General features: G+C 43.1%; 1 protein-coding gene across 3 annotated transcripts; it reads left to right on the top strand.

The window, feature by feature from the left end:
- Positions 1–44,961: 44,961 nt before the first annotated feature.
- On the top strand, positions 44,962–111,092 carry SNX31 (sorting nexin 31). Of its 3 annotated transcripts, none has more exons than XM_073632048.1 (14): positions 44,962–45,114; positions 62,504–62,578; positions 67,425–67,539; positions 70,010–70,074; positions 82,144–82,254; positions 88,029–88,119; positions 91,031–91,118; positions 92,249–92,318; positions 98,660–98,752; positions 101,079–101,270; positions 104,664–104,756; positions 106,933–107,010; positions 108,652–108,699; positions 110,437–111,092. In XM_073632048.1, exons 1-14 carry the CDS (start codon positions 45,055–45,057, stop codon positions 110,518–110,520), a joined length of 1,263 nt encoding a protein of 420 aa, XP_073488149.1. In that variant the 5' UTR covers positions 44,962–45,054; the 3' UTR covers positions 110,521–111,092. The 3 variants fall into 3 exon arrangements, with proteins under 3 accessions (XP_073488149.1, XP_073488151.1, XP_073488150.1); XM_073632050.1 differs by having other exon boundaries at positions 45,070–45,176; XM_073632049.1 differs by lacking the exon at positions 44,962–45,114 and adding an exon at positions 45,338–45,457.
- Positions 111,093–144,179: the final 33,087 nt, after the last annotated feature.

Here is a 144,179-nt window from a genome sequence, read left to right as displayed (position 1 = left end):
TCTCTTTACCACGTGACCGGCTGTGTCCAATCGCAGCCGGTCACACGCACTAGCCTTGTACACGACGCGCAGTGCGGCAATCAGGGGTGAGGTTTGACAACCCGACACAGCCCATCCCCGATCGTGGTAAACTGGGCCGGACTGGCATATCGGGAAATTTCCCGGTAGGCCGCCTGCCCTAGGGCCGCTTTGATCTGTGGCGCTGGGTCTGTGTACCCGGGTACTCTGATGGGCTGGTGACAGGTACTCGGGTACTCTGATGGGCTGGTGACAGGTACTCGGGTACTCTGATGAGCTGGTGACAGGTACTCGGGTACTCTGATGGGCTGGTGACAGGTACTCGGGTACTCTGATGGGCTGGTGACAGGTACTCGGGTACTCTGATGGGCTGGTGACAGGTACTCGGGTACTCTGATGGGCTGGTGACGGGTACTCTGATGGGCTGGTGACAGGTACTCGGGTACTCTGATGGGCTGGTGACGGGTACTCTGATGGGCTGGTGACAGGTACTCGGGTACTCTGATGGGCTGGTGATGGGTACTTTGATGGGAGGACCGAGGTCCTCTTTATTAGGGATGGGGACAATCAGTGTGATTGGTGTGCACTGTAAGTGTTACCGCAATCTCCTTATCAGTGTGTGAGGTGGAGAACTCGGTAACAGCTCGTTGCCGTGGTTTGTTTACATTCTGTGACCGGCTGTGATTGGACACAGCCAGTTACGTGGTAAAGAGACAATTCCATTGGCCATTTACCACCAAGGCTGGACTGGTAATAAAAACCAGCCCTGGAAAAAAATGTCATACCAGCCCAACATCATAACATCATTATTTTCTTGTTCATGTGAAGGAAAACCATGTATTTTAAGGCCCCTTTCACACTGGGGCAGTGAATACATCGGCGTTTTACCGACGCAACTTTTTTAGCGTCCTGCCAGCGCACCGCTCCAGTTTGAAGGCCCTCGGGGATCTCACACTGGAGAGACAGGAGCGGCTCTTTCAGGGCGTGTTGCAGGCGCTTTTTTTTTTTTTTTTTGCTGTAGCGTCCCAGTGTGAAAGGGGTCTAAAGCACATTTGAAGAGTGTATTATATATACAGAAGACGTATATGAAAGCACATAGAGCTTTATATACAGTATATATAAAAGCAAATTCTAGTTAAAAGTGGTCAATCATCAAGAGGGACACCAGGGACTCTGGGAATGTAGGGGGGACTCTGGTGACCAGAGATCACCTTCCGCAGAAAGAATACACTAAGGTAAGGGGGTGGGGTTACTGATATAAGGGGGAAACCTTTATATCAGTGCCCCTTACATTATTGTGTTCACTCCCCCCTTACATCAGTGATCCCCCTCAGACTGGCCTGGCGGAGCTGTCACTGACCTCCTCTCAGGTGCACCGTGTGGGCTGGTGGAGTGAACTTGCACAATGTTTAGTCTGGTCTGAAGTTCGCTCTCCGCTGACATCACTGCCATCAGTCGGGGCAGCGCGTCATCCCAACTTCCAAATCTGTATCCGCCAGCTGCCTTGATTGATGGCAGTCTCAGCAAGCCACTGAGACATCCGCTCCCCGCCCCTCCACTGCTCAGCGCTTCAATGAGCACAGAGAAGTAGAGCAGAAGCGATGCTGACTGATAGTCAGCATCGCTCTGCTCAGGGAGGAGTGAGAACCGAGCCTTCGGCGGTGTTCGGTGGCTCGTTTCTCAGTGCAGAGACGCCGGGGGGGACAGACGCAGCATCAGTCTGATGCTCCATCCACCTAGGTAAGTAAGAATAGAAAAAACTTTACTCCTCTTTTAACTTTTGAGGACACAGTGATAAGGCACTGGCAATATGGAAACCCTACAAGCAATCTGTATTGCATGCAAAATATGCCTGATCACCAGAAATACCTCTGCTATTAAGAATGGATTAGGGCAGCCGCGGGGCCCATGTGAGTTGCACACTCTGTACACTGGTTGGTTACCCAAGCGGGAGCCACACGGATGAGTGCACCACACATGGTTTCATGGTGCAGACATTCTACTTAGTGACCATGTTTTTAATATTACTATGGTGTGATGTAGGGATTGTATGTATTTTTGTACTGTGTGACCAAATAGATTCCCACAAATAGAGCTTTCTTTTGGTGGTATTTGATCACCTCTGCGGTTTTTATTTTTCGCGCTATAAACAAAAAAAAGCGACAATTTTGGGAAAAATATATTTCTAACTTTTTGCTATAATAAATATCCCCAAAATGTTTTTTTTTTAAAATTTCTTCCTAAGTTTAGGCCAATTTATATTCTTCTACAATATCTTTGGTAAAAATTATGGGAAAGAGATTTATGGAATTTTTATGGCTTTTTTTTTTTTTTACTAGTAATGGTGGTCTGATTTTTAGCGGTACTGCAATTGCGGCAGACAAATCGGACACTTTTGACATATTTTTGGGACCATTGACATTTATACAGCGATCAGTGCTATAAAAATGCCCCTCATTACTGTATAAATGTCACTGGCAGGGAAGGGGTTAACAATAGGGGGCGATCAAGGGATTAAATGTGTTCCCTAGTTAGTGTTTCTAACTGTATGGGACTGACTGGGGAGGAGACATATCATTGTTCCTACTTAGTAGGAACAAAGATATGTCGCCTCTCCCCTGAAAGAACAGGGATATGTGTGTTTACACACACACATCCCTGTTCCTGCTCTCGTGCACGCGATCGCGGGTGGCCGGTGGCGATCGCGCCTGCTGGCCACAGGCATCGGGTTCCCTGCCTTGCAGCATGTGTGCCCGCTATCGCCCTTAAAAGGGTACAGACGTACCCAAACGGCGATTTGCGTGAATGAACCACTTTGCCGATGTATATTGGCGTGAGCTGGCCGGCAAGTGGTTAATAACCATCGGGTTGCCTATTGTGGGGGCTTTACCTCAAGGTGGTAACCACCTCTTCTTTTTTGTAGGTCAGTGTAGTGGTTAGTATAGGAATCAGGTAGGTCAGTGTATTGGACAGGTAGTGGTCAATATAGGAATCAGGTAGGTCAGTGTAGTGGTCAGTATAGGAATCAGGTAGCTCAGTGTAGTGGTCATTATAGGAATCAGGTAGGTCAGTGTAGTGGTCAGTATAGGAATCAGGTAGGTCAGTGTAGTGGACAGGTAGGTCAGTGTAGTGGTCAGTATAGGAATCAGGTAGGTCAGTGTAGTGGACAGGTAGGTCAGTGTAGTGGTCAGTATAGGAATCGGGTAGGTCAGTGTAGTGGACAGGTAGGTCAGTGTAGTGGTCAGGATAGGAATCAAGTAGGTCAGTGTAGTGGACAGGTAGTCAGTGTAGTGCTCAGTATAGGAATCAGGTAGGTCAGTGTAGTGGTTAGTATAGGAATCAAGTAGGTCAGTGTAGTGGACAGGTAGGTCAGTATAGGAATCAGGTAGGTCAGTGTAGTGGACAGGTAGGTCAGTGTAGTGGTCAGTATAGGAATCGGGTCAGTGTAGTGGACAGGTAGGTCAGTGTAGTGGTTAGTATAGGAATCAAGTAGGTCAGTGTAGTGGTCAGTATAGGAATCAGGTAGGTTGGTGTAGGAATCAGGTAGGTCAGTATAGAGGTCAGGTAGGTGGGTGTAGTGGTCAGTGTCATGGACAGGTAGGTGGGTGTAGTGGACGGGTAGGTCAGTGTATGTCCAATTTTTCTCCAGATCTCTCAGGTCATTTGCATTCCTTTTGTAGTGTAAAGTACGGGGTTTTTATAGATGCAACTGTTAGTATAGGAATCAAGTAGGTCAGTGTAGTGGTCAGTATAGGAATCAGGTAGGTTGGTGTAGGAATCAGGTAGGTCAGTATAGAGGTCAGGTAGGTGGGTGTAGTGGTCAGTGTCATGGACAGGTAGGTGGGTGTAGTGGACGGGTAGGTCAGTGTATGTCCAATTTTTCTCCAGATCTCTCAGGTCATTTGCATTCCTTTTGTAGTGTAAAGTACGGGGTTTTTATAGATGCAACTTTAGTGCCTTAGATATAAAGAGCTTTTGTTTAATGTATGTTAGCCTGACATTGAAAGAACAATGACACTTTTTGAATCTAAGTGGCTGTCTACAGCTGCAATGTCAGGCTAACACACAATAAACAAATGCTTTTTCTATCTAAGGCACTAAAGTTGCTTATAAACCCTGCTCCACTCTCAAGCACGACCCTCCGCTGACACTGGCATTGTAAGCCGAGTGACATTTCTTAAATAGGTAAGGGGCGGGCCACTCAGTGATGACGCCCTCTTGTGACATCACCGACTGGTGTGCATGCTTGGGGGGGGGGGATCCCTGAATGGAGGGGGTCCCTGAATTTGGAAATGTGGTCACCCTAACTGGTGGCACTGATAGGCGGCACACTTGTCAGGATTTATTGCCGTCTGTGCCCCTGTTAATGGTAAACAGGACAAATAGAGAGGATGAATCTCCTTATCACTGAAAGTCCCAAATCCCAAATTTTGGGTTGTCCCCAGAAAAGTAATAGAGGGAGAATCTTCCAATGGGGACACTAGTTCTGGTGGCTTCGGGGTCCCCAAATAATTCCCTTCACTTGCCTTTTTTTTACTCCCACTTCCTGTTTGGCTAAGGGACAGGCTAAGTGAAGGGAAATCTCTGCAATGGAACACAGATGGTGACAAAAAATCTGACAGGGGTTATAACCCTCTCTTACTCTATCCAAAATTAAAAAGAAAATTGCCTTTGGTTCTATTTTAAATACATTCAGTTCATCCCTCGTGCCAAATCCCATTGAAGTCAATGATAGATGAATGTAAAAAACTAATGTCAATTGAAATTGTGTGATATCCAGAATTACATTTCTTGTTTTATATTCTGTTTGCTGACTAATAATAATTAATGTGTTTGTCATTTTTTTCATAGGGCTGGTGGATTGTTTGGTCAAGTATTTCTATTAATCAGGTAAGACAAATTTACATATCAATAATCCGAACAGTCACGATAATTGATGCCTTTGAAAGTTTTATTTTATTTTAAAGGCGTTGTAAACTCTCATGTTTTTCACCTTAATGCATCCTATATTCTCTCACTGTTAAACTAAACCTACCATCAAAACTATTATTTCATTGTCAGTGGGCAAACGTACAAAATCAGCAGGGGATGAAATGCTTTTTTTCCCCTCAGTGCGTGTGTGTAAAATCTCTTCTTGATGTGGAGCATCTGGTTTCTCCCCACGGGCCTTGCAGAATTTAGCACCAGCCATTTGTTTATGAGCTTATTTACCACTTTGCCACCCAGGCAAATTCTGACATTTTTCTCCTACATATAAAAATCATCATTTTTTTGCTAGAAAATTACATAGAACCCCCAAACAATATGTTTTTTTTTTTTTTTTTAGCAAAGACCCTAGAGAATGAAATGGCGGTCGTATGCATGTGAGCACACGGGGACAATTTTTTTTTCTTTATTGTTAATTTTACTTTATTTTAGTTTGACACTTTTTTTCCCCCAAAATTTTTCTGATCACTTTTTATTCCTATTACAAGGACTATAAACATCCTTGTAATAGGAATATGGCATGACAGGTCCTCTTTACAGTGAGATATGGGGTCAATAAGACCCCACATCTCACCTCTAGGCTGGGAAGCCTGAAAAAAAAAAAAAAAACGTTCCTGGCTTCCCAGCTGAGGTGGTGCCATTTTTTTGAATGCAGAGGCCGGGGCGTGATGTCATACCATCGCGCCCAGCCTCCGACGATCATAGAGACTCCAGCGACCATCTGGTCCGCCGGAAATCTGACAAACATCCGGGGCCAGCGGATCCTGTCTCCAACTCACTGATCGTAGCAGTGAGTCAGTAGAAGCACTGGAGGGCAGTGGGAGGGGATGTCCCCTCTCGCCTCCCGTAAGAACGATCAAGTGGCGGAACAGCCGATATCCTTCTTATGGTGTAGGGAATCGCCGGCTCTAAAAGACGATATATGAACGATGCCTGCGATCCAAGGTAAAACGCGTCAACCTTTACAAGTTGATCTCAAGACCATATGAATTTCGGATTGAATAACTTGTACACGTGGTTTTAAAGTGATACTAAAGGTTCAAGTTTTTTTTTTTTTTTTTTAAATAACATATCATACTTAAGTATATATGCAATACTGAAAAAAAATCTAAACCGTATAGTCCTTTAAAATATTATAGCAGCGCTCTTTTCAAATCCAATTAAATGACAAGCTTTCATATATAGTTCATATGTGAGTAAAAATAGAAACAATGAGATCTATTGTAGCTTGTGCTGTGATCTGTAGAGAACAACTTCCACCATACACTCCACCACGTGAGGGAATTCTCCACTTTGGGGATGTACTCACCAAAAATACAGCAATACTGCGCCTAAAAGCTTCTCCACCGCTCCAATAAAACCTTCCACCAGATGTCAGTCACGCTGTGTAGGGCTCCAGTAAGCCATGTGAAAGGAATAACATATCCACATAGTATAGTACTGCTTAAAAGTTTTATTAATCAAAAAACCCCCCTTTACAAGATATGTGTACCAAATATAAATTAAAATGAAGCCAAAAGTAAAGTGCACTGTGCCTGTATGTTTCCTCAGTCGCCGGAAAGATGAGAAAAGCGGTCACTGTGTACAGCATCGATACACTTCCTGGTTCTTCGGCCCATGGAGCGCACACGTCACTTCCGGTTAATGTCGTAGATCACGTTCCTGACGCATTTCATCACTTCCTGACTTCGTCGGAGGGTATCGCTGCTATACACAGCGACCGCTTTTCTCATCTTTCTGGCGAACGAGGAAACATACAGGCACAGTGCACTTTACTTTTGGCTTCATTTTAATTTATATTTGGTACGCATAAGTTTTACATTTTAGGTGGCTGCTTTTACAGAGTGTATTTATTTTGTTGTGTATATATATCTACACAGGTGTCATAAGAATTTTTCGCCCAGGGCGCAGAGCGATGCTTTTGTAGGTGGGCCAGTTTAAGCATCTCTACAGTTAACATATTATACTTCCCTCCACTGTGCAGTTTGTTTTGCACAGAATGGCCCCGATCGTCCTCTTCTGGGGTCCCACGGCGGCTCTCGCGGCTCCACTCCGCATTAGATAACCCCCTCTGGGAAGCTCTCTCCTGAGAGGGTTACCTTGCGGGCGCGCTCCTATGTCATACACTCGGCGTCCAATAGACATGCAATCACAGTGGAACTGATAGAGTGTATAAACAACTCATCACCACATAAGAGGAGGAATCGACTTATGCAAGCGCTGCTCCCCTAGCTTCTATTTAACAAAATCTATACGAGCCATATTTGTTTCCATGAAATATACTGAGGCCAATAAGTTGAATATTGCACATCCTTAACAATAGGCTCAGTTAACGCTTAAAGGAGAAGTCCAGCCTGAGATTTTTAGGCTGGGCTTCTCCTCTGGGTCACAGGAGTGCAATTTGTTTTGCACTCATGTGACCCGGTTTCAGTGGAGAGCGGTCTGAAGTCCGCTCTCCGCTGACGTCACTGCCATCAGTCAGGGCAGTGCGTCATCCCGACTTCCAAGTCTGGATCCGCCAGCTGCCTTGATTGATGGCAGTTTTAGCAAGCCACTGAGACATCCACACACAAATCCCTGTTCCTGCTCTCGTGCATGCGATCACGGGTGGTCGGTGGCGATCGTGCCCACCGGTCACGCGCATAGAGTTCCCTGCCTTGCAGTGTGTGCGCCCATAAAGCCTTAAAAGGTACAGACGTATTCAAACAGCGATTTGCGGAAACAAACCACTTTGCCGGCGTATATCGGCGTGAGCCGGTCGGCAAATGGTTAATAACTGCTGGGTTGCCTGTTGTGGGGGGTTTTACCTCCTTAAGGTGGTAACCACCTCTTCTTTTTTGTAGGTCAGTGTAGTGGTCAGTATAGGAATCAGGTAGGTCAGTATAGGAATCAGGTAGGTCAGTATAGGGGTCAGGTAGGTCAGTATAGGGGTCAGGTAGGTGGGTGTAGTGGTCAGTGTCGTGGACAGGTAGGTGGGTGTCGTGGACAGGTAGTTCAGTGTATGTCCAATTTTTCTCCAGATCCTTCAGGTCATTTGTATTCCTTTTGTAGTGTAAAGTACGGGGTTTTATAGATGAAACTTTAGTGCCTTAGATACAAAGAGCTTTTGTTTAATGTATGTTAGCCTGACATTGAAAGAACAATGACACTTTTTGAATCTAAGTGGCTGCCTACAGCTGCAATGTCAGGCTAACACACAATAAACAAATGCTTTATCTATCAAAGGCACTAAAGTTGCATATAAACCCTGCTCCACTCTCAAGCACGACCCTCCGCTGACAGTGGCATTGTAAGCCGAGTGACATTTCTTAAATAGGTAAGGGGCGGGCCACTCAGTGATGTCACAAGGTGACACCACCTTCTCGTGACATCACCGACTGGTGTGCATGCTGGGGGGGGGGGGCACACTTGTCAGGATTTATTGCCGTCTGTGCCCCTGTTAAGGAGATTCATCCTCTCTATTTGTCCTGTTTACCATTATCATTGAAAGTGGAAGTAAAAGAAAATCTTAAATTTTGGGTTGTCCCCAGAAAAGTAATAGAGGGAGACTCTTCCAATGGGGACACTAGTTCTGGTGGCCTCGGGGTCCCCAAAGAATTCCCTTCACTTGCAGGGATTTCCTCCCACTTCCTGTTTGGCTAAGGGACAAGCTAAGTGAAGGGAAATCTCTGCAATGGAACACAGATGGTGACAAAAAATCTGACAGGGGTTATAACCCTCTCTACTCTATCCAAAATTAAAATAGAACCAAGGTCAATTTTTTCTTTTTCAATACATTCGGCTCATCCCTCGTGCTGAATTCCATTGAAGTCAATGATAGATGAATGTTAAACTGTAATGTAAATTGAAATTGTGTGATATCCAGAATTACATTTCTTGTTTATATTCTGTTTGCTGACTAATAATAATTAATCTTTGTGTTTGTTTTAGGAATTGTACAAGCTTCTGGATTGGCTGTTGGAGTGGACATTTGGATATTTCTTTAAAACAGGTAAGACAAATTTACATATCAATACTCCGAAGAGTCATGATAATTGATTCCTTTGGAAGTTTCATTTTATTTTAAAGGGGTTGTAAACCCTCATGTTTTTTCACCTTAATGCATCCCAGTTGCATTAGATAAGATGGTACTTCTTCGCACTCCTTTTCGGTTATGTAAACTAAATTTTATATACGTGTGTGTGTGTGTGTGTGTGTGTGTGTGTATATAATTTTTTGTGTTCTAGTTGTTTTGCGATTGTCTACTACTGAATGATTACTTTTTTTTTATTTTGTACTTTTTTTTATTTTTTTTCATGTTCGAAATACACTAAAACTACTTTTTCTGAGATTGGGCAACAGTAATGGTTCTATTTGTTTGTTTTGTAGAAAAGGTTCCATGCAAAAAGATCCCAAGAACATCAAGTTTTGTTGGCTGTTGCACTAATGTTTTTAGTAGTTTTTAGTAAAGTTTTAGTAGTTTTTAGTAATGTTTTTTGTAAATAATAAATAGTAAACCCTATTGTTTTGGGCTTTTTTCTCTATTGGGTTACATATAGTTACATAGTAGGTGAGGTTAAAAAAAGACAAGTCCAACCTATGTGTGATTATATGTCAGTATTACATTGTATATCCCTGTATGTTGCGGCCATTCAGGTGTTTATGTTCGAAATACACTAAAACTACTTTTTCTGAGATTGGGCAACAGTAATGGTTCTATTTGTTTTGTAGAAAAGGTTCCATGCAAGAAGAAGATCCCAAGAACATCAAGTTTTGTTGGCTGTTGCACTAATGTTTTTAGTAGTTTTTAGTAATGTTTTTAGTAGTTTTTAGTAATGTTTTTAGTAAAGGTTTAAGTAAAGTTTTTGTAAATAATAAATAGTAAACCCTATTGTTTTGGGCTTTTTTTCTCTATTGGGTTACATATAGTTACATAGTAGGTGAGGTTGAAAAAAGACACAAGTCCATCAAGTCCAACCTATGTTTTGATTATGTGTCAGTATTACATTGTATATCCCTGTATGTTGCGGCCATTCAGGTGCTTATCTAATAGTTTCTTGAAGCTATCGATGCTCCCCGCTGAGACCACCGCCTGTGGAAGGGAATTCCACATCCTTGCCGCTCTTACAGTAAAGAACCCTCTACATAGTTTAAGGTTAAACCTCTTTTCTTCTAATTTTAATGAGTAGCCACGAGTCTTGTTAAACTCTCTTCTGCGAAAAAGTTTTATCCCTATTGTGGGGTCACCAGTACGGTATTTGTAAATTGAAATCATCCCCTCTCAAGCGTCTCTTCTCCAGAGAGAATAAGTTCAGTGCTCGCAACCTTTCCTCATAACTAATATCCTCCAGACCCTTTATTAGCTTTGTTGCCCTTCTTTGTACTCGCTCCATTTCCAGTACATCCTTCCTGAGGACTGGTGCCCAGAACTGGACAGCATACTCTAGGTGCGGCCAGACCAGAGTCTTGTAGAGCGGGAGAATTATGGTTTTATCTCTGGAGTTGATCCCCTTTTTAATGCATGCCAATATTCTGTTTGCTTTGTTAGCAGCAGCTTGGCATTGCATGCCATTGCTGAGCCTATCATCTACTAGGACCCCCAGGTCCTTTTCCATCCTAGATTCCCCCAGAGGTTCTTCCCCCAGTGTATAGATTGCAGTCATATTTTTGCAACCCAAATGCATTATTTTACATTTTTCTACATTGAACCTCATTTGCCATGTAGTTGCCCACCACATTAATTTGTTCAGATATTTTTGCAAGGTTTCCACATCCTGCGGAGAAGTTATTGCCCTGCTTAGCTTAGTATCGTCTGCAAATACAGAGATTGCACTGTTTATCCCATCCTCCAGGTCGTTTATAAACAAATTAAATAGGATTGGTCCCAGCACAGAACCCTGGGGGACCCCACTACCCACCCCTGACCATTCTGAGTACTCCCCATTTATCACCACCCTCTGAACTCTTGAGCCCTTGTAGCCAGTTTTCAATCCATGTACTCACCCTTTGGTCCATGCCAACGGACCTTATTTTGTACAGTAAACATTTATGGGGAACTGTGTCAAATGCTTTTGCAAAGCGTATTGGCATTGGTGTCCTGACAGATGACCACACAGCTTAGCTTACCAGTACCAGACTTCTAGGAACCCCAAATTGAGTGTGCAAACCCAGTGGAACTAGCACTACAACATATCCAAAGCTGGGGTTCCTAGCACCAAGTGGCCCTGAGATATGGGGCCCCATATTCGGTTCGGAAAATGTCATTCTCTGCTGCAGAAAAGTGCTTGACATTTTCTGAACCAAATTTGGGGCCCCATATCTCGGGGCCACTTGGTGCAAGGAGCCCCACCAAGTGGCCCCAAAGTCGGTCAACTGTGTCCATCTGCAGCAATGTCATTTCTGGACCCTTTGGGTCCAGAGACCCCAAATTTTGGCTGCAGCTAGGGGGCATCTAGGAACCCTAAACTACCGAGTTTGAAGTTTGGGGGACCTATGGCTGCAAATGGGCATTGTTGAGCCTCTTTTCCACTTACAGTAGTTGCGCATTTCTCACCCTAGGCTTATACTCAAGTCAATAATTGTTCCCAGTTTTTTGTGGTAAAATTAGGTGCCTCGGCTTATATTCGGGTCAGCTTATACTCGAGTATATACAGTAATTACTTATGACAATCTATCTCCTATTGGGGAGATATAAAAACGTTTGTTTAAAAAAAAAAAAAAATGCAGTAGGTTTTTGTGTTGCTTTGCCTTGCTTTTTTTATGCCAAGAAGCCTTTCTTGTTTTATGAAGAATGAACTGTAATTATTGTTCATCCAACCGACAGTAACCCACAATAAGTAATATGCAGGGTGCATCGAATGAGCTTCTGCAACCTACGAGTGTCCAAGTACCATCCAAACACAGATATCTTATAGAAGGAAGATTGTGCTGGTATTCTGGGCTCTGTACTAGAATGATGTGCAATAATGAGATAACTTTACACTGCCTGCCACCAACCTGATTATCAGAAACGTTTACATTCACAGGGAAAGTGAAGAAAACTGACAAAGCAAGTCATTGTATGAAACCATCCTACATAAAGAACTGATCTCATTTCCCCTCTCGATCCAGCGATGTCCACAAGAGTCTTGGCTCTCCGGGGACTCGCACTCCCGATTGGCCTCTTAGCAGCAGCGGGAGCTATTGGCTCCCGTTGCTGTCAATCACAGCCAGTGATCCAATCAGAAGACAGTGGGGGCAGGGCCGAGCCACGGCTCTGTGCATGAATAGACACACAGTGCTGCGTCTTGAAAGCGCGCCTGCTTGGGTGCCCCTAGAACAAGCTGCTTGCTGTGGGGGCACCCGGCAGGAGGGAGGAACTAGGAGCGCCTGCGGGGGACCCAAGAAGGAGGATCTTGGCTGCTCTGTGCGAAACCACTGCACAGAGGAGGTGAGTATAACATGTTTGTTATTTTAATGCAAAAAAAAAACAAAACAAGGGTTTAGTAACTCTTTAAAGTGTTAATAAACCCACAACCGTAAAATCACTCTGTATATGCAGTAAACTTAGCATGCTTGTTATACTCACTGTGGAACTTAAGGGGTTAATTCACCAAATTGTGTAAAAAGGCTGTTTGATCCTATCTTCTCTGATTCTCCCCTTCTTCCATAGTTCCCAATCTGAGGAACTGAGTTTTCAGCGCTCACGGACCTGAAAGCTTGCAGCCTCCCCTTAGACTTACCCCCGAAGGGGTGAGTTGAAAGGTAGAAGTAATGTTATTTAGGGGTGAGTGGCGCTACCTTCCCAGGGTACCTTAATTAATATATAAACCCCAAAAAATAGGTGTAAATAAAAAAATATAGAATGAATTTGTGTACTTAGTGTAAACCCTTTATCACTCAAATTCATTGGACAGTGAATGTGAGTGTCCAACAATATACAGAGTGGACTATGCTAATGTGTCAGTCTCATAACCTGCATAGAAGTGTACATCATGTGGCTAACCCTCACAGATTTAAAAGTGACAACTTGTAGAAAATAATAAATGACAATAAAATTGGCAATAAAATTAAAATTAAAACACCACAGTCTGTGTTATGGAGAGGAATCAATCCAAAGGAATCCCCCTTCTAAAAAAACAGTGTGCAATCCAATAAAAATGGCATTAATTTGTATATCTAAATCCTATATTAATCCGCAAGTGAGTCCAGAAAATTACATAAGGTGACAAAACTAGTAAAAATAAATATATATGTCATAGGTATCCCAATTTAGGCATACAATGTAAAAAAGATGTAAGAGATTGTAAAAAACATGTAAGAGATTGTAAAAAACACCCCTAGAAAATATTTTTAAAATAGTGAAAAAATGGTGAAAAAATTAATTAAGTTTATCAGAGTCCAGCAAAAAAACAAGAAGTAAAAAACAAAGCGTTTGTGATAAGTGACTTCCGTGAAGACAGCTGCTCAAATCCAGTGACTTGCGGTGCTCCCCCTCAAAGATCCCCACTCACCAGCTCCCTGCACCCCAGCAGGGGTAGTAGGCATATATGATCAGGCAGCGATATGATGTTTTTGGGTTCTCAGGGTCTCCCGCTCCAGCTATGAAGTATCCTTCAGTATATCCTCATATGGAAGAAACAGGGCTCCATAGTGTGATATGTTTAAAATAATTTATTCAGCTGTTCTCTAGTCCTTCTTCTCTGAAGAGGGAGACAGGAAGAAGAAGGACTAGAGAACAGTTGAATAAATTATTTTAAACGTATCACACTATGGAGCCCTGTTTCTTCCATATGAGGATATACTGAAGGATACTTCATAGCTGGAGCGGGAGACCCTGAGAACCCAAAAACATCATATCGCTGCCTGATCATATATGCCTACTACCCCTGCTGGGGTGCAGGGAGCTGGTGAGTGGGGATCTTTGAGGGGGAGCACCGCAAGTCACTGGATTTGAGCAGCTGTCTTCACGGAAGTCACTTATCACAAACGTTTTGTTTTTTACTTCTTGTTTTTTTGCTGGACTCTGATACACTTAATTAATTTTTTCACCATTTTTTCACTATTTTTTCACTAAAAATATTTTCTAGGGGTGTTTTTTGCAATCTCTTACATGTTTTTTACATTGTATGCCTAAGTTGGGATACCTATGACATATATATTTATTTTTACTAGTTTTGTCACCTTATGTAATTTTCTGGATTCACTTGCAGATTAATATAGGATTTAGATAACGGAAAATTTATATCAAATACTTACCGTAATTTTCCTTTCCTGATAGGCTCCATGGCAGCATACGTGTGGGTAGGCTCCGCCTCCATAACTACCCAATAGGACCCCCTCTCCCATAAATCTTTGCTCTAGGCTGCTATCCATGTTCCGTAACTAGCCTACTCCAGACATTTTGGGAGGGACTCCTGCTGCCATGGAGCCTATCAGGAAAGGAAAATTACGGTAAGTATTTGATATAAATTTTCCGTTTTCCTGACAGGCTCCATGGCAGCATACGTGTGGGAAATAACTCGCCCAAAAATACACACGGGCGGGCAAAAATGTTTGAGCAAAGAAACCAAATTTATTTTACATTGTCAACCCGACAATACTTGTAAACCAAAATTAATGGATGACAGAGCCGCAGGCTCAACACAATAATGAGAAACAAATGTGTTAATAGAAGACCAGGAAGCCGCTCTACAAATGATTTCAGGCGCGACATGCCGGGAAGCTGCCCACGAGGTCGAGATACTCCTGGTCGAATGAGCCGTCACTGCCTCTGGAGGGGCCAAGCCCTTTGCCTTGTATGCCCTCTGAATGGTCTGCACAATCCAAGAGGAAATTGATCTGACCGAAGCTCGCCTTCCTTTGTTTTTACCATGGAGAAGAACGAAAAGGAATTCCGTTTGTCTGAATGGACTTGTGACCTCCAGATATTGCTTTAGAGTGTGGCCTACGTCAAGTGGATGAACATCCTGATCGTCCGTTGTTCTGAAAGTAGGAAGTACAATCTCTTGATTTTCATGAAAGACTGAGGTCACTTTAGGGTTTGAACCAAGCATGGGAATCAACACTACCCTATCTGGAAAGAAGGTTAGGAAAGGTTCTTCAGAACCTAAATTTCTAATCTCTGACACTCTTTTAGCCGATGTCACAGCTACTAAGAAAGTGGTCTTGAGTGTGAGATCTCTCATGGAAAGAGGTTTGTCAGGATCTGATCCGAGATTGGAGAGAAAATCCAAGACAATAGGAAGGTCCCATTTGGGAAATCTAGGTCTTCTTTGAGGTTTAAGCCTGATAGCTCCTTTAAAGAATTGACGGACTAATGTGTGATTAGCCCAGGATACTCCTGTGAAGGCCGAGATGGCTGACACTTGCACTCTTAGTGAGCTGACTGCTAAAGATAGGTCCAGCCCTGATTGGAGAAAACTTAGAATGTCTTCTACTGCTGGAGACTTACACGGATTTGACCGGGAAGACATGTGATCAGAGAATTTAGACCATATCCGTTCGTATACCCTGTTCGTACTTCCCCTCCGGGCACTGAGAAGAGTTGGAATAGCTTCTTCCGGACAGCCTAGGGATTCAAGCCTTTCCCTCTCAAGAACCACACCCTGAGGTGTAGGCAAGATGGGCATGGGTGTAACATCGAGCCTTGCGACAGTAGATCCGGCCTGAGAGGAAGGGGAACTGGGTCTTGATAACTCAGGAGTGACAACAGAGGAAACCACGGCCTGTTGGGCCAGAAAGGAATCACTGCAATGATCTCCACCTTCTCTGTTCTGAGCCTCCGGAGGAATTGCAGAATCACCGGTACCGGAGGGAAGGCATAAGCCTTCTGAAACTTCCAATGATCTGAGAGAGCATCTATCCCGTAAGCCTGAGGGTCTCTGAACCTCGAATAATATCTGGGCATCTTGTGGTTGCATGGAGAAGCAAATAAATCGACCTCTGGAAGTACTCCCAGGGTCAGAAGCCACTCGAACACCCCTCTGTGGAGAGACCACTCGTTGTTGTCCATCTGCACTCTCGAGAGGAAGTCCGCCTGTACATTCTGGATCCCCGGAATGTAAACTGCCGAGATGTTGGACAAATATTTCTGAGCCCAGCTCATTATTGGCTCCACTTCTTGTAGCAGAGACCAGCTGCGAGTTCCACCTTGCCTCTTTATGTAAGCTACCGCGGTTGTATTGTCCAACCTTAGCATCACAGATGAACCTTCTATTAGATGGCGAAATGACAGGAGTGCCTGAAAGGCGGCCTTCAGCTCCAGAATGTTGGAGACAATCCCTCGAGCAGGGAAACCCCATCGGCCCTGCGCCACTTCTGAAAGGCAGTGAGCGCCCCAACCTCGATTGCTGGCATCCGAAGTTAACGTGACCCATGAGATGGGCATGATTGAATGGTGATTGCGCAGATTCTTCCCTTGAAGCCACCAAAGAAGAGACGTCCTCATGGATGACGTAAGATGTATGCGCTGGATTTGGCTGGAAGAATCCCATTGTTGAAGGAACCCTTTTTGGAAGGGTCATGTATGCCATTGGGCCCACTTCACCATAGGAATGGTAGCTGTCATTGTGCCAATTACTTTCAGGCAATGGAGAGCTGAGAGGTGAGACGACGCAAGGGCCCTGTGTATTCTGTCTCGAATCACTCCAATCTTCTCCTCTGGAAGGGAGATAGTGCCTTCCAATGTGTCGAAGTGAGCCCCTAGAAACACCAGAGATTGTGTTGGCTCTAAATGGCTCTTCTCTAGATTCAGCAGCCACCCGAATTCCTGCAGGGTGGAGATGACTAAGCTCCTGTGCTCTAACAGTTGATCTTCGTTCTGAGCTAGGAGAAGTAGGTCGTCTAAATAGTGGTGGAGACGAACCCCCTTGATACGGAGTAGAGCCACAACCGACAAGAGGACCTTTGAGAAGACCCGAGGTGACGTTGTTAGGCCGAAGGGTAGACAAGTGAACTGCAGATGCTGATTGCCGACCGCAAAGCGGAGGAATTGTTGGAACTCTGTTGCCACTGGCACGTGAAAGTATGCATCTTTCAGATCGATTGAAATCATCCAATCTCCCAGATGTATTGAATGTTGGATCGTAATTAAAGACTCCATTTTGAACTTTTCTTTTCGAATAAAAGAATTGAGATGTGTTAAATCTATTACTGGCCTCCATGTACCGTTTTTCTTCTGTATCATGAACAGAGGAGAATACATGCCTCTGCCTTGTTCGTTTTCTGGAACAGGGACGGCTGCGCCTTGATCCAATAAACAGCTCACGTAGGTTAATAGGACCTGCTTTTTCTCTTCTGAACCTGGAAGAGCTGTGGGAACAAATCTGAGTCTTGGGGTATTGCTGAAAACCCACTTGTGACCGGAGGAGACCGTCTTGATGGTCCAGTAATCTCGGATTGAGGCCGCCCAGACATGCCCGAAGTGGCGAAGACGAGCCCCCACCTGGCATGCCTGAGCGGGCCCAATCTCAAAAGGACTTTGTGGCGTCCTGGTTGCCAGAGGAACCCCCTTTTGCGGGTTTCTTGAAAGAAGACTGCCTGGATTTCCAGGATCTAGAGAACTCCCGACCAGGTCTGTAGCTGCGCGCATCCCTAGCGCGATCAGAGTTTTGTCTTCTAGGGAAACTGCGTTTCTGATTTTGTAGGCGTCTGTCTTGAGGGAGGAAACCAGACTTCCCACCTGTGTCCCGGCTTATGGCACTATCGAGCTTATTGCCGAACAATGAAGAACCTTCAAACGGAATTCGGCACCAAGCTTGCTTGGAAGCTGGGTCCGCCAACCACGGACGGAGCCATAGGGCACGACGAGCTGAAACAGCTGCCAACATAACCCGGGACATCAGGCGGATGACATCAATAGATGCCTCCCCAAGAAAGGCTGATGCCAGCCTGATCTCTTGGATAGGAGAATCCTTAGCTGTTTCAGTAGAGATACCTCCTAAGAACTCATTCACATTATCAGACCAAGATTCCAAAGCTTTGGAAACTGCAGCTATCGCAAGTACTGGCTTACATGCCATTCCTGACGTCAGGTAGATCTTCTTTAAATCCGAATCAATTCGCCTTTCCAAAGGATCTTTAAAAGATACAGTGTCTTCCAAGGGAAGCGTTACATATCTTGCTAGTCTCATTAAAGCTGCATCCACTAATGGAGCTGACTCAAGGTGCTTTACTTCCTCTTCCCTGAAAGGATATAGTTTCAAGACCTTTGACTGCATGGAACTTTTCTTGTCCATTTTGCTCCATTCCTCAGAAATGACCTCACCCAGCTCAGAGAGAAAAAGGAAAATACTGTCGCTCCTTATTGAGCTGCTTAAAAAACTTCCTCTGTTTTGGGGGGGAAGTAACTGGATCTTCCCACTTCAGGGCCTCTTTTACTGCCTTCACCAATGAAGGAACTAAAGCGAACTCAAACCCCACGCCAGGATCTTCCAGATCCGATTCGCTGTCTGAAATAGGAGCAGAAGGGTGACTTGGTTGGGAAGAATCCCATGTCTCATGCACAGAACCTTCACCCACTGGAGGGCATAATGGGTCTGATGGGAATCACGGGGCTGCTGGGCTTCTCTCTCCTGTAGAGATTCTTTCACAACCCGCCTAACCATAGATTCCAAACGCTGGTCTGTACCATCCCTCTCATCTGCAGCTTTAGAGAAGCAGTGGTCACAGAGAGATTTGTCTGTTGGAACAGGCATCCTGCAACCCCAGCATGATTTTCCTGAACTCTCTTTAGAGTGAGATGAAGGGGGGTGAGAAGGATTTTTATTGCGCTGTTCAGATCTGGAAGGAGATCTATGACGGCTAGACCTGGAGGAAGATTGCCGGTGGTGTGATTTTGATGATCCACTTCCTTTATGGGAACTACGGTGTGGATCAGACCTAGTAGGGCTATGAGGAAAGAAACACAGAGAAGATAGAGAAAGAAAATCAGCTGGTATCCTAAAAATTCTACTCTCAATCCTTGTACAGGCAGCAAAGCAAACTGCAAACATACCTGCTACAAGCGGGCTGGCCACTAGGGGGCAGTGAGGAGTCCATAGTGTCAATACAATAGGAAGCTGCAGAGACAGATTCACAGGATCAGCTGACTGACAACAGACCTCCACCCCCAGACAATAGAGATTGTCTTACCTTGAACCGCCAAGATAGTAGCCCCGGGAAGTCGCCGTATCCCCCACGAACATTCCCAGGGCTCTGAAAGCTTTCCACAGCTTTTAAAAGTGGCGCCCGTGACGTCATCGCCGACGTCAGACGCGAGATGCTCGCGCGCATGCGCGAACCAAGCCTCGACTTCGTATTGGGTCCGCGCATGCGCAGAACGTACGCCGGTACCCGGAAGTCACAGAGAGAGCGGCTGCTGGAACGCAGAGAGCGTCAGCGCCAATCTAGGATACCAGGAAGCAGGAAAAAAACACACAGAGGTATGATACATATAAACACTGCTGCCATATGTGAATTAATGTAAAAACTTACCCCTCCACCTACGATCACCTGGGCCGAGGAACGCCATCCATACACACACACACCGGACTTGGCAGCAGATAATGGTCGCCTGAAACATTAGGCAAACAGACCGTGCGCACATAGATGAACCGATCCAATCTTCAGCGCTACTCTGCTATACACTCCATACCCTGCTAATAGTCAGGGCCTATCGGAGGAATCTTTGGCACTCGGCATCATCGATTGTAGGGAGGTTTTCTCTTCAGGTAGGAGAACCAACACCTGGTCCTACGGAGGAGGACAAAAAAGGAACATGGATAGCAGCCTAGAGCAAAGATTTATGGGAGAGGGGGTCCTATTGGGTAGTTATGGAGGCGGAGCCTACCCACACGTATGCTGCCATGGAGCCTGTCAGGAAATACGAATTAATGCCATTTTTAGTGGATTGCACACTGTTTTTTTAGAAGGGGGATTCCTTTGGATTGATTCCTCTCCATAACACAGACTGTGGTGTTTTAATTTTATTGTCATTTATTATTTTCTACAAGTTGTCACTTTTAAATCTGTGAGGGTTAGCCACATGATGTACACTTCTATGCAGGTTATGAGACTGACACATTAGCATAGTCCACTCTGTATATTGTTGGACACTCACATTCACTGTCCAATGAATTTGAGTGATAAAGGGTTTACACTAAGTACACAAATTAATTCTATATTTTTTTATTTACATCTATTTTTTGGGGTTTATATATTAATTAAGGTACCCTGGGAAGATAGTTCCCAATCTATCTCCTGACAGTAGAGAGATTTGGGTGGGCACTCTGCACATCCCCAGTTTGGTGTGTATTGCTAGAGGTTTTTTTTTGTCCTTGGGAGAGTGCATGTGATCAGCACAGGGCCAATCAGCACTGTCCAGACAGAGGGTATGGGGTCCTGCAGCCTCATAGGGCAGTCAGAGGAGAATGAAAACTGCTCCTACAAGCTTTAACCAAAAACTGATAGAAGTTACAAGACTACTATATACTGCTGATGAGAAAAGCCATTTATATTTACTAAAATAATTGCATTTCCATGTTCTGTGTACTGTGGGAGACCAGATCTAGTAAATGCTGGGTCCTGGGTTAAGTAACACCAACTGTGACCAGAAATACCATATGTGTCTAAGGCCAGGAAAAGTCCCTAAATCATATGTAAATCACACAGATGGTCGTACATGAATGTACCACACATATCCCAAACACAATACAGATATCCTGGCAGGATCAAAAACGAACAAAAAAAAGCAGAGCTTTTCATCTTGTGAAACTGCATGTACATTTGTTTTATGAATGGGGGCAAAATCAAGTGGTATCCGGCTATTTTCTCTCCAGGCTGAAACTTATTCTTTCATACAGAATAGGGCTGCAACTAACGTTTACTTTCATGATCGATTCGTTGGCCGATTATTGTTTCGATTAATAACCCTAAAAAGATATGTGGTGTATAATTTAGTTAATATGAAAAGTTTTAAAAAAAAAAAGTTAATTTATTCTTAAATATCTCTATGCAGTGGTAAATATAAATAACCAACTATATGATTAGGGAGAAAAATATCTAATCCACTCTGAGAATAACAGACAGAAGAGATATACTGTATATACTATTTGACCCCTTTCACACTGGAGCGGTGTGCTGGCAGGACGGTAAAAAAAGTCCTGCTAGCAGCATCTTTGGAGCGGTATTTTGCTATTTTATTATTATATCAGTTTTTGAGATTTTACACGAGAATTGAACGTATTTTCTTGGAACTTTCCTCACCAATATAACTTACAGAATATCGATACCATAAAAACAGTATTTTAACAATGGGGAAATCAAGTGATTTTCGGTCATGCAACCCGTGATTGCAGGAAAGATAATCACATAATCTATTGCCTGCCTTAGAGGAAAGCAATAATCTTTCCCTACCCAGGACCAGCACATCTCATGGGAATTATCATCATGATAGTCATGTTAATAATAGGCAAAGTGGTTGGAGGGAAGCTTCAGAATAGCAAAGATGTTTTTATTACCAATTATGTGAGCAGACTGCAGTTCCTCTTTAACCCCTTCCCACCGACCGTACGCAGATATGCCTACTCGGCTTTCCGGGGTTATACCGGGATGATGCCCGCAGCTGCAGGCATCATCCCGGTACCGTTGTTTACAGTGGGCGATCGGCTACCCGTGTATAACAACCGATGCGGCTAAAAGCCACTCGGCTGTTATACCGGAGGAGCAGGAGGGGACATCCCCCCCCCCTTCTGCCGCTCTTACCGGGCGATCGGGAGGCCCAGTGTCCATTCGTGTGCCTTCGGCGGCTGGGGGCGGGCTGGAACAAAGCTGTGGGCGGCTTCGTTCCAGCCTACTCATTGTAAACGCGGAAGCGACGTCATGACGTCACTTCCCGTTTACTCGGCTGCCAATGGCGCCGGTTTTAAAAAAATATACAGTATTCAGAATCGCCGTTTTCAGCGATCTGAATACTTTGAAGTGCAGAGGAGGGATCGGAGGTCTTTTAGACCCCCGATCCCTCCATAAAGAGTACCTGTCACCACCTATTACTGTCACAAAGGATGTTTACATTCCTTGTGACAGCAATAAAAGTAAAAAAAAAAATTTTTTTCTTTTAAACACAATTTATAAAGTAAAAAAATAAATAAAATAAATAATAAAAAAACATTTTTTAAAGTGCCCCTGTCCCCGCGAGCTCGCGTAGCGAAGAAAACGCATACGGAAGTCGCGCCCGCATATGTAAACGGCGTTCAAATCACACATGTGAGGTATCGCCGCAATCGTCAGAGCGAGAGCAATAATTCTAGCACTAGACCTCCTCTGTAACTCAAACCTGGTAACCGTAAAAAAAATTTAAAGCGTCTCCTATGGAAATTCATAGGTACCGTAGTTTGTCGCCATTCCACGAGTGCGTGCAATTATAAAGGGTGACATGTTTGGTATCTATTTACTCAGCGTAACATCATCTTTCACATTATACAAAAAAAATCGGGGTAACTTTACTGTTTGGATTTTTTAAAATTCATGAAAGTGTCCCTTTTCCAAAAATTTGCGTTTAAAACACCGCTGCACAAATACCGTGTGATAAAAAATATTGCAACAATCGCCATTTTATTCTCTAGATTCTCTGCTAAAAAATATATATATATAATGTTTGGGAACTCTAAGTAATTTTGTTAGCAAAAAATACGGATTTTAACTTGTAAACACCAAATTTCAAAAATAGGCTTAGTCATGAAAGGGTTAACAATCAAGGTATTTTTTATATTTGTGTAACTCCTCCCAAGAACCAGCCCACTGCTTACATCGGGGCTGAGGGCTTTGGAGAGGAGTACCCTGACAAGTGCTGTGATGTTTTCAGGAAGCTACTATGTACAGCACCCTGCCAGCCCCTCCCACCAGCCATGGCCTGCCTGCATTGCATAGAGAAGTGTATAGACCCCAGTGATAACATCACTGATGCTAAGATCAGGAAAATAATAATGAAAAGCAGGCAAATAAATATTTAATTCTAAAGACTCGGGAGGGCCCAAGAAGCAGAAGCATGAAGCAGATTTTTATCTTGCTCTTTGGCCCTTCTGATAGCAGGTTTACGCTGCATTTTCCCATCTACACAATCCCCTAATAGAAATTCTGAAGATTTAATGCAGGCTTACAGTAAAAGCTTGAAGCTTCAGTTATTTTCTCATTTTTTTCATTATCTGTTATTACTGTCTATTGCGAGAGGTTCCAATATGAAGATTATATGTTCAGGTTAGGCCGCATTCTAAAAGCAGAAATATGACAAAATAAAACCAGTGACTAGTCACTCCTGAAATGAAAGGAATTCTGAAACACCTGACAAGCAGCATCAAGGTGACAACCTTTATGGCCACTATGAGGCCCATCGGTCAAAGAGGAGATAAATGCTAGGTGTCATTCCTTTCGATCCAGACAATACTGTGTGTGCCATGGCACAGGAGAACGTGTGTTAGAAGTAGTGAATGGCTACGAATGTGACTCTGCTTGGAGAATGCACAGGCCAATCTGACCGGCTAATTTATCATTTGTAAATGAAGCAACTATGACTGCTTTTAGGTGAAGGTTCCCTATACCTGGGGGCAATTCTCATGGCTCCAGCATCTGATCTGGGTGATGGTGAAACACAGGGAAGGATATGTACGGTCTCTGCTGTAAAGTGAACCCTCTGATTTCTAGATTTAAAGCAGACATTCGCTTTAATAAAGAAATTATTTGGATTAGCAGGTTTATACCTCCTTAAAGCTGAACCCTGGGCAAATACACTATATTACCAAAAGTATTGTGACACCTGCCTTTACACGCAAATGAATTTTAATGGCACCCCAGTCTTAGTCCTTAGGGTTCAATATTGAGTTGGCCCACCCTTTGCAGCTATAACAGCTTCAACTCTTCTGGGAAGGTTGTCCACAAGGTTTAGGAGTGTGCCTCTGGCAGTGATGGCGAACCTTGGCACCCCAGATGTTTTGGAACTACATTTCCTATGATGCTCATGCACTCTTCAGTGTGGTTGAGAATCATGGGAAATGTAGTTCCAAAACATCTGCGGTGCCAAGGTTCACCATCCCTGGTCTATGGGAATGTTTGACCATTCTTCCAGAAGCGCATTTGCAAGGTCAGGCACTGATGTTGGACGAGAAGGCCTGGCTTGCAGTCTCCGCTCTAATTCATCCCAAAGGTGTTCTATCGGGTTGAGGTCAGGACAAGTTCCTCCACCCCACACTCACTCATCCATGTCTTTATGGACCTTCCTTTGTGCACTGGTCCAAATATTTGGTGGAGGGGGGATTATGGTGTGGGGTTGTTTTTCAGGGGTTGGGCTTTGCCCCTTAGTTCCAGTGAAGGGAACTCTTAAGGCGTCAGCAAACCAAAACATTTTGGACAATTTCATGCTCCCAACTTTGTGGGAACAGTTTGGGGATGGTCCCTTCCTGCTCCAACATGACTGTGCACCAGTGCACAAAGCAAGGTCCATACAGACATGGATGAGCGAGTGTGGGATGGAGGAACTTAACTGGCCTGCACAGAGTCCTGACCTCAACCCAATAGAACACCTTTGGGATGAATTAGAGCAGAGACTGCGAGCCAGGCCTTCTTGTCCACATTGGTGCCTGACCTCACGAATGCATGTAGCACCCTCTACTTAAGAGTAGGTAAATTTAGGCAGGCCTGGCTAGCAGCCAGGCCTGTTTGTTTTGGTTTTTGTGGGCTGGGAGTGGCTCAGAACAGCAGCTGGTGACTCACAGGCAGCGTCACTGAGACCTCCCTCTTTCTTATAGAGGATTCTAGGAGAGGAAAGATGGAGCTGCCTGGGGTTTTCTAAGAAGGTCTGACCAATCCCCAACCTGGATTGGCAGGGGGCAGGCCTCCTTAAATACTCAGGGCCAGCCCAGCTGGGGAGGAGTTGTCGGGTGGAGGAACTGGAGATTAAGTACTAGGATGTCGGGGCCTTTGAGGGAGCTCCCCAGTCGGGGGGGGGGGGGGGGTGACTTTGGGCCTGGAGCTCGGATGCAGGACAGAGCCTTTCAAGACAACAGCAGGAGCTAGTACTATCTCATGTACTAGATCCATAGTCTCTGGTTGTCTCCTGTACTAGATCCACAGTCTCTGGTTATCTCATGTACTAGATCCGCAGTCTCTGGTTATCTCCTGTACTAGATCCGCAGTCTCTGGTTATCTCCTGTACTAGATCCGCAGTCTCTGCTTAGCTCCTGTACTAGATCCGAAGTCTCTGGTTATCTCCTGTACTAGATCTGCAGTCTCTGGTTATCTCCTGTACTAGACTCGCAGTCTCTGGTTATCTCCTGTACTAGATCCGCAGTCTCTGGTCATCTCCTGTACTAGACTCGCAGGCTGTGGTCATCTCCTGTATTAGATCCAAAGTCTCCGGTCATCTCCTGTACTAGATGTGCAGTCTCTGGTCATCTCCTGTACTAGATCCGCAGTCTCTGGTTATCTCCTGTACTAGATCCGCAAACTCTGGTTAGCTCCTGTACTAGATCCGCAGTCTCTGGTTAGCTCCTGTACTAGATCCGCAGTCTCTGGTTATCTCCTGTACTAGATCCGCAGTCTCTGGTTATCTCCTGTACTAGACTCGCAGTCTCTGGTTATCTCCTGTACTAGATCCGCAGTCTCTGGTCATCTCCTGTACTAGACTCGCAAGCTGTGGTCATCTCCTGTATTAGATCCAAAGTCTCCGGTCATCTCCTGTACTAGATTTGCCGTCTCTGGTAATCTCCTGTATTAGATCTGAAGTCTCTGGTAATCTCCTGTATTAGATCCACAGTCTCTGGTTATCTCCTGTACTAGATCCACAGTCTCTGGTTATCTCCTGTATTCGATCCGCAGTCTCTGGTTATCTCCTGTACTAGATCCACAGTCTCTGGTTATCTCCTGTATTAGATCCACAGTCTCTGGTTATCTCCTGTACTAGATCCACAGTCTCTGGTTATCTCCTGTACTAGATCCACAGTCTCTGGTTATCTCCTGTACTAGATCCACAGTCTCTGGTTATCTCCTGTACTAGATCCACAGTCTCTGGTTATCTCCTGTACTAGATCCACAGTCTCTGGTTATCTCCTGTACTAGATCCAGTCTCTGGTTATCTCCTGTACTAGATCCACAGTCTCTGGTTATCTCCTGTGTTAGATCCGCAGTTTCTGGTCATCTCCTGTACTAGATTCACTGTCTCTGGTCATCTTCTGTATTAGATCCACAGTCTCTGGTCATCTTCTGTACTAGATTCGCTGTCTATGGTCATCTTCTGTATTAGATCCAAAGTCTCTGGTCATCTCTTGTACTAGGTTTGCAGTCTCTGGTCATCTCCTGTAATAGATCCGCAGTCTCTGGTCATCTCCTGTATTAGATCTGAAGTCTCTGGTCATCTCCTGTATTAGATCCGCAATCTTTGATCATCTCCTGTAGTACATCTATCAGTGAGCGGTAATCTCTAGCTGATTTGCTGCAGTAAACTAATTTTGAGTCTTCCTGCTATTTGTTATATGTCTAAGAGCGGTTTGGGGACCCAAAAACGTTTGCAGAGACAGCTTCTCGTCCTGTCACAGATGTAACATGTACCATGGTCTGCACTGACAGTCTGTAGGAGACCTGCATGGTACCCGCAATCAGCAATGCTTTCCAGGCTCCTACAAAAAAAAAAACATTTTGTTACCCGCAAAGAATGTGCATTTATTGTTTATTTTTTTTACAAGTGAAAAAGGTAAAAAAAAAAAATGAACAGCTTTGCTGCAACAGGGGGAGAGCACCATAGTAACAAGGCAGGATGAGGAATGATAACTATATGGGAACTTTTCGTCCAGGATTCAGGGATGCTGCAAATGACCTACAGAAATGATACTTAATTTATCAATATTTTTCAAAGTTTTTTTTTTTTATTTTACCCACTCTGGCCCCTTTTCTGCACTTTTATGCAAAAAGTGAACTTTAATCTAAAAAGGCCTTGGATATTTAGTGTTTCCTCTATGATTTTACCTCTGCAACTATCCCTTCCCCTCTGTACAGGATTTAGTGTTTTGTCGCCATCTTGTGACCATTAATCTTATTGCATGTTAATTTTGTGCTTTATTTTGCATATTCAGTGTATACTATTTTCTTTGGTTCTAGTTGCATAAAGTGAAAGTGTGTAGTACATTGCCTTCGTCTAATGGTGCAGTGTGCACTATATTATGTTTCTGCAATGCTAGGCCTTTTTTTTCCCAGTGGCATTAAATGAAATCTCGACGCCAATGAATCAGCATTTTTTTTTAGTGTAATAATTGGCTCAATGTGCCTGACCTAAGTCATTGTGTGAAACATATCAGACCTGTCACAATAATCAACTGAAAAAAAAAAAACCACACAAACACCAAACAGTCCCAAAGAAAAAATTTATATATAAAAAAAGAGAAAAAGCCCAAAACGACTCACAAACCACCTCAAAGGCTAGATATAACTTTATCTAGACTTGTAGTTGAAACTGTTGGTTAAAAGTATATACTGTATTAGGTTATTTTTTACCACTTGAAGACTGGTGTTCTGTCAAAATAGCCAATTCATCAAGATCTCCAATTACGTCACTTTTGGTTACTGTAAACCATTAATAATTGGAGATTTCCATGACTTGCCATTTTGACACAACACCGGCAAGCATGTACACTCTGGTACACGAAGACTTTGCTGGTAACAAGGAAAAAGTTGTCACTGCCGCGGAGTCAGCCATTTTGTTGGTTAGTATCGGCGCGGACTAACAAAATCCGCTCGTGATACCGTGTTCCGGAGTGTACATGGCTGCCGGTGTTGTGTCAAAACAGTAAGTCGTCGAAATCTCCAATTGGTGACAGGTTACAGTAACTGGAAGTGATGTAATTGGAGATCTTGATGAATTGGCTATTTTGACTGAACACCGGCATAATAAACTCCCTTCCTGTCCAGGTCATTTTTTACTAGTTTTCAGGACGGGGCTACTTTGACTGACAATGACTTGGTCGTGCAACACTGTGCACAAATGATTTTTTGAGACAGATAGAGCTTTCTTTTGGTGGTATTAAATCACCATTGTTTAATATACTGTATATAAAAGACTGAAGAGTTTGGGGAAAAAACTTTTCCCTTAGTTTCTATTATAAAATTTTGCAAATAAATAATCTTTTTTTTTTATACATTTGAACCAAAGTGTATTCTGCTACATTTCTTTGGTAAAAATAACCCAAGTCAGTGTAAAAGATTTAGTCTGTGTGAAAGTTATAGCGTCTGCTTACTATATATTTGAAAATTGATCAGTCCTGATGTACTGATTGCCCATCTCATTTCTTGAGGCTCCAAAATGCCAGGACAGTACACATACCCCCCAAATGACCCACTTTGGGTATTTAATAAGAGGCATAGTAAGCTTTTTGAAGTTGTAATTTTTTGTCACACAATTTTGTAAAATGATTAAAAGAGAGGATTTTTAAATTCGATCTTTTAAAGCAAGTTGTATCCCATATCTAAACCCTCCTGTATTGAATTATATTGTAACTTTACTGTTTGCCCTAACATTATAAAGCGCTGCACAAACTGTTGGCGCTATATACAGTGGAACCTCAGGTTGCGAGTAACGCGGTTTATGAGCGTCTCGCAATACAAGCTGTTTTTAAAAAAAAATCCTGACTCGCTGTGCGAGCGTTATGTCGCAAGACGAGCAGGATTTAAGCCGCTGGAGTGTGCAGGACCACATTTGATCAGAGTTGCGGGGGCACCAGCGATGCTCGGAGACACTCAGAGACGCGCAGACATTTGGAAACACTCTGTTCCTGAGTGTCTCCGAGCATCTCCGAGCATTTCTGAGTGTCTCCGGCGCCCCCGCACCCCTGGCCACATGTGGTACCGCATACACAAGCAGTGGCTGTGGAACAGATTATCTGAGTTTCCATTATTTCCTATGGGGTAACTCGTTTCTATATAGGAGTGATTTGGATTACAAGCATTCTTCTGGAACAAATGATGCTTGTAATCCAAGGTATTACTGTATAACCTATATAATGATCATGATAATAATACACAGCATAGGCCTACCTCCTACAGGAGGTGAGGAGGCTATATGACGCTTCTTCACTACCTGTTTTAACCCATTTTTGCTGTACAAATGGTCTGAGGCATTTGTGTTCCTCTCCACCTGGATCATGTTTGGCAGGCTTGCTGCCCACTGATCGCAAAATGGTGGATACGTTTTTTTTTCTGCTGGCGCGAAGTAAAGCATCACAACACCGGCATGAAAACACCCCTGTCTGCTGCCACTGCAGCTTAAGGCGGGGGCGCTAAAAACACGGTTTAACCATGGGTTTTTAATGCCCTCCAACAGCATGTCTAAATTTAGCAGTACACCCCAGAAAACATTCTACTAATCCTCCTGAGTATGGGGATACCCCACGTGTGAAACTTTGCTGCCTAGATGCACAGCGGGGCCCAAAAACCAAGGAGCACCTTCATGCTTTCAAAGGATTCCTGACTACCTTTCACTTTTTTTTTTAAATCCTGAAGGGCCAGGATAGGAGAAACGCTCACAAAATGACATAGTGGGCACAGTGAGTCTTTTGAAGATCTCATTTTTTCCCACAAGTTTTTGGAAAATTAAAAAAGAAAAAAAATATATAATTTTTTTTACACAAAGTTGTCAATAAATACAATATTTCTTACACACATCATAGACATACCTAGAATTGCACCCCAAAACACATTCTTCTACTGAGTATGAGGATACCACACGTGTGAGACTTTTTCACTGCTAGTGATCGGGAGCACTGTGGCACTGTGGTGACATTGTACTGGTGTGGTGAGCGATCCGAGGGATTGTGCCTGGCTCAGGTGCAGTGTATATAATGCTGAAGCCTATCACTGGAGGAAACAGAACGCTGGCTCCAAAATGCAGTCTTTACATGTGTGATCGCTGTGTTTGGTCGCATCATGTGATACAGGGCCAATTTGACTGGTTCTGTAAGGTTGTATTGTGATCTGCTGTGTACAATAGACACAACAATCATAAAGCATGCTTGTGTGCCCACTAGAGGGTACACACAAGCACTGAAAAGGTGAGACCATTGAAGAAAATGCCTCCTGAAGTGGCACTGATAGGCACTGATGATGGACACTGATAGGCGACACTGATAGGTGGCACTGATGGGTACTGATAAGTGGCACTGGTATGCAACACTGATGGGCACTCATAGGCGGCACTGATGGGCACTTATGGGTGGCACTGATGGGCCCTTATGGGTGGCACTGATGGACACTGATGGGTGGCACAGATGGACACTGATGGGTGGCACTGTTGACACTGATTGGTGGCATTGCTGGGCATCACTGATTTAAAATGGTGCCAGTCAGTGCCCATTTGTGGGCACAGATTGGGCACATGTGGATGGTCATGGGGTACATACCTGGCCATCCACATGTTGCCCGGCTCCCTGGTGGTCCTGGCGGCTTCCCTGGTGGTGTAGTGCGTGCATCCGAGGGGGGGCTGCGCTGATAAATAATCAGCGCAGACCCCCCTGTCAGGAGAGCAGCCGATCGTCTCTCCTCTACTCGCATCTGTCAGATGCGAGTGAGGAAAAGCCGATCAACGGCTCTTCCTATTGATATCGTGATCAGCTGTGATTGGACACGGCTGATCACGTGGTAAAGAGCCTCCGCCAGAGGCTCTTTACCAAGATCGGTGGAGCAGTGCGTCAGACTGACGCACTGCTCCACCGATTGCCGCGATGCGCACCCCCATGGGAGCGCAGCGGCATGTTATCCTGCTAGATGTCATATGATGCCCAGTCAGGCAGTCAGGATAACTCAACCACCGCCCGGCCGTCAATCTGCTACAGGCCAGGCAGGAAGTGGTTAATTTAGCAGACTCCGAGACTTCTATAGGTAGACAGCAATGCAGGGAAAGGCATTCAGCATGACACCACATCTGCATGAGTAGGCCCGCTATCTCCTATGGCAACAGTCTTGTAACATTTTCCAACAAAGGTGGTAATAAACTTATTCACTTCTACAATCTCCTATTGTAGATCTTCACTCAACTGAGCTCCCAGTCTTTCACTAGGCTTGCTGATCCACTGCCACTGGATCCCCTGAGCTCTTCCAATCTTCTCCTTCAGTATCTTCCTCATCACCCCACTAGCCTGCTTGGTCCCTGGCTTGGCACACAATATTGCTCGGCAAGTGTCACCTCCACTGGCTGGGTCCCTGGCTTGCCATCTGCTGAAGTTTCCCAATTTTTCACCGTCCCTGGTTGGTGAGAATACTGCTCTGGTACTTGCTTCAGTTACTCACTGTGGTCCCTGGTAATAAGGTGGGTGGACCCCTAGTGGCGACAGCTTCCCTTTTACCTCCGACCATGACAGGTTCTCCGGACGGCGGAACTTTCACTTCTGGTTGGACTGCAAGCCGCAGTCCCAACCCTACGCTGCTCTCTTGCTTCTGGATATGCCCTCAGACAGCCTAGCAGCCAGATGTCCCGGGATAGGCCTCAAGCTCTGGTCTAGCAGCCCAGGGCAGCACAACACACGTCCACCCAGACAGCCGTCCAGGTGGCACAGAACTCCGATCACCTGACTCCACCCAAATAAATAGGTTCTCCCAGCAGGCCAAGGGATTCTAGAAAATCCCTGCCCATTGGCTGACATACCCCATATACTCCTAATCTGACTTTGCAATGCCCTTGTCTTATCTAATGTCGCCAGTTACCCAGCCACCTAGCGACAGAAGAGAGAAGTGCAGCAATTCCAGAATTAGGGCAAAGTCAGTTGACCCCCTAGCAATTGGCCAAGGCAACTATCACTTGGCAAATAAATTTAAGAGCAACCCTGCCTAAACATCAGGATGCTACACACATATCTGTAGTGTTTACTTATCTCTCTCCAAAGCTCTAAAGCCCCTGTACAGAATATCGCACAAAAAAACACCAGTTTCAACACGATTGTACGATAATCGGATCATTAATACACAGCTGTCATCCAAAATTTCCCAAAGCGACAAACACGAAAATTTTTCTCGTACGATACCAGATCATATGATTTTGGTTTAATCAGTACAGTTTTTCGTCTGAAAACACAATACAAATACATTACATCACTTCCGAATTTTTATTCTGTCGTACGAGAATTTTTGTACTTTGGTAACCTATTCGTTTTCAATATGGCGACTAGCATGCAAACACACATACGGACAGATATTTGTCCGATAATCTCATCATGTGTACTAGGCTTAAGTGCCATTTGTCTCTGGTGCTCCGTTCCTCTGTTATCAGCAGAATCACTTCTGACGAGTTCTTCGACACATGAGATAACAGTAGCTGAAAATTTATGTCGGGGAGGGAGCTTAGAGGTAGATTAGCAGGGAGCTTGTCTATTCAGACTACAGCTCTGCATGTTTCTTTGTTCCTCTGTCTATGTGGGGGGGGGGGGGTGCCTTTCCTCCAATCTGCTCTCACACAGTGTATGCCCAGATTCCACACCCACTGCTGGAAGAGGAAGAAAGATTTCTAACATGATCTGCACTTTTCAAAGAGTGTAGAAAGGGGAAGACAGCAGATATACAAGTAAAACTTATGTAGGGAGATTCGTTTCATCTCTGTGTATCATCTGAGGCTGTTCACTTCACTGGGTATATGTGCGGGTTTACATCCACTTTAAGCATTAACTAGGGCCCTTTATCCCCATGTAAGGAGTGCGTATGCCCCATGGTTTTGAGAAGTGGGATTTATCTTTCATTCTATGAAAATGGGGTACTTTGACGCAGTAGTGGGCTTAAGCACGGTATGGCCATATGATGTGACTAAATCCCCATATTCACTTATTAAGATCAATTGATTTTAAGTAGCCTTGCAAGATTTGAAAGCAACTTTTTTGTGTATGTGTGCGCTATTCTCGATGGTTGAATTTGTATATTGGTCTTTATAGCAGCACCAACCTTAGAAATGTATGTTTAGGGTGTGCCCTCCAACCCTTTGTTTATAAGTTCAATAGGGGCCGCAACACAACCGACTGTATTGTGTAGAATCAGTGCTTGGACCACAATTGCTAAACTCAGACCTTGAATATCTAAATCAAAATCCAAAGTAATTTAAACTCCATCTGTAGGCTCCTGTCCATTTCTTGCACTGTCAAGGATACGTTTTGTTTTCTTCTCTAAACCAATCACTAGTAAATGGAGTATTGGAGGATAGATAAGATTAAGCATTGTTTGTACATCACTTTTTTTACCTTTACAACCCACTGAGGCTGCAGCAACAGACAGCTGAAAAAAATTGGGGTCAGGGAAAATTTTTTAAAATGCTGCAGAGCAGGGTGGCCAGCATTTGGGAGTTCCCTCTCTGCCTGCGGACTCCCCTGCTGATCTTACAGGGCTGGGCCTGGTACTGGAGGGGTGGTGCTACCCCCTTGTTAGCAGCCCTGGAGACTGGTAGTCTTTATGGAGATATCAGGGGACTATTAGACCCCTAATGTCTCCCCTGCCCATCAAAGCATCTAACACGGAAGCAGCGGCAGCCATGATCTTGGTATTAACCACTTCCGATCAGCGCATTTATATATACACATAGATAAGACAGGAAGTGGTTAAAAAAGAAATAACAACATTAAGTAATCATTAGTACATAAATTGCATATAATGTATAAAAAAATAATTAAATGGCAGATTTACTTCATATAATACAATAAAATATCAAAAGACATTTCATCTAATATATAATATAGCTCAAGCTATAGCTGAAAGATGGCTACAGTGTGGGCTTCCCCTGCCAGGAGAGCTTACGTGGACGTCCTCCCGTGATCGCGCTGCCTGCGCACCCCCTGCAGCACGCAGGCAGCCCCCTCTGTAATCGCAGAGTCTTTCACAAATCGATCACAATCACAGCGACCCTTTACCACGTGATCAGTTGTCAGCCAATGATAGCTGCTCACAGGATGTAAACACAAGCCAGTTATCGGCTTTTCTTTCCTCATGCTGACAGCGTGAGAAGAGAGATGATAACCGGCTTGTGCTAGGGACATGTGCACTGATAATCAGGGTACTTATTATCAGTGTCCTGATTATCAGTGCAGTCCCAACAGTGCTGCCAATCAGTGCTCACCAGTGCCTCCTCATCAGTGTCACCTATCAGTGCTCATCAGTGGCCCCTATCAGTGCTGCCTATCAGTGCCACCTCTCAGTGCCACCTATGGGAGCCCATCAGTGCCACCTATTAGTGCTCATCAGTGCCCACCAGTACCACCTATGTGTGCCCTATCAGTGCTGCCTCATCAGTGCCCATCAGTGCAGCCAATTACTGCCCATCAGTGCACATTAGTGAAGGAGAAAAATTACACATTTGCAAAGTTTTATAACAAACCTTGAAAAAAATGTTTTCAAAATTTTCAGTCTTCTTTTGTTTGTTTAGCAAAAAATAAAAAAACTAGTGGTGATTAAATGCCACCAAAAGAAAGCTTTATTTTTGTGAAAAAACGTATAAAAATTTCATATGGGTACAGTGTTGCATGACCGCGCAATTGTCATTCAAAGCGTGACAGAGCTGAAAGCTGAAAATTGGCCTGGGCAGGTAGGGGATACAAGTGCCTAGTAGGCAAGTGGTTAATCATTTTTTAATTTTCTTATTATTTATGACTTTTTAAAAAAAAATTTAAACACACCGTGACAAGAGTAATATAATGTTACCATAGTAATATTGTACTACTCTGGTGAAGTGCTCAGGATTTTATTTTATTTTTTTACACATTATGTTTGCATATAGCAATGTATTACATTGCTATAAGCAAGCATTTTGCTAAATCCAACTGTTTCATTTGGTCTGTTTTGTTTTGATTAGCTGTGATTGGTCAGAGCTAATCACGTGGTACAGATGGGCTGTGATTGGCCCTGTCTGTACCACGTGATCACACTGACCAATCCCATCTAGCAACACAGTTGTATTCAATGGATGGAATGAAAGGAAGCCATGTATTGTTTACAACTGTCATGTGACCTGCTATGATATGTCACGGGATCACATGGCACCGGCAACGAGCCGGGACGCAGATTGGTTTTTGACCATGACCCATGGGTGCAGTCGGTGACAGATCGTACCGCTGCATCATATGACGCCCAGTCAGGATGACTGAACCACCGCTCGGCCGGCAATTTGCTATTGGTCGAAGGTGTTAAAAATTATTTTTTTTTGTACTGTCACCAATCAGTGTCCCTAATTACCGTCACACCCGTTAAATGATAAAGCTGTACTGCACTGGTGAGAGTATGTTAAGTATGTTTTATTTTTAAGTTTCTTCTTTTTACAAAAAATTCTGACAAAAATCTACAACTTCAAAAAACTTGTCATGCCTCTTACTAAATACCTTGGACTGTCTACTTTCCAAAAAGGGTCATTTGGGGTGGTATACAGTATCTCACAAAAGTGAGTACACACCTAACATTTTTTAAAATATTTTATTATATCTTTTCATGTGACAACACTGAAGAAATGACACTTTGCTACAATGTAAAGTAGTGAGTGTACAGCTTGTATAACAGTGTAAATTTGCTGTCCCCTCAAAATAACTCAACACACAGCCATCAATGTCTAAACCACTGGCAACAAAAGTGAGTACACCCCTAAGTGAAAATGTCCAAATTGGGCCCAATTTGCCATTTTCCCTCCCCAGTGTCATGTGACTCGTTAGTGTTACAAGGTCTCAGGTGTGAATGGGGAGCAGGTGTGTTAAATTCGGTGTTATCGCTCTCACTCTCTCATACTGGTCACTGTTCAACATGGCACCTCATGGCAAAGAACTCTCTGAGGATCTGAAAAAAAGAATATTTGTTCTACATAAAGATGGCCTAGGCTATAAGAAGACTGCCAAGACCCTGAAACTGAGCTGCAGCATAGTGGCCAAGACCATACAGCATTTTAACAGGACAGATTCTACTCAGAACAGAAGTTGAGTGCTTGTCCTCAGCTTCATATCCAGAGGTTGTCTTTGGGAAATAGATGTATGAGTGCTGCCAGCATTGCTGCAGAGGTTGAAGGGGTGGGGGGTCAGCCTGTCAGTGCTCAGACCATACGCCGCACACTGCATCAAATTGGTCTGCATGGCTGTCGTCCCACAAGGAAGCCTCTTCTAAAGATGATGCACAAGAAAGCCCGCAAACAGTTTGCTGTCAGACAAGCAGACTATGGATAACTGGAACCATGTCCTGTGGTCTGATGAGACCAAGATAAACTTATTTGGTTCATATGGTATCAAGCGTGTGTGGCGGCAACCAGGTGAGGAGTACAAAGACAAGTGTGTCTTGCCTACAGTCTAGCATGGTGGTGGGAGTGTCATAATCTGGAGCTGCATGAATGCTGCCGGCACTGGGGAGCTACAGTTCAATGAGGGAACCATGAATGCCAACATGTACTGTGACATACTGAAGCAGAGCATGATCCCCTCCCTTCAAAGACTGGGCCGCAGGGCAGTACTCAAACATGATAACGACCCCAAACGCACCTCCAAGATGACCACTGCCTTACTAAAGAAGCTGAGGGTAAAGGTGATGGACTGGCCAAGCATGTCTGCAGACCTAAACCCTATTGAGCATCTGTGGGGCATCCTCAAATTGAAGGTGGAGGAGAGCAAAGTCTCTAACATCCACCAGCTCAGTGATGTCATCATGGAGGAGTGGAAGAGGACTCCAGTGGCAACCTGTGAAGCTCTGGTGAACTCCATGCCCAAGAGGGTTAAGGCAGTGCTGGAAAATAATGGTGGCCACACAAAATATTGACACTTTGGGCCCAATTTGGACATTTTTACTTAGGAGTGTACTCACTTTTGCAAGATACTGTATGTACTGTCCTGGCGTTTTCAGACCTCAAGAAATTAGATAGGCCGTCGGTATATCAGGATTGTACAATTTTCAGATATCTCCCATAGTTTGTGGACACTATAACTTTCCTTCAGATTACATAATCTACACTGCTTTGGGTTATTTTCACCAAAGAAATAAGGTAGAATCAGTGGCATACCAACAGGGGGAGCGGTCCACCCCGGGTACCACACATTGGGGGTGGGGGTGTCAGCCATACCTCCGCGATTAACAGCCCCAGTGAATAAAGGCTAAATCCTTCTGGAGCAGCAGTGACTTTCCCGGGAGGGGCACGCTAATGTGGGCGCACCTGCCCCAAAGCTTGTGCGGGGTGTTTGCTGTCCCACGCAATATTAGCTCTCTGACAGCTGGCATCGCTCCCCGCCAGCTGCCTTTCTCACTGGCAATACAGAAGGTGCAACTTTGATGAACCCGCCCCCTACCACGCCTCCTCTGCTCTGATGTCTTCTGTGTACACAAACAGGAGGAGGAGGAGAGACGCCGCTGTACACGTGCCGCTCATCTGAGGTCTGATCATTACACACACACACTATATATAGTTGGCATATATAGATTAGAATTGCGCGCGGGGGATAGGGAGCTGATATAAATGAATACTTGCAGTGATTTGGGTGTGGGGAGAGGGTACTGCTTGTGCTAGGGGGCATTTAAGGCAATGTTATTGGATATTAAATCTGCCCCACCCCAGCACAAGTCCTCCCTCCTTCCAAGGTGGGCACATAGTACCTTCTCCCCCACCCCTGATTCAAAGAGGTGCTGGCTGCTACACAGGGGACAATCATGGCATCCAGGACCCTTAGCACCCTGCTAGAGATGCAGGTCAATCACCCCAGGTGCTCACACTAATGCCCCCCTGCCAGACAAGTAAGTGGAGCCAGGTGGCAGAACTTTTTCCGTCACTGGGCTCCAGGACTCAGGGCCAGTTTACACAATGAATTGCACAGGATAACACTGTGTGTTCCTGTGCGATTCGCATGTGTTCCAGGTGCAGTACAATTTCAGCCCATTCATTTGAATCAGCTGAAATTGTGCCGGACCGCACCAAGAGTTATAAGACGCACAGGAAATGTGTTATATGGTACTATTGTGCCATATGGTCCGATGCAGATAAACGCATTACATTTGGGACCTGCGTTTGTGGTGTCATTAAGTTAACATCACTGCAGATCACAACTGAAGTGCGTTTTAAATGCAGTGCGAGAAATGCACATGGAACGCAGGTTTCCTGCAGTGCATGCTGGTGTGAACTGGCCCTTAGTCCGGCTTTGCAGGAAGTTTTCTATATCTCAGGAATGTCCCACAAAAAGTGGGGAGTATTGTTGATTAATTTGTACTAGAAGGAGGCAGGATTTATGTTTGGGGCACTGACATACCAACGGGGGGCCAAGGGGGGAAAGCAGGAAGCCCCAGGTGCCACACATTGGGCGAGGGGGTGTCAGGCCTCACCCGGGTGACACCCACCAGAGGAGTGACACCAAGGGCCGGCCGCCAGATTGCCTCCACCACTCACTAACACATGAGAGCGAAGCAGGGGGCAAAACAGGAGAGAGACACAGTAGCGCTTAACAGACAGCCGGAGCTGCCGTAGTTAATTTTTCATATTAACAAGCTGGTGATTGGTTGCTAGGACCACCTAGCAAAACCAATCACTTGCTGGTTAACTCCGGCAGGTCCCACTGTCTATTAAAGCGGAGTTCCACACAAAAATGGAACTTCCGCTTTTCAGAACCCTCCTCCCCCCCGGTGTCACATTTGCCACCTTTCAGGGGGGAGGGGGGAGCAGATACCTGTCTAAGACAGGTATTTGCACCCACTTCCGGCATAGACTCCCACGGGAGTCTATGCCTCTTCCTGTCCCTCCGCGCTGTCTCCTGGGAAACACACAGGTCCCAGGAGAGAGCGGGGACCAGTTACGATGCGCAGCGCAACTCGCGCATGCGCAGTAGGGAACCAGGAAGTGAAGCCGCAACGCTTCACTTCCTGATTCCCTCACCTAGGATGGCGGCGGCAGCTGCCGAGAACCGAGCGGGTTATCGGCGTCGGCTGCCGACATTGCTGGACCCTGGGACAGGTAAGTGGCCATGTATTAAAAGTCAGCTGCTGCAGTATTTGTAGCTGCTGCCTTTTAATATTTTTTTTTTTTAGGTTGATGTAGGTGGACTCCGTCTTTAAGCGCTGCTGTGTCTCTCTCCCGTTCTGCTCCCTGTTTCTCTCTCCTGTGTCTTCTATTCTGCATGCCTGAATAAGGTAGGAAGAGGCAGAGCTGCAGGGGGTAGGGGCTGTGTAATGTAAAGGGGTCCCGAGGTGTGTGTGTGTGGGGGGGGGCTGTGTAATATAAAGTGGTCCAGAAGTGCGGGGACTGTATGATATTAAGGGGTCCAGAGGTGTGGGGGGAGTTGTGTGATGTAAAGTGGTCCAGGGGTGCAGGGGCTGTGTAATGTAAAGGGGACCTTCCTACATTTTACCCACAGTTATAGCTGCAGTCCTATAGATTTCTATTAGGTTGCACATTTTTTTCTGCATTTTTTGAAAGCGCACCAAAAGTGGCGCATGCTGCATCCTTGGCACACTTTCAGAAAACAGGAATATATTTTTTGGGGGGGGGGGGTTGGAATGACACCATGTTTTACTGCACAAGGTGACACCAACCCTAGTCATGCTACTGGCAGTATCACACAGTAATGCACTGTATACACGGTGTGAGCTTTTTGTTGGAAATTCCGACAATGTGTAGGTCCGATCGGACATTTTCCATTGGAATTTCCGACACAAAATTTGAGATCTAGCTCTCAAATTTTCCGACAACTAAATCCGTTGTCACAAATTCCGATCGTGTGTACACAATTCCAACGCACAAAGTTCCACGCATGCTCGGAATTAAGCAGAAGAGCCGCACTAGCTATTGAACTTCATTCTTCTTGGCTCGTCGTACGTGTTGTGCGTCACCATGTTCGGAATTTCCGACAAAATTTGTGTGACCGTGTGTATGCAAGACAAGTTTGAACCAACATCCGTCGGAAAAAAAAACATGGATTTTGTCGTAGGAAAATCCTGTCGTGTGTACAAGGCATTAGTGTGCCGCTGCCAATTACATAGTATTTATTTCTGGCGCTGGCCGCCTGATGACAATCCTCAGGTCGGTTGCCGCCATTTTGGCAGAGGAGAAGGAGGAGCCTGGCCGCCTGGGAGAGCAGAGGGAGGAGTATTCTTCCAGATTCCAGGTCTCAGTGCGCGGAGGCGTTACACGTGACGTCACTTGACGTCGATGCCCTGTGCAACCACCTGCCTGCCTGGGGGGTACCAGATATAGGATGCGCCCCGGGTGCCAAATGCTCTAGGTATGCTCATGGGCAGAATACACTTTACCTAAATCTCCTAAATCTATCAAGAAAGATTTATATGCAAAATTTTATAATGGAAACAAATAAAAACACTTTTTTTTTTTTAAATTTAGTATTTTATATTTTATTTAGCAAAAAGTAAAAAACACAGTGGTGATTAAATACCACTAAAGGAAATCTTTATTTGTGTTAACAAAATTATAAAAATTTAGATTGGATACAGTGTTGCACGACCGCGTGTGACAGCACTGAAAGCTGAAAATTGGCCTGGGCAGGAGGGGAGTAAGAGTGCCCAGTATTGAAGGGGATATAGAACAAAAGAAGGTTCATATATCAGTGTTCATGTATTAAAAAAATAGATACTGAGATATACAGGACATAATACGTTTTACTGTGTCGTGTCCATTGATACAGAAGAAAAACAGATACTGAGCATTACACCCAATGTACAGAACAAGAGAATTACAGCAAACATGCAGATCAAGAGAAGTGTTACTATGTAGTTTCCATATATTCAAAACAGATACTGAGAATTAAATTTACCTTATGTTTAATTTTGATTGAGCGGTTTTACTGTAAAGCGTCCATACAACTCCATCAAGAACAACAGATACTGAGAATTACACCCAGTAAACAGAACTTCTCATTACTATGCAATATTCATACATATAGAATAAGAACAAATACTGAGAATTACACCCAGCAACAGGGTGGGAGAAGTTTCACTGTGCACGGTCTGTGTATACAGAATAAAAATAGATACAGAGCATTACACCCAGCATAAAGTATAAAAGAAGTGTTACTGTGCACTGTCCATATCTACAGAAACTGAACATAAGGAACAAGAGAATACAAACAGAATACAAACAAGTGATACTGTGCAGTGTTCAAATATACAGAATACTAACAAATGCTAAAGAGTGGTACCGTGCAGTTTCCATACATATAGAAAATGAAAAAATACTGAAAACTACATCCAGCATACAGAATAAGAGAAGTGTTATGCCGCGTACACGATCGGTTTCTCGTCGGAAAAAGATATGATGGCTTTTCCGACGGGATTCCGTTCAAGTTTGCCTTGCATACACACGGTCACACAAAAGTTCGCTGAAATTACGACCGTCAAGAACGCGGTGACGTACAACACTACAACGAGCCAAGAAAATGAGGTTCAGCCCTTCCAAGCATGCGTCGAATTGTTTCCGAGCATGCGTAGGGATTTTGCGCGTCGGAATTGCCACAGATGATCGCTTTTTAAGATAGGAACTTTTCCCGTCCGAAAAATTAAGAGCATGCTCTCAATCTTTTGCTGGCTGGAATTCCACCAGCAAAAGACCGATGGAGCATACACATGGTCGCATTTTCCGACGAGAAACTCTCATCGGTCTTTTGCGGGCTGAAATTCTGGTCATGTGTACGCGGCATTACTGTGCAGTGCCCATACATGGTGAATACTGGATAAAAGATACTGAGAATTACACCCTGAATACAGAAAAAAGAAGTGTTATGCTCCGCCGGAAAATGTTCGATGGGAGCTTTTTGTTGGAAATTCCGACTGTGTGTAGGCTCCATCGGACATTTTCCATCGGAACGGACGTCACACAATCGTGTGTACACAATTGCGACGCACAAAATTCCACGCATGCTCGGAATCAAGCAGAAGAGCCGCACTGGCTATTGAACTTCATTTTTCTCTGCTCGTCGTACATGTTGTACGTCACCACGTTCTTGACGTTCGGAATTTCTGACAAGATTTGTGTGACCGTGTGTATGCAAGACAAGTTTGAGCCAACATTCGTTGGAAAAAATCCATGGATTTTGTTGTCAGAATGTCCGATCGTGTGTACGGGGCATAACTGTGCAAATTCCATAGAAACAGAAGAACAGCAGATACTGAGAATTGTATAAAGAATAAAATTCTGCACACGGTGATTAAATGAATATAAATAAATGACCCAACAGCTGCACTCATATGTATGTACACACCAAAAAAAACTGATAAAATAAGCAAAATGTTGAGTAGTCATTATTTTTGCTAGTTTTCTTGAAATGTTAAATGTCCTATGTGTCCACTAGATGGTGGTGGCATCACTGTAATAGAAAATAGGTGCTTAAAATGTGCTGTGACAATACACCGAGATCAGCCATAACTTTATGACCACTGACAGATAAAGTAAATAACATTGATTATTACAATGACAATTAAAAGTCAGTGGGATATATTAGGCAGCAAGTAAACATGTTGTCCATGAAGTTGATATGTTGTTCAAGAATGGTTTGAGGAACACGATGAGTTTTAGGTGTTGATTTGGCCTCACAATTCTCCAGATCTCACTTCAATCGAGTATCTGTCAAATGTGCTGGAAAAAAACAAATCTGATCCATGGAGGCCCCACCTTGCATCTTACAGGACTTAAAGGACCTGCTACTGATGGCTTGGTGCCAGATACCACAGCATACCTTCAGAGGTCTAGTGGAGCCCATACATCGATGTTCCCCCTACCACTCATTATACCACAGTGCTCCCCCTACCACTCATTATACCACAGTGCTCCCCCTACCACTCATTATACCACAGTGCTCCCCCTATCACTCATTATACCACAGTGCTCCCCCTACCACTCATTATACCACAGTGCTCCCCCTACCACTCATTATACCACAGTGCTCCCCCTACCACTCATTATACCACAGTGCTCCCCCTACCACTCATTATACCACAGTGCTCCCCCTACCACTCATTATACCACAGTGCTCCCCCTACCACTCATTATACCACAGTGCTCCCCCTACCACTCATTATACCACAGTGCTCCCCTTACCACTCATTATACCACAGTGCTCCCCCTACCACTTATTATACCACAGTGCTCCCCCTACCACTCATTATACCACAGTGCTCCCCCTACCACTCATTATACCACAGTGCTCCCCCTACCACTTATTATACCACAGTGCTCCCCCTACCACTCATTATACCACAGTGCCCAGAGCAGCCGTCCCTCCTGCCCATCCCTAGTCCCGGTCCTGACTATTCCTACTCATCTGGAACCTTTCTCTATATCAAGCACTGTCCCTAACCAGTGGATGCCTTTCCCTAACCAACCACTCACTCAAAGCGTGCCCAAATTATGTGGGTTCCCCCTTTTTAAAGACTCCCTTGTTAGAATGACTGCCTAAACTCTTGCAGGAATTTGGAATCAAATCAGACACCTATCTAACCAGAGAAGACTGATGGAGTGCATAAGGGGACAGTTTTCCCTATCAGACTCCTCTTCCCTTGTAGCATCGGCATAATGTCACCTACAAAAAGGAAGGATGCCTACACCCGCCTACAAACAGGTTGCACTAATTTCTGTTCAATGTCATGTTGTTAAGCGCTACACAAACTGTTGGTGCTATATAAATCCTGTATAACAGGGGTCTCCAAACTTTTTAAATAAAGGGCCAGTTTACTGTCTTTCAGACTTTAAGGGGGCCAGACTAGGACCAATGGGAGTAGAAAAAGTACTGGCATCCAGTGGTTGTAAACAATGCCCTATCTTTGGTATCAGTGGAAGGAATAGTGCCGCATTGTTTTGCGTCAGTTGGTGGAATAGTGCCCTATTGTTGGTGTCAATGGAAGAAATTTTGTCCCATTGTTGGTGACAGTGGGAGGAATTGTGCCCTTTCGTTGGTATCAATGAAAGGAATTATGCCTCATCATTGATGTCAATGGAAGGAATTGTGCCCCATCATTGATGTCAATGGAAGGAATTGTGCCCCATCATTGATGTCAATGGAAGGAATTGTGCCCCATCATTGATGTCAATGGAAGGAATTGTGCCCCATCATTGATGTCAATGGAAGGAATTGTGCCCCATCATTGATGTCAATGGAAGGAATTGTGCCCCACCATTGGTGTCAGTGGGAGGAATTGTGCCCTTTTAAAGGTGTCAGTGGGGGGAAAAATGCCCCATTGTGGGTTTCAGCGACAGGAATTATGTTCCATTGTTGGTGTCAATAGATGGAATAGTACAAGGTCAGGATAAAAGTAAGAAAAGGGCCACATCCGGCCACCGGGCCAGGGTTTGGAGACCACTGCTGTATAAGGCTCGGTTCGCACTGCATGCCGATGCAGCTCCCAGCAGGTGTCCTGTGCGTCCTGGTTCACCGTTTGCGGTAGGGTTGCCACCTCATCCCTTTAAACCCGAACACATAGTAATTACGCAGGTTCTGAGACTAATTTAGTGCAGATAAAGCACCAAGGGAGTTTAATTACCACCTTAATCAGCCACAGAACCTGTGTAATTAATATGTGTTTGGGTTTAAAGGGATGAGGTGGCAACTCTAGTTTCCGGTCCGATTTCAGCCCGGACTTGAAACAGACCAAAAGACGCACAGGGCTCCTGTACAAATTTGCACCGGAGATATGTGAACCGCCTCCATAGAGAGCCATTCACAATCGCCTGCTATTGCAAATTGGATGCGGAGGTTCCGCATCCAATTCGCAATAATTTGCAATAGTGTGAACCCGGCCTTAGAATAATAATATTGTAGGTAAGAGACAGAGGTAGAAAAGGTGTTATTTGGCAAAACTAATACTAATTAAACAGTTTTGTCCTAAAGGTATACCTTTTATGCAAAGAAGATAATCCATCAAAAGATTTCATCTCTTGACTACAGTAAACAGAAAGTTGATATTCTGTGTATCCTCAGTGCTGCTCGGGGTGTTTGGTTAGCCTAGTAGCAGGTTCTCTATGTGTTGTGCAGTAATGTGTGGTATGTCCCTCCTCCTGGTTGATGGTTCAGGTGTGTAGGACATGCCCCCATAGTGAGCTCAGGTACAACCTGTACAAACACAGACAGAACACCTGAGACACTGGCTCTGCGATACTCACCTGGAACCATGCATGTCAGCATCCCTATCACAGAGACGCTGGTGGACGAACTCGGGGGACATTATGTGGTTAAGTGATGATTTTTTTTTTGCACTTTTTTCATGTGACCTGTTTAGAAGGACTGGTGTAGGTAAGCTTATCTTGGGCTGGGTATATACATACCAAAATCCATCTGGTTCCTGTTGAGCCAGTTAAATTTAGGTTCGTGCGTCCTGCTATCTGTTCAACAGAAGCTGATCTAATGACCTACTTCTGTCAAATTGTTCTGCTGGAAAACTAGCATTCGATCGATCGGCGCTTGCAGTGCAGATCAGTGTATTCTGACAGGAGAGTAGTCCGCCGTGGAGAGAATACAATGTTGCAGTGGGAGATATCCCTCCATCCACATCGCTTGTGTTGATGCAAGGATCTGTGAGGAATGTTTTTGTCTTTCAACCCCCTCGTTGTATGTCCAGCATTAGGCTGGGTTAATGTGGGTGCAGGGGAGCATTTTATTGACATTGGAGAACGGTCTCCATACTTCTAAACTTTTTGGCCAGATATGAAAATTTTTAAAGATTAGGCTTACGCTCAAACTTACATTTACAAAGGAACATTTGTATTCTCATAAAAAGATTTTCCATCCTGATCCTTCAAATGTTCTCATCCCTGAGGTTCAAATGAATGTCAATTTGACCCCACTAATGAACAAAATTCTACTAGTGTATGGCCAAATTAAAGTGATTGTAAGGGTTCCTGGTGGTTTTTTTTTTTTTTTTTTTTTTTTTTTCCATAACAAACATATCATACTTACCTCCACTGTGCAGCTCGTTTTGCACAGAGTGGCCCCGAACATCCTCTTCTGGGGTCCCCCGGCGGCTCTTGTGGTTCCTCCCCACATCAGATAACCCCCTAAGAGAATTGCTCTCCTGAGGGGGTTACCCTGCGGGCGCGCTCCCGAGTCCAGCATTCGGAGTCCATAGCTGCCAAATGGATGACCCGGCGCCTACATCGTTGGATTTGATTGACAGCAGCGGGAGCCATTGACTGGGCTGCTATCAATCTATCCAATCAAGAGCCGAGAACCTCGGGCAGAGAGACAGCGTGTCCCCACGGGGTCAAGTTCCAGGGCTCAGGTAAGTAAAACGGGGGGGGGCTGATCACTGGCAGGTGTTTTTTCACCTTAATGCATAGGAGAAAAAACACGAAGGTTTACAACCCCTTTAAGGCTTAGGCACATTTTGGAGGGCAGTGGTTTGACAGGTTAAGATACCATACACGGCTTGAGAAATCAATCGATTTCCCCATCCACCCTAAACAGTGTGGAAAGGTATGACTCTCCATTGCTGGCTATCAGCAGCTGCAGCACCCATGACTACATTAATACATTGACACTTCTTAACAGTTAGCCCCCTTTCACACAGGTTTGACAGATCAAAGTCGCACCCTATTTCTGGAACCGTTCATATCGGTGCGACTCTGACTTGCACCAATTTTTAAAAAGGTTCCTGCACAATTTTTGTCAATTTCATGTGAGACTTGCATTGGCATCTGTGCATGGCGTTACATAGATGATGGCAAGCCGCACATGAAATCACACTGAAGTAACTTGATTTCAAAGCCACATTCGGTGTGAACCAGGTGTTACTGCATCTGGTAGGAGGCAATCTCTATTAGTCCGATACATTCTTCATCTGACTCAGTCAAATTTTTTTAAAATCAACTTTTGTTGAGCAGCCTGGTGTCTGCAGGACCACCCATGGCTCATATTATTAAAAATTATCCAAACTTCAAGCAGTCTATACCCAGCATTAAGCAGGTCATAGATGGTTTGAATCATGGCTGGTCCAGCAGGCACTGGCCAACATTCGAGCCATGTATGGGCAGGCTTAATGTACCCTAGTTGATCGAATTTTACATGTGATTACATGCTATTATAGTCAACCCGGGGAGACAACACAATGTCTCTATGGGAGGGATTCCCCCATCAACACTGGCTGTGCTGATGAGGGAATCAAGCGATTTTCTTTCCCGTGGTTGCAGGATAGAAAATCGCTCCGTCTATGGCCAGCTTTAGAAAGCCTTTTACAATTGCTATTGTTTTACCCCTGAAAAGTGGAAGTTAAAAGAAGTCTACAGCATGCCTTCAACCCCTCTCCATGGGTATTGCATAAATCAGTAACAGGTGTTAGGACTGAGGATGGTCGGGTTTATCTGTCTATTTTCTTATGTCTATGGTTATTTTAAAGGGAACATATCAGAAAAGAAACCTAGAGTCTGAATATTGGTACTAAAAATGTTAGTTGCCTGGCTGTCATGTCACTGACCTGGAACAAGAATGCAGATAGACATCTCTGCTTTTCCTTAGTTGCCTGTTTGTTCCAAGGCAATTTGGTTGGTTTGCTAAAGGCAAACAGGCTGTGTACTTTGCAGGGGGATTTTCCCCAGAGCTTAGTATATACGGAGAAATTTCACTTTGCATTGAATATCCAATCACATGCAAAGAGCATTTAAAAAAAAAAAAAAACAATTTTTTTTTTTTTTTTGTTAATATGATTGGATGATGGAAGTCAGCAGAGCATCCACCAAGCTCTGGGGAAAATTCCCTTGCAGCGTGAACGTTCTATTTGGCTTTATTAAATGAACCCGATGTCTTGTATGAAGCTGTTGGATCAGCAATAAAGCCAGGCAAAAAACATTCTTAGGAGTTCAGCATTAGAAGTCCATGGGTTTCTCTAACAGCTTCGCTTTAAGGTGGCCATAGACTGATGAATATTTTGCCAGTTCAGCGGGGACCAGATGAATTTAGATCAGTGTGTGGCTGTCTTTGTTTGACAGAAGCCAATCATTTGATCGACCTCTGTTGAAAGGACATGCTGGAAAACTTTTGTCTATCAGAGGCTGCAGCCACTTATTGGTGTATTCTGACAATGCTAGATCCCGCTGTCAGAATACAATGTTCTGGCTGGGGGGAGCCTCCATCCACCACCTTCGGCCCACTGGCCGAACACTACCCATCTATGGCTAGTCTAAAGGATGGTGCTGGATGAGTATCTGTGACCAGGGCCACCACCAGGTAGGGACAGCCGATACAACTACAAGGGGCCCGATTGTCTGGATGGGCCTGGCACGGCCAGGAGCGGGTGAAGGGGAGCCTTGCTGTGCAGTACACAAACGCTCTAGGCAGCTTCTGCTGCTCTGTGTCATTGAGCTCAGACATTGAGCCAATAAAGGCCAGATTTGTGGAGTGAATGACTAATAGTTGTCCTGTGGATATCTTGGGATATTTTTCTATTGCCTTACCCTGCTTTAAACTTCTCTACAACTTTATCCCTAACCTGGTGTGTTCTTTGGCCTTCATAATGCTGTTTGTTCATTAAGGTTCTCTAAAAAACCTCAGGGCTTCACAGAACAGCTGGATTTATACTGAGATTAAATTACACACAGGTGGACACTATTTACTAATTGGGTGACTTCTGAAGGCAATTGGTTTCACTAGATTTTAGTTTGGGTTATCAGAGGGGCTGAATACAAATGCACGCCACGCTTTTCAGATATTTACTTGTAAAACATTTTGAATAGCATTTATCATTTTCCTTCCACTTCACAATTGTGTGCCAATTTGTGTTGGTCTATTACATAAAATCCCAATAAAATACACTTACGTGTATTAATTTCAAGGCACTGTAAAAGGATATAGTAAGTAGCAAGGTGAGGGGAGGAGCAGAGGAGCTTGGCCAGCACAAAGGGAAGTTGGATACTCCCAGAAGAGGAGAGGGCTATGACATGCAAGGCTGGGGCTGTGCTAGGGAATTGACTTTTCCTGCAAGTCAATAAAATATTTTTTGAAAAAGAAAAATCTTGTTAGTATTTAAATACTTGATTTTTTTTTTTTTTGTGCTTTTATATGCGTTTTTTTTTTAAAGTAGGTGAGAGGGTTTGCTTAAAAATCTGTAACCTTGTACTAAGTATTTTTACTTCTCTGTTTACTTGGATTATTCACATATCATTTTTCCTGCCACCTTACAGCACATTGTCCTCTGAAGATTTAGCTGAAAATACATTTTGACCCACAGTGCTAATTTAGTGATTGCATATAATTAACAATGTGTGTGTAATGGAAAAAAACCTTGAATGTTTTAAATTTATTTTTAGACCTTCCCAGAACCATATAATGCAAATCGCATGAATGTTTCATTCTTGCGAAACCTCCAACATTTCTAGCATAGCCATAACCTTTTTCCTTTTCAAAAGCACTGTTGTGTTTTCTTTGAGAGCGTTGCTGACTTTATACAATGTCCTTCCATAAGGCCTCATTCAGGCCAGCAGCCTTTAGCAGTACATGGGCAGTGTACTAATAAAGGGAGTGCAGTGTTGATGAATGGTGTCATTCACATGGTTAAAGAGACAAGACAGCTCCTTGACTAAGGGCCAGTTCACACCATGCCTGCACATTAATCACACAGGAACACGCTGTGCGATTCACACCGCATGCAAAACGCTCTCCATTTGCGATCTGCAGTGGGTATCAATACAAGGTTATTGACGCCCCAAGTGCAGGTATAGAGTTTGCTCGCACCAAAAGTACCATGTGATCCAGGTTGCAGTGCGTTTTTAAAAAGTAATGCATGCACTACTTTTGGTGCAGTGTGATTTTTCAATTGTAATTTTGGATGGGCTGAAATCGCACTGCAGAGAACCGCATGTAAATTGCACAGAAACGCACAGTACATTCCTCTGTGATTTATGTGTGGGAAGGTGTGAAGTGGCTCTTAAGGCCCGTACACAATAACAAAATCAGAAGTAAAATTGCGTCCGAACGATCTGCTGATTTTCACATAGTTAGTATGGTGCTTTCGACAGCCGATTTACGAATTTTTGGACGACAAAAACTGTATGTGCAGGCTACAATATTTTTTTATGTGCGAATGAACACAACGTCTGATTTTCACTTAGTTAGTACAGTTTTCGTCTGAAAAAAAATTGTAAGCGCAAGACTACGCATGCTCAAACGAAAAAATACATAGAAAACTATTCAACACATTACATCACTTCTGAAGTTGAATTCTGTCGTACAAGAATTTTAGTATGAAAGTAACCTCTTCACTTTCGACGTGAAACTAGCATGCAACGAAAAACGGATGAAAATTTGCCCGATAATCTGATTGTGTACAAGGCTTTATGCTTGGTTCACACTGCCGCGACTTCAGGGAATGCCTGGGTAATCTTCCTGTAATGTCACATCAAAATCGCATCAATTAAGATGGAGATCTGACTTGGAGGCAACTTCCATTAAAGTCTATGGGCACAAGTTGGATAGACGTCCCCTTAAAGAATGAATGAATTACTTGTATAGCGCTGCAAATGCGAACTGAATCGCCTCAAGGCGCTTTAAAGTAGTACAGGAACCTTTTCAAAAGTCAAAGAGACTTAGTAGTAGTAGTAGTAGTACTAATTAGGACAGCTCTCATTGACTAACATGGGATTTTACATGTCACGTGACTTGGGGGTCCATAGCTCCCAACTGTCCCTGATTTTGAGGGACAGTCACTGATTTGGAACATAGTCTCTCTGTCCCTCTTTACTCCTCGTTTGTCCCTCATTTTGGTCTGATCTATATAGTTGTTGTGTAATATAAAATGCACTTTTTATCTTTCAAAAAGTGTTTTCCCAGTGCTAAACCTTTCATCCAAATTCTAAATTGCTGCATTTGCAAATTTTGAAAGCCAATATAAAGGAATAATAGTGGTAAAAAAAAAAGCCCTTGTGGATTTAGTTAACACTTTTTTTGGGGGGGGGGGGGGGTTAATTCTCCTTTTTAAAAGGGTGTGGCAGGGACCATGTCCTATGCCTACATACGTTTGGTAGAAGGTGTCCCTCAATCCCATCTCAAAATGTTGGGAGGTATGGGGGTCTCACAAGTCAGATCCCAAGTGTGAACCGAGCCCTAAAGAACTGTACACAATCGGGATGCTGGTTTCCTATAAAATGCAGGTGTTACCAACCCTGAATCCTGGCAAAACCTGCAAAAGGAGTTCTCTTCACTCGTACGAGACATCCCAGAGCCCCTCCATCTGCATACGTGGTACCTAACCCCTCTGACAATGTGACAAGGCACAGCGCTGTCACAAAATACTGTATATACAATTGTGTGAAAGGAGGGGGAATCGGTAATATTATAGGAAGTGGGTGAAGGTCCACTTCAAAAACTTTACATTGCAATATATTACCTATTTTGTAACTTTGTACAAGGAAGCACTCCGGCCAGTTTATTTTGTAGGGAACCTATATTACCTGATGTACATTCACCGAGAAGGGGAAAACCCATATAAGTTGAGTTAACAGAAAATACCTGGTTGGTTTAATTTCTTCAACGTATTAAGAAAAACTACCGGTGGGTGAACAAAGCCCAATAGTTTAATTCTTAATATGAAAAAATGTCTTGCGAGCTTCCAGAGTTAATCACATAAATTAGCCTTAAAAAGATATCTATGCAGGAATTTCAGCTGCTGGCACTATTCACACTGCCATATGTTGTGCTCAATCTTTTGTAAATCAAAACATTGTGCCGCGCTATACACTATACCAATTATCCTTACTGTGCAATAAATCATATACAAATATTAATACATTTAGTGAATGTTTTCATAAAGTGCTCACAATATAAATATAATAAATCCTTCCTGTGCAATAAATCATATAACCAATACAAATATCTATATGGTGAATATTATTTTCATAAAGTGCTCACATGCTAATACTATAAATCGAATAAAACTCAATCAAGTGAAAAAAGTGCTCAAAATCTATACTTCATCAAAAGTCCTCCTAAATTTTCAATGTAATAAATTCTTTGTGATGGTGCTCTAAACTTGCCCACAGTGACAGATACAAGCAGACATACGACCTCACTGGATGTTTTTATCATTTTGCCTAGCATAAAGTGGTGCGCTGTAAGCAGCCATAAAGTGTGAGTACCCTGGATATATACTTTTTATTAAATAATTGTTTTAAATGATAAAGCACTGTCTAGACTTTTTTTTTTTTTTTTTTTTTTTTTATGGACGGAGCATAACTTAACTGAAAAGCCTAGGATCCTACAGAGTTCATATACCATAGAGCCCAGAGGTGGTTCAACTGTGATTTTTAGACCAAACTTAATTATGTGGTCACAAGCCCCTGAGGTGGGCAAAATCGCACAGGGGGAGCATGAGTTTAATTCTTGAAAGTTTCTTGTGATTTGGTGCAATTTGGGTTTAAAAAAAAAAAAGTTAGGCTAAGTTGACACTTGTGTTATTCTCTGAAAAGTGAACGCAACTTGAATGGGTAAGTTTGTCACCTGTCAACTCAACATGCTACGTTAAATACGCCATGGCATGTGAACTGCCCCCACCCCACCAGCTGTATGGTAGGCAGGTTTTTTAGGTAGGAGGTAAAACCATGGATCAATCTCCTGGTTTTACCATCCTCTGGCTGCCAGTGTGATGGAGGCCTTACTGAACATGTCCCCTGTCAGCACATGTGCATTCAACAGAACGCAACTGGCTCCTAGTACTGAGTCCCCCCCTCTGATGTGCAAGGGAGAAAGAAGGCTTATACCAAGATTTAGGTTGTGTGCTTTTTTTTTTTTTTCCCAAATCTGGGGGACAAAGGGTAAAAAATTGAAGTTTTTGTCACTGTGGTGTAGAGCGCAATAAAAAAAAAAAACACTGTCAGATGTTCAAAACCCTGCCAACGTTAGTAAAATGTGTTTTTTGTGTCCCTGCTGGAGAGATTTTCTTTCCACACAGGAAATCCAAACAGGAACAAACAATGTAATAAAAGCTGAAAGAGGATCTAACCCTTCTCCACTCTCTTCAAAGCCAAATAAAACCCAGGCAGGCATTGGAATGCACAAAAATACTGTTGGTCATTAACCCCTTCATGATGGACAAATCTTAAAGTATAACTAAAGGCAGTTTTAGTTTTGGAAAGGGATCAGAGTGCCTTTCCCCAGGAGAGTAAAAGATGGGATATCTTCCAATGGGGAGACTAGTTCTGGTGACCTGGGGGTCCCCAAGAAATTCCTTTTAATTTGCAGAGATTTCCTCTCACTTCCTAATTAAAAAATCAATAAATGCGCCTTAAAAATTGCATCAAAGTGCCATGCGTGTATTCAATCCAAAGTGCTGTGCCTGTATGTGCACTTTAAGAATGAGCACAACCAGAGCACACAGGGCATGAGATTTTGGGGCTTGGAGGCTCCGAAACGTAATTGGAGGGGCTCCAATTATGTTAGAGATATTAGTAAGCGCGAATCCTGGTGGATTTACCAGCTCGGCTCTCTATCACCAGGTGGGTTGAATAAAGAGTTCGATCTCGCATGCTTCTTGAGCAATTTTTAGTCTTATAGTGCACACTGTACGTTTAAAAATAATTTTTTTATATATACCTCCTCTGCTTAGATTAGATGGGAGATTGATGTACGGCATCCCACTTTGTCTTAACATTATTGTTTACATTTAAATCTTTCTGTATATTGGTGTAATTCATGCTGTTTGAATGTAATTCTATGATAAGATTGCTCTGGTCTCTGTTGCTTTGGAAGTTTTTGGGGGGACTTTGGCGGTCCCAATAGAGGATGTCGATTTTTTACCCCTCTTTCTCCTACTCTTTAAATTTCCACTAGAATAAATTAAATTCTCCCTTCCCCTTTAAGGTTTTATTGGATGCATATGACTGATTTCTTAGGGGTCCACTGGTGCATGTACTTTTTATACTTTTTTTTATATTTCTAATATTAATTTTAAAGAATTTTTCAAATAAACATTTTATATTATGGTGTTTAGTACACAATTTTAAGGGTTGATTTAATACTGGTAAGCAGTTTTTTAATTTATGTATAATTTATGATGCAATATATAGGGTTTATGCTAATGGTTGATTCACATCCATAGGAAAGAATTTTGAATATAGGTGCCTGCATGCGCTGTTGTTTTAGGGATGAGATGAGCAACAGCTGGGTTTGTGCTCCGTACACAGGCATTATGTATAATTGAACCTTTGTAATCACCATACACACTATATTCACTTTCAAGTTAGACATGTTTAAAAATGCAACAATGACATTATTTATAATGTACAAACTACATTGTTTATGATGGGGTTTGCATGGGGTTTTTTTAAGGATGGGATCGCTATGGTAGATATATGTGTGATTGTTTCCATATTTTGCTGTGGGAGTGCTGTGGTGTTTTTAGTTCCGTTCCCTCCGTGACTCCGTCCTGGATATAGCTTTGGTTAATCTACGCAGTTGATTTTCCCTACTATTAACCTGGTCAGTATGAAGTAGTAAGGCTATAATAATAGAAAGCCTGTGATAGGTGCTGCGCTATGTATAGAGGAGCGGAGCCTAATGCAGAATAGTCACAGGGAAAATGGCCGCCGTTAGTGTATTTAATCTACAGAGCACCCGTCCAATCATATCCCCCTGATGAAGACACGTGACTCCCTGTGTCGAAGACGCGTAGGGGAGGGGCCAGGACGGAGCGAGCAGCACTGAGCTGGGCTGGGAATTTCTAGACACCCCACAGCACATCGGATAGCATTATTTGACCTATATCCTGCCTATACTGTTTGGTGCACATCAAGCACCCATGCAATGTGAGTACCCCAGTGTGGGGATTGTTTATACAAGTTATCATTAAATGTTTTGGCGATATCACACTATGCAGTCCCTTCTCTTTTTGGTTTAATGCCTATGGAGTCTCAAAGAGCTTGATGGGAGATCATCTGGTGTCCTGATTATTGAGCCCAGGGGTGGCTCCAAAGCGTGTTTGGACACAGCTAAAAACCCTGTGTCACACGCTCAGAGGTGAGCGCAATTACTTTGGGGGTCACCGAGGCACATTTGGGCACTGTGGTTCTACGATCCGTCTCTCATGTGAAGCACCTCTATGCACTGTAGTTCACCTTTGGAATCCTTTCCGCTACACATCGTTGAGTGATACAGTTTTGGAAGATTTTTTTCACATTTAAAGGACTATTATCACCCAATCAATCTATATATTTTTATATGTTTTATCATTTATCACTTATATGGTTTACTACAGTTTGTATGCAATACACGCATGGCACTTTGATGCAATTTTTAAGGCGCATTTATTGATTTTTTAATTTGTTTATTTTTGTATATGAATAGATCGCGTACCATTAAGCGTAATATACTTGCAGTTTCATATCTAGTAACACAGTGTATCTAATGTATATCACTATTTAATATTTGGCACATTATGCTTTTGGATGTGGCATATAGTAGCATTATCTATGTTTATACGGATTAATTTGAGATTTGAAGCACATACACTGGGCGCCTTTAGACTGATAAGGTGAATGTATACCTAAGCGCAACGCATTTTTCCATTCACATTTAAACGCACGGCTATGAATACGTGACCTGCGGTTGCAGCTGGGTATTTGTACATATTTTTTGTTTGTTTTTGCAGTAAGGCATAGGGTTATTGTGGCTCGCAAGACTTCTTCTCTCTCTCCTCTCACTTCCTGTTTGGCTATGGGGCAGGAAGTGAAGGGAAATCTCCCCAATGGGACAGAAATGGTGAAAAAAATTTGACGGGTTATAACCCTCCCTTGCTCTATCCAAAAGAGAAAAACCTTTGCCTAATATTTCTACTTTAATGCCTGAACACAGTTTTGCAACTTTGTCATGTGTTAAAGTGGTAGTAAACTTTGTAAGAAAAAAAAAAATTCACCTTGCAAGGCAATGTCGTAATGTGCTAGTATGCATCGCAAGTCTTATGGGCAAGTCTTATGAGAGACTTGTCCTAAAACAAAGCCCTCCAGCAGCACACTGTCACCGCAGGCAGGGCTTCTATTTTGACACGTGACCCCGCCCCCTTCTGACATCACATAACGTCAGAAGGGGATGGGGTCACCCATTTACGTCACCGAGTGGACCCACCCTCAGCTATATAACAGCTGTCAATGCAGAAAGTCAGCAGGAGGCGAGGATTTTTTTTTTTTTTTTTGGTCAATGTGTAGGGGGACAATGTACCCAATACCCATTCATATAGGGGGGGCCGGGATCTGGGGGTCCCCTTGTTAAAGGGGGCTTCCAGACACCAATAAGCCCCCCCCGCCTGCAGACCCCCATAACTCCTAGGCAAGGGTTGTGGGGATGAGGCCCTTGTCCCCATCAACATGGGGACAAGGTGTTTTGGGGGGGACCCCAAAGCACCCTCCCCATGTTGAGGGCATGTGGCCTGGTATGGTTCAGGAGGGGGGCGCTCTCGCGTCCCGTCCCCTGTTCCTGCGGCCTGCCAGGTTGCGTGCTTGGATAAGGGTCTGGTATGGATTTTGGTTGTGCCCCTACGCCTTTTTTTTTTTTTTTTGTTTTATTTTAGTGCAGGGTGCCCCTTAATTTCCATACCAGACCCAAAGGTCCTGGTAATAGACTGGGGGGGGGGGGACCATGCTGGTGTGTTTTGTGGTGTGTTTTTTTTTTTTTTTTTTTTTCTTTTTCTTTTCTTTGTTTACATTTTCTCTCCTCTAGCAAGGATGAAAACATACCATGTATTTTTTTTTTTTTTCTCCAGTCGGGAGGAATGAAAAAAAAATCACAGGAGCGGGCTGTACATTTACTGATCACTGTGATAGCCAATTAGACCCTATCCTTGCTATCAGGTGATTGGGAAGCAAATGCGCGCTTTTATTTTTTTAAAGCTCAACTGAACTTTCATTTTAAATCGACAAATATATTCCAGGTGAGTCAAAACAAAAGGCTGTGCAAAGTCTTAGGCCCTTTTCACACTGACAGACTGATCGGTTCCGCCTTTCAGGCAGACCCGACCATCCATTGCACTCTATGGAGCGGCGAATGTCCGTTGACACCCGCCGACATCCGATCCATCTGCTAAAAACAGATGGAGTTTCATTCCCCATCCGTCTGGAAGACTGGATGACAGTCTGGTGTAAAACGGACAGGCAGTCCGTTTCTAGCCAACCGCCCATAGAGGACAGCAGGCTATGTCTGTCTGCTCTGCATCAGTGCAGTGGACACGGAATTGTCTTCTGCCTGCTCAGAGAGGATCAGCAGAGAGCTCCCCTGTTGAGCAGGTGGATCTGCTGGCGGCCTCCACTAGTGTGAAAGAGGCATTTCAGTTATTTTTTTTTCAGAAATCGGTCTGTAAAAAGGTCAGTCATCTACCAGCATGGTACAGAGAAGGACCCTTTATTTCTGTGTGGTCTTGTGTGTTTTTCTTTTATTTGTTTTTTTTTTGTTTTTTTTGTTTTTTTTTTTAGAGGTTTAACATGCCTCCTGCTGAATCAGAACTAGAGTTCTCCAATCAGCAGGGAGCATAGGATTTGCTGCGGGCAGGGGACAGGCTTTTCTATTCAGGTTGTGTTTACTTTTTTAAGAAAACTTAAGCAAACTATACATTTGTACTTCTTTCTTTTTGATGCACTTAGAATGTATTAAGCTGATTTTGGATGAAAATTCAACTGAACTTTAATGGGTTATTAGTTTTGTTAGTTTTGTTTTTATATTTGACTGAGTTCTGCTTTAAAGCAAAATGCTAGCCAAAATACTTGCCGCACCAGTAAAATATGTGAATATAAAACCCTACCACACCATGGAAGGTGGCCAAACTACTTCCAGCTTCGCCATTTCTACAACCATCAGGACAGGGGCAGATTCATAGAGATCTGACCCCATTGGAGGAATTCTGTCTCCCCGGTTCAGGTTGCTCACACACCATCTCAAAATGTTATGGCATAATACTTTAGAGCGCCTTCCCCAATTGTCACTTTTATGTCCGAGACCGGGAAAGGGAATTTGGCCATGCACCTTCTTCAGAAGAGTGGGGGGGAAAAAAATCTTTTACCTATAAACTATCAAGAGCCTCTCAGGCACAAGAGAGAAACTATAAATTATTGACTATCATTTCTCCATAAAAAAAGTAGGGGAAATCGTCACCGCACATAGTGATTAGGGTGTGCCCAGCCACACACCCTGTGCATGCCTATGTCCATACCTGATTCTCTTAGGCCAAGTTGACCTCAGTCCTACCTTTTGCTTGGGCCTATTATTTGTTAGCTGTCAGACTACAACCCACATTTTTTTCCTTTATTTATATATAGCCAATATTGTACTTTTTGAAGTTCTGGAAATGTGTGAGGGATTAGCAAGAACCTGCACGGAGGATGCCATTGCTAAATGCAATTCTGTCTCTTGCTTCAATACTTTAAAGTGAGAGACAGAGGACATATACATGCAGAGATAGTAGGGACATGCAGGTTCTGCAGGACCAAGCGATGGTTGGCTTCCCCTTCACATATTTTTTTCCTTTTCTATATCAAATATTGACCATGGTATGCAGCAGCAGAACGTGCAGGACAAAGCCTTTCTGCAAGCGCTGCCAATGTGCCCTTTGCTTTCTCTTCTTTCTCTTCTGCTAATCCCACCATTGCATAGCAAACTGGCTATGAGGAGTCAGCAGAAATATTTGATCATGTGATCACTGCTTGCTGTAGGATGATGATCTTGGTCATGTGCAAGTATTCCCCCTTTCAGGTACTGAGCATGAAGAAGATGGCGCCATGATCATAAAGGGAGAGGAGGGTTTAGCCACACAGCACTGGGTGCTGTCTGAGCAGCTTGAGCCTACTGTGAGTTGAGGACCAGTAATGAAGAAGTGAATAATAAGGTGGCAGACTGTACATAAGTGCCACAGTTTGGAGAGAAGGAAAGATCTTGGGTAAAGGCAGAACAGCAGCGAGAGAGGATTTTGTCCAACTTACAGAGGACAGGAGGGAATAGCATTTCTAATCTGGCAGCACTGCCCCATCGGTACAGGCCACTGCTATCCCCAGGGCGGGTCCACAGGGCTCTGTAGCGTTTTAGGCCTTTTATGCCGTATTTGCTCCTGACTGCACGGTTGTGGTCTACAGCCTCTGCCTGCAGCTTATAAGAGGTAGTTAATGTACCAGACATTTGGATGCCATGTGCATTAAAAAACAAATGACTCTGCACCACAGAGCACAGTGGGGAGCAGCAAAAGGCCTGGTCCCCTCCTAAAGTCTCTTTAGTGCTAGCTGTATTGTGGGCTACTGATCCAAGTCTATCCTGTGCAGTAACATCAGTCTCTCCTGCTGGCTCTACATCCATCTCAGACTCCCAGTCCGCTCTGGCATGCCTCTCCCAGCTCTCCCGACTGGGCCTGTCACTCACTCAGACTAGTGTCTCCCTCCTGAAGACTTGCCTGGCAGTGTTCTCCGCTGTCCTCTCTTGCTTCTGTTCAGGACACCCCTTGGATTGTGTGGGATTCCCTCACAGCTGCAAGTCCCTGGCCCAAGGTCACCCCCCCAGACTGGAGCGCCCCAGTCTAAGGCCCCGACAGCCTAACACGCAATCTCTCAGTTCTTCCACCCAAACAACTCCTCCCTAGCTGGGCTGACCCAAGGTATTTAAGGAGGCCTGCCCCCTGCTAGTCCTAGTTGGGGATTGGTCAGGGCTCCTTGCCACACCCCAGAAAGATCCACCTCTCTTCCCCTCCTCTGCTTCTAGAATCTTCCAGAGACCAGAGGGAGCATCACCTTTTGGTTACCTATCTGTGAGTCACCAGCTTATGCCAAAATGCTCCCCAGCCCACAGATTAAAACAGGCCTAGCCTTCAGGTAGGCCTGCCTAAATTTACCTGCACTGGCCAAAAAACTAACTCTAGCACCTACCTACTGTAGAGGGTGCTACAGTTGCAAAGAATTCAGTGTGGCAAATTCCTGCATTAGTTCGCCAAGACAACAAACATGCAGGGTTCACCTTGATTCCATGGTGGTAGCGAACTCAAATCTCATGCCTAACCAGGAGTATTTAAAATAAATAGCAGAAACTAAAGTTGTGTTTTTTTTGTTTTTTTTTTTTATGTTTGTTTTTTTTTTTTTTGACCATCTCTCATATGAGCCTTTTTCAAGCTCGGAAAAAAATCCTTTATGAAGTGGACCTCTCTGAAACCTTAACAGTTATGGTGTGGAAGCAACAAAGGAACATCCCTCTGGATAGAAAAAAATATATATAATTTTTTTTTTTTTTTTTTTTTTCTAAATCAACTATTTACATTTTTTTGAAGACCGTTTACATTTCGATAAATAAAAGAACATTGAGAGAATACAATCATATATACATTTATCAATCAGCGCAATCAGACCAGCGGCAAACTGTCAGTAGACATGTGCACAGCCAAAAAATGTGTTCATTTTCGTTTCATTAGTTTATTTTTTCTTTTCGTTTTTCGGGTCATTCGCTCTGATCGCGATTCGTAAATTCGTTCATTCGTAAATTCGTAAATGCGTTCGTTCGTACATTCATACATTCGTTCATTCATACATTTGTACATTCATACATTTTTACATTTGTTCATTTGTAAATTCGTACATTCGTAAATTCGTAAAATCGTACATTTATAAATTAGAAAATTTGGAAATTTGTAAATTCGAAGTTTGAAAATCCAAAAACCCGAAAATTCAAATATCTGAAATAGTAACTAACTATTAAATTATAGGTATTGTAATTTCCTTTCAAATTTGACTGTCAGTGAACGTAACAAATACGAATTTATCCGAAGTTACGAATTATCCAAAACGAATGCTGCATCTAAACAAATGGAACGGAAAAATTAATAATAAATAATAATAATAAAACATTGTTATTATTATTATTATTGTTATTTATTATTATTAATTAATTACGTTCCATTCCATTTTTTCGGATCATTGATAACTTTGGATAAATTTGTATGTGTTACGTTCACTAACAGCCAAATTTTAAAGGAAATTACAATACCTATAATTTAAAAGTTACTAGTAATTACTAATAGTTAAGTTATTATTAGTTACCTATTATTTAAGATTTTCGAATTTACAAATTCACTAATGTACGAATGCCCGAATTTACGAATGTCCAATTTTATCGAATTTACGACTATTCTGAAAAAATTCGTTAAACAAGTTTTCGTTAATTCGGATATTCCCGAATTAACGAATTTTGTCGAAATTCGTTAAACGAATTCGGAACGAACCGAATTGCACATGCCTAACTGACAGTGCTTCAAGTAACCTGCATGTATCCCATACCCAAAGTACAGCAGAAATAGATGTAGCTCAGTTCATCCCACAGCCCAGTCACTAACAACCCTTAGCAGTGAATAAAAATCCTTAAATGACATGATATCGACTTTGGTAAAGCCTGCAACCCCACTTGCAGGAAAACGGCCCCCAACCACCCAGATGTGGCTACAAACGGTTCGAGTTATTGAGAGAATGGAAAAACTGGTCCACTCCCAAAAGAACAATCAAGCAGCCTTTCTCAAAACCTGGCCGTTATGGCATATGCTTGTGTATTCAAAGGAGGGTAAATGGTTGGAGGCTGGGGTGCAGTGAAGGAGCTGTGTTTGGGCTGTATCTCGTTTTTTTTTTTTTTTTCCCTTTTTCTTTTTCTCCTTCTTCCAGTTTCTCCCCTTGGGTACTTTTTCTAATTTTACAAAACAATTGATGGCTTGATGAGATTGTTACCTGCCAATGTATTATAGCTTTCCATCGGTTCCCAATGTTCACTACTGTCTGGTATCGGACATTGCATTATTCTACTGAACACAAGATTGGGTTATGGGTGTGTTTTACAGAGTCTCCTTGTTTGATCAGTATTTGTCTATTCAGGTACCTGTGGTGTTACCGATATTGAGAACTGCGCGATACTTCCATGTAATACCTCCATGTAATCTTAATGAACTCTATAAATAGACTTTTGTCACTTGAAAATTAAAAAAAAAAAAAAAAAAAACCATTGTGAGAGGTACAGACCAGTTGCCATCATTCATCCAATTGGAGTAGGATCAACGCTAGAAGGCTTGCTCACTCTGTAGAGGTGCTTAATAGATCCAGAGATGGCATCCCAGGGGGCTCAATCCACTTGTCCCATATCCTATAAAATATTAGTGATACCCCGTGGGCATAACTGTTTTTCTGTCTGAAACTCTGGTTTTCCAAACATTTGTCAGTCTTTTGATGGCAATCTCCGTGGCTGAGCCACTTGGGCAGGAAAGGCACACTGACTGACAAAGCTTTAAAATGTTCCATGAGATGTGACTGAAACAAAGGAACTCAGCATATCATTTTATCTGACTGTTTGATCTCCTACCTTTTCACCTAGACTCCTACTACAGATGAAACTTGCACACTTGGGAAGGGACTCCTAATGCAGGAGTTTAGAAAAAGCAAGCACCTAGTTTTCATTGGTTCCTTTAAAATATGTGATATAGATAGGTGTGTGTGTGTGTGTGTGTGTGTGTGTGTGTGTGTGTGTGTGTGTGTGTGTGTGTGTGTGTGTGTGTAAAATAAATAAATATAAATATATATAATTAGATTTTTTTTTTTTTTTTTTACTGCTATAGTTTTCAAGATGTTCTTATGCGTAATTTATCTTTTTAGCTCTACACAGTCTATCTAGAAGGCTTTATCCTCTTCAAAGTGCGGTACAAGGAGCTACATTTTTGGGATGAACAGGTGAATACATTGGCATTTTTATATATCTTAGATTCTGGATTATCAACAATCAGCATGGTGACTGTTACTCCTCCCAATTCACATTAGCTGTGTGGGTGTCCCATAGGCATTAGTGCATCGCACCATCTGGCTTAAAGTAAATGTTGCTCGTTACACTTAGAGCCCTTTCACACTGTGCTGCCTAGGGTGTCAGCGGTAAAGCGGCGCTATTTTTAGTGGCACTTTACCATCGTTTTAGCGGCGATATTCGGCCGCTAGCGGGGCGGTTTTAACCCTCCGCTAGCGGCCGAAAAGGGGTTAAATCCACCCACACAACGCCGCCGGAGCGGCGTTTTGCTGGCGGTATCGCAGCGCTGCCCCATTGATTTCAATGGGGAGCAGTGGTGAGTTCACTGCTCCAAAGAAGCTGCTGGCAGGACTTTTTCTGACGCCCTGCCAGCGCACCGCTCCAGTGTGAGAGTGAATGGAGCAGCTGTTTTAGGGCGGTATGCAGGCGCTATTTTTAATGCTATAGTGCTTGCAAAATGCTCCAGTGTGAAAGGGGTCTTACTGGGGTTGATTTACCAAAACTGGAGAGTGCAAAATCTGCTGTAGCTCTGCATAGAAACCAATCAGCTTCCAGATTTTATTGTCAAAAGCTTGATTGAACAAGCTGAAGTTAGAAGCTGATTGGCTACCATGCACAGCTGAACCAGATTTTGTGCTCTCCGGTTTTAGTAAATCAAACCCACTGTCTTCTTCCTGCTTAACAGTAAATACAACTTTTTAATTCAGTTTTTCATGCCTGGAGTTCACCTTTTTAAAGAGCCAATTTTTGAAGAATGTCTGGGGCTTTTTTGGGTGCAAGAAAAAGGCCTACCCCCAATGTGGTCTTCTTTGCATCCATGTCCCACGGCACTCTCAGGTGAACGGAGATATTGGTAATGAAAATGTCATAACAACAACACCGTGTTGAAAATAAAGACTACAGTATGTCGTAACCAGTAACAATTAATTCTATGTTTTTTAACACCAAGTGTGAGCCCGTATTTTGAAAACATTGTAACAATGAAATGTTACAAGGTTTGAATAGTGTGATTGTTTCTATGGTCTCTGGAAATACTTGAAATGTTCTACATGGCAGAAATTTGCTGGAATGTGCCATATGAGACATACTGCACTTGTCAACATATTTAAAGACTAAAGAAGTAAACTAAACTAATTTTATCTTTAGGAATGTCCCCAAATGTACATTTCCAAGTAGGTTCACTCTACCTTTCCTCTGCTGCTGCAAAGAAAAAACACACAGGGTAAGGAAACAGGTTTGCTTTGATGCACAATAAACAGTAGTAGTGCATCAAAATGTGTAAAATATCTTGATAGTCTAAGCAGCATTAAGGTCCATAATCCATCCTAGGTTGTAAGGGGAAGGAGGGTGCACATGATGATAATGCAGCTTCTGATGGTCAGGGTAATCAACACTATGACACTAAGGCCGGCCATAGACAGGGCGATTTTATTTTTCTTTTCTGCAACCATGGGTAGATGGGGGAATCTCTCCCGTGGAGCTATCGTGTTCTCCCAAAGGAGGGGCAGGGGAAGCCATCCCTGCAGGGAGAAAACCATTATTGCTAGCCGCTAGCAATAACTTCATGTAAAATCTGGTAGGCTGGTTGTACCCAAGTAGTTAATTGATCAACTTTGGTACATTCAGCCTGCCCATACATGGTTCAAATCTTCAGCTTAAGGCAGGCCATAGATAATGCAAGAAAATCGCTTGAGTCCCTCCCCGGGAGCTATTGTGGGGGGCTGTCCCTGCCGGGAGAACACAGTGATTATTGCTAGCAGCTATTGCCAATGGCAGTAATTGCATGTTAGAAATCGGACATGCTGATTGTACCCAAGTCGATCGAATCAACATGCCTATACATTGATCGAATCTTGGGTGGCCGACTGAGATTCAAAGCATCTATGGCCCGGTTAAGGCTAGCACTGCACTAGTGCACTGTACTACAGCTTAATGACAAATCCCTGCTGCCTTCTGTTTGTGGACAATTGGGCTGGGGATGTCATTGCCCTTTCATTAACAAAAGCTTGCATTAGCTATGAAAATGGCCAAAACATTTAGCAGGATTTGGCTCCCATATACTTCAATGGGGTTCAAAGCCATGTTCCGTGTTTGTAAACTTCCCATTGTGTTCATCAAAGTCCACTGAACTCAATATTTTAAGACCTTCAATTCATTCTTGAGCCCTGTTGAAGGTGTGCTGGAGGCCCTTTAACTCAGGATAGCAGCCAGTCTAGTGTCAAAACCCTGTCAAATTACTACCATTTCCACACCATCAGGTGGGAACACAATCCACTATGGGGACCCATCGCTATCTATACCTTTTTTAAGTTGCAACACCCTTTAAAAGTATGCAAACTCAAGGAATCCCAGTCTAAAATGTAAAAGAAAAAACATAATTGTTACAATAGTAATGAGAAACCTGAGCCTGGGATGATGCATGCAATACCTTTAACCTCACATTAGAGGCTCACCATCATATCCGAGTTCCCCTATACATGAGCCCCCTAATTGCACAGTTACCTATTTACATCAGAGCCTTACTATTTGGCTAACTTTAATGCAGCAGAGGGAGGTGGAGGAGGTCTGGAGGAAGTGGACCTCCATGTTTTCCTCATGCAATGCCATGGTGTGGGCAAGCCTGCAACCATCCCTGTAGCCACAAATGACACCATGGGATTGGTTTATTAAAACTGGAGAGAGCAAAATCTGGTGCAGCTACACATAGAAACCAGCTACCAGTTGTGTGTTTGTTTGTTTTTTTTATTTATTTTTTGTTAAGTTTTGTAATTGAAAAAGCTGAAGTTAGAAGCTGATTGGCCATCATGCACAGCTGCACCAGATTTTGCACTCTCCGGGTTTAGTAAATCAACCTGCATGTGTCCTGGACCATGGGCATCGTTGGTTGTTCAGGTACTGAGGACCATCCCGTCTGCACCATGGCAAGTCATGACAGGCAGGGCAAACTGGGTCCTGTGCTTGTTGGATCTATGAGTAAGTGAGGGATTTATACACTTTTTTTTTTTATTTTTTTTATTTTATATACAACTCCCTCCTGTCAGAGCTTACACAGGGCAGAAGGTTCTCCCTGCTGGGCTAGTCACCTAAACCTAGAACTGTGACATAGATTAAGTCACATGCTTTTCCATACTTGGGTAATTTCATTGATACTTGTGGCTGAACAGAGCAGAAGTAGAGCAAATAAAGGGCAAATATTTGCTGCTGGGGAGAGGGGCAATAAAGCTCATATGCATACACAGAACATAGGTTTGCTTTACATTTTCTTTTTTAGACTAGGCAGTTAAGAATGAGCACATTTTTAAAAGTCTAACTGTAAAAGAAATTCATGCCTATATTACTACAAATGTTAAAGAGAAAAAACTGCGCTATTCAAACACTCCAAACCAGCTGCAACTCAAAGTGAAATATGCACAAATATAAATAAGGAGCTGCGCTAAAAATTAGTTAAAAACGTGTAATTGAATAAGATTGATGGGATCAATCAGATCGAATTGAAAAACCAATCACAAAGAGTAACTCCAAACAGGGTAAATGAGTGAACATAAATAAATGGATCCACAGTCCTTGAAATTTCTTCTTATAACACAGCGTGTATCCACCACCACATAGAGTGCAAGCTTACCAGCTGCACGAGCTGTCTGAGCTTGTGGCTAATACCCAGCCAGGGCCTTTGATCCTTCCAGCACCTTTGGTGTCCGATAAGCCGAATGTTCCAGGGGACTTGTATTATATCCAGCGGTCAGCAGCCGGCCGCAAGAATGACCTCTGTGTGAATATTATGCCAGTAGAAAAAGTTGCCATCGGTAAAACCGGGTGGTATTTTTTGTTTTAAAATCTGTGCTAATGGGCAGAGAATGCACAAATAAAAATTCCATAGAGAAAGACGACCGGCAAAATAGTACAAACACGCCATACAGGACGCCCCAGGACGATGTCAGCTTAGTGACGAAACGCATAGGGAGGAGCGATGTGCTGACATCACTGCGTTGTTTCACGTCCTGCTTGTACAGGCGTGTTTGTACTATTTTGCTGGCCGTCTTTTTTTCTTGGAACTTTTTATCTGTGCATTCTCTGCTTATTAGAACAGATTTTATTGCAATAAATACCACCCGGTTTTACTGATGGTGAGACTCCTACTTTTTATTTTTTTTTTTCTACTGGCATAATATTCACACCGAGGTCATTCTTGTGGCCGGCTGCTGACCGCTGAATATACTCCAAGTCCCCTGGAACGTTCGGCTTATCGGACACCTGAGGTGCTGGAAGGATCAAAGGCCCTGGCTGGGTATTGGCCACAAGTTCAGACAGCTTGTGCAGCTGGTAAGCTTGCACTCTATGTGGTGGATACACGCTGTGTTATAAGAAGTCCACTGAAGATTGTATCACATGGTGTCTTTTATAAAACCTTTTTTTTCCTTTTGGAAATTTCAAGGACTGATTGATCCGGTTGATCTTATTCAATTGCACGTTCTTAACTCATTTTTATGCAGCTCCCTATATTACTACAAGCTGGCAGGGTAAGAAAAACAAGCCTAACCGGTCCACAGAAAGTCTTGTGCACCAATATTATGATATTCATGGTTTCTATGTACTGTCTACAGTGAGAATATGGTCAACCTTGCAAACCTTGGCTTCATGTGCATCGTTATTCTATTTCCAGTTTGTATTTTCCTGTCCTGCTTTTGGTTTGGGTATCTATGTTCAATCCTTTTCAGGTTTAGAAGAATGAATATAAAATTCTCTTAAAAATCCCAATATGGCTTATGTCTCCTCCTATAGATGCATCGGATATTTGGGAACAGACTACCTGTATTTCCACCAAAACACTACCTGGTGATGACCAAATCCATGAGTGAAGAGAGGAGGACAATGCTTGAACAATACTTACAAGAAAGTAAATGCTTTAACTGCTTTGTGACACGACTTTAGTATTAATACAGTTCATATGGTGGTATGGTTTATTTATGGGTTTTTCCCAGTACATCACTATGAGAGCCAAAGAACAGCAATAACAGCTATGTTGATTTGTAGTATTTTATAAGGTGGCATTTCCCCAGCACAGAACAAAGTATCTTACAGCATCACATCTCTACCTATTACTTTTTAGAAACTAAATACTACATGCGATTTCAGTCATACCATACTTAAATCCAACTCCAGCCAAACCCAAGGGGTGGTGGCAAGGGGTGTGTCCCATGCCTACATACTTTTTGCTAATCGGTGTTGCTCGTTTAAAATTTCAAAGATGGGAGATATGCCTAGGGATCTATTTTATAAAAACTTTTCATAGTGCACATGTGAAAAAAATATCTGCACATTTAGAATGAAGCTTGCCCTATTTTCTCTAATAGATGTAGTTCCTATATGGCCACAAAGCATGTTTCCTTATTGAGGTATTTATGGAACAAATGCTTTATGAACACTAGGTGGCACGGACAATATAGGAACTGCATGTATTGGAGGAAATATGGTACAGCAAGTTTGAATCTAAATATGCAGATCTTTGTCACAGCCGCACTACAAATGTTTTATACATGGACCCTCTTGTGTCTTTGCTGTTAAAAAAAAAAAAAAAACATATAGTGTATATACACATGGTTTATTAGTAGGGATGAGTTGAAAGCATTTTCATTTTCCTCAAATGGATTTTAAGGGTTGCAATGGGCCTTAAATGGCTTCTGTGGGGTACAGCAGTACCTTTCTACTACCCTGGACCTGATCTCCCCTTATTTAAAACACACACACACACACACATACACCTCTTTAGACTTAATACTTACCGTTGGGGAGAGCTGACATCCTTCAGTGTAGAGTGGGTTACAAGGCATAATGGGTGTAATACAAGATGAACAGGTGGGCGCCAGACACTTTTTTTTTTTTTTTTTTTTTTTTTTTTTTTAATGCAAAGATATTTTTCTTTTCCTAAACAGAACTGTGGGACAGAGGGTTAGGGCCAGGACACCCTTAGGTAGATGCAAAGATAATTGGCAGACTCTGAGACTATTATAAGTAAACAGTTATACAGGTGAAGGCCTCCAGCCGGACACCACTTCTGTATAGGTAGGATCACTGTCTCCTATGGCAACGATCTTGTAGCTGTTACTAACTGTAATGGTATTCAACTATTTGTAACGCAGACAGTTCTCTTTACCCTACACTCACTCACTGTGGGCCTTCACTCTAAGAGCTCCCAGTCTCTCTCACTAGACTTCAGATCCACTAGCCACTGGATCGCTGGAGCTCCTTCACAGTAGCACTCAGCATCTTCCTCAAGCATCACCACCACTTCCCTGCTGGGTCCCTGGCTTAACACTCAGATACTCTTCAAGCTTCACCCCTGCTGACACGTTAGGTCCCTGACTTGGCACTTACTGAAGTTTTCCCACTTCTTCACCGTCCCCTGGCTGGCGAGAAGTCTGCTCTGGTATTGGCCTCGGTTTACACACTGTGGTATCCAGTAGCAAGGTGGATGGTCCCTTAGTGGCAACAGCTTCCCCTCTACCTCCAACCGCTGGCGGAACCGTTACTTCTGGTTGGACTACAAGCCCACAGTCCCAACATTACGCTGCTTTTCCTGCTTCTGGATAAGCCCTTAGATAGCCTAGCAGCCAGATGTCCCTTAGGTTTCTGGCCTAGCAGCCCTGGGCAGTACAACACACGTCCACCCAGACAGCCGTCCAGGTGGCACAGAACCCCGATCACCTGACTCTGCCCATATAAATAGGCTCTCCCAGCAGGCCAAGGGACCCAAGAAAATCCCTGCCCATTGACTGAGACACCTCATTCATTCCTAATCTGTCCTTGCAATGCCCTTGTCTTATCTAATGTAACCAGATACCAGGCCACCTAGCGACAGAAGAGAGAAGTGCAGCAATTCCAGAATTGGGGCAAAAATCAATTGACCTCCTAACAGTTGGCTAAGGCAACTATCACTTGGCAACTAAATTAATAGCAACCCTGCCCAACATCTGGGTTTTGTTTCTATATCTAATTATAGAAAATGAAGCAATTATAAGGATCAAATATACATAGAACAAATCCCAAACTAAGAAACCAACTAAATGACCTCAAATACACCCCCTGGCACAAAAACATACCTTCTAAATATCGGGGGGGGGGGGGGGGGGGACTTTATTTAAAAAAAAAAAAAAAAAGTCACCTAAACAGCTGAATGAACGTTCCAGCTTTTGGTGAAATTTTTTTAGCGTTCAAAATAAGTAGTGTCCCACTGTGGGGGAGCTGTCAGTAGTTACTATTTTACTAAATGTGCACTTTATCCTTTTTTAAAACTACTTTACAATGACGTTTTTAATATTTTCATTTTGTTTTTTCTGTACACCTTAATGCATGATACATTTCTATAGTTGTTTCAGATCCTGTTGTTTCGAGTAGTGAGATATTCATGGACTTTTTGAAGAAACTTCAGTTGGTAAGCAGTTTTAGTGTTGCGTTTTTTTTTAAATTTTTGTCAGCATTCGCTGCAAAACAATCGACATACAGTAAAATGGAGTTGGAAATGTCCTTTCTAAACAACTTCTTTTTATAATTGTAATTTTTTTAATGGATTTTTTTTTTCCATTGTGCAGGACAAGAATATAACAAATGAACATACACTTGTCACATAGCAAGGGAGATGTTGAGTAGCCATAATAGAATAAAAGTTTTTAAGGCACAACTAGAAGGACAATAGCTTAAAGTGATACTATAAGTGTTTTTTGAATGCATGAAGGTTTAAAAAAACTTTAGCCTTCACGTCTTTAAAGATCATAATACATAACCATGAGAAGCACATCAGAGTAGAAGATAAATTTAGCTGTGGGAGATGAGATGAAACCAGTTGAGTTGGGGGATAACTTGGAGAGACCTAAGGGTGAACCATGCCACAAGTAATTGAGGAAGAATAACCAAGCTACTATCTTAGCTGGGAGAGACTCCATTCTCTGTACTGCTGAGATGGCGTTCAAAAGTTGAGACGGGGGTGTAGTAGCTCTCCAATGAATATCAGTCTTCGAGCAGCAGTCAGAATGTAATTTGCCAGTTTTTTTTAAGTTTTGGGTAGGCCTGGGAAGGGGAAACCAAGAAGGCAATGAATGGAATCTAGAGGTAAATGTTACACCAAGCCACATTTTTATTAAAACAGCCCTGTTCTGTATTTGAAATCTGCAAAAAAAGTATATACAGGGCCAGTGCAAGAATCTTTGTTTACTTAGGCAAAGGTATAAAAGATCAGGTTGTGCCGAGTAAATGGATACTCATGTCAAACCTTAATGTGTGTGCCCACAGCACTTTACAAGCCCCTACAGGTCATCAATTTAGAGTTTTATGCAGAAATACTGGTGCTAAAATTATTGCTTTCACTCTGGCATGCACGCTGATTTATAACAGGTGTAGGACAATCGCCATTTTCATATGTGGGTGACCGCTTGCATTTTTTGTGTGGGGGGGCTTTATTTTTATTATTTTTCCATGTCTTCTTTATATGCTTAAAGAGGTTGTAAACCCTTCTGTGATGTTTGTTTAAAAAAACAAAAGACATACTTGCCTCCAGTGTGCCGTTTATTTTGCACAGAGTGGCCCTGATCCACCTCTTCTGGGGTTCCCCGGTGGCACTATCAGCTCCTCCCCGCATCGGGAAACCCCCTAGAAGCGCTCTCCCTGGGGGTTACCGTGCGGGAGTGCTCCTGAGTCTGGCTTTTGCGTCCATAGACACAGAATAACAGACTCGGCCCCGGCGCCCGCGTCATTGGATTTGATTTACGGCAGCAGGAGCCAATAGCTGCGCTGCTATCAATCTATCCAATCAAGAGCAGAGGCAACGGGTAGAGAGGTAGAGCGTGTCTCCATGGGAACGAACAGGCTCAGGTGAGTAAAATGGGGGGGCTGGTCAGTGTCAAGTTTTTTTCACCTTAATGCATAGGATGCATTAAGGTGAAAAAACAAGAGGGTTTACAACCCCTTTTAAAAATTTTTTGGTTTATTTTTTATTTTTACATGACTTTTATTGCTATTACTTAGGGCTATGTTTCTCAAATTCACTCCACAATTACCCCCAACAGGTCATGTTTTTAGGATTTCCATCAGATGTAATGGCTGTGGTAATTACTAAGGCAGGGAAACTGATCAAATCATCTGTGCAAAATAATGGAAAGCCTGAAAACATGACCTGTTGGGAGGACTGAGGTTGAGAACCACTGGCATATGGGACCAAAAGCCCCCTACGTGATCGCATATAGGTAACAGGTTCTCTTTTATTAAGACACCCAGGGGCTATTAGACCCTGGATGTCTCCTTTCTAATCCACTGCAGCTGATGCAACACAGCTGGAGAATGACAGCTCCGATCCAGGAAGTGATGTCCTACCCGTCACTCCTGGTCTGTGTACAAGAGGGAGGGTGAGTGGATGGCGGTCCGCTAAGGTCCCGTCACCTCTCCCAGCGACACCCGCCATGACAGTACCGGGCCCGCGGGTGGGACAGTGGAGCACTGTAAACATGGTGGGGAGGAGGCGGCATATTGTGGTGGTGGCGGAAGTGATAGGAGGCGTCAAAGATGGCCTAGGCTATAAGAAGATTGCCAAGACCCTGAAACTTTGCTGGTGGCCAAGACCATACAGCGGTTTAACAGGACAGGTTCCACTCAGAACAGGCCTCGCCATGGTCGACCAAAGAAGCTGAGTGCACATTCTCAGCATCATTTTCAGAGGTTGTCTTTGGGAAATATATGTATGAGTGCTGCCAGCATTGCTGCAGAGGTTGAAGGGGTGGGGGGTCAGCCTGTCAGTGCTCAGACCATACACTACACACTGCATCAAATTGGTCTGCATGCCTGTTGTCCCAGAAAGGAGCCTCTTCTAAAGATGATGCACAAGAAAGCCCATAAACAGTTTTCTGAAGACAAGCAGACTAAGGACATAGATTACTGGAACCATGTCCTGTGGTCTGAGACAAAGATAAAAAAATTTGGTTCAGATGGTGTCAAGTGTGTGTGGCGGCAACCAGATGAGGAGTACAAAGACAAGTGTGTCTTGCCTACAGTCAAGCATGGTGGTGGGTGTGACATGGTCTGGGGCTGCATGAGTGCTGCTGGCCCTTGGGAGCTACAGTTCATTGAGGGAACCATGAATGCCAACCTGTATTGTGACATACTGAAGTAGAGCATGATCCCCTCCCTTCGGAGTCTGTGCCACAGGGCAGTATTCGAACATAACGACCCCAAACACACCCCCAAGACGACCACTGCCTTGCTAAAGAAGCTGAGGGTAAAGGTGATGGACTGGCCGAGCATGTCTCCAGACCTAAACTCAATTGAGCATCTGTGGGGCATCCCCAAACGGAAGGTGGAGCAGCACAAGGTCTCTAACATCCACCAGCTCCGTGATGTCATCATGGAAGAATGGAAGGACTCCAGTGGCAGCCTGTGAAGCTCTGGTGAACTACATGCCCAAGAGGGTTAAGGCAGTGCTGAAAAATAATGGTGGCCACACAAAATATTGACACTTTGGGCCCAATTTGGACATTTTCACTTAGGGGTGTACTCACTTTTGTTACCAGCGGTTTAGACATTAATGGCTGTGTGTTGTTGTTTTGAGGGGACAGCAAATTTGCACTATTATACAAGCTGTACACTCACTGTTTTACATTGTAGTAAAGTGTCATAATAAAAAAAAGAAAATATATATATATATATATATATAGTCCTCTGAAGTTTGCTGGGCAAACTACACCTCCGGTGATGTCAATCTCTTGGGTTCCCTGCATCACTCTCTGGTTCTGCTGACCTCCACACCACTACAGTATCCTGTAATTGAGTAAAGGTTAGCAGGTGGAACTTGTAAGAGGAATGGCCTGTATGTCGTCTTAACCTGACCAGAGGAGAGACATAACCTAATGAAAGAGATCATAAACACAGTGCTGTAGTAAAAATTCCCATCACTGAAAGATGACCCTGCACTGGACCACCCCTACTGATTACCTGTTTCCGTGTTTACAGCCCATCTGGTAGAAACCATTGGCCTGCAACGAAAGCAGAAATGTTTCTATTCTCAATGGCTCACTTTAAAAGTTAAGTCAGCCTTTATAAACAAAAATGCAGCGCTCAATGGGACCAGTAGTAAAGAACTATTGCTGATGGTATAATCAATAAAGTTCATTTATTGGATGCATGCTGAGTTTTGAAATTAAAAACTGTCAATGAAAAAATGAAATGATAAAATTATTAGACTTCATAAGCACAACTCATTATTATGGTTGAAGTAATCCGAAAATTAGTATATAGGATACCACCATGACTTCCAGATGACAAGGGGTTAATGTCAGTAAGTGTGCTCCAAGCTCCGATCCTAATTGTCAGACTCAATGTGCAGGGAGAAAAATAGAGGTGGAGAGACACCGCTCTCTAAGGTGCACTTAGTGGCTGTATTCAGAATATCAGACTCTCTGTGATACAGGAGGTGTATTGTAGATCGCGCCTCTGAACGACCTCGGTCAAGCTGGCTGGAACCTGGCGTGCCGGAGGGCGCTCTGGATGGCGCGCACTGAATCCGGAAGCCAGGAAGCAGGGTCAGGGACAGAAATGAGGTGTACCAGGAAGCTAGGCGGATTGCAAGCTCAAAGTAGCCGTGGCGACCGTGACTTGCATGTTTTGCGCTCCTGCGCTTTATCAAAGCAAGTCAGCCTTTATGGCTATGTTCTATGTTAGGCTCATATTTTGGATGTAAAATTAAACCTGATTGGAGTCCAAAGCCCTCCACCCCAAACTGATCCCCCCCCCCCCCCCCCACAAATAGAGCTTTCTTTTAGTGGTATTTGATCACCTCCTATGGTTTTTATTTTTTGCGCTATAAACCAAAGAATAATGACGAGTTTGAACAAAAACACAATATTTTTTTACTTTTTGCTATAATAAATATCCATTTTATTTATTTTTTTAAACAAATTTTTTCCTGTTTAGGCTGATATGTATTCTTCTACATATTTTTGGTAAAAAAAAAAATCGCAATAAGCGTATATTGATTGGTTTGCGCAAAAGTTATAGCGTCTAGGGCATAGATTTATAGGATTTTTATTTATTTATTTTTACTAGTAATGGTGGCTGTCACGAATTCACACCCCACGGCGACTAACCAACCGCGACGTGCGTTCCGTGACCGGGGTATATGAGGAACTAGGGGAATAAGGGGGAACTTCTACTGCGCATGTAAGACTGGCTGTAGTATTTGCACAGCCTGCACTACCTTTGGCCACCACTAGAGGGAGACTCCACTCCAATCCAGCTAGCTGACCACACACAGGCAGATACAAATCTTACATACAATCTGGTGCACTCTAAGGGTTGGGGAGCAATCTAGCAACTACTACACACTTCTAGGATTCCTCCAGCTATCCTGCAAGCTTGAACCCCGGTGTTAATCACTCTTCCCACTGTCCCCACACCCACACACCAGACACACAATAAACGATAGCCTGCCACCACCCAACAGTTTGTTCGCAGACTGGTCTGCTGAGCCACCACACACACAGATCTCTGTCTGGAAGATCTGTTAGCTTACAATCTGCATGCAATCTGCCAACACACAGTGCAATTGCATACCGATTGGTACGTAACTTAAACCGAGTACTTAGGCACTAAAATACAACAACCTCTCCAGAGATATGAGTCCTAGCTTAGTACACAGAAGTCACTTATTAATTTTATCATTTAATATCCCGAAAGTGGGCAGTGCATAAAAGATATACAAAGAAAAAGGAGTTACGAAAAAAGATACAAAAAATGCAGAAAGACACACAATTGGCAATTTGCTATGAAAATAAAAAGGGATAAAAACAGAAATAAACTTTACCCAAGTCTATTCGTTAGTAGAAGCATACTGGAACATGTGGGAACTCCCCAGTTTCGAACTGGCTTCGTGGAAGAACAATGTCCATATCTCAGGCTACCCAATTTATTGAAATATGGATGCGGGCTGGACTTTAGCCCTTGGCCAATCAACCCTGGGGGGGGGGTGTTCCTGTCTCGGCCCACAAATGTTTTGTGTTCTGAAATGACCAGAGTCACATTGGCCCAGAACGGCACTGATTGCTGGGTCATGGATAGGATTTCCGATACCAGCGCATCATGCCGATCGCAACAGTACCAATCACTGCCTGCCGCAATCAGGCGCCATATAACGGTTTTGTGTGGTTCTCTAGGATTCCACACCTGCTAAACATACAGAGTTACATGTACACGTAACCCATCACGTGTACGATCAAAAGGAATTATTTTCATCTCTCTGCCGTTAATATTTTAGCTTTTATGAGAGATAAAAATGGTTCCTTAGATCTCTTGATATTAATCAAAGCTTACAGACTGTCCGGAGCCTTGTGAATGCCCCCTGCAGATCTGTGTAGCCAAGATGACTAGCAGATTCCTTTGAGCCTCAGGAAGGTGGCAATCTATGTTTACTCAAATGGGAACTTTTATTGGCATCTAGGTGTCACTTAGATCCTAGAAAAAACTATCTCTGTACTTTTCAAATGCTAATGAAAGAACATATGTGCATGACTGACATAGAATACTATATTTCTAATAACCCAGAATTAAACTACATCTACAGATCACACCACATCTAGTTAAGGCAAAACTATCCTACGCTTATATTTTCGTCACATCTCCCCCTTCCAGATGACGCACAGCTGAGCCTAAACGGGTCAGCTAACGCGTCTGCATGGAAGATTCCCTAAGATGGGGGTGAAGGTTCCCCCAACTGAAGCTTGGCACCACCGACATTTCAGCCTGTCCCTTTGCAGATAGGAGAGGGCGACCACACCCCTCTCTGACTGATCCTAACGGGTCTGGATCAGGATTGGCCAGTAGATTGCCCTGCGGATCCACTTCATCCACTGGCCACTGACTACCTACTGAAAGGGTACAGACAAATTTGTCATTGTGTGCTGTCAGCATTCTCAGCCATTGGCCCTGGCCATCTGGTGGTACTCTATGAGCTACCACAACCAGATGTTTGAGCCTGGCATAAGGCCGTCCCTGGGTGGTCTGGGCCTGGTTCCATGACCTGGGTACCAGGGCCTCCACCCTTTGGCCTGTCTCCCACACTTTTTCTTTTTCTGCCTCAACAGAAGGCCTGCCAGCACAACCCCTGAATTCCTCTACGCTGACACCAAACATATCAGCCTGTAGGAACGCAGTGCCATCAGCTGCAGCCTCTGTAGGAGCAGATTCAGATGGGGTCAGTTTTCCCCCATAATCCTGTGGTTCTTCCCCTGTTATGCACAGCAACAAATCCTCAATCATTGTACTCATAGCTGTAGGGACAGAGGATGAAGCCACAAAACACTTTATTCTGCCAGGGGTCATCCTTTGACCCGTGTCACACTCTCCTACTCTGTCCTCCTCAGCAGAAGGCCTGCCAGCACAACACCTCAGTTCCTCTGGGCTAACATCAGACTTATCAGCCAGAAAGTACCCGGTGTTGTCAGCTGCAGCCGCTGAGATGGTAGGCCCTGATGGGGCCAAATTTGCCCTGTCACCCTGTAATATTCCCTCAGTGACACACAGCAATGAATCCGCAATAGCAGTACTCGCAACTGTGGTGACAGAGGAGAAGATCACAGAAGACTGAATTCCACCGGGGGTTGTCCTTTGACCCACATCCCATACTCCTACTCCATCCTCAGCAGAGCATCTGTTGGCACAACACCTGAGTTCTTCTGGGCTGGCAACAAATGTATCATCCCCTAAGAACTCAGTGCGGTCAACCGCAACTGCCAAGGGAGTAGAGTCAAATAGGATCAGATTTGCCCCCTCACCCTGTGGTCTTTCCTCTGTGATGCACAGCCCAGAATCCACAATGGAAGTATTGGTAGCTATGATGGCAGAGGAGCAAGCCACAGAAGACTTTGCCTCACATAAGGTTACAAGCACACCTTGCTTGTCCTTACCAGGATCTATTGAAACACAGTTTTCCTTTTCAGCAGGTACTTCAAAACATTCCTTTTCTTTACAAGTGGTTACAGAGTCACAGTCCCGTTCCCCATACACCCTCATCCCGCCATCCCCAACTGGCAGTCCATCAGCCAGACCTCTGTACTCCTCCAGGCTGATGTCAATTTTAACAGCCTCAGGGGACTCAGAGCGATCTGCCACAGACGCCAGGGAGACAACAGGGTGAGGGGACCTCAGGCCTGCTTGACCAAGTTCACAAGGGTCCGACCCAGTTGGATTGGGCCCTTTCACAGACTGTCCCTCTGTAGCAGTGGGCAATGACCAGTTCGGGGCAGACTGGTGGGCCCCGGGAGTCACCACTGCAGCAGAGGGAGCGTCTGCGCAGCACAGATCATGACTTTTTACATCACACAAAACATTATCAATTTCAGAGTTCATTGTGACTTTAGTTTCCTCTCTGGGCCTTGGCTCCAGAAACCCATTAGGGCCTGGACCTGGCACACAGTCACTAGTCCCCTGACCCTCCCCAGAGTTCCCAACGTGCACTGAGTCACCCAACAGTACTTTACGTGAATCCGGGGCTTCAGGTGGAGATGCAGGTTCCAAGGGGGCTGAATTTGGCTCATAGCGGGCTACCAACTGCACCCGGTCAGTACTCGATAGTACATTACTGGCATCTGCTATGCCTACTTCTCTCACTTTGCTTTTTGATCCTCTGAGCAAAGCAACACAAGCGGTTGGTAACACAGGGATGACTCCTCCAACCCCTGTGATAACTGTGGCTTTCTTTGGGACCACATCCTCATGGCTCCTCAATCCTGAAAGAGCTAGGACATCCGTGGATCCCGTATCTCGGAGTCCGACTGAAACATTATTACCTGCAGTGACCAGCTGCAGGGTATCCGCACGGCCTCCTACATTTGTGGGATCTGCTCTGCCCATTTCTTTCACCTGGCTTTCAGATTCCTGGTTCAACGAAACACAAGCCATAGGCATGGCAGGGATGGCTCCTCCGCCTCCTGTGACAACCATGGCTTCCCCTGGGATCACATCCTCACAGCTCCTCAATCCTGGAAGAGCTAGGACATCCATGGATCCCATAGCTTGGAGTCCAACTGTAACACTGTTACCTGCGGTAACCAGCTGCAGGCTATCCGCATGGCCTCCTACATACGTGGGATCTGCTCTGCCCACTTCTTTCACTTGGCTTTCAGAGTCCAGGTTCAACGAAACACAAGCCATAGGCACGGCAGGGATGGCTCCTCCACCTCCTGTGACAACCATGGCTTCCCCTGGGATCACATCCTCACAGCTCCTCAATCCTGGAAGAGCTAGGACATCCTCTGATCCCATACCTCGGAGTCCGACTGTAACGCTGTTACTTGCGGTAACTGGCTGCAGGTTATCCGCTCGGTCTCCTACATTTTCCCCAACAAGCAACACAGTAGGGGGTGCACTTTTCACACTTGCTGGTGGGCTAGGCCTCCTCCTCTTTGGACAAAGGCTCGAGTAATGTCCACCTTGGTTACAGACAAAACACTTCAAGGTTTCCACAGATGTAGGTCTGGCTCTTGTAGTTCTTGATGCAGATGGAGGTGATGTTGCATTTCCATGCTGGATTTGGGTACTGTTCAGTTTGTGCTCTCTCTCTCTTTGCTTCATCTGCTGTAGTGATTTCTTCCACTGAGAGGGTTTGAGAACAGAATCATGCTGTCTCACACAGTCATCTGAAATGGCACAGTCTCTGGGTTTAGATGCCATAGTGAACTGTTCATGGTCATCCTCTATCAACGCACATAAAAGCTGGGTCCTCGTCTTGCCGACTGTACTGATGCCTCTTAGCTCACAGAGGTCAATCGCGGTCTCTTCGGATTGCCTCTTGTACCAGCATATCATCTCGTGGGTTACCATCTCCAAGTTTTTTGCCCAAATAAAAGATAGAAAAGAAAAAACAAGAGGGGGTGGGGAGCAAATAGCCAAGTATGTCTTCTACAAAACAAAAATTATGCACTGAGTGAGCTTCTGTAGGTCAGTTGCTTCTAACAAGCTTCCAACCTTTAGTACACAGGTTAAATGAATAAACCATGTACTAATGTACTAAGCAAATTCCGCTCGCTGCCGCCAATCTGTCACGAATTCACACCCCACGGCGACTAACCAACCGCGACGTGCGTTCCGTGACCGGGGTATATGAGGAACTAGGGGAATAAGGGGGAACTTCTACTGCGCATGTAAGACTGGCTGTAGTATTTGCACAGCCTGCACTACCTTTGGCCACCACTAGAGGGAGACTCCACTCCAATCCAGCTAGCTGACCACACACAGGCAGATACAAATCTTACATACAATCTGGTGCACTCTAAGGGTTGGGGAGCAATCTAGCAACTACTACACACTTCTAGGATTCCTCCAGCTATCCTGCAAGCTTGAACCCCGGTGTTAATCACTCTTCCCACTGTCCCCACACCCACACACCAGACACACAATAAACGATAGCCTGCCACCACCCAACAGTTTGTCCGCAGACTGGTCTGCTGAGCCACCACACACACAGATCTCTGTCTGGAAGATCTGTTAGCTTACAATCTGCATGCAATCTGCCAACACACAGTGCAATTGCATACCGATTGGTACGTAACTTAAACCGAGTACTTAGGCACTAAAATACAACAACCTCTCCAGAGATATGAGTCCTAGCTTAGTACACAGAAGTCACTTATTAATTTTATCATTTAATATCCCGAAAGTGGGCAGTGCATAAAAGATATACAAAGAAAAAGGAGTTACGAAAAAAGATACAAAAAATGCAGAAAGACACACAATTGGCAATTTGCTATGAAAATAAAAAGGGATAAAAACAGAAATAAACTTTACCCAAGTCTATTCGTTAGTAGAAGCATACTGGAACATGTGGGAACTCCCCAGTTTCGAACTGGCTTCGTGGAAGAACAATGTCCATATCTCAGGCTACCCAATTTATTGAAATATGGATGCGGGCTGGACTTTAGCCCTGGGCCAATCAACCCTGGGGGGGGGGTGTTCCTGTCTCGGCCCACAAATGTTTTGTGTTCTGAAATGACCAGAGTCACATTGGCCCAGAACGGCACTGATTGCTGGGTCATGGATAGGATTTCCGATACCAGCGCATCATGCCGATCGCAACAGTACCAATCACTGCCTGCCGCAATCAGGCGCCATATAACGGTTTTGTGTGGTTCTCTAGGATTCCACACCTGCTAAACATACAGAGTTACATGTACACGTAACCCATCACGTGTACGATCAAAAGGAATTATTTTCATCTCTCTGCCGTTAATATTTTAGCTTTTATGAGAGATAAAAATGGTTCCTTAGATCTCTTGATATTAATCAAAGCTTACAGACTGTCCGGAGCCTTGTGAATGCCCCCTGCAGATCTGTGTAGCCAAGATGACTAGCAGATTCCTTTGAGCCTCAGGAAGGTGGCAATCTATGTTTACTCAAATGGGAACTTTTATTGGCATCTAGGTGTCACTTAGATCCTAGAAAAAACTATCTCTGTACTTTTCAAATGCTAATGAAAGAACATATGTGCATGACTGACATAGAATACTATATTTCTAATAACCCAGAATTAAACTACATCTACAGATCACACCACATCTAGTTAAGGCAAAACTATCCTACGCTTATATTTTCGTCACAGTGGCGATCTGCGATTTTTTTTTTTTTTTTTTTTTTTTTTTTTTTATCATTGTGACTGTGATATTGTGGCGGACATATCGGACACTTTTGACACATTTTTAGGACCATTCACATTTTAAAAAGCGATCAGTACTATAAAAATGCAAGGAAGGGGTTAACACTAGGGGGTGATCAAGGGGTTAATTATGTTTCCTAGGGAGTGTTTCTAACTGTAGGGGGAGGGGACTCACAAGGGGAGGAGACCGATCGGTGTTCCTCTGTACTGAGAACACACCATTGGTCTCCTCCTCACCTGACAGTACGTGGATCTGTGTGTTTACACACACAGATCTACGGTCCTGCTGTTACCGGGCAATCTCGGGGGCCCGGCAGACATCGCAGCATCAGGTCCCCAGTGACACTGCGGGCGCATGCCATCGCCGGCGGTGCACGCGCGCCCCCTGGTGGGCCAGGAAGGCGAGGGCGTCATATGACGCCCTCCCAGAACGAGAGCCGCGCCGCCTGGCCGTCATGACAGCCGGCTGGGCAGCAAGCGGTTAAAGAATAAGCAGTATTCCTAGTAAATGTGTGCATCACTACAGCAATAATGCAGTTGGACTTATTCAGTAAAGCAGTGCAAAGAAACTGGTGTGGTCAGTGCTGATTTAGGAAGCATTCTGTGTATAATTTTTGCACAAAAGCAACATAAAATATTTTTTTTTTTTTGTTTGTTTTTAACACTTCTTGCATTCTGGATCTCTGGATGACAGATACCATACCTGTACTGTCCCGTATTTGTTGTACTTTTTATGAATATTGTATTTAGCACTTTTTTTTTTTTGTTCCAGTACTACTCAAAATGCTTTTACTTTTTTATTTTATTTTTTTTTAACAGGGAACTTTTAAGATGCCCAAAGTCTCATTGATCCTCAAGGTCTACTTGCCCGATGGCAGGCAAGTTCAAGTGGATGGTCAGTCATCTGATACTGCTGAGAGAGTGCTGGAGGTAATTACCTGTATGTAGGTTACCTGTACAATCGTGTTTATCCTCCTGTACAGTTGTATCACATTATGCAAAGCTACCTTGGCTTTGGTGTACGTAATATATGCAAATGAGACTTTGAACCAAATGTTGCAAGTTGACTTGTATGCAGGAAACTTTTCTGTCTTGTATATCATCAATCGTTCCTAATATTTTGCACCTTTTCTTGTTGGCTGTAAACTGATCAAGAGTCTGTTTTTATCTACAGCTTGCTTTTCAAGGCACAATACTTATCTGAATATCATGTTTACCTAACTTTCATTGACCCCGATACCAGATTACACAATAGTTTTATTACCTGAGAATCAAGTTAAGCGTGTTCTGAATGCTTGCAATGCCACATGGAAAGTACAGGTTTAAAATGCTCTGAATTCTAATGTTTAGTATGGGGAAAGCATGGTCCATGTGTTCTGAACTCTCTTGTGCTCAGATTGCAAAATAACATTTCTAACTTTAACCGCTTGATATCCGCGCTATAGCCGAATGATGGCTACAGCGCGGACCTTAATTCCCGGGAGGCCGTCATATGACGGCCTCCCCTGTGCACGCGCCCTGCAGGGCGCGCACCGAGCGCGATGTGATCACCGAGTCACTGAGACTCGGCTGATCACCGATCCAAGTAAGGGGCCGGGTCTCCTCGCGCTGACGCGATCACCGGCTCATTAGCAAGGGACATCGGTCCCGAGGAGGAGGAGGCAATAATGCCTCAATTGTGCCACCAGTACCCCCTGCCAGTGCCACCTGACATTGCCACCTGACAGTGCCCACCAGTGCCAACTATCAATGCCTACAAGTGCCACCTATCAATGCCCACAAGTGTCACCTATCAATGCCCACCAGTGATGCCAATCAGTGCAACCTAGCAGTGTTGCCTATCAATGTACCAGATCAGTGCCCACCAGTGCCGCCTCATCAGCGTACATCAATGAAGGAGATAAATTACCCTTTTTTTTTTTTTTTTTTTAACAGAAAATCCTTTTTAAAATTTTATAACAAAATATTTTAAAAAATTCGGTCTTTTTACATTTTTTGTAACAAAAAATAAAAACCGCAGAGGTGATCACATACCACCAAAAGAAAGCTCTATTTGTGGGGAAAAAATGATAAAAATTTCATTTGAGTACAGTTTTGTATGATCGCGCAATTGTCATTCAAAGTGCGTCAGCGCTGAAAGCTGAAAATTGGTCTGGATAGGAGGGGGGTTTAAGTGGCCTGTAAGCAAGTGATTAAAAAAAAAAAAAAAAGACAAGTTATCAAGAGACAACAATTGAAGAGACTCTCTCTCCAAACCTTTAATTTCAATCTTTATTTACTGTATGTATTGTAAATTCAATAGGGAAGTTGCATGTTGTAATAAACAACTCCTCAACCAGCCAGATGGGCTCCAAACTCTGTCCTACAGACAAAAATATCTTCATATAACAAAGTGATCTGAAGCCTTAGGGCAGGGATCCTCAAACTACGGCCCTCCAGCTGCTGCGGAACTACACATCCCATGAGGCATTGTAAAACTCTGACATTCACAGACATGACTAGGTATGATGGGAATTGTAGTTCCTGAACAACTGGAGGGCCATAGTTTGAAGACCCCTGCCTTAGGGGCAGCAGTTTTGGGCCATCCTCACCCCTCCTCAAGTTCAAATGTCCACGTTATGAAATATGGTTTTGGTTCCCATAACACAGTATCATTGTGTTATTTGAAGATATATACAGGTGGTATGCAGTACTTATTTATCAATCAATACATTTATGTGACCTAGATGTCAGAAAGTAGAAACCCCGCACCAGTTTTAGTGTGATAAAATAAATCCACACCACACCACTGTGATATAGGCAAATCTCCTCCTTAGCAAAGGGAATGGACCCTCAAATTTTATAGAGTGGTCAATCACACCTTGTAGTGCTCAAAGAACAGACATCTGCCCAAGGAACTGCACTCCAACTCACTGCTTGCTTTATTATATACAAATGCTCACTCACATGTAAACAGTCTAAAATGCGCATCAGCCTCAAATTCCAAGATGGCTGCGGTGTCCAGCTTGCTTGCGTCATGCATTAGGTCTCGCCTTATGCGTTTTGTCATACATTGACGTCAGCTTTATATGAAGATATGTTTGAACTAAAAGAAAAATGTTCGGTTTCTGCATTTCGCTCCCAGTTCATTTTTGGTCCTGGAATAAATAAAATTATATATACATACACACCTCAAAAAAATTAAAGGAATGCTTTAAAAACACAGATCTCAATGGGGAAAAATATCATGCTGGATATCTATACTGATATGGACTGGGTAATGTGTTAGGAATGAAAGGATGCCACATCGTTTGATGGAAATGAAAATTATCAACCTACAGAAGTCTGAATTTAAAGACACCCGAAAATCAAAGTGAAAAAAAACGACGCAGCAGGCTAGTCCATTTTGCTGAAATTTCATTGCAGCAACTCAAAATGGTACTCAGTAGTTTCTGGCCCCCAGTGCTTGTATGCATGCCTAACAACAATTTCGGGGGATGCTTCTAATGAGATGACAGATGGTGTCCTGGGGTATCTCCTCTCAGATCTGGACCAGGGCATCGCTGAGCTTCTGAACAGACTGAGGTGCAACCTGGCAGCATCAGATGGACCAAAACATAATGTCCCAGAGGTGTGGGGACCATTCAGTGGTATCAATTCCTTCATCCTCCAGGAACTGGCTGCATACTCTGTCCACATGAGACCAGGCTTTGTCTTGCACCAGGAGGAACCCAGGACCCACTGCACCAGGGGTCTGACAATGGGTCAAAGGATTTCATCCCAAAATTTAATGTCAGTCAGGGTGCCTTTGTCTAGCCTGCAGAGGTCTGTGCATCCCTCCATGAATATGCCTCTCCAGACTATTACTGGCTCACCACCAAACCGGTCATGCTGAACAATGTTACAGGCAGCCTCCACACCCTTTCATGTCTGTCACGTGCTCAGGGTGAACCTACTCTCATCTGTGAAAAGCACAGGGCGCCAGTGGCAGACCTGCCAATTCTGGTGTTTAATGGCAAATGCCAATCAAGCTCCACGGTGCTAGGCAGTGAGCATAAGGCCCGCTAGAGGAAGTCGGGCCCTCAGCCCACCCTCATGAAGTCTGTTTCTAAACTGGTCAGAGACATTCACACCAGTGGCCTGCTGGAGGTCATTTTGTAGGGCTCTGGCAGTGCGCATCCTGTTCCTCCTTGCACAAAGGAGCAGATACCGGTCCTGCTGGTGGGTTAGGGACCTTCTACGACCCTGTCCAACTCTCATAGAGTAACTGCCTGTCTCCTGGAATCTCCTCCATGCTCTTGAGACTGTGCTGGGAAACACAGCAAACCTTCTGGCATTGGCATGTATTGATGTGCCATCCTGGAGCAGTTGGACTGTCTGTGCAACCTCTAAGGTCCAAGTATCGCCTCATGCTACCTGTAGTGATACTGACCCTAGCTATGCAAAACTAGTGAAAAACAGTCAGAAAAGATGAGCATTTTCAGGGTGTCTTTGAATTAAGCCCTCTGTAGGTTGATTTTCATCAAACAATGTGGCATCCTTTCATTCCTAACACATTACCCAGTCCATATCAGTATAGATATCCGGCATGATACTGTTATAGACCCCCTAGAAACTGTCAGATCTCAGGTGGCCTCTTAGCTATGGAGTCCTCCATGGACAAAATAAGTAGAGCTGATTAAATGCCACTATCAACAGGCATTTGTTTGCTTCAGAACTGCTTCTACCTTCCTACAAGCCTAATGTGAAAGCAAAAACATCTTGCAGTAGGTCAGAAGGAAGTCAACTGCAGGCCAGCTGCACCTACAGTCAACTCTGAATGATCTCTGAAGCGTCACAAGCTTGATGCAATTACATTTTGTCCATTAAGGTGCAAGTCTGCAAGATTATCATAACTTAAGCCTAACTATTCACATTTGTATTGCTGACTGTCTTTACAGAACTCGGTCCATTTGAAAAACAGTATATTGTGTTAGATTTAATTATTTGAATCACAAAATTTAACTAACCTTGCTTGCAAAAGGTGGGCACCTTTTTTATGTACAAACTTGACCCCATCAGACACCTGCGTTATTTCTTTCCTGCAATCACTGGTTAGTGTTGATGGGGGGGGGGGGAATCCCTCCCACGGAGCTGTTTGTGTTCCCCCGGTGGGGGGGGGGGGGAGCTGCCCCTGACTGGAGAACATGGTGATTACTCTTAGTGGATATAGCCACTGGCAATAAGGCCACTTTCACACTGAGGCATTTTTGCGCTAAAAATAGCACCTGTAAACTGCCTCTTCTGCAACCCCAGTGTGAAAGCCCGAGTGCTTTCACACTGGGGCGCTGCGCTTGCAGGACAGGAAAAAAAGTCCTGAGCAGCATTTTTGCTGCGGTGCGGGAGCGGTGAATACAGCGCTTCCAAAATGGCCCTGCCATTGAAATTAATGGCCAGCGCTGCCGAAGTGCCTGCAAAGTGCTTCGGTAGCGGCGCTTTGTGGGTGCTTTTAACCCTTTTTTTTTTTGTCTGCTAGCGGGGGTTAAAAGCCCCGCTAAAATGTCAGTCATCTTAGCGACGCTTTACCGTAAACGCGGCCAGCACCTCAGTGTGAAAGTGGCCTAATTGCATTCTAGAAATCTGACATGCTGGTTGAGATTCGATCCTTCTATGGGCAGGCTAATTGTTCCCAGTCAATCAGCCTGCCCATAGATGGATCAAATCTCAGCCAGTCCCTGCTGAACTAGATGAGATTCAAACCACCTACGGCTGGTTTTTGTACTTGTATAGTAGCTGAGGATGAAGAGTGATCATGCATGAAAGCTATGGCCTCATTCCCACGAGGCGGATCCGCTCAGCTCTGTCCGCCAGCTCAGCAGGTTGATCTCCGCTGAGCCGGAGGATGACAGGTCCATCTCTGCTCACTGAGCAGGAAGGGGCCTGTCAGAGCGCCGCCGATTTTCCTATGGAGGGATCGGACGGAAACGGACAGCATGTCCGTTTTCATCAGCTCTCATCCGATCCACCAGGACGGATGCGAATGTAGGGCCATACGTCTGATTTTAGTGGATCGGATGTCGGCGGACATGGTAACCGCTGACATCCATTGCTCCATAGACCTGCATGGAGCGTCCGTTCAGGTCCGCCTAAAAAACTGACAGGCGGACCTGAATGGTCCGTTCGTGTGAAAGGGGCCTAATGCCGCGTACAATCGACCGGACTTTCTGGCAGTAAAGGTCCGATGGAATCATTCCATCGGACATTCCGATCGTGTGTGGGCTTCATCTGACTTTCTTTCGAAAATTCTGACGGACCTAGAAATAGAACATGTTTCAAATCTTTCTGATGGAATCAGTTCCTATCGGGAAAACCGCTCACCTGTATGCTGTTCCGACGGACCAAAAACGACGCAAGGGCAGCTATTGGCCACTGGCTTTTGAACTTCCTTTTTCTAGTCCCGTCGTACGTCATCGCGTTCTAAACGATCGAACTTTGGTGTGATCGTGTGTAGGCAAGTCCCTTTCAGCGGAACTCCGTCAGAACTCTGTCGAAAAAAACGTCAGTTTATTCTGCCGGAAAGTCCGGTCATGTGTACACGGCATAAGATTCAGATCTCTGTATATGTGGATGGCATAAAGAGGCCATAATGTGTAATTTACATTTGATTTCAAAGAAATGATTGTCTGTTTCCTTACAATTGAATGGGGTTATAATGTACACAACTATATCTTATTTGTATATTCCAGGCTGCTTTGTACAAACTGGGAGTGTCCAGAGAATTGAAGGAATATTTTAGTCTGTTTATTACACACAAAGAGAGCAATGGACCATTCACTGGTAAGCATTATTGACAAGCTGTCAGATATTTCACATTTTCCTCAGAATATGTATTCCTGTATCTTCTATACTGCAAACTCATCCACATTTTCTGATTTTTAAATTAAATGTTTTCTTTGAGCAAAATGCATTGGAGTGAATGGGAAAAGTGAAATTATAGACTTGTGCTTTTTAAGGTGGTTTTATGTGTTTGTTTCAGACTTTTAAGGGCTTTAAATTGTTTAGTGTGGTTTTTCATTTTGTCCTGGGTGTTTTTGTGCTTTAAATAATAACTTGAACAGTTGTGTGTGTGTTTGTTTTTTTTTTTTTTTTTTTTTTTTAAATTTGAAAAAAAAAAAATAAAAAAAAGGGAAAACTTAAACCTCAAACCACACACACAAATACATCAGTTACAGAGGAGGCCTAGATAATGGGTATATGTATAATCATTTAAGTTCATTTTTTTCCTCATTAATGTACACACAGCACCCCATATTGACAGAAAAACACAGAATTGTTGACATTTTTGCAGATTTATTAAAAAACTGAAATATCACATGGTCCTAAGTATTCAGACCCTTTGCTTAGTATTTAGTAGAAGCACCCTTTTGATCTAATACAGCCATGAGTCTTTTTGGGAAAGATGCAACAAGTTTTTCACACCTGGATTTGGGGATGCTCTGCCATTCCCCCTTGCAGATCCTCTCCAGTTCTGTCAGGTTGGATGGTAAATGTTTTTAGGTCTCTCCAGAGATGCTCAATTAGGTTTAAGTCAGGGCTCTGGCTGGGCCATTCAAGAACAGTCACGGAGTTGTTGTGAAGCCACTCCTTCGTTATTTTAGCTGTGTGCTTAGGGTCATTGTCTTGTTGGAAGGTAAACCTTCGGCCCAGTCTGAGGTCCTGAGCACTCTGGAGAAGGTTTTAATCCAGGATATCCCTTTACTTGGCCGCATTCATCTTTCCCTCGATTACAACCAGTCGTACTGTCCCTACAGCTGAAAAACGCCCCCACAGCATGATGCTCCCACCACCATGCTTCACTGTTGGGACTGTAGTGGACAGGTGATGAGCAGTGCCTGGTTTTCTCCACACATACCGCTTAGAATTAAGGCCAAAAAGTTCTATATTGGTCTTATCAGACCAGAGAATCTTATTTCTCACCATCTTGGAGTCCTTTGGGTGTTTTTTAGCAAACTCCATGCAGGCTTTCATGTGTCTTGCACTGAGGAGAGGCTTCTGTCTGGCCACTCTGCCATAAAGCCTTGACTGGTGGAGGGCTGCAGTGATGGTTGACTTTCTACAACTTTCTCCCATCTCCCGACAGCATCTCTGGAGCTCAGTCACAGTGATCTTTGGGTTCTTCTTTACCTCTCTCCCCAAGGCTCTTCTCCCCCGATAACTCAGTTTGGCCGGACGGCCAGCTCTGGGAAGGGTTCTGGTCGTCCCAAACATCTTCCATTTAAGGATTATGGAGGCCACTGTGCTCTTAGGAACCTTGAGTGCAGCAGAAATTTTTTTGTAACCTTGGCCAGATCTGTGCCTTGCCACAATTCTGTCTCTGAGCTCTTCAGGCAGTTCCTTTTGACCTCATGATTCGCATTTGCTCTGACATGCACTGTGAGTTGTAAGGTCTTATATAGACAGGTGTGTGGCTTTCCTAATCAAGTCCAATCAGTATAATCAAACACAGCTGGACTCAAATGAAGGTGAAAATAATATAATTGAGATATATATATATATATATATATATATATATATATATATATATATATATATATATATATATATATATATATATATTTATTTTTATTATTATTATTATTATTATTATTATTATTATTATTATTATTTTATTTTCATTCTACCTTAATCAAGAAGATAGGGGCCCTTTTTTAAATGGGTACTGTCAAACCTGAAATTCCATGCCCAGTTTATAAAAAGAGACAAAAAGCAGTGCCTATATAGGACTAACTAATTTACATGTACTTAAAATTATGGCCTTTATTTCAAATGATGCTCATTGTTGAGCACAAAATAGTTAACTCTTCCTTTTATGTTCGAGTACCCTTAAATGATGACATAACACGGCTTGCTGTAGTTCTTGTACTGCTTATTATGTAATGACATGTGCCTGTTCAATCTCTTGTCATTTCATTTTGAAAACTCAAATATATTGAAATGAAAATTTATAGCCTGTAGTAACGGACCTCCTTTTTGAAGTCTACTGGTAGTGAATCCTAATGGGTAATATGTAAAACCAATGAACAGACCTTAGGGGAAAAGATATACTATATAAAAAAAACTCTATTACAACCTACAGTGCCTTGCAAAAGTATTCATACCCCTTGAAATTTTCCACATTATAACCAAAAATGTAAATGTATTTTATTGACATTTTATGTGATGGACCACCACAAAGTGGCACATAATTGTGAAGTGGAAGAAAAATGACAAATGGTTTTTAAAGATTTTTAAGAAATTAGGAAAAGAGTGAAAACTAGTAACTTTTGCCCTTGTAACACATGTTTTTCTTTTGATTTTCCTATTCTCTAAAAATTAAAAAAAAATAAAAATGCACAGACACCAAACCTATAAAACAAGGACGTTCTTTTTATTGCTTTTTATTTTATGGTCGGTGTTACTGTATGTAAACATTGCTTTTCCTGTTGTACTCTACAGTGAAGTGAGTCATTCATGTCCTCACCTTTTACTCGACCTTCTCAGTTGGAATTCTTTGAATAATCTTTCATTTTAGCCCATTCATAAAAAAAAAAAAAAAAAGTGCCATTAATAGGTTCTGAATCAAAATCGAATACATTGGACTGCTTTATGAATAGACTTGAACTCAAATGACTGTATCCAACTGCACTTTTATGATAAATGCCTCTTGGAATGCATTCATGGTCTGTTTTTGTTTTTATTTTGCCTGTAGTAATAAAGCGGATTGCGCACTTTGAAATCCCTTTTGTGACAATTTGGAACATTAAAGATGACAGTTTTCAGATTGATATTAGGAAGTGGTAAGTGTGACCAAGAACCTATTTTTACGGTTCCGCCAGTTCTGTTACTTTGTTCTTGAATAAAAGCCTGTTCAGATGTTTTAAAACATATTTTTAAACTTTGTGACTCTAATTGGTAGTCTATTGTGTAACTTGACAGTTCAGTATGAAAGCTGATTGCACGCTGACAAAGATCACCACTAGAGGGTTTACTAGCAAATCTGTATACAAAATAGGACAGTGATATTATGAAACAACATAAAACCTACAGTATAAATATCAAATTGAGCATTCCTGCGATTTGTGGCTACATTGTTGTTTTCCCTGAAGTGAGCACCATAAGGTGCCAGATAAAGCAGTAACTTTCAATGTCCCCCTGGTGGAGGGCATGCATCCCCCCCCAAAGGATGGTGTTTGGAGCTACAATGGAAGCCTGAAAACATTACATAGGGGTTGTGGTAGGAATGGAAGAATAGATAGTGTCAGGTAGTAGGAGTATAATGAGTCGTGGAGGGAAAAAAAATTGGGTGAGAAGGAAAGGAGAATGGGTGCAGTGGCAGAGGAAATTAAGCTAGGCAGGGAGGGCAAGGAATGGAGGATGGGTGGGAAAGCGAGCAATGGAGGAATAAAATGAAATGGGGGGGGGGGGGGGCGGTTGGAGAGAATGACTGACTGAGTGGTGGAGGAAGAGAAGGACAGCTGGGATGGGTAGAAAAACATAATGGATTGGGTGAATAGCCCACAAAGCAGTTTTTCCTTCCTCTGAGGGACATCTCAACATCTAAGATCCAGAAATGGACCCATGATTTTTTTTTCTTTTTTTAATTATGCAGTAATCCCAGTCTTTTGTCAGTTTAGATTTTCGTTTGTGCCAGAACTGCATATCTCCCCATAGAAGTCAATAGGAATGCAAAAACTGATTGTAATAGGTTGATACAGTTTAGATGGCTGTCAGTAGGTTAAATGTCAACTTTGAATGGTCTCACATATTTGGAATATGCACTTGCCATTAACACAAGAAGCCCAAAGCCTGCCAACAGGTCCTAAAATCTTTGCACAGAGTTTTGGCAAAGGTATACAGTAAATGGTAATATATGCACCACACGTGTTTGACATTTTAGCTTATTGCAGTAATTCTTTCTGTCTCTCAGGTATATGGATCCCTATACTGATGTGATGTTAATGGGCTGTATAGCTGCAGTTAATTTTCTTTATTGCCAGGTAAGAATTGAACACTGAGCCTTCATATAAAACTCTTTGACAAAAGTCATATCAGTACTTTCATTCTCTTTCTACAGCAAAGGTTACTCAGGGTGGGGTAAACCTTGTTTAGGTTATATACCTAAATCCTCATTACAAAGCCTCCTCTCATCTTCACTTTTGCCACTCTATATGGCAGATCATTTCTAGGGTCCCAATAGACCAGGGGCACCTCTGGGCACACAGATTAAAATGTTAAGGGACTGGTAGGATACAATAATGACCACTTTGGATCAAATCTAAGTATAGCATATTCTTTTTAACTGAACAAAAATGAATTATTAAACTGTAATGTCACATTATGATGACAAAATAAATAACTGATGGATCGTAAAATTTATTATTATTTAAGGTACTTTATTTAAGGTACTTTTATAGTGCTGTCAATTTACGCAGCACTTTACATATACATTGTACATTCATATTGGTCCCTACTCTCAAGGAGCTTACAATTTAAGGTCCCTAACTCACATTCATATTCTAGGGCCAATTTAGACAGGATCCAATTAACCTACCAGCATGTCTTTGGAGCGTGGGAGGAAACTGGAGTACCCAGAGGAAACCCACGCAGGCACAGGGAGAACATGCAAACTCCAGGCAGGTAGTTGGGATTTGAACCAGCGACCCTTTTTACTGCTAGGTGAGAGTGCTACCCACTACACCACTGTGCTGCCCAGATACATTTATACATGTTCCAAAACTGTATAATGCATACACTGTATCATTATTTAATATGTGCCATATAGTCCTCTTGACATCGAGGTACCAGGATTTCTACTTCTTTATTCCTCCTGACTAATTCCAGTATACTCTACTCTGCATAAAGTAGCCTAGCATAGCAAATTAACATGCTCCTACACCAATGTCGAAATATTCACCCGCCTACTGGCAACTCTATGGCTGATTTTGAACAGGATCACCTATTTCCTGAAAGGTCTACCTACAAACTGCCTTATTTTAGCTGGACTTGTATGACTTGTATGCCACTGATGCAGCCAGTTTGACCAGCGAAACTGGTCAGGCTTCTTCTTTTGGAGAAGCCTCTTAGCTCCTGTGGGGATAAGACCAGACTGGATCAGAACTGATAAGTACGTTCTTTTCCCGCTTGTCCCACTTCTGGATGCCTACTTGGGTGCCTTACTATGTATTGTTGCCATCTTGAAAGGGGCCTCAGCTGGAAATTGCTCACTGTTTACAAACATTGGATGTCATATGTGCAGTACATTTGAGATGTGCCTAAGCTACTATACAAGGACTAAGTGGATTAGATACCTGGTTTTGTACCACTTATTTGGTGTTTACATCCTTTTCATCTGAGCTGGGCATTGCCGGTAACCTCTCCTATGTCTGAGTGGAGTTGGTTGATGCATGGACAGGGACCTATCCTCATTCCTGAGGTAGGTTTTACCAGCTGGTTGGCCTGAAGAGAGACTTGCCAAGTGCAAACATGCATTCAATAATGATTTCTACAACACCCATGTTTTTTGTATCCTTTTGTGAATACTGATTCGGCCTTCGGTTGTCTGGTTGACAGAACCTTTTATCACTGATCCTTTGAACAACACTTTTTGGAGAATATATACCCTATACTGAAGTCAAGATGAATTGTCTAGCTCAGGGGTAGTGAATTAAAATTCAAGGAGGTCGGGTCACTAAAAAGAATTTCCGGCCAAGGTCCGAATCACAAGTCTGTGTCATATATGATTGTACACGTCTTCCTTCCATTTTTTTTGGCGCAAGTCGTGCTCTCTGGTGCTTTTCTTACGGTTTCCTCCACACGCTCTGGTAATACTCTGTGAATGTAAATGTCAACAATAGGGTTCCCTTTTACATCAGGTGCCCCTACCAGAGTAATTCATTACGTTGGGTGCCCCTATCGGACTACCCCCATAAATCAGTTGCCACCATCAGGGTACCCCCTTTATATCAGGTATTCCCATTAGGTTTCTTCATCAGAAGGCTCCCTTACATCTGGTGTCTCCCATCAGTGTGTCCCCTTACATTATTTGTCCCCATCAGCGTGTCCCCTACATTAGGTGCCATCATCTGCATGCTCCTTTACATCAGGTGTCCCCATCAGAGTGCCCCCTTAAATCAGATGTCCCCATCAGCGTGCCCCCTTAAATCTGGTGTCCCCATCAGCATGGGTTAAGGGGCACTCTGATGGGCACAACAAAATGTGTCCATCAGTGTGCACTTTAACAGATTATGCCCCACATACCTTGAGGGCAGGAGAGAGCACATTCGGCGAGCTGAGGTGTCCCCATCAGAGTGCCCCTTTTACATCAGGTGTCCCCTTAAAATAAAATGTGCCCATCAGCATGGCCCTTATTTTATGTTGGGGGGCACTCTGATGGGTACATTTTATAAGGGGTACTCTGATGGGCACAACAAAATGTGCCCCTTAACATAAAATGTGCCCATCCGTGTTGATCTTAAAATGAAATGTGCCCATCAGCATGACCCTTAACATAAAATAAGTAGCATGCTGATAGGCACATTTCATGTTAAAGGGCACTAATGGGCACATTTTATGTTAAGGGGCACTCTGATGAGCACAACAAAATGTGTCCATCAGTGTGCACCTTAACACATTATGCCCCACATACCTTGAGGGCAGGAGAGAGCACATTCTGCGAGCTACAGGGGGGAGGGAAGCTGCGAGATATACCTCGCATGACAGCTAGGAGAAGGGAGCCGGGAGCAGCAGGGGGGCAGGGCGTGTGTGAGGTCACGCCCGGCTGGGAGAAAGCTGGAGCCACAGTAAGGAGTAGGAGTCGAGGTGCACACACACACATTGGTTGCTGGGAAACCCACGGTCCCAGCAAACAAATGACTGGCACTACAATGGTCCGGGCAGAAGCGTCCCGCGGGCCGCCATTTAATGACGGCTGGTCTAGGCCAATGGAAGCTGGGACCCAATAAGTGATATATGTGCGATATTAGTTTTATATCAACAACACTGGACATTTTGGGTTTCCAGTTTTATTATATTCAAACACCCAGTTTCCTAAGGTGTGTCCAATAGTTTTAAAGCTGAATTCTAGGCACACTATGCACTAAGTCCAAGGAGCTACATGACACCTCGGGCTTATCTCTATTTTTCTGACAGGTTTATTGCTCAGCCAGGAATTACACTGAGACACTTGGGGCTATGAGAGAGGAGAAAGGCACGCAGAGCAGCTATGCCCAATTCTTCCTTCTTTTGCCCATTCAAAGAAGCCTTTGTATTTTGTGAATGTGTTCACCTAATACAAAGGCTTCTGTGATTGACCAGGAGGAGGGGGTGGGGCGGGCATAGCAGCTGCAGCGACTCTTCTGTTCAAGGTGCATAGCTCAGAAGGATCAGCACTGCTGTCCCAGAACTACAGTGATGGCTGTCTTCTGGGAGTACTATAAAGGTGTCAAATATAAATAATAGAACAAAGACCAAAAGCTAGACTTGACTCATAGTGTGCCTTCATTTTTTACAAAGGAGCTGAATTACTGGAATTCAGCTTTAATTCTTGTCCAATATGTGTGTATTTTATGTAAGTTGTCACTGGAGTGTTCCCGATTTACATTTTATTCAGCACCTACACAGTAAATGAGGTTAGAGTGGAGTTGAGTCTAAGCCAGGTTATAATGGTAAGAGTTTGGTAGGAAAAAGGAAAACCTCTTTTAGGGTCAGTTCACACTACCCACACACTAAACTTAGGATTAGTATATGGGCTCCGTTCCAGCTGCAGTGAGCCGGCGGTAGGGGGCAGTTTGATGCGTGTTTTACCACTTTACACAGCTCTTCCCCTTTTTTTTTTTTTCCTGAACTTTATGTGAAGTTTACAAAATAACACTTCATTCATGACATCGTACAGCAGTGTGGTGCGTTGCACTGCTGTAGAGTGACATGCTATGTCTTTCTATGCGAACATGTCTGCATTTTATCGCAGTTCAATGCAGTGCCAACAGGGCACATAGAAAACAATTGTTTCCTGTGTCCTAGCGGTGACTGTAATTTTCAAGTATTCTTACACTAGTACTCAACCACCGCAAGTAATGATTTATTGCACTAATGTTGTGTCCCTAGTGAAAGGCTACCGCGAAGAAATGTGTAAGCTCTTTAGTTTATACTAATGACACCTGAGATGTGTACATAGTGGGTTTACAAGGAACACCTGTATAAAGGGTTCTCAGCCTGGAACAGGCTAATCTATTTATTTTAGGGTGGAGATATAGGTTAAGGCTGGGGCAGGTAAGTAATGTTCATGTTTTGGAATTCATGCTGAGGGCAAGGCAGGCAGCATAGTTTTGTGACAATAAATAAAAAGCCAAACTGGTAACCTGGGTTCAGTCAAACCACAAGCTGTTGTGAAAGCTTTGTGCAGGAGATCACATGGAACTGCAGGTAGACCTTCCAGAGCTAGGCTATTGTATTGGGCTATCCTTAAAGAGGTTGTAAACTCCTTAAAAAATAAAAAAATTGCATGTTTATGTAGGGAAAAGGGACAAACGAGGGAAGGCAAAAAAATAAGTATGCCATTGTCTGTCTTACAGGTGTGTTTTTTTTTAGTTTTTTTTTTTTTAAAGGGGGAAAAAAAAAAAAAAGACAATGGCATACTTATTTTTTTGCCTTCCTTCGTGTGTCCCTTTTCCCTACATGAACATGCCATGTAATTTTTTTTTTTTTTTTTTTTTTTTTTATAAAAGCCTTCCATTTTAATTGCATACCTTTTTTATTTACTACTCGGGGACATTTCTGTGCATCTCTATGCAATGCAGGTAAATCATGGCTGATGAGAGGGGCTGGTAGGGTGCTGTACATGGCTTCCATTTCAGCACCCTGCCTCTCAAGAGTTCTCAGTTCTGATGGAAGCAGTGGGCTGGCTCCTGAAAGGCGTTATCAAAATCTCAAAAATGCCTTGATTTCATTCTAAAGGAGTGGACATTACTAGTCGGACTGTATTTATATGCAGGCCAACCTAGGTAACACTCATTTGTGATGCTGAGCCTCCATGATTGGAAGAACTGCAATACAGTAGTACCTTTTTAGATCAGTGGTTCTCAACTCCGGTCCTCAGGGCCCACTAACAGGCCAGGTTTGCAAGATAACTAAAATACATCACAGGTGATATCATTTGCTGCTCAGTGATTGCAGTATTCTTGTCTGCATCTCCCCAAAGTAATACTTAAAATCTGGCCTGTTGGGTCCTGAGGACTGGAGTTGAGAACCACTGTTTTAGATTACAAGCATAATTCTCTCCAGAAGCATGCTTGTAATCCAAAACACTTGTATATCAAAGCGATTTTTTTTTTTTTTTTTTTTTTTTTTTTTTTTCCCCCCTATAGGAATCAATGGAAACTCATAACATTTGTTCCAGTGTCACTGCTAGTGTATGCAGTACAGCAGGGGTCTTCAAACTATGGCCCTCCAGTTGTTCAGGAACTACAATTTCCATCATGCCTAGTCATGTCTGTGAATGTCAGTGTTTTACAATGCCTCATGAGATGTGTAGTTCCGTAACAGCTAGAGGGCCGTAGTTTGAGGATCCCTGCAGTACCGCATGTGGCCAGAGGAGGGGGGGGTGCCGGAGACGCTCGGACCCCCCCCCCCCTCTGGCCACATGCGGTACTGCACACCCCAGAGGCTTGAATCCTGCTCATCTTGCGAGACAACACTCGCAAATTGAGTCAGGATTTAAAAAAAAAAAAAAAAAAAAAAAAAGCTCGTATTGCGAAACGCTCGTAAACCGCATTACTTGCAATCCGAGGTGTACATTGAAAGTGGCAGGCCAGGGACAGTCGCATACCTCCCCAACTTTTTGAGATGGGAACGAGGGACACCTATTAGCACAAGTATGTAGGCACAGGGCACACCCCCCTTCCACACCCCCTTAAAGGAAAATTTGAAAACAATGATTAGTTAAACCCACAAGTGCTCCTTTTTTCCCCACTACTATTCCTTTTTATATTGGCTTTTGACATTTTACAAATGCAGCAATTTACATGAAAGGTTTACATGAAAGGTTTAGCTCTGGGAAATCCTTTTTGAAAGAGAAAAAGTGCATTTTATATAGAACTTTATAGATTGGACCAAAATGAGGGACAAATGAGGAAGAAAGGGCGACAGATGGACTTCTTTGGAACAAAGGGACAGTTGGGAGCTATACAGTCAGGATAGGGAGAAAAGTGCTAGATAACCAAAGGTAGAGCTGGAGTTCAGATTTAAATGGCAGTTTCTGTGCTGACCGTCTGTCATCTATCGAGTAAAATTACATCCAGCAGGCTTTACACAAACAGGAACTTTGTTTATCAATCTCTTTAAGGCTGTTCAAGAGCTGGAGATGAATTGGTCCAGACCAACGGAGGAACAGAGGCAGAATCTTCAGCGATTTATAAAGGTGGACGATAAAGTCAAGGTAATAACCCCTCTCTTATGAATGGTTAAAAAAAAAAACCATGGACCTCTTTGGACACAAAATGGAAAGCGTAAAGGTTTTGGTCAATTTTATTTTAGGGTTTAGCCTTTATTTTTTTTGTGCACTGGTGGTCCAAATCATTTTGGTAGGGGGGGGTTATGGTGTGGGGTTGTTTCTCAGGGGTTGGGCTTGGCCCCTTAGTTTCAGTGAAGGGGACTCTTAAAGCGGAGTTCCAGCCTTTTTTTTGTTTTTTTTTTAACTAAAAAAAACACCCCTGTGATGTGCTCATCTTATCTGGTCCATTCCAGCATTTATACTAAATGGTTTTTCTTATCTTTAAAAAAAATCACTGTGCTTTCCTTAGCAAGTGGACTCCCATCTTCAGTGTGGGCATCTGAAGCCCACTCGCTCCTTCCAGGATATGGTGCTGCTGGCTACCCAGCATGCACCTCCCGATCTCGCGCATTTATATTGCATGCAAAGCGTGGCTATGGAAATAGAAGCGGCGGATGCCCATTGCCTCCTGGGATTGATGACACTCATATCCCAGGAGCCAATGGGCGGCCGGATATGATGTACCTCGCCACCATTCTGGTGGACAAATAAGGTAACCGCTTTGGGGGGAAAAAAACTTCCGATGAGTAATGGAAATGTCATCACAAACGCAGAGGGGGAAACTTAGCGGGTGGAACTCCGCTTTAAGGCATTGGCATACCAAGACATTTTGGACAATTTCATGCTCCCAATTTTGAGGGAACAGTTTGGGGATGGCCCCTTCCTGTTCCAACATGACTGCGCACTAGTGCACAAAGTAAGGTCCATAAAGACATGGATGAGCGAGTTTGGGGTGAAGGAACTTGACTGGCCTGCACAGAGTCCTGACCTAATTCCTATGGAACATGGAATGAATTAGAGCAGAGACTGCGAGCCAGGCCTTCTCGTTCAACATCAGCTCCTGACCTCACAAATGCGCTTCTGGAAGAATGGTCAAACATTCCCATAGACACAGTCCTAAACCTTGTGGACAGCCTTCCCAGAAGAGTTGAAGCTGTTTTAGCTGGCCCAACAAAGGGTGAGCCAACTAAATATTGAACCCTACAAACTAAGACTAAAACCTCGTACACATGGTCTGATTTGTGTCCAAAGGGCAGGTGCCAGGATCTTGTCTTGCATACTAACGGTACACAATTGTTGGCCAACAAACGCGAACGTAGTGACGGCTCTTGAGCACGACCCTTTGGGCCCCTTCTGCTAATTTCATGTTTGGTGAGTATTGATTCCGAGCATGCGTGTTTGTACTTTTGTGTGACGGACTTGTATACTGACCATCAGAAAATCTGACAACTGATCGTTGTCCGCTGAAAATTTACTAGCATATCATCCAACAGTCTGTCCCCTGCCAACAATCTGATCATGTGTACGAACCTTAAAGTGGATGTAAACCCAATGTCATCCTTTCTAAACTACTGCCATAGGGGTTATCTATAAGGATATACACGCCTCCTGCATGTATCTTTACCTGTCAAATGTCTCCCCTCTGTCTGTTATTAGACCCGAAAAACTGCATATTCTGTGGGTGGGTCTGTTGTCTGGAGCTCGGTGGGTGGAGTCGTGATGTCAGTAGACTCCCCGCCCACCTCTACACTCCCCTTGTCAATATGCATTTTCTCCTGTGTATTTCTAACACTGAACTTCTGCTATGATCTCTAACATCCAGTGAAAAGACAGGAAAGTAACCACATGACTTCAGCATGCCAAATCATGGTGAGGTGTGGAACAGCCAATCCTTGCAGAGCTGCTGAAGAAAGGAGTGGGGGTGGGAATTAAAAAAATAATGCCTGTGTCTTAGGCCAGTGCACGAGATATGTAAATCACCTGTCACTCACAGCAAGGGGGAGGATTTGACAAAGTTTTTCTCAGTTTGTCAAGATTTACCTCACTGAACAATATAAGAGGATTGCTCAGAGCTGGATTAACTCTGTGTGGCAAGACTGGGCTCAAATGATGGGAAATCTTATACTCTACAGTATGATTGATATTGATAGATATATATATATATATATATATATATATATATATATATATATATATATATATATATATATATATATCTATCTAATATAAAAAAAAAATCGGGTTTACATCCACTTTAAGACTGGGATGCCATTAAAGTTTGTGTCCACAAACGCAGTGTGTATTTTTTTTATTTTTTTATTTTTTTATTTTTTTTTCTTGTCCAGTGACCCTTTCTGAAGGAAGAATGATGACCCTGGTCTGTGAGGCAGTAGATAAAATCTGCTAATTATGATTTCATTTTGTATTGCAGTTTTTGGAGCTCATGCAGGCAGTTGAACGTTACGGTTCTGTGGTATTCGGCCCTTGTACTGCAAACCTGTCAGAAGTCAGAAGCACCGTGACGGTGTCGGTGGGTCGCAATGAACTGTCCTGTAGCAGTGAGAATGAACATTTTTGTCTCCCCATCAACATGATTACTCGATGGCATGTTAATATGCATGTGGTAGGTGATCTGTGGTGTATTTTGCTCACTAATATTATTACTTGTATATATCGTTAGTAAGTATTGTAGGATAGGTGTGTGTCTTATGCCAGCTGAATGAGATACCATAGAGACCTGTTTTGTAAGCCTATCTGTTTTATATATAATTTTTTATATTTAATTCAAAGCATTATGTAATACATTTTTTTTTTTTTTATCTTTACATATGTTAGAGATCAAATAGATGTCAAGCTCAGTTTCCTGTTTTGCAGTGCTACACAATGGTTGTGCTTTACCTCTCTTAAAGATGGCCATACATGGATTCCTCTATCCATGCAGTTTAGCATGTATGGAGAAATCTGATTCAGCCCACATGTACAATGCAAGTGTATGCCAATAGGGCTGATTTACTAAAAACAATGCACTCCCTGTGAGGCTGAAATTTTATAGTTATCAAGAAGGGAGCGACGGTTATTGCAAAATGTGTTTGCTCCCTCTAGTAGTTTTTCCATAAAATTGTTAACTATTACTGATACAATAAGTATATGGAACGTCAAGAATGTAAAACTGTAAAATTGAATTCAGAAAATGATTGTAGCCAGATGCTTGGCTAGATGGCAAGTTAGGACATGTTAACACAATGCATGTAAATGCAACTGAAAGTAAAGAAATAATGAAAAAAAAATTTGTTTATTTTGACCCATCTAGGGACCGACCCCTCACTTCAGATTACATTAAAACGCGTGTTAAATGCACCCCAGTTGTGCAGTATGGTATGAAAGGACCCTCTTTAAAGTAGTGAATGGTCCTACTTGAAACACACATGGGTACTTTTTTTTTTTTTTTGTCTGTGCCCCGTTGGTAAGGATTTCCCAAATTAAATTTCTCAGAGGCACATGAGAGGAAATGTCTCCAAACTCTTAAGCTGGCCATAGATGGATTGCAGACATCCCAACCTGCAAAAACTCCTTTCAGGGAGGTGGCACACACATTTCAGGGAGGTGGGTGTGGCTTAAACTGTGCTACATATTGAGCATGGCTTAAATGGGGTGTAGCTTTATAGAGTCTGAGATGATTTGCGTAGTGCAGAATGTAGTAATGTTAAATGGGGAATGTATAGTGCATAGTGTATCGCGGTGGGTACTGTGTCCAGGAGAGGAGTGCGGAGTGTATGTAGGTGAGTATAATGTGCATGTGAGGAGTGTGGAGTGTACAGCGGTGAGTAGTATGTGCAGGATGGTGTCAGTAGTTTATTTTTATTTTTTTATTATTTTTTTTAATTTTATTTTTTTACAATGAATTTTTTTTATTTTTTGTTCTTCGCGATGATTGGGGGTGGGGGGTAGTGGACAGTGTCAGTTTTTTGTTAATATTTTCTCTTATTTTTTACACTTTTGTTTATTATTCTCTTAAATATTTTTTTCACAATGCTTCTGGGGAAGGGGTGGGGACTATGTGACGGTGATGGTGTCAGTAGGGCGTTTGGATGGTGTCACTAGCTTTTATTTTTACATATAATTTTTTTTTTTTTAATTTATTACAATTTTTATTTTATTTTTTTAATGCTTTTTGGGGGGAGGGGGTTGGGGCAGTGGACAGAGTTGGAAGGGCAGGGGGGTGGTGTCAGTAGTTTGCTTTTATAATTTTTTTTTTTTATAGTTTTTGTTTACAATTTAATTTTTTTTATATATTTTTTTTTTTTTTTTTTACTTCAACCCTGTTGGGGAGGGGACTTTGGTAAGATATCAGAGGTCTAAATAGAACCCTGACATCTCCCCTTTGAGACAGAGAAAGAGACTGAGGACAGATTCCCCAGTTCCTTTCTCAGCATTGAAGATGAATGAACAGGAGACAGCAGCTCCTGTTCGTTCACAAACTGAGCAGAGTAACACGCAGGTTACTTGGCTCAGTTTTCACAGGACACAGGGGCGATCTCGCTCACTGCGCACCTTGCGGGAGACTTGAGATGTGTGGGATTGAAATGTGATCAGCTCGGCAGGAACCAGACAAATTTCGATTTATCTGCTGCTGTTTCCGTTTGAGAGGAGTTGATCTAATCACTGACTCCTCTCAGACCAAGACTGTGTGATATATTTTCATTGAAATAAGTACTTGGGCAGGGCTGATCAGTGGATTCTGACAGTGGAGGAGCCCCTGCTGTCAATATACAATAGCACAGTGCTGGCGGGTCGAAAAAAAAACAAATAAAAAATGGGCCATCTATGGGCAGCTTTAGACACTTATCACAAGAACAGGTGTCTAATTGGAAAACATTCCCACATTTCCCCAGGCCTTTTATTTCTATGACATCTATGAGGACCTGTTCACACCAGCAAAGTCCACATCGGCTGCTGTACGTTGTGAGACACCATACCAATGTGCCAATTTCAAAACCTTGCACTGCCCCCCCCCCCTTTCTTTTTTTTTTCTTCTGTATGCAGTCCTTTTTTTAAAGTGCACATAACCATGCAGTGGTGTAAATGGACACCATGGAAAGTGAGACAATTTTTCTTGTCTACGTGCTGGTGTTAATGGGCTCTAAATGTTTGAAAATCCCATTATGTTGATTGGTCTATAACAGTGGTCTCCAAACTGCGGCCCAGGGGCAGGATGTGGCCCTTTTGCTTGCCTTTATCCGGCCCTTGGGGGGCAATATTTCATCCACTGACACCAACAATGGGGTTCCTCCCAAATGACATCCACAATGGGGCCCAATGACACCTGTGATGGGGCACAATTCCTTCTAATGACACCAACAATGGGGCATAATTCCTCCCAATAGCACGATTCCTCCCAATGACACCAATGATAGGACAATGATGGGACATGATTCTTTCCAATGACACCAGCAATGGGGCATAATCCCTCCCAATGATACCAGCAATGGGCACATTTCCTCCCAGTGACACCACGATTCCTCTCACTGATACCGAAGATGGGGCACTGACTCCCACTGATGCCAGGACATTTTCTACTCCTGTTGGCCACAGTCCGGCCCCTCTAAAGTTTGAAGGAGAGTGAACTGGCCCTTTGTTTAGAAAGTTTGGAGACCCCTGGTCTATAGGACAATTGAAGGAATAAATCTTCTCAACACGGCAAACTCAGCTGAGGATCTAACCATTCCCTCCTGTATTAAAGCAGTTCTGGCTATAAATACACCTTATTAGACCAAGTTAGGTTACCTGGACAGCTGCAGGCCAGTCTACATTATGTACAAGGGCTGCTGTATGCGATAAAGGATAAAAATGTGACCAGTGTGTAATTGGGGGGGGGGGGGGCACACAATGTCAAGCTTGTATTCACTGGGTAACCTTTGATGAAAATTGTGTTTTTTTTTGTTTTTGTTTTTGTTTTTTTTTTTTTTTGTTTTTTTTTTTTATTATTTATATTTTTATTGCATTATTTTTATTTCAGCAAACTGAAAAATCCAACAGCCAGCTATTAGAACTCAAACTGGAGTACAAACAAGGACACGAGAGGACATGGATGACCATATGGACAGACCAAGTGCGTATCTGTTATATGAAGTATAAGCTACTGAGATCGAAGGATACATCAAAATATGCATATCATTCACCATTACCAGTGAATGTGCACAAATCAGATGCTTATTTCTTATAGCTGAATAAGTAACAATATAAGGGTCTATTTATAAGACTTTGCTGTATGACCCTGACAAACATTTGCACATCCTCAACAAAAGTTGCCATGGTTTGTATAATCTGATTATTTCCTATGATGCTAAGCACCATCTAGTGGCCATAATGTAGTGTTTTTTTTGTTTTTTGTTTTTTTTTTAATCCCTCAAATCGGAAAAATACTGCATTATGGCCATTAGATGGTACTATCATAAGAAATAATCATATTACACAAAATACAGTTTTCTTTGTGGCTGTGTGAGCATTTGTTATATTCGTACAGTGAACATTTTTATGTTTAGTCCAAATGTACTTTCAGACTGTATACAAAATTTGTCAAGCTGACCTTGTATTTGTACTACAAGCAAAGTCCACTTATTCAAATGACCCCTTTCTCCTTGTTTAACTGCTGCAATAAAGTGCCGAAAGAACCTATGGGGGGTAAAATAGATTGTATATTCACCTTTTCCTAACTTCTATAGTGCAGGTGGTGACTTAATTCTCTTGTCAATGGGATCCCTGGAAATGCTGAATAGCCTAAATCTCCCAAGAAGATGCCTAGCACAGTGCAGGAGCTGCTTCTTGCAAGATTTGGGCTACTCAATGTTCTGAGATCTGACTGGAAGAAAGGTGACATCACCCTTGCTTAGGCAAGGAAGGAAGCCAGGGTAAGTTAAGCATATCAGCTAACACCCTCCTCCCCCAATTTTTTTTTTTTTTTTCTTTACAGTTAAGCATTTTAGGTATTTGGAAGAACCTTGGACCTAGTCACTGAGGAGTGCTTTTAATGTGCTGATTGTATGTTTTGTGATGGTAACAATAGTAATCCCTGCCTGTGCAATATGTACAGGTACACGCGCTTGTATCCTCTATCAGAAGTTTGGATGACGATGCAAGAGCACAGTGGGAAGAGAGTTGTCACCCTATAAAAGGAAGTGCCTGAACAAGAATCTGTATGGCAGGATCACCAGGCACTCTTTAAATTAAAGATGCATATTTACAAAGTTAAAAAAAAGTTTTGAAATTGCATTAACATATTGAAGCTTATAAAAGAATGTACTGATTTGGATTAGATCCTCAAAGGTTACAGATCAGAGAGGGAACATTTTTAACACCAAATGACTTGGCTTTATTCAAGATGTAATATCGCCACCTGCTGGGCATATGTGGCATAAGTAGACTTTCTATTGGCAGCAATTCTACTAAAGTCCTAAAGTAGTTAAAGAGGAGGGCCAGTCAAAAAAAAAAAAAAAAATTAAAAGTCAGCAGCTACAAATACTGCAGCTGCTGACTTTTAATTGGACACTTACCTGTCCCAGGGTCCAGCGATTCGGGGGATCGAAGCCCCGCTCATCTCCCCCTCCGTTCAGCGGCACCGGCATTGCAACTGTGGGCGCCAGGCTGTGGCTCCACAGCCTGGCACCCACTGCGAAAGCGTGAGCGGCGCCGCGCACTGTGATTGGCCGCTCAGTCACCTGGGACCTGTAATGGGTCCCAGATGATTGACAGGAGGGAGGGAGCAGAGCTGAGCCCTTCCTGTGCCGAGGGAGAGATGATGTCACCAGCCCAGGCACTGGAAGAGGCAGACTAAGAGGGACCCCCTAGCAACAGGTATTTAGAGGTAAGTAAAAAAAAAAAAAAAAAATATCCAAATGTTTTTTTGTATTTATTTATTTTTTTTTTTTCGGGTGGAACTCCACTTTAAAGTATGTGACAACCCAAGCACTAAAAGCTCCCATAAGCAAGCATATTTAATTTCAAAAATGATATTCAGCATTTTTAAATCTGAAACTTTAAAAAAAAAAAAAATATAGGATTGGAATGTGAAATGAACGTGCAATCAGACTGGATCTTGTGTGGCCACCTACATGGCTTGTGTAGATGGCTTTTAGAAGGAATCCCAATGCAGTAAGGTGTCTGAGATGCTCTGACTTGCATTTGAGCTGCTTTGACTTGCTTTTCAGTTTTTCAAGGAGCTGATCTGAGCTGCTTTAAGTTGCTTTTGCATCCACTTTAGTCTCTAACTTTCCTGATGTCTCTTCCAGGCGTTTCTGCTCAGCAGTTGCCTAAAGAAGACACTGAGTGAGCAGCCAGTGACTTCAGTCAAGGAGAACCTGGAAATTGTAAGTGGCCATGTGTGGTCTGCTGTGATCAGTAATGATTTAATCAGTAAAACTGGCAAGTCCAATATTTTTTTAATCGTATTTGCATGCAGATCTGCCTGATTTGATTATAATCAGTCTAGCTCAGCCTTTCTCAACCTTTTCAACACAGAGGAACCATAGAAATAACTTTCTGGTCTCAGGGAACCCCTACTTAAAATTACTAGATCTACAACCCATGATACATTAATGTGATGGTCAGGGGGAAGAATGCTGCTTACACTTGTATACATTGGGAAGAATCCCCCTCCCCTTTATAGATGGCTAAAAAGACCAATGGTGTCCGTGGGAACTTATCTGAGAGGCTCAAGGAACATCCTAGCAACCTCTGGAGGAGCCATAGGGGTTCCATGGAGCCCTGGTTAAGAAACCCTGGTCTAGACAATTGTGCTAATGAATTGTATGACTCTTTGCTGATTTTAGACAAATCTACTTTCATAGTTGGGCAAATCAGAAAATCTCCAATTCCATAGTTGGCCTCATAAATTGACATTCACATCCCAAGGTCTGATGAAACTTTTAAAGCGGAGCTCCACCCAAAAGTAGAAGCTCCACTTATTTGCCTATTTAGTGCCAGCAATGCTCTTTAAGAGATCTGAGGGGCAATACTGTCACTCTCTCCTGCCCCCTTCCTGGGCTCTCCCGTTCCACCAGGGAGCCTAGGACAGAATTGGCCGGTCGGCAAACCATGGATATGAAGGAGGAACTTCTGTTCCTTGATCATCTCTATGGTGTATGAAAGTGGAAACAACAATTTTGTCACTTCCAATTTTTGGTTTGTTGTTTACAAACTATTACTGGCTAGTATAGCATCTGATCAAACCGATCTCAGCTTTGATTAGAGGTTTTTAAGGTCAGAAGAGATAACTGGGGTCTAATAGACTCCAGATGTCTCAGTAAAGAGTACCTGACACTGCCCTAGATAACACAAGGGAGGCAGTTCATCCTTTGTTATAGCACTAAAGTTGATAGTGCTCATGTGCAAATGCAAACATAGGTTCCACACACATGAGCGAGAGCAATAACTAGCATCAGGCCTCCTGTTTAACTCTAAACTGGTAACCTTTTAAATACTTTTAAAGCATTACCAATAGAGATTTTTAGATACTGTAGATTGTATGGAAAGTACATTAAGCAATACTTTTAAAAGCTGGGACACCTTGACCACAATGCCACTCAATTTTAGACAAAAGGTGAACTTGGCCTTTAATACTCATTGAGGGCTGGTTCACACCAGACCATGGTTTGGGAAAGGGGCGTTCCATGCATGTTTTCCGAAAACACACTGCCTTTGCGATCTACTCTGAGTGCCAATACATTATTAACAGCATCCCAAACACAGATCGCAAGCGTAGTGCATTTGTGGGCACCGGATTGCATGGTACAGCACATTTTTTTAAAAAGTAGTGGTGCCAAACTGCACTGTAGGAGAATGCACAAGAACGTGCACATTACAGTTTGTACAGAATGTGTAAATACTTAAATGTCCATAGCCTGGCCACCGTTACATTTTAACACCTTCTTTAAACTCTCCTCCCTTCCTTTTAAAAACGAACACAACACATTATGTTTTCCTGAAATGGTTTTTGTATTCTCACACAGATGGAAAAGAAGACATCAGCAAATATATTTAGCAGAAAAGCTAAGCAGGTATGTTTACAGAGCATGGTGTCACATATGTAAATGTGCACATCACAAGCCAGAAAAACCCTGTTACTAAGGCCCCTTTCACACGATCGGACCTGAACGGGCGATCCATGTTAGCCTATGGAGCGTCGGATGTCAGCGGAGACATGTCCGCTGACATCTGACCCCGTCCGATCCGCTAAAAGCAGACGGATGGCTCTACGTCCAGATCCGTCGCTATCGGATCGGGAGAGATCTGACGAAAACGGACACGCTGTCCATTTTCGTCCGATCCCTCCATAGGCGGCAGCGGCGCCTGACAAGCCCCTCCCCGCTCAGTGAGCAGAGAGGGACCTGTCATCCGCCGGCTCAGCGGAGATCAACGGACAGATCTCCCGCTGAGCCGGCGGACCGAGGCAGGCTCCGTAGAAACGGAGTCCGCCTCATGTGAAAGGGGCCTAAGATAGATAATGTGCGTGTTCTAGAATTGCAGATACAAATGTCATGTTTAGCATTTGTCACCAGGTGGTGTAGCCCAATGCAAGGTCTGCTCTCTGATGTGCTTTTTTTTTTTAAGGTCTCATTCACAGGGGTGCAGAGGCCTGTACATTGAGCAGAGACCATTGTTTCTGGAGCTTTTTAAATGAATGAATAAGTTTTACTTTGATTTTTTTTTTTTTTTTTTTGTAATTTAGCAAAATATTATTTAGAACAACAGAGAAATTTCAGTAAAAGAAAGCAAAGAAATTCCAAATAAACTTTAGGCCCCCCTTACATCTGAGGCCCCTCTTGCATTAGGATCCCCTTCAGAGGCCTGGATAATATCTTGCAGGGGGCTGTATTTGGCCTGTGGGCCGTAGTTTGAAGACAAAAATAGGAACCAAATCTCCTGCGCTTGAGAGTGCGGCCACAGTCAACTTCCGCACAGGCTGTGCTGCCACTCGTAGCAGGCTGGGGACCCACGGCGAATTACAGACTGAGAAAAATAAGGAACAGAGGGCGTACCTTTGCAACCATTTTATTATTAAAATTGTGTTACAAATATATACTCGCAAATACTGGTAAGAATCGGACATATCGAATACAAGAGAAGCTCCAACTAGCCTGTAAAAGGGCTTACCTATAGGTAGTGTAAATATCTTCTAAACGTGCACCGTTTAGGAGACATTTACATTAAATGCAGCCAGTGACATCGCTGGCGCATGCGCTCTGAGAGAACGGCCACCCGTGCCATTCCTTCAGAGCTCTTTGCCTGCGAATGGCGGCTCCCGCACGCATACGCGAGAGTGACATCATCACGGCTTCAGACAGTCACAGAGCCCGAGTCCGCGAACCCCGAAGGGTGAAGAGTGGAGCCAATGCAACGCTGACTTCTCGGCACAGGAGGGCTTCGTTTTAAGCTAAGTTTTAAACAATTTTTTTAAACAAGGCACATTATGCCTTTACCTTGCAGGTTGTAAAAAGATTAAAAAAAAAAAAAAAAAAAAAAGGCCAGTGCTTTACAACCGCTTTAACTGAACTGAATTTATCTTAACTCTATGGGCTGAAAGGGAGAAATCTAATGGTGTATGATTAGTCTTCTAGTGTATAAGCGACTTATTTGCAGAAGCTTTCCATCACAACCAATTAGCTTGCCTATTAAGAAAAAGCAAGAATCAGGTTGGTATGGGCAGCTGTTCAAGTTTTTTGTTTTTATCCTTCAAAAATTGTCTCAACCATGCTTTTAACTTTTTTTTATTTTTATTTTTTTTTTTTGCACAGCTTGAATTCTGTAAGAAAAATGTTTCCTGCTCATCTGAACTTGAACAAAGTAATGTGTTTGAGTCGCAAGTGTTTGGTCTGTAATATTGCTCTGGGCTTGTTTGACTGAATCATGTAAATATAATTACATTATCGCCAGTATTTTCATTGCCTGCTATTACCAGGGATACCAGCTGCACAGAAATGTATAGACTGCCATGTAAAATGCAGACAAAAAAAATTAAAGTTGTTCATTAAAGCTAATGGGGGAAAAAAAAATCTGGTTGTACTGAAGGCATCAGATGGATGAATAATGCACATTTTACGATGATCTGAAAACATCATAGCTAAAGCAACACAAGGTTTATTGGATAGATATTATTGTATCTGCATTTTCTAATGCATGTTTTTGTTTCGTCAATGATCTCACACGTTTTGGCTGCCTTTTGTTATTCTGTAGACTCACGCACTTAGGTTTCTTTATAGAGTCTCAACTCTGCCTCCAGACACACTCTGCTCCTTTTTCTGACCTTTGCTGTGCTGTCTCATCATCTGCCCCACCTGATACCGGTGAATGTGCACTTGTAATATGAATTTTTTTTTTTTTTTTTTAACTAAATGGAAGTGTGTGTATATTTTCTTAATAAACAATAAAATTAATGTGATATATTGTACAATCTTAAATGTGTATTGATTACTTAGTTACACTTTGTTAAATGTTAATACTGTTTTGTGTGTGTAGCACCCTGATGTTTAGGCAGGGTTGCTAGTAAATTTACCTCCCTGGTATAGTTGCCTTGGCCAATTGATAGGGGATCAATTGATTCTACCTTAATTCTGGAATTGCTGCACTTCTCTCTTCTGTCACTGGATGGCCGGGTATCTGGTGGCATTGGATAAGACAAGGGCATTGCAGAGACAGGTTAAGAATAGATGGGGTGTCTCAGCCAATGGGCAGGGATCTTCTTGGGTCATTTAGCCTGCTGGAATTGCCTATTTATTTGGGTGAGGTCAGGTGATCGGGGTTCTATGCCACCTGGACGGCTGTCTGGGTGGACTTGTGTTGTACTGTCCCTGGCTGCTAGGCTGTCTGAGGGCCTATCCAGAAGCAAGAGGGCAACATAGGGTTGGGACTGTGGCTTGCAGTCTAACCATAAGTGATGGTTCTGCTGGCTGGAGAATCTGTCGTTGTCTGAGGTAGAGGGGAAGCTGTCGCCACTAAGGGACCATCCACCTTGTTACCGGGGACCACTGAGTAGCTTAAGCGGGTACAGGAGCAGTATTCTCACCAACTGGGGACGATGACGAATTGGGAAACTCCAGCAGGTGTCAAGCCAGGGACCCAGCCAGCGGAGGTGATGCTTGCAGAGCAGCCTTGTGTGTCAAGCCAGGGACCGAGCAGGCCAGAGGGGTGATGCTTGAAGTATCTTGGATGCCAAGCTAGGGACCCAGCAGGGATGTGGGGCTGACGCTTGAGGAAGATACTGAGTGAGAAGGTTGGAAGAGCTTAGGGGATCCAGTGGCAGTGGATCAGTAAGTCTAGTGAGAGAGACTGGGAGCTTAGTTGAGTGAAGATCTACAATAGGAGATTGTAGAGGAAGTAAAAGAGTTCATTGTAACCTTTTGTTAGGAACTGTTCAAGATTGTTGCCATAGGAGACAGCGTGTCTACACATGCAGATGTGATGTCCGGCTGGGTGCCTTTCCCTGCATGGCTGTCTACCTAATAGAAGTCTCAGAGTCTGACAATTAACATTGCAACTACTGAAGGGTGTCCTGGCCCTAAACCCCCACTTCCACGGTTCTGTTAAGAGAAAAAAAATCTTTGCATCCAAAAAGTGTCTCGCGCCCATGAATCTACCTTGCATTACACCCACCATGCCTCGTAAGCCACTCCACATAGGATGTCAGCTGTCCCTGACTTTGGAGGTTCTCATTAGACCAAAGGGGACCTGGGACTTGGCTACATATGTGGTAGTGAATTTATAGTATAATGTAAATAATAAAATGTATACATACATCTCTGATGATTGTGTTAATTGTTGCCACATACATAATATAGTCTACAGGTATACACACAATACTTATAATACTATAGTCTACAGTATTTATTTTGTCTTGTTCTTTTCAAACTTCAAAGTGTGGAATCGCCCTGTGGGAAATTTATTAAAATGGTATTCTCTTTGGTCTAAGATTCAGGATCTTCTACAAACGTTATCTACACCCATACCTTTGAATCCCATGCATTTCCTTCTAGGCCTCCCTCTCCCAGTAATATCTAAAGCGTCAGGGAAACTTATGTCCTTTATCCTTTTGGCCGCAAAGAGAACTATCCCCAGACATTGGCTCTCCACTTCTCCCCCCACATTCCATCACTTTCTTTCCATAATGGCTGATATATGTGGGATGGAACACTTGACTGCTAAAATTGAGGACACACTACCCTTATGTTATAAAATATGATAGAAACAGGATGACTCTGCGTACCCCCTTGAATCTGATAACTTTCAAGCCTCCTGAATCTCCTGGTGCCATCTCCTGATTATGTTGTACCTTGCTTCCTTTTCTCTTTTGTATTGTTATTATTCAAAACTATATATACTTTTCTCATTTTGTTTACCATATGATACGGTATTAAAACTATACATACCTGTATCTACGTTCAGTTCCACAAGTTTATATATACAATGCTCTGTACTATCAAGAGTTGAAATGCTTTTTCTTTGTATTGCAGTGTATAATTTTTGAAAAATGTTATAAATAAACAATTTAAAAGAAAATGGTATTCTTTACAGAAGTGGTGGGCTGCTCTATAGCCACCCGTGGCATTCTTTTGTTTTTGATCACATGGGGAAGGGTTAAAGCCTCTGTAAAATTTTATTGATCTTTGTTGCTTTAGTTTTAATTGTGAACCTGTAGAGACATAGGGGTCAATTCACTAAGAGTTAAATAATGACTGAAAAAATGTGATAAAATAACGCGTGTGGTAAATCATTTTCAAATGTGCAATTTACTAAGAATTTTGTGGTAAATGACTCATGTGGTAAAGAGTCTGTAATGTGAAAGTTTAGGAGTGGGCGGTAAATGGTTTTTAAGGAGCGGGGCAAGAAGTCGGCTGCATCCTTAACCGATGACTCCTCAGCTGACAGCTGAATGTAAACAAAGGAATTTCTGGCAATAAAATATGAGAAAAAAAACGGTGTGAGGGTCCCCCCAATAAATTATACCAGACCCTTATCCCAAGCATGCAGCCTGGTAGGCCAGGGGGGGGGGGGGTGAGCGAGCGCCCCCCTCCTGAATCCTGGACCAGGCCACATGCCCTCAGCCGGGGCGGAGCCATGTGGCTCTGCCCCCCAAAGCACCTTGTCCCCATGTTGATGGGGACAAGGGCCTCTTCCCCCACAACCCTAGTCGGTGGTTGTGGGGGTCTGCAGGCGAGGGGGCGTATCGAAATCTGGAAGCCCCCTTTTTATGAAGGGGGGCCCCCAAATCTGGCACCCCCATGTAAATGAGTTTGGGGTGCATAGTACTTATTCACCAACTACACACTACTTATTCACCAAAAAATAATAATTTTAGTGTAAAAAAAAAAAAGACAGTAGGCCGTTTTTGACCTTTATTTAAACACACCGCCACTTTGGGTGGCCCCGTTGTTTAAGCAGCGCCTTTGCGCTGTTCTGTGGCCGCTAGCCCAAAGAAGCGTTTAAAAACTCCTGTGTTGCGGTGCTTGCGAATCGCTGCCAATTCATTGCAATGGGCAGGGGTGTGTTTAGAGTGCTGTATACAGCGCTCCCAACCCGCCCTAAAGATGCTGCTTGCAGGAATTTTAACTCTACGTTTACACCTATGCACTTTTTGGTGCCTTTTGCATTTTGGAGAGACTCACTACAGTCCATTTAACATGGTTTCCTATGGTACATGTTCACAGCTGTGTTTTGCAGCCGGTGCGTTTTTGGAAAGGGTCGGGGACGCAGATTGCGTTTCGTGTGTAATAGACTTCAATGGAATCGCACCAGCAATGCAAGTGTTGCGTTCTTGATGCATTTTTTTGTTACTTTTTTTTTTCCCCTTTTAAAAACGCTGTATATAACTAGTTGTTAGGGACCGGGCTGGGAAGCTGGCTGCCACATCCTCAACTAATGAGTCGTCAACTGTCAGGGGAGTTCCCCATGGACAGCTGAATGTAAAAAAACAAATAATTGGTGGCAAAAAATAATGTGAAAAAACCCAGCGTGGAATCCTCCCTCAGATCCATACCAGGCCCTTTGCTGCGTGGCCCCACCCCTTGCCTATTTTAAGAACTTTTTTTTAAACCCCAACTGAGTCACATGGGGGGCGGGATCTGGTTGTGATAAGCTCCCCCCCCTGTCCGCAGACACCCACAGCCCAAGTTTGTGGGGAAGAGGCCCTTGTCCCCCCCTGCCCACTTGTTCCTCTCCCTTTTCTGACCTGCCAGGCTGTGGGGTTCCCCTCCAAATCCATACCAGACCCCACTTTTTTTGTTTTACATTATGCTGTCAAATGGGTTTAAATGTTCTCCCTAATGCTTGTGTGGGTTTCCTCCCACATTTCAAAGACATGCTGGTAGGTAATTGGCTCCTGTATAAATTGGCCCTAGTATGTGTATGTATGAATGTGAGTTGGGGACCTTAGATTGTAAGCTCCTTGAGGGCAGGACCTGATGTGAATATACAGTATATGTAAAGCACTGCAATAAATTTGTGGTGGCTGGTGCTCAAAAATTTTTGGGGGGCGCAAATAAACTGAAAAAATAAACTGATAGTAATGCAGGGCTATAAATAGCCATTTATCAAGTGATTATGTATCATTACTGCTAGATACAACTGTGCCCATCATATGGAGCCTCACTGTGCCTGTCAAATGCAGCCTCACTGTGGCTGTCGTATGCAGACCCACAATGCCCCAGCCATGTTCATTGCACAAACTTGCAGGATTGTTGTGGTGCACCTTATTCTTGGAGAAATGCCATTACATTTTTGCCATTAAACAGCACTGGGTGGTTGCATCTCTTTTCAGGTGGGGTGGTCTGGGGTAGTAAAACTTCAGTCTTCTTGTACTGCCCCTCCCAACTGTATAAATGAGCCCCTAAGGTCTTCTTTACAACTGTGGTCTCAGATCTGGGCATTCCTCTCTAGGGGTCCACATACTGTATTGGCTGTCTGCCTGACACCCTTTCCACCCCAGATTACTTTTTATCTCTTTTACCTGTTCAGCAGCTCAGTACATTCTCTGCAATCATTTAAGGTAGCCGTAGAGTAGATGATTCCTTTTATTACTTAATTCCTGGTATGGCCACCTTAAATGAGTGCAGAGAATGTACTGAGCTGCTGAACAGGTAAAAGATAAAGTAATGTGGGATGGGAATGGTCAGATCTGACACCTGAGGATGCAGGGTGTGTGTGAGCACTGTAATAAAATAATATTTTAAAAGAGAATGTGTCACACTGTGCCCACCTGCAGCCTTGTCAGTGCCCATCAATGCAGCCTCACTGCCCCCACCACTAATCTCATTGCACACAATGTATTGTAGCACACGGTGTTGTACCATGCACACCACTACTCGCCTCACATCCCCCACACTGCTGACCTCTGTACACTGTGTACACATTCACACCACCAGGACAATTGAAGAAATTCATCCAATGGCTGGGCATACTCCTACTAATCTAATAATAAAACAATTATGTAATGAGTCTTATATAATAGTGATCAATCCATGTATAGGCCCAGAACCCACACAGGTGGGTACAAATAATTATTCACAGAAACAGCTCCTGTGAATTAGGGAGTGGGGTAGCATTGGAACTACAAGCACCAGAGCACACACATGTCGCATACAAGCCATGAGTATAAATACATGATGTCACATGTCCCACCCCCTGTACCTTCCTCCTCCACACCAACAATCCGAGAGCGGCTCAGCGACTGACAGCGACTTCCGGGTACAGGGGCAAAGCCAATGCCTCCCGCTCACCTGCCCTCCAATCAGTGTTCAGGCCACGCCTCTGGTCTGACTTTGGGCCAATGCGGCGCTTTCTAATGCTTTGTTACCATCGCTAGGAGGTTTCTGGTGGTTGGAAGCCTGTTTGAGTCCATATTAGTTTTCTTTCTGAGCTGTGACATGGTGCAAAGTCCTGTATGATGATAGGCAGCTGATATAGTCCATATCCTGTGGTACCCGGCCCTGCGCCAGGCTGAGTGGCAGTGCAGGCTCAGCCGGGAGATCGTGCCACACTTGCGGGTGTCCGTGAGCCCGCCATCAAATGCAAGAGGATCCTGCGAATTGCGGGAGACTTGAGATGTCTGTATGTGAGGGGAGAGCAAATGGCAGAAAGTGAAGGAGTGGGGAGAGGGGATGATCGGTGTGATTGGGAAGGTGTACATTCTTTTATTACACGGAGAGAGGGGGAAGTAAAGTTGGAGGTGAAAGGTGTTGCTGTAGCAGGAATCAGGACAGTGACAATAGCATGGCAGGTGCCCCTTCCTCCCCCCCAGTCCTGGCCCTGCATGTGCTGTACCTTCTCTATGTGTTTCCAGGGATCCCTCTGTGTGCACTGCTGGCTGCCAAGTCTGTCACAGGGAGATGGATGGAGGACATGGACTGCTGCACAGACCTAAGCCTGCCATCATTCTTCTCCTGCTGATTCCCTCAGCACTTACTTGCTGAAGTGTGTGAGCCGATTCACTCCTCCACCAGCAGCACAGGGACTGAGAGAGCCGGGACTTTAAACTTACTATCGGCAAATGCGGCCAGTGTAAATCCGCATAGGAGCTGAAATAGAAAAAATAGTCCCTCCAGTTACAGTCTCCTCGGCTCTCCCAATGAACTTTATGCCCCCCCCCCCACCCCAGCCCAGGGGTCCCACCTTATCAGCAACCCTGGATAGAGCACTGGATGCAGGCTGGGCAACGATTGCCCTGGGCACTCCACTGACCAATCCTGTGTTCTATGGGCTAGGTAGCAGCAGGCGGGGAGGTGTACAGGAGTATCTGATGGCCGGACAGCCAACTCAGAGATGCTAAACCCTTGTGTTCCACCGCCATGGGACCGGGAAAAGTTGACCAGCGAGACCGGAAGTGAAGCAGTTCAGCTAAAAGCACCACCCTATGTCCTCCACGGCTCTGTGCCCTGAGGAAACGCTAAAGGAAGCCAATCAAGCTTCCCAGCTGAAATCACATGATTGCAGAAACGTCATTCTTCCCATAGACACCTGTGTGTACCACATCACACTGAGACCAAGCAATTTCATTGAGAAACTCTTCTCTTTAGTTTTGCCACTATTTTGGTAGTTTTATGATATTTATATTTTGCTGTTTTTGGCAGCAATACATGTATTAAAACTAAAATGCAGGCATGATCTTAATTGTATATTTATATAGGTCCATCTTGGACCAATTAACCACTTCCGGACCACTGCACGCCGATATATGTCCCTACTTTGAGGACGGATATCGTTGTTATGGCAACAGCTAGCTGCCATAACCCTGGTATCCCCGTGTTCGGCTGGCAGTCCAGTACAGGATAAAAGTGGTCTCTGCGGTGGATTCGCCGCAAGATCACTTTTATCGTCAGCGGGAGAGGGCCCCCCTCCCGCTGCGATCTGGTGCCCTCCGCCGCTTACCGGAGCCGTTGGCAGCGGAGGAGGCAATCAGATCCTTCCCATGGCTGTGCATGGAGACGAGTGAGGGGAAGATGGCCCCCACGCATCTCCACTGCAGGGCAGAAGCGACATCAAAACGCGACTTCCGCCCATAGCTCTTAAAGGGCCATTGTTTTTTTCATTTTTTTAAATGACAATTTTTTTTTATTGTATTTTAGTGTAAATATGAGATCTGAGGACCTTTTGACCCTAGATCTCATATTTAAGAGGTCCTGTCATGCTTTTTTTCTATTACAAGGGATGTTTACATTCCTTGTAATAGGAATAAAAGTGACACATTTTTTTTTTTAAAACTGTGTAAAAAAGTGTAAAAATAAAAAATAAAAGGTAAAATAAATAAGAGAAATTTTTTTTTTAAACGCGCCCTGTCCCGCCGAGCTCGCTTTCAGAAGCGAATGCATAAGTGAGTAGCACCGGCATATGAAAACGGTGTTCAAACCACACATGTGAGGTATCGTCGCAATTGGTAGAGCGAGAGCAATAATTCTAGCCATGGACCTCCTCTGCAACTCAAAACATGCAACCTGTAGAATTTTTTAAATGTCGCCTATGGAGATTTTTAAGGGTAAAAGTTTGTCGCCATTCCAAGAGCGGGTGCAATTTTGAAGCATGACATGTTGAGTATCAGTTTACTCAGCGTAACATTATTTTTCGCAATATAAAAAAAAATTGGGCTAACTTTACTGTTGCCTTATTTTTTAATTAAAAAAAAGGTGTATTTTTTTTTTTTTTTTAAAGTGCGCTTGTAAGATCTCTGTGCAAATATGGTGTGACAGAAAATATTGCAACAACCGCCATTTTATTCTCTAGGGTGTTAGAAAAAAAATGTATAATGTTTGGGGGTTCTAAGTAATTTTCTAGCAAAAAAAAACTGTTTTTACTTGTAAAAAACACATCTAAAAAAGAGGCCCGGTCCTTAAGTGGTTAAAGTATGCATATTTCATACCTGACAGACTGCTGTGGAAGCTGACAATCTTTATAGTATCTGGCACGATTACAGTGATAGTCACAATCTTCCGGGTCCTGTGTTGAGCAACTGCCCCATGCATACATTTACAGAACGTCTTGTTTTTTTCTAACTAACCTTCCTTTTCATCTCAATCAGAGATCACCTTGTATGCATTGGAAAAAAAACAGGCATTCTGTGAATGCTGCTCATTAGGCTACAGCACCCATGTGAATGAGCCTCATGACCTCACTCACATACGCAGCTTTATTTAACTCATTGCGGCTTTATCTTTCGGATTTAGCAGGGATTTTGTAAGTTATGTTGTGTTTGTGTCCACTAATAACAATTTTATTGTAATTTTTATCTCTTTTTGGAAAAGGAAATTATGACAAAATAGTCAGAAAATTCACAGGGAAAAAAAGCAGCTAAATGCAATATGAGTTTAAAAAAACGCAGGTAAACGCAAGTGCTTCCATATGAGTTTTTCTTGCATTTTGTATTCTCACAAGTGTGAACAGCTGTTAGGCATGTTTTGTATTGTATTGTAAACAAACAAAATCCCATGGACACAGGCCCTTCATCTAGTGGTCAGAATATCTTTACAGGTCATTGATGAGCCTCAATTCACACAGTTTTAGCACAAAGATAAGACTCTCTATTTGTAGACTGCCATTTTCAAATCTAAAATGCAAATAACGGTTATTTTTTTAGAAAATAATAATCCTTTCGTGTAACCCTCTTATCCCTAATTGTATTGCAACTGTAACTGTCTCCTTTTTATTTTGTAAGGCTCTGCACAAACTGTTGCCATTAAAAAAAAAAAAACTGGTGCCATTAAAAAAAAATAGAAAATTCTTTGCTATAATAATGTTAGTTGTGTAAACCAAGCCTATTTAAAATTCAAATTTGAAAAATCTGTTAAACTAGAAAAAAAATGTTCATTTTTACAGTTTCATAAAGTTGGTTGAAAAAAAAAAAAAAAAAAAACTGTCAGTTGGAAAGTCCTCTGTGATGTCATCACCTGCAGGAATAAAAAAGCCAGCCAGTGCAGTGCTCATCAGATGCCTAGTAGGAGCCACACTGAAAGCATTGCTGAGGTGTTTGTCCTGCGATTTTCAGATTGTTATTGTCTTTAGTGAAATTATTCACATATATATATACATTAACATCAAATAGGCATCGACATCTAATATTACCAAGATGTCAAGAGAAAATAGAAGCTATTCACGACGCTACAACCGTGAAAGGCCATTAGAAAGGCAGAGATACCCATATCCATATGGTAAGTCATGTGATCCATTTTAATATTATCATTTTCACTTATCAAAATGTACTTTTAATTCATTTTCTAATAGTAGTTTTTAGATTTGATGATTCCCAAAATGAAAATAGTTATTCTCATGAAAGAGAAAGTCAGTAATGAGTTTTCAATCAGATCTAATTTATAGGAAATAGGAGTTTATATCTGTAAAACTAGTGGGAAGAATGGATTTCTTCAGAGGCTCATTTCACTCGGCTTTAACACAAGCAGAAGGAGATCTATTTTTAGACATGTAACGGTTTTTATTTTCAAATCTCACTGGATGGCTCAGCAGAAAATAACTGCCAATCCTTGGAAAACATCCTGGTGTGTTAGCTTTGTGAATGGAGCCTATGGCTAATGGAGCCACGTATTATGGATGTAATCTTTCATATAAGATATGCAGATCCTCATTACAGAGCAATCACATAGGTGAACTAGTTAATTATTTCATATTTTAAATCTGCGATTCTCAGCATTTTTGCCCCAGAGGAAGCCTTGAAATAACATTTAGGTCTCAAGGAACCTCTGCTAACAATACAGATAAACACATCCTCCTAACATACCTCTCATATAGATAGAGCTTAATATATATATACATATTACTGGCAATCGTATTTATGATGGAAATCTGGTTAGAATTATAGAAGATTGGCACATGTGTGTCCTGTATTAGGGATTCTGCAGGAGAGTCCCTACACTGGAGCTTCTCCCTTCACACTTCTATGGCAGCAGTTACAGAGGGGTGTTTATTAGGGGGGTTATTCTCTGTTTTGAATATTAAATGCATTGGGGGACATTTATCAAATAAATTAGGAACACAATTAGTCACAAATCAGGCTACATCTCTTTCAGCAAAGTCTCTGCGACTGGTGTACTGACTTGTGTGACTATATTCCTGGGCAGCCAAGTGCAACAGTTTGCAAAGTTCACGGATAGATTTATTACTGAAGATAAGACAGATTTTCACTAAAAACATACACAGAATTAAGAAGTGATCAGGGTCAGGATTACTGCAGTCGCAAGTGCAGCCAAAGAAGTTTAGGACTCAGGCTGTGACCTTGTAATAAATCTCTTTCATGATTCATCTCACTGCTCCTGTTTAGCACTGCTTTACCTTGCAACAGGATTGAAAAAAAAGAAGTTTAAAGAACATTTTTTGGAATTTGTCTTTTAATTGTTCTTATCTTGTTTATTTTTATTGCAGGGGAATATTCTCCAATACCTCAAAGGAGAAGATCAAGATCCCCACTGCGGGACAGAGAGACTGAAAATCGGTTTCACCGGAGATGTCACAATCGCATCATCCAGAGATACAGAATGCAGTCATCGAACATGACTGAAGATCAGCTGCGCCAGAGACATCAGGACCCTGACGTTCCAATGGAATATACGCCGCCTGAGGTCGATCGGAACCAGCCAGATCCGGGGAGCATCCAGAGCCCCCATCTTCATGATCAGCAGAGGGAGGAACATCCTACTTGCAGAATCTGCCAACAGCAATTAGAAGAGGGAGCAGAGATCCGAAGACTATCCTGTTCCCACCAGTTTCATGCCCTTTGCATCTTCAGATGGGCACAAGAGAGGGATTCCACCTGTCCCATCTGCCAGGAAAAGTTCCCTTGGTATATGACGGTAAGTGTCTTACATCTGTTTTTTTTTTTCTCCCACATGTTAAAGGTGATTGTTTTTATTAGCTGGATAAAATGATATAAACTTATTTAGTTGATTCAGAATTTTACCTTTGGGAAACTCTTAATAAATGTAATTTCTCTCTTTTCACATACAGCGTACAATTGTCATAGAGGATTATGGAACCCTGAAGTTGATGATCCCTGGCTCACTCTGGGCCAGCCGGGCCTCATTTTCCATTGGATTTGACAACAGAGAGCCAACTATACAAGGACTGCCAGGTAAAATATTAATACAATTTTTGTTGGGTTAACGGGAAAAAAAGCCTTCTGCTGTGTGAAGGAAGCTTGGGTTGGTTACAAAATGAAGAATAGCTTTGTAATCATTCGGCAGGAACTGGCCGACATTCGGTCAGTGTGTACAGCAGTCTGTCCTATAGGTCCTAAAGGTTTTATTCAACCTGCTGGGTTGAATGAAAAAAAAAAATTGTAGTACCGGGGCATAAGAATCATGTCTGCTGCTTTATTCAAATTGTCTACTTGGCTGCCAGACAACATGCAGCTGTTAAAGGGCTATTCCACACAAAATTGATATCTAAGTGAAGAGGAGTGAGTAGAATTCTCACTACTGGCTCCCCAAGAAGCAATAAAATGCCACACACATGGGGATCAATGCATCCTCTATAGAGATATAAAAATGATTATATCATCTGCTGATGAACATATTTATTATGAAAATTAGGTTAGAATTGCAGATAATTGTCCTGTGTTTGTCCTGCCCTGGAGTTCCTTGCTCTAAACATCTGTAGCAGCAGTTACAGAGGGGGGTATATTCTCCATATTGGATACAAAATATATTTAATAACATACAGAAAATAATAGAAGGACATTCTGCCTGGACATTCTCCTGCTACTGAGGATAATGTCCTAAGGTCACCGCTGTGACCTTACACAAATGAAAAAAAGGTTAAAAGTAAAGAAATAAGATTTGGAATGTGTCTTTAGCATTAGACAGGAGGGAAGCATCTCCAATTTGCTAAACATCATTGTTTTTGCAGGCCAAGATTCTCCTATAAATCCTATCAGAGAATCCAAAACTTTAATATGGGCCCGTTGGCCTGAAGAACAAGAGCTCCAGAGTTCCAGAAGCGTCCAGAACACTGACAGAAACAGCTCTACGGTGGACCAGAACCAGGCAGAACCGGGGAGTGCCCAGACTCCACCTCCTTGTAACCAGCACAGCGATGAGCTGCCTGAATGCAGCGTCTGTTTACTGGAAATAGAAGAGGAAGACAAATCTTCTAGACTACCCTGTTCCCACCAATTTCACAACGACTGCATCACCAGGTGGATGGAACAGAGCAGAACATGTCCACTCTGCCGGGACGGGGTCAATCATCATATATGGGTAAGTGTCCTACATCGGTTAATCTCTTCTATCACTTATACTATTTCTAAATACAAGTGATTGTTTTTTAATATCTGGCAAAAACATTTAGAAATGATTTTGTTCATTAAGAGCATTTTCTTTACAAAACCCTTTGATAAATCTAACTTTTCTTCTCTCACCTACAGTCCACGTTTGATCTACCAAATTATGGACGGATGGCGGTTATCATCCCTGGACTATTATCATCTCTACAGCCACCAGTTAGGATGGACTTTGATCGTGAAGCACTAACTTTACGAATTCATACACCCACCAGAGATGAATAAGGGAACAATTTCACCAGCAGTAGGTAAGCCATGCCTGATAGAAGGATAGATTTCCCCCATTACAATAGTTTTCTTTACAACTAACAAAATGATCACTTATTGAAAAATAGGGATCCTTATCCTTGTGTGATAGCTTTGTGAATAAAGCCTAATGACACCGAATCCCGTTATAGTGAATGTAATCTATGAGGTTTGCTATAATGCAGGTGGTTGTTACAGAACAATTAGATGGATAAAATCTATCAATAAATTGGTGAATCAGATAAATAAAGCCTTCTACTCTGTGAAGGAAGTTTGGGTAGTTACAAAATGAACATTAGCTTTGTATTTGCTCAGAATCATGTCGGCCAACTGATTTGGATTGTCGGCTTAGCTGCCAAAGGCTATAAAGCTCTTACAGGGCTAATTCACTAATATTTGATACCTCAATTGTTGGTAAATGGTGGAGGTACGAGTGAAGCTCGTTCCCCAGGAAGCAATAAAACCTAATAGAGGTTCTAAGCTTTCCCTGCTCTATGGAAAACAAAAAAAGAAGATATTTTATTGGATGATTCATTAGCTGCTGTGGCTGAATCAGGATATGAATGCAAGAGACAAGAACCTGTCCACTGTGATGGCAGAGGGTTACTTGGCTAATTCCGATTTGTGTCTTTTCTCCCAAAAAAAGCCTCATTGACCACTGTTGGGTGACAGTGATTGTTTTGTTAGCTGGTATAATTATTTAGAACATTTCTTTTACTTGTTATTTATACTTCTTTTATGAAATCCTTAATACATGTTTCTTCTCTCCCCACAGATACAACTGCTGGACAGATTTCATAGATAGTGTGTTTGTTGTGTTTGCAGTGTGTGTGTGTTTGCGGTGTGTGTGTGTTTGCGGTGTGTGTGTGGTTAATACGGGCAGCACAGTGGCATAGTGGTTAGCACTCATGCCTTGCAGCACTGGGTCCTTGGTTTCCTATTCCAACCAGGATATTACCTGCATGGAGTTTGCATGTTCTCCCTGTGCTTAAAGGGGGTTTTTCGCCGGGCACTCCGGTTTCCTCCTACACCCAAAGACATGTTTAAAAGGTGTGAATGATTAGAGTAGGGACTGGCCAGAGAGGGATTACTTTGACGCAGTTGGCCAGCTTAAACATACATTGCAATGTGTGTGTGAACTAAAAATCCCTGTTCTTATGCAAAGTATATTAGAAAGGGTGTATAGCAGTGTACAGAGTGTTCATTCAGAATTTTCAGTGTTAACATGTGGTCATACCCCTTTATCACCTGAGATTATATATATATATATATAAACATTTGGATTTGACAGGTGTATCTTATTTCCATTGAATAGTGCAGGCCAGTGAGGAGACCTGAACCTAATAAGGCTTCTTAGGCAGCCACCTCAGGGCGCAATGATAGGTAAAGGGGGGGCAGTACATTTTTCTGGGAATTCAGATTTTTAACTGTGCAACAGACATGTGTTTTTTAACACACTCCCAGCTGCCGATCACTTCCACAACTGCCAATCTGCCGCTCCCTCGTCATGTGGGAAAGGAAAGCAAGCTGGGACTTTATATGATGCACGTCATGTCAAAATAGGATCAATACATAAATAAAATTACAATGCAAGATTTATTGTTGCATATACAAGTTCATACCACATTCTAAAGAGAAGCTTTATATCAAGTATATAGATAGTCACATGACTTACACTAAAAAATACTGCTCATAACATACAATACAATTGGCGAATAGGTATAAACAATATACATGAAAAAAATATTAATATGAAGAATATAACCAAATATTGCTTGACATCTGGTAGCACTCAACGCGTTTCTTGGCATTTCAGCCATTCAACATTTGTGTGACCGTGTGTATGCAAGACAAGTTGGAGCCAACATCCGTTGGAAAAAAAAACATGGATTTTGTTGTCGGAATGTCCGATCGTGTGTACAGGGCATAAGAGTGTAAAACTGTCTCTACGTATTCCCACAGGGGGATAACATGAGAGCGAAGGTGTGATGAAACCAAAATAAAACGTGCCAAAAAACAGAACTCACTGTAGAATGTAAATGGAGGAAGAAATAGTCCCACTGTGGTTCTATAAATGTTGTGTAAGCCGGCTCAGGTCTACATGTGCTGTCTTGTGAATGAAGCAAGTAAATGAACCACCAAACATCCAAGGTCACCTTGTACTCCCCGTCCGCGGCGGGGCCCCATCAACGTCATGCCTGATTGGCCATACAGCACGAGGGAGGCGGGAAGAGAGAACCCCACTGCGCACAGTGGAGCCACCATACAGCATGCTCTCACCTGTCCCACCCACAGCCACAAATGGTAATAGAGCGTCGGAGACGTCAGTGACACCTTGTGTGCGGCGTTGATGCATGACGTTGATGCGCAGGAGGCCGGACCCCGCCCCCCACGTCAAGTGAGGGGGAGGAATGGACTGCCGCACATCGCAGCCCCAGAGATGGAGAAACACCCAGCCCCCATCAGACCTCGTCATATTTATTGCGTTCCGCTATTCCACCTGCAGGCACCGGGCAGGTGTCACTGGCAAGGGCGGCAGAAGCTTAACAAACATCCATCCACTGAGGCCCCCTCCTGTGCCCAGACCAGGAAGTGACATGTATGACACGTCACCAGTGCTGTCATTCCTGGACCGGCACTGTCATTCTCCGAGATTAGTGTCCAGGGAAGTGGCTGATGGAACATAATGTGTGTTCCATCAGCTGCAGTGGAGAACAGAGGAGACATCCAGGGTCTAATATAAGGTGACCAGATTTTTAAAATGAAATCCAGGGAAATATTTATTTTTTTAATTGGAAATTGGAAAACTATTTTATAAGCATATTTACCTCAAATGATATAGGCAGTGTATGTGGTATGTGTTTATGGAATTTTTGTATGATATATACATTATTTCTCACGTTTCATCCATGAGATAAAAAAAATATATACTTCTTAGAATTTTTTGGGATATGACTACCAAATGTTAGACCCCTTTCACACTGAGGTGCTTTTCAGGCGCTTTCACGTTAAAAAAAAGCACCTAAAAAGCTCATGAAAAACGATTTCAATTAAAATGAATGAATAATAAACAGCAAAGTGCAGCGCTAATATAATATATGAAAAACAAAAAATGAATCTCAGCAAGTGACATAAAAATAATCAGTGAACAAACATATAACAATTCAATCAATGATGAAAAAAACTTGAATCACAAGTGCATGTGAAAAAAATATAAAATATAAAAAGAAGTCCAAGAGTTCTTGACATATCCACAAATAAAGAACACCCATCCAGGAAGAAATGTGACAAAGGTGCCTATAAATGATCCACCAAAACGTGTGTGAGTAGAATCTGCTTACCGAATGGCGATGACTGCTATTACAGCAGTCTCGCCCAGCATAGGGATTATGGTCTCCCAAAACCAGGGATGCAATTCGGGATGAGTGGTTCTAACAATCCATAAAAACCGGAAATACAAAAGAGAACACTTCCATAGCGCAATATTGTATAATAAAAGGATTTAATAATAAAAAAGGAATCACACTTACAATATTGCAGGAGATATGCAGCATGTAAAGTAACAAGCAGAGCGGCGACGTCTCCGTGTACCGCGATTCACTTCCTGTGTTCAAAGCCCATTCGAGAACGTGATGACGTCACCGTCGCAAGCTCCTCCCTACGCGTTTCGTCACGATAGGACGTCGTCTGGGGATTGGCCAGGCGACAAGTCATCACGTCTGGGCGTATAAATACATAAAGAGCGCCATTTTAACTGCTGGCAAGTATAGTGTATGTAATAGGACTGAATTCAAAGGAGCCATATTGACTACTGGCTGCTAATAGTAAACATATGCATACACAGGAAGTGACAAGAGGAAGATCGCCATCTTGTGGAGATAAAGAAGATTTATGGAAAGGCTCTACACAGGAAGGAATAGGGGCACAACTGATACACCAGCCGCTACTAAATCATAAAAAACAATAATAAATGACAAAAAATAACAATCAATAAAAATTAATCAAAATTGATAAAAGCTGCTTAAATCCAATCTTCATAAGAACTAAAATACGTCTAATAGGAAAAAGAGATAAGGAGCGTCCCAGATATTGATTAGAAGGTGGATTAACTCCATAATCTCCATTAATAAAATGATAACATAAGAGGATAAAAAGTAAAAAAGAGTAAAACATATAAAGAGATAAATGTAGGGGGTAGTGCAACACTTATGCATTGTTGATAAAGCAGTTTATATCCCACTCCACATTTAACCCTTGTGGTCTGGAAGACAACATGTTAAAGATCCATCTAGTCTCGAGTCTAGAAATGGATCTGACCATGTTGCTTCCTCTCCAATGGGGACGTATTCTATCAATGGCTAAAAAAAGGGTACCTTTTAGTTTTTTATTATGGTGTTTGGCATAGTGCCTAGAAAGATTATGTTTCGTAAATCCTCGTTTAATATTAGCGACATGTTCTGAAAGACGCACGTGAAGTTCACGTTTAGTGCGTCCAATATATTGCTTTGAGCAGGGACACTGGATAAGATATACCACATATTGGGTGGAGCATGTTATAAAAGACTCTATGTTGTATATCTTACCTGTGACTGTCGAACTAAAAGTTTCACATTTCCTGCCCCTGAAAGAATTAATCTGGCAGATCTTGCATCTGCGACAGGGGAAAAAACCCTTCATATTTTGAAAAAAAGAAATTGTTCGTGGAGGGTCAACAACATTTGAGGCCACACTATGTCTTAGGGAAGGGGCCCCTCTATAAATCAAAACCGGTTTGTCAGGAATAACTGTGCGTAATATTGGGTCATTCTGAAGGATGCTCCAATGTTTACGGAAAATTCTTTTAATAGAATAGTGCTGATTGGAATAGCCCGTAATCATGGACCACTCAAATTTATTGGTAGGTCCAGGATCCCGATTTCTATTACCACTCAGCATTAAAGATCTGTCCATAGTAGCAATCTTGTTGATGGTGGTGTCAATGTCACTTTCCAGATAGCCTTTGTCCAAAAATCGTTGTTTTAATAATGCAGCTTGTGAATGGTAATCTGAAATGTCGGTGCAATTGCGTCTAATGCGTTGGAATTGGCTTTGAGGAACGGACCTCAGCCATGATGGATGGTGGCAACTGGAGAGTGGTATATATGCATTTCTGTCTGTTTCTTTGAAATGTGTGTTGGTAGTTAAATACCCATTGACAACCATAATATTTAAGTCGAGAAAATGAATTTTGGATTGACTGGCTTCAAACTCCAAAGTAATGCCTTTATTGTTGGAATTAAGTCTGGAGAAGAAATTATGGAGGGATATGATATCTCCGTCCCACACAAGGAGGACATCATCGATATATCTTCTCCATAGGCGCAGTTCTTTGGGGGGATGGGTGTCTATGACTTCTTTTTCCCACCTGGCCATAAATAAATTGGCCAGGCTGGGCGCAAATTTGGCGCCCATAGCTACACCGCATGTTTGCAAGAAAAAATCGCCCCCAAACCAGAAATAGTTATGGCTTGTTGCAAAATTGAGAAGTGTCATAATAAATTGTTTTTGTATAAGCGTTAGTGTTGAGTCTTGATCCAAATAATAGTTGACTGCCTCAAAACCTTGTTGGTGGGAAATAATGGTGTAAAGGGAGGCTACATCCGCCGTGGCTAGGATGTAGCCATCTTTCCACTCAAAACCTTCAAGCAAATTGATAACTTGAGTAGTGTCTTTCAGATATGAGGGAGTCAGAACAACTAAAGGTTGAAGGAAGTTATCCACATATCTTCCAATTCTTGCCGTGATGGAATCTATGCCGCTGATAATCGGGCGGCCAGGCGGATGAGTTAGATTTTTATGTATCTTTGGTAAATAATACATAACTGGGACCCTCGGAGCTGAGGGGACCAGGTATGTTTTTTCTTTCTTATTTAGAATACCCTGTTGATATCCTCTATCAACAAGGCTCTGCAGTTCTCTCTTATACTTGGTTGTTGGGTTAGATGCTAAAGGTAAATAATTGGTGCGATCAGACAAAAGTCTGTTCATTTCTTCCAGGTAGCTGGATTTGTCTAAAATGACTACCCCCCCACCCTTGTCTGCAGGGCGTATTACTATCTCATTATGCTCACAGATCTGTTTAAGATGATATTGGAGGTCATTGTTGGTATTACTCCTTGGGATTTTAAGTGCCATCAGGTCTTTAATGACCATCTCCTTGAAGACCTGTATCGAGGGGGCAGCTAAACATGGGGGGTTGAATAGTGAGGCGTTTGAAAAATTAGTATGTCTGATAGAGTTACCATTAGCATTTATCGTGGAGTTGGAATTAATGTGATTAACTCCAGAGGAAAATGTATTGGTAGATACAATCTGACTTCGGTTACCAATAGGATTGAGAATGAAATGTCTTTTGATGTTAATCTTCCTTATAAATTTATGTATGTCGATAAAAGTTTCAAATTTGTTCAATTTGTGTGGGGGTGCAAACTTAAGGCCTAAGCTAAGGACATTTTGCTTACCCTCAGACAACTGTACTTGACTCAAATTGAAAACACCGCTAATGTCTACTGTTTTCTTTTTTTTGGACCTGATCCTCCTCCCCCCTCTGGTGCCTCTCTTTCGTCGTAACCCCTTTTGGTTTTTTAATTGCCCTGGGGAAAAAAATGAGTCTGATTAGTCTCCATATAATTATACGGGGAGTCCTGATAATCATCTCTAGGAGGACCTCTAAATTGATTAGGGTGCCTAGAGATGACCGGGTTATCCTCAAAGTGGGGATCTGATTGGTATGAGAGAGGGGCAAATCTATTCTGTAAGGGAATCTGTCTATCTTGGGGATAGTAAGCTTGTGAGGTGGGTAGAGAGTTAACATAAGTAACCCTATCATCATGAGGTTTTTGATAATGAATGAATGCTTTCACACTGGGGCAGTGCGCTGGCAGGGCGGTGAAAAAACGCCCCTCTCCATTGAAATGAATGAAAAGCTCTTCAAAAGTGCTCAGCGTTTTACTGACAATTTAGAAGCACCTCAGTGTGAAAGGGGCCTTATGGACAGAAGACAGAGAAAAAACTTGGAGGGCGGGATGGGGCCCCAAAATTCAAATCCAATCCAGGCAGGGGCGGCTCCAGACAATGTTTTTTTTTGGGTGCTATGGTGGTGCTTGAGGTAAAAGTGAGGGTGCTAATGCGGTGCTCTACTGCACACCTGTGGGAGTGGCCAGCAAGTGGCGGTTTCTTCATGGCATACAATGGTGATCAGTATGTCCTGGCCTCTGTATACCAATAAAAAGCCAAAAAATGCAGCAAAACCCTACACTTCCTTTATACAATTCTACACGTGGACTTATAAGTGCAATGGTAAAACCTATAAATGAATATCCAGTTCAAATCAACCAATGTATTACATAATAGTAGTGATGGTGTCACCCCCTCTGCAAAAATATTTTGAGAATTTACAGAGTAAATAATGGTAAAACCCCTTACATACAAAAATAATACAGAGACGCAAATCAACCTGTGTATTAGAACATAGTAGTGATGGTGTCACCCTCTCTGCAAAAGGTAAGAAATATCACAGAACTGCAATGTGCAAATAGTGGTGAAACCCCCTATATATAATAATAATAAAATGTACACTTGATGTACATATTTTAAATTTTATTATTATTATTATTATTAGAAAATATCAGTAACAAAAATGTGTAGCTGATCCCAGCGCTCCAAGGATTTAAGAATGGAGCACTATAGCAGCTATTATAAAAGTACAAAATATAAAAAAGAAATATGCATAAAAATAGCGACATTAACAGCGCTAGCAAAATATCCAAAGACATTCAGTCAATATGATAGCATTCAGTGGCTAAAAACATCAAACACAAATAAATGAGTGGCATAAAGTCCATGCAAAAGTCCTTAAATAAGTGTACGGTGCCGTGTCCCATCAGATGTTTAAAGCATTCTTATCCTGAATACCGTCACCGATCCACCACGTGAACACCCCTTTGGTGATGCACTCACTGCAATAAAGAGTTAACTAAGCCTGGTATCTCCACAAGGATATAAGGTCAAGCTGGACGCTCTCTAAGTTCCAAAAGCAAAACTTTGCATGTCTGTGTAGGGACGGAGCTCACTGTAGCTACTGCTGGCTGTGACACTCAGGAGGATGCTACGTAAAGGGCTCAGGAGGAGGCTACCTGTAGGGTGCAGGGTTCAGGAGGATGCTATATGAAGGGCTCAGGATGATGCTACGTACAGAGTGTATGATTCAGGAGCGCATTTCGTAAAGAGTGATGGTCAGAGACTGCAGACATACTACAGGAGATGATCAGAGACTGCAGACATACTACAGAAGATGGTCACTGAGAATATTATACAGGAGACAATCAGAGACTGCAGATATTATACAGGAGACAATCCGAGACTGTGGATATTATACTGGAGATGATCAAAAAATACTCCACTGAAAAGCGAGCCATGCTTAGGCGACACTGATGGGGCATCCTACGCACCCGGGGAAGACCCACCAGTGCCGCCTCATCAGTGCCCATCAGTGCCGTCTCATCTATGCAGCCTCATCAGGGCACATCAAAGAAGGAGAATTACCTGTTTGCAAAATTTTATAACAAGCTATGAAATTTTTTTTTCACAATTTTTGGTCTTTTTTCATTTTTTTTTTTTTTTAGCAAAAAATAAAAAACCCAGTAGTAATTAAATATCACCAAAAGAAAGCTCTATTTGTGTAAAAAAAAATGATAAAAATGTTATTTGGGTACAGTGTTGCATGACCACGCAATTGTCATTCAAATAGTGACAGCGCTAGAAGCTAAAATTGGCCTGGGCAGGAAGGGGGTAAAAGTGCCCAGTAGGCAAATGGTAATAAAAAAAAACACCTGCTGTTAGAATCACTTTAAATATAGCTGTTTGTAGATTAACCACTAGAGAGAGCAAACAGTCCATTCACAATCACTCTACTTGGCTTCTTATAGCCCAACTCCACCTTCTTTAAAATAAATAAATAAATAATGGTGGTAAGCAATTTTTTGCAGGCAAAGGCTGGTGTTGGTGTTTCAATCATCATGGCACCATGGTTGATATCAGGGTTATCGAAGCGCATTGTTTCTATTGTTACATTCTAATATATAATGAAGTGGTTCAACTCACCATAATGCAGAATCAGTGGGAGCCCTGGGCGTGTCACTTGCCACCGTCGCCTGTCACCAGATGCAGCTTTTTAACTTGCCACCATCACCTGCCACTAGATGTGGATTGTTACTTGCCACATCACCTGCCACCAGATGTGGATTGTCACTTGCCACATCACCTGCCACCATTTGCATATTGTCACGTGCCACGTCGCCTGCCATCATTTGCATATTGTCACTTGCCACATCACCTGCCACCATTTGCAGATTGTCACTTGCCACGTCACCTGCCACCTGATGCGGATTGTCATTTGCCACGTCACCTGCCACTAGATGTGGGTTGTTACTTGCCAACTGATGTGGATTGTCACTTGCCATGCCAGCCAGTGCCACCAAATGTGCATTGTCGCTGCATTGGTGGCAGGCTGGCAGCACTGGTCTATTTAGTGAGGGTAGGAGAGCGGAGATGTGGGGCGGGCAGTGAGAGATGATGTCATCTCTCTGCTCCCCACCGCACCCCCGACATTAAAGTGGAGTTCCACCCACTTTTACAACTCTTCAGCATCCCTCACTAAACTGTGCACTGTAAACAAATTGGATATTTTTTTATTTTTTCTCTCAGCACCTACTGTATATCTGCTGTATTCATTTTTCACTTCCTCCTCCCTGGCCGCGGCCCATCGCATCATTTCCTGTTTGCAATGCCTTCTGGGAAGGGGCGGAAACTTCCTCTGACACTGCCGTTGCTATGGAAACCTGACCTGAAACCTATTACACTGCTTGTGCTGCACTGAGCATGTGCGAGATCTGCAAGGATGAGATCCAGGAAGAAATACAGTCTGGCTTCAGATGCCCACACTTAAGATGGCCACAGCCTGCTGTAAGTTTATAAAATAACAAACTACAACCCCTGGCAAAAATGATGGAATCACCAGTCCCTGAGGATGTTCCTTCAGTTGTTTATTATTGTAGAAAAAAAGTAGATCACAGACATGGCCAAAAACGAAAGGCATTTCAAATGGCAACTTTCTGGCTTTAAGAAACATTAAAAGAAATCAAGAAAAATAATTGTGGTGGCCAGTAACAGATAGATTTATAGAACAGAACAAGCACATGGAATAAATTATGGAATCACTCAACTCTGAGGAAAAAATTATGGAATCATGAAAAACAAACAAACAAAATAACACTCCAACACATCACTAGTACTTTGTTGCACCACCTCTGGCTTTTATAACTGCTTGCAGTCTCTGAGGCATTGACTTAATGAGTGATAAACAGTACTCTTCATCAATCTGGCTCCAGCCTTCTCTGATTGCTGTTGCCAAATCATCTTTGCAGGTTGGAGCCTTGTCATGGACCATTTTCTTTAACTTCCACCACAGATTTTTAATTGGATTGAGATCCGGACTGTTTGAAGGCCATGACATTGACCTTATGTGTCTTTCTTCAAGGAATTTTTTCACAGTTTTTGCTCTATGGCAAGATGCATTATCATCTTGATAAATGATTTCATCATCCCCAAACATCCTTTCAATAGATGGGATAGGAAAAGTGTCCAAAATTTCAATGTAAACCTGTGCATTTATTGAAGATTTAATGACAGCCATCTCCCCAGTGCCTTTACCTGACATGCAGCCCCATATCATAATTGACTGAAATTTGCATGTTTTCTTCAGACAGTCGTCTGTATAAATCTCATTGGAACGGCACCAAACAAAAGTTACAGCATCATCACCTTGTCTAATGCAGATTCGAGATTCATCACTGAATATGACCTTCATCCAATCATCCACAGTCCACGATTGCCTTTCCTTAGCCCATTGTAACCTTGTTATTTTGTGTTTAGGTGTTAGAGATGGCTTTCTTTTAGCTTTTCTGTATGTAAATCCCATTTCCTTTAGGCGGTTTCTTACAGTTCAGTCACAGATGTTGACTCCAGTTTCCTCCCATTTGTTCCTCATTTGTTTTGTTGTACATTTTCTGTTTTCAAGGCATATTGCTTTAAGTTTTCTGTCTTGACGCTTTGATGTCTTCCTTGGTCTACCAGTATGCTTGCCTTTAACCACCTTCCCATGTTGTTTGTATTTGGTCCATGTTTTAGAGCCGACTGTGAACAACCAACATCTTGTGCAACACTGTGTGATGATTTACCCTCTTTACCTACATACTACCAAGCAGATTTCATCTGATGCAGGTGTTAGTGTTTGTAATGAAAATTTACAGGGTGATTCCATAATTTTTTCCTCAGAGTTGAGTGATTCCATAATTTATTCCCTGTGCTTGTTCTATAAATCTAACTGTTACTGGCCACCACAATTATTTTTCTTGATTTCTTTTAGTGTTTCTTAAAGCCAGAAAGTTGCCATTTGAAATGCCTTTAGTTTTTGGCCATGTCTGTGATCTGCTTTTTTTCTACAACAATAAACAACTGAAGGAACATCCTCAGGGACTGGTGATTCCATCATTTTTGCCAGGGGTTGTACTGCTATAATCTAACAAAACAGACCTTAGTTTACAGACTAACTTTACTAGAATACATTAAGCTTGTGTATTATAGGGGTATTTTTATTCAAAAAGTATAATTTCGGCCGGAACGGCACTTTAAAGAGGCTTAGTAAATGAGGTAAGGCTTCACTTTGCAAAGAATACCCAATCACATGCAAGGGAAATTAAAAAAAAAAACAGCATTTTTGTTTGCACATGATTGGATGATGGAAGTCAGCAGAGCTTCTGTTCATTTACTAAACTCTAGAGCAGGGATATACAATTAGCGGACCTCCAGCTGTTGCAAAACTACAAGTCCCATCATGCTTCTGTCTCTGGGTGTCATGCTTGTGGCTGTCAGTCTTCTAATGCCTCATGGGACTTGAAGTTCTGCAACAATTGCACTTGCAGAGTGCAACTGCACCTTGCAAAGTGCACAGTCTTTTTTCCTTTAGTAAATCAACCCCTATATGCTGCCTTAATTAAAATTCCCACCAGATGGCACTAAGGGACAAAAGATAATGACAAGACAATGACACGTACTGGACAAGTCTAGCATTGGTAAAAAAATTGCCATACATTTGAATAATATCAGATTGTATGTACCAGCATAGCTTCCAATGGTCCCCCATTTGGAGAGACTGTCTGTTTTTCAGAACCGTGTCCGTCTTTTCTCCTCAGTTGACCCTTTTTTGGGGGGATATATATACACACCTCTATAAAAAAAATGAATTGTTTACATACTAAAAAGTGGTATTTTATAATAAAGCTTTTATCTAGTCTCTAAATTATTCAATGTGTTATTTTGAAAAGCTAGTATATTTGAAATTAGAGGTGAAAAAAGCACTTGCTTGTTGGTTTAAATGATAAGTTCACCTTTTTTAAAAAAAATAATAACAAATGCACATTTTTTTTTTTTTGCAGGTAAAAAATGTGTTTACTATATTTTTTTATATTTTCTAAGGAGCCTGGAAAACATTGCAACTGCAATCAGCAGATCTCAGGTGCAATGTCAGGCTCCTGGAGACTGTCAGTGTAACTGTCTGCCTGTACCTCAGAAAGGTCTGCCTGCACCCCACTCCAGGAAGATTCAATGAACTATGAGGATGCTCACCAGCAGTGACAGACCTGATAGACCCCCCTCCCCCGTCGCTCCAGCCTGCACACGTGTACGATAACCACACCTCCACCCCCTGGTCGCCAGCTCACTCACCCTGACTGACATGTGGAGGAGGCTTCTTCTCTTGGTCTCCTTCGTGTCCCCCCTCTGTCAGTCAGGCTTCCGCTGCGTCTCCTTGGCATCACGGCAGCCGTGCGTCTCCTCCCTCCTCCTCCTAGGCCAATAGGATGGCTTCTCCTTTTGGCCAATCGAGAAACGGGTCTCAGAACCCGCTTCCTGATTGGCCAGGAGGAGAATCAGTGTGACAATAGCGAATATTGATTCGCTATTGTCACAAAACTGGGTGGGTTCGGGCGCAGTGCTCTGGCTTCTAGCCCTAAATACGTGCTTCAAAAAAAAAAAAAACCCGTATTGTAATCTTTGCGTCCGGCGCCTTGCATGTAGATTAGAGGGCCAGACGCATGGATAGGGGGGCGGCGCCCCTGCACCTCTAATGAACGGGCCGCCACTTCTTACCAGTGGGATCGCAGTTCATTGAGAACTACAAGCCATCAGCTGTAATGGATGATCAGAGACAATGAAGTCGGGATCCGGCTGTGATAGACTCACCCTGACAGACACTTCTCCTCCTCCTATACAGGGAGATCGGTGTCTGTAACTGCCCCCACGATCATCCTGACTGTCCCCTGTGTCCTCCTCCGGCTCATTGGGTCCCTCTCCGGCTCCCCGGGTCCTACTCAGTGCTCGTCCAGTCCCCCCTCATCCTGGATCTGTTAGGATGGAGAGCGGAGGAAGGAGCCAGTAAATATGTCATTTACTGGCTCCTTTCTTTTCTGAATAACCCTTTCATGACAAAGCCTATTTTTGAAATTTGGTGTTTACAAGTTAAAATCCATATTTTTTGGTAGAAACCCCCAAACATTATATATATATTTTTTAGCAGAGAATCTAGAGAAAATGGAGATTGTTGCAATATTTTATATCACACGGTATGTGTGCAGTGGTGTTTTAAACACAAATTTTTGGGAAAAGGGACACTTTCATGAATTTTAAAAAATCCAAACAGTAAAGTTACCCCAGGTTTTTTGTATAATGTGAAAGATGATGTTACGCTGAGTAAATAGATACCAAACATGTCACGCTTTATAATTGCACACACTCGTGGAATGGTGACAAACTACGGTACCTAAGAATTTCCATAGGGGACGCTTTAAATTTTTTTTACAGTTACCAGGTTAGAGTTACAGAGGAGGTCTAGTGCTAGAATTATTGCTCTCGCTCTGACAATCGCGGCGATACCTCACATGTGTGATTTGAACACCTTTTACATATGCGGGTACGACTTCCGTATGCGTTTTCTTTAAATGCGTTTTTCTTTAAATATATATTTATAAATTGTGTTAAAAAAAAAAAAAAATTTGATGACTTTTATTGCTGTCACAAGGAATGTAAACATCCCTTGTGACAGTAATAGGTGGTGACAGGTACTCTTTATGGAGGGATCGGGGGTCTAAAAGACCCCCGATCCCTCCTTTGCACTTCAAAGTATTCAGATCACCGAAAACGGCGATTCTGAATACTGTGTATTTTTTTAAAACCGGCGCCATTGGCGGCCGAGTAAACAGGAAGTGACGTCATGACGTCGTTTCTGCGTTTATAATTAGAAGGCTGTAACGGAGCCGCCCACGGCTTCGTTTCAGCCCGCCCCCCAGCCGCCGGAGGCGGCCGATTGGTCACCGGGCCTTCCGATCGAACGGAGGCGGCGGGAGGGGGGGGACGTCCCCTCCCGCTCCTCCAGTATAACAGCCAAGCGGCTTTTAGCCGCATCAGTTGTTATATTCGGATAACTGATCGCCGGCTCTAAACAACGGTACCGGGATGATGCCTGCAGCTGCGGGCATCATCCTGGTATAACCCCGGAAAGCCAAGTACGCACATCTGCGTATGCTCGGCGGGAAGGGGATAAAGTCATCGAGCACTGACTCTGTCTATTCATAACTGTCACTGAGCATTGTAAACTGTGTTTACGATGTTTCCGTTTGTGAAGCCGCTGTCTCCTGTCCATTCATCTTCAGTACAGCTGAGGCAGTAGAGAAAGGGACTGGAAAATCTGTGTCCTCAGTCCATTTGCCTGTCTCAAACGGTGATGTCGAGGGTCTGTTTAGACCCCTGACATCTCACTAAAGCCCCCCAACAGGGCTGATAAAAATAAGTAACTAAATAAATAAAATAAAGAATTGTAAGCAATAAATACCGTATTTATCTGCGCATAACACGCGCTGGCGTATAACACGAATCCCCAAGTTTAGGAGGGAATTTTAAGGAAAAAAAACTTACATTTAAATGCCCATCAATGCAGCCTTATCAGTGTCATTTGCAGCCTTGTAGTGTCATCTGCAGCCTTGTAGTGTCATCTGCAGCCTTTCAGTGTCATTTGCAGCCTTGTAGTGTCATCTGCAGCCTTGTAGTGTCATCTGCAGCCTTTCAGTGTCATTTGCAGCCTTGTAGTGTCATCTGCAGCCTTGTAGTGTCATCTGCAGCCTTTCAGTGTCATTTGCAGCCTTGCCCAGTGACACTGCAGACTTGTCAGTGTCACTGCAGTTTTTAAATATGGCGCCGCCGAGAGACACAGAGCCGGTCCTGTGTCTCTCGGCGGCTCTCGGCTGCTTTCGGCTTCTCTCGTAGACCTGTGGGCGGAGCCGAGCGCCGCCGGCATACATACATAGCCGAGTGTACTCGGCTAGGTTCGGCTAGCTCCGCTTGCAGTCACGCCCAGTCCCTGTGTTATGTCCATCATAGGGCGGGACTGGGCGTGACTGTGAGCAGAGCTAGCCGAACCTAGCCGAGTACACTCGACTATGTATGTATGTCGGCGGCGCTCGCTCCTCCGCTCACAGTCAGTGGGGGATCGGCGTATAACACGCACCCGCAATTTTCCCCTGATTTTAAGGGGGAAAAAGTGTGTGTTATATGCCGATAAATACGGTATTTAAATGGTTAAATTGTAAAAATAAATAAATAGAAAAACACTGACATCATCCACTCAAAAATTAGAAAGCATTGTAAAAAAAAATTTTTAAAAATTATAAAAAAAATAAATTGTAAAAAAAAATAAAAAATAAAAAAAATACTGACACAGTCCACGCCTCATCAGTGCCCATCAGTGCTGCATATTAGTGCCACTGTCACATGACATTAATAAAAAGTATCGGTAATCAGTATCGGCGAGCACTTGAAAAAAAGTATCGGTCCTTGTACTGGGTCTTAAAAAAGTGGTATCAGTGCAACCCTAGTAAGTATGATTAAAAAAAAAAATCCATACTTCTTTTAACCACTTCAATACCAGGCACTTACCCCCCTTCCTACCCAAGCCATTTTCAGCTTTCAGCGCTGTCGCTTTTTAAATGACTTTGCGCAGTCATGCAACACTGTACCCAAACTAATTATTTATCATTTTGTTCCCACAAATAGAGCTTTCTTTTTGGTGGTATTTGATCACCTCAAGTTTTTATTTGTTGCTAAACAAATAAAAAAAAGACCAAAAATTGGGGAAAAAAAAAAGTTTTTCTTCATTTCTGTTAAAAGATTTTGTAAATAGGTACGTTTTCTCCTTCACTGATGGGCACTGATGAGGCTGCACTGACGGGCACTGATGAGGTGGGACCAATGAGGCAGCACTGATGAGGTGGCACTGATGGGCACTAATATGCGGCACTGATGGACACTGATAGGTGGCACTGATATGCGGCACTGATGGGCACTCAAAGGTGGCACTGAACTGATGGGCACTCATAGGTGGCACTGATATGCACGATAGGCGACACTGATGGGCACTGAAAGGCTGCACTGATGGGTACTTATGGGTGGCACTGATAGGCGGCACTGATGTGCACTGATAGGTTGCACTGATGAGCACGAATGGGCACTGATAGGTGGCATTGGTGGACAAGAATGGGCACTGATATGTGGCAGTGATGAACACTGATGAGTGGCACTGATGGGAATCACTGTAGAGGAGGCACTGGCAGGCATTACTGATGGGAACTGATTGTCATCATTTTTAGGCAAAGATTGGCATAATATTTGGGCACAGATTGGCATCCTTGGTGGCCATGGGTGGCATACCTGGTGGTCATCAGTGGTGGTCATCAGTGGTGGTCATCCCTGGTGGCCCTGGGTGGGCATCCTCGGGGGGGGGCTGCGCTGATAATCAATCAGCGCAGACCCCCCCTGTCAGGAGAGCAGCCGATCGGCTCTCCTCTACTCTCTTCTGTGAGACACGAGTGAGGAAAAGCTGATACATGGCTCTTTCTGTTTACACCATGATCAGCTGTGATTGGACACTTGACACTACTTGAAACTTGAAACTTGAGTTTAATCACAAGCACTGTTTTCCTATATATTATAAGCGATAAAGTGTCGCTCATCCCCGACTCTAAAAATTGGGCAGTATGCACCAGTGCTGCGACAAGATCCTTTAGCAACCAATGCAAAAGCCATAAGTTGAGCAGGTCCTGTTTTTTGTGCACTCCCAACCTGCTCAAGCATCTAAGATGGCCGCTTCTTCTGCCCACCCCTGTGCCCAGCCTTGGTATGCACATTGTAGTTGTTTTTTGGAACACACAAAGCACTGAAATGAACACCCAGTTCCCAGCATGAGGAAGCAGATTTATAACCACAGATTGTGTGAAGTAGGGAAATTCCCCTGATGGATGAAACTGCGCTGTGTGCAAAAAAATAGTTGTAAGTCCAGTACAAGACTAAATGACAGGCTGCTCTTTGGGCTCTGAAGTTTGTGAGATGTTACCCTTTCCTGCAAGTAGGGCATCCCATCAAAATATACCTAAAGACTTTAACATTTCACATTATTTGTTGCTTACGCTGCTTTGTGTCTGTGCCAGCGGTTGTTAAGTAGTTTTAGCAAGAAGATTTAAAGTCCATCTCTGAGCAAAACCTAAATCCCCTTTCCAGAGTTCAGCTTTAAACTATGGGAAAAAATGATAACCCTAATGCATTTTATATGAAAAGTCAAATATAAAAAGCTTTCTGGTTACGTAACAGATAAGTTCACCTTTTAGAAAAAATTCTGCAATTCACATATTTTTGCAGGAAAAACAAATGTGTATTTATTATTTTACCTACTGGAGCCAGCAAAGCATTGCTCCTGTGATCAGTGGATGGTGGCTGCATTGTCAGGCTCCTGCACACTCTCCCTCCAGGTTTGTGTCTGTACCAGTTGCAGCTGGTGCTCCATCGATTGGGGGGGGGGCGCAAATGGACCTGACCACAGACCCCCCCTGTCGCTCCAGCCCGCCACCACGCCAACAACCCCCCTCCTATCGCTGACTCTCTTACTGTGTGCTGCCCAGGGATGCCAGCTTGATGAGGTTGGCAACAGGGGGGATTGATGTCGGAGAGGTGTGAGCTGACACAAGGACGATCCATAGAGGAGCTGACAGCACTCAACATGGAGGGGCTGGAGGATCGGACTTGGCGGCTGGTGGGTCGGTTGGTCCTCGGCATCACAGCAGCCGTGCATCTCCTCCTCCTAGGCCAATTTCACCACATGTCGGTAACAACCCATACAATCCATACATACAAAGAAACCAAAACAAATAATTTCAGAAATTAGGTTATGTGTAATAAAATGGAACGAGACAGGGAACAAGTATTGAACATATGAAGAAAAGGAGGTGCAAAACGGCATGGAAAGCCAAGACACCAGCTGAAATATATCAGTACAGTAATTAGAAAGCAATCCTGCCCCTTGTCAGTGCAAATTAATATCAGCTGGTTCAGTTTCTGAAGGCCTATAAAAAGGTGTCTCATTACCAAGGTGTCACACAAGAAACATCTCATGATGGGTAAAAGTAAAGAGCTCTATCAAGACCTTTCAAGATCTTTTCAACCTTACTGTTGCAAAACATACTGATGGCATTGGTTATAGAAGAATTCCTAAATTTCTGAATGTTCCCGTGAGCACTGTTGGGGACATAATTTGGAAGTGGAAAGAACTTCATTCTCTATAAACAGGCCATGACCAGGTGCTCCTCTCAAGATTTCTGACAGAGGAGTGAAAATAATTATCAGAAGAGTTGTCCAAGAGCCAAGGACCACTTGTGGAGAGTTTCAGGAAGACCTGGAATTAGCAGGTACAATTGTTAAAAAAAAAACAATAAGTAATGCGCTCACCTGCCATGGCCTGTTAGCACACTCACCGTGCAAGACTCCATTGCTGAAGAAAAAGCATGTTGAAGCTTGTTTAAAGTTTGCTGCACAACATTTAGACAAGCCTGTGAAATACTGGGAGAATATAGTTTGGTCAGATTTGACCAAAATTGAACTCTTTGGATTTCATAATCCACACACCATGTTTTGAGGTCAAATGGCACTGCACATCACCCCAAAACACCCCCATACCAACAGTGAAGTTTGGAGGTGGGGACATCATGGTGTGGGGCTGTTTTTCAGCATTTGGTACTGGCAAACTTCATATCATTGAAGAATATACCAAGACATTCTTAATAAAAATCTGCTGCCGTCTACCACAATGATGAAGATGAAACGAGGGTGGACATTTCAGAAAGACAATGATCCCAAACACAAAGCCAAGGAAACTCTCAATTGGTTTCAAAGAAAGAAAACAAAGCTGCTAGAATGGGCCAGCCAATCACCTGACTTGAATCCAACAGAAAATATACGGAAAGAACTAAAGGTCAGAGTTTATAGAAGATGCCCATGGAACCTTCAAGATTTGCAGTAGACACGGATCTCTACTTCCTTCCAGGTCCCGCTCTGAGCAGCTGCCCTGCTGCATTGTGACCACAGGAGGTCAACCACTCGGCACGGGTGCCATCCAGAGAATGCTTTACATCTTCAATGAATGCAGAGCATTCTCGGATTGGAAAAGGTGAAGAGTATGACATCACCACCCCATCTCTCCATAATCCACACTTCTACTACTTAAAGTGGTTATAAAGCTAGTGATCCCAACTCCTGCCAGCCCCTCTGTAATAATAAGATATAATTCACAGTGTGTGTTTTATTTTGTAATTCGGCAGGTAAATACCTTTTTTCACATCGCCGATGGGTTTCGTCTGGTTTAAGATTGTATTTGGCATTTTTATGTCAAGACTAAGTATATGTGTTTAACGGCATACTTTAACTGCATTTGGTTGTAGATTGTCTTTTAGGCTTTTGCATAAATAAAAATAGTTTTTACTATATATGCTGTTATATATCTAAGTAGCCAATAATAGTCTCCCCCAATTGATGGTTTATAGCTGTGGTCTCCAAACTGCGGGCCGGAGGCCAGATGCGGCCCTTTGCTTGCTTTTATCCGGCACTATTTCATCCACTGATACAAATAATGGGGCATAATTCCCAACCCCCCCTGAGACCAGTGATAGTGCACAATTCCTCCCACTGACACCAACAATTGGGTCCAATGACACCAATGATGTGGCACAACTCTTCCCACTGACACCAACGATGGGGCACAACCCCTCCCTCTGACACCAACAAAGTAGCACTCTTCCTTTTAATGACACCAACAATTGTGACCAATTACATCAACAATGGGGCAAAAATCCTGCCAATGACGCAACAGATGTTCCTAATGACTCCAGGTACAATTCCTCCCACTGACACCAAGGATGGGGCATTGTTTTTCCCCACTGAAGTCAGGACTTTTTCTATATATCTAAGTAGCAAATAATAGTCCCCCCTTCAATTGAT

The sequence above is a fragment of the Aquarana catesbeiana genome, linkage group LG05 (assembly GCF_042186555.1).
Source record: "Aquarana catesbeiana isolate 2022-GZ linkage group LG05, ASM4218655v1, whole genome shotgun sequence".
Lineage (NCBI taxonomy): Eukaryota > Metazoa > Chordata > Amphibia > Anura > Ranidae > Aquarana > Aquarana catesbeiana.
This window is presented reverse-complemented; position numbering and strand designations above follow the sequence as displayed.

What these genes read in the sequence shown, in the direction of transcription:
- SNX31 (XM_073632048.1), top strand. Translation starts at nt 45,055, where the DNA reads ATGCATGTCAGCATCCCTATCACAGAGACGCTGGTGGACGAACTCGGG. An exon ending in CTGCTGAGAGAGTGCTGGAG is followed by an intron (nt 82,255 to 88,028) that starts GTAATTACCTGT and finishes TGTATATTCCAG; the next exon opens with GCTGCTTTGTACAAACTGGG. An exon ending in AGGTGGACGATAAAGTCAAG is followed by an intron (nt 98,753 to 101,078) that starts GTAATAACCCCT and finishes TTTGTATTGCAG; the next exon opens with TTTTTGGAGCTCATGCAGGC.